The 121896-nt window shown below is 48.7% G+C and overlaps 2 protein-coding genes and 1 long non-coding RNA gene across 5 annotated transcripts; 1 reads left to right on the top strand and 2 right to left on the bottom strand.

The window, feature by feature from the left end:
• Positions 1 to 1958: 1958 nt before the first annotated feature.
• Positions 1959 to 81961, bottom strand: HNF4A (hepatocyte nuclear factor 4 alpha). 3 transcript variants are annotated; one of them, XM_075901253.1, is made up of 10 exons: positions 81815 to 81961; positions 34972 to 35146; positions 25373 to 25467; positions 21702 to 21808; positions 14931 to 15086; positions 11312 to 11399; positions 9712 to 9867; positions 6919 to 7155; positions 5283 to 5432; positions 1959 to 4100 (listed from the first exon to the last, which is right to left on the bottom strand). In XM_075901253.1, the coding sequence occupies exons 1-10, from the start codon at positions 81861 to 81863 to the stop codon at positions 3958 to 3960; spliced, it is 1356 nt and encodes a 451-aa protein (XP_075757368.1). In that variant the 5' UTR covers positions 81864 to 81961; the 3' UTR covers positions 1959 to 3957. The 3 variants fall into 3 exon arrangements, with proteins under 3 accessions (XP_075757368.1, XP_075757367.1, XP_006132303.2); XM_075901252.1 differs by lacking the exon at positions 81815 to 81961 and adding an exon at positions 44938 to 45205; XM_006132241.3 differs by lacking the exon at positions 81815 to 81961 and adding an exon at positions 44938 to 45196 and having other exon boundaries at positions 5283 to 5405.
• Positions 45890 to 65474, top strand: LOC142818857 (uncharacterized). Its single transcript, XR_012896540.1, has 4 exons — positions 45890 to 45904; positions 52323 to 52416; positions 52880 to 53306; positions 65089 to 65474. It is a non-coding gene; the product is annotated as an uncharacterized LOC142818857 (long non-coding RNA).
• A 5888-nt stretch (positions 81962 to 87849) lies between the features above and the next one.
• R3HDML (R3H domain containing like) lies at positions 87850 to 105242 on the bottom strand. The gene is made up of 5 exons (XM_006132236.4): positions 104862 to 105242; positions 98865 to 98983; positions 95688 to 95820; positions 91792 to 91907; positions 87850 to 88539 (listed from the first exon to the last, which is right to left on the bottom strand). Exons 1-5 carry the CDS (start codon positions 105120 to 105122, stop codon positions 88407 to 88409), a joined length of 762 nt encoding a protein of 253 aa, XP_006132298.2. The 5' UTR covers positions 105123 to 105242; the 3' UTR covers positions 87850 to 88406.
• Positions 105243 to 121896: the final 16654 nt, after the last annotated feature.

Genomic DNA, 121896 nt, shown 5'->3' with positions numbered 1-121896 from the left:
TTACATTTTCCAGCACACCTAAAAATCCCATTTTCTCACATCTCACCTTGGCCGTCAGGGTGACCCCTTGTTGCTGGATATGGCTGCTGCTGTCCAGAAAATGCTTAAAATCTGAGGGTCAGTAAAGGGGAACAAAGGATACACCAGGTCAGAGATAGTGGCAAAAAATGAACTAAGAACAAAATGAACCATTGTCATGGGAACCATGGAATGGCAAGAACATTAGAAAGGGTAAAACATTGTCCTGCCAGGCCCAGAACAGCCCAGAGCTTCTTCAGTCATAAGTGCTGGCACTTGGGATACAGGGGGTGCTGCATCATGCCCCTGCCAACACCCATTCTACAAATTGTTCCAGAATCCCTATCTATGGTTGTTTTGTGTCGGGGGTAAAAGAGGCGGGAGTGTTGGGACAGGGAAGTTAACTTGAGGCAAGTGTTTTTTCTGAGAGAGAGAGAGAGATAAAGAGAGAGAGAGAGAGAGAGAGAGAGAGTGTGTGTGTGTGTGTGTGTGTGTGTGTGTGTATTTTCCGGCACAAACTGACGCTAGCAAAGGTAGGGACTGTGCTGATTTAAGATTAACTAGGCAAAAGGTAAACTCAGTGGAGCAATTTGTGGGCAGCAGGCCAGGATCATGTATTGCTTCACAAATGTGATGTTGACGGTGAAGTTATTGAACATATACCCAGGTAAAACAATGGCAGCATGCCACGCTTGCTGGGCCAGATTGAGCGAGGCATGGGCTCCGTGGCATATCGCTAGAGCCAAAACGCTGGCCCTATTTGCTTGTACCGAAGCAGACTAACCACACAGATGCCCTGCTGTGTGATGGGAGATGGGAACTTGCCCTGCTACTTCCTTTGCTGACTCTGTTGAGTAACTGCAGAATGGCGTTCAGGTTCCAGGACTGTTCAGGTTCCAGGCCAACTAGTGCCGGCCTTCCAAGCTTTGAAGGTGTGTTGATCTGGACCTGGACTTTTGGCCAGACCCTGGCTCTCTGATGGGCCCAAGTAGCAGCCGTAAAGTCTGGGGAAGCTGGCTCTGAATTTGGGTCCTGGGCTCATTCCTGCTGACAACTTTCCACCTCAAAGAGAATCAGTCTTCCAGGTGGCCTCACAACAAAAGTAGCCCCAGAATGCTGCCCCACTAGAAAAGAGACCTAGAACTGTCCAACTCTTGAGCTGCCCTTTGTTGGGAACGGCTTGCGGAGATTCCCTGTGAGAACCTACAACTGAAAGCCTCGATAGCCTATCAACTGATCAGTGACTGTCTTTCTTCTGGCAAAGTCTCAGTCATTGCAGAAATCTAGGGGAGCACGGGAAGTGTTCTAGCCCCGCCCCTTCTGTCGGAGCCACTGCCCCTTCTGGGGAAGCCTGAGTCCACCTGAGAAATTTGTGAAGTGGCCTCCCTTCAAAAATTATTGTCCACCCCTGTTTTAGGCATTGTAGGCCCGATTCTGCCTTCTTTTACACCCCCTGGAATGGGTGGCTATGGAGGGTGGAACCTAAAGCAGTGTTGCCACCTTGAAATGTTCAAAAATCATAACTCAACCCCTCCCCCACTGATGTGATTTCCTTAAAAATACCCAGGAATCTAAGTGAAATAGATTTTGGCTCCTTTTTCTTTGCTCTCTGGTTTCTGAATCCTCCGGGTACAATTGTTACACGTGTTCAAGTTTTTCTCTGGAGTCACAATGTCCAAAAAGTTCCTTTTTTAAAGTAAATTCTCAAGCAATACTATGCGTCCAGTATCTGGGGGCTTTAAGAAAAATTCCAACCATTGTGAGACTTCTGATAAAAGGAGCCAGCAACACTGCGAAGTGAAGGCTCATTTGATTGATGGGTCAAATTCAGTCCTGGTGTAATGGGGAAAAGGTATGCACAGTACCTTATGACAAAGTTAACAAGGGTTTGGAGTTTATCCTCTCCATAGAAAAAAATCCATCCAAGAAAAGTTAGAAAATATTTTTGCATTTCTTTCTTTTTTTATTAATACAACTGTAGTGAAGAAATATTTCTCTGTTTCCATTGGAAGGCAGTAACCAGCAAAAATTAATGAACCGTATTGGGGATGTCTGGTGCGAATGAAATGTGCACTGAGACATATTCCCCATACATTACCTCTACATACAGGAAAAGTTGGGGCAGTTGGAAAAAGACGGTCTCATTATTCAGTTGTTCACATTTAATTTCCCGATCATAATCAATGTGATTTACAAAATAAAGTCTGGAAAATGATTAGATTCATCACCGCAATAAATTATTCAGCAAAATGCCATCAGGTTGACAGGCAATACAATACTTTGATACCCGTAGGCAGGGGCGGGGTGCTGCATTTTTGCATTTGAAATCCAGGGCCCACATCCACAGCCAGTGTAAATCAGAGGAACTCTTATTGACATCAGCTGGGGATTCGTCCCAAGAGCTTTTAGCAATTGTGACTCCACCACTTCTTGATGTTTCCACTGGGCCAGGACCTTGCAGAAATCCAGTGTGTGGTCAGGAAAAGTGAGTATTTCCCCAGGAAGAGATTTCAGTTTTTAGGGAAGGAGAAATTGCCAGCTTCATGGCCTTCTTTCCCTGTGGTGGTGGGAGCTGCAGGGAATAGCACCAATAGGCTTCAATGAGCAAAAGGAAAACACAGGCAAAGTGAAACCAGCGAGGTTCCATGGCAAGGGTCTAGGCCAGGAACTAGGCAGGATATTTACATAATAAAACGTTTCTCCTTGACCCCGTAAGGACTTTATAGCAGAGCTTGAGGGTCTATGGGTTTCTAATTGCCCTCATGCTTTGTGGGTCTGTACCTTGCAGACTGTCACAACTAATCTCTGTCATGACGTAAAACCTTATAAACCTGTGAGTGACCAGTTATCCAGACACTCCCCAGCCATGAGGAACATGCAATCCTGGTCCAATCTTTGTGTCTTGGGTCCGTCCATCGCTCATCTCTCCACTTCTGATTTCCTCCCTACTCTCTGTCGTGCCTCCACCCACCATAATCTCCCACAAACAGGCTGCAGATAAGCTTTTGCTTATAGTTAAGATGTGTGAGTATAATTAGGAGGCACGGACCCAGCCAGATTTCCAGCAATCACGCAGGTGAGATCTGTGTGGTATTTCAGGGTGCTGAGCAAATATTGTCCCCTCCCGATCTCTGTCCTTCCCAAGACCATTAGCTGAATCCCAGAACCATCACTCCATTCCCTTAACGCATGTATTGCTCCCATGACTCCCTTAGCAAACGTGCCGTGGTAGCATAATGGAGGAATTTGCTGCTTTGCCTCCTTCAGTTGCTGACACGGGGAGGGAATAATGATGCTGGGGTAAGAAACCCCAGCAGTACCCCAACATATGGAAAGTCTGAAATAGCAGGGAATTCCAAAGCACCAAACTCATCAAGGGGACCAGGCTGTGCTTAAATATTGTCACAGAGGGTTATTATACCCTGCCCACCCCGGTCTTTGGAATGATGCTTCCCAGCGAATTTCTAGCTCCATTAATGTTGGCTGAAATTTGGGACTATTCTGAGAAACTTTAAAGACAGCAGGAGGCCTCTCTGCCCTTCATTCAAATGAGACATCTGTGTTGGCTAAGTCCGTTCTTTTAGTAATGTCTGGTTTGCTTTGAACCCACTCCGAGGCAGTAAAAAGTGGTCAAGTGCCACTTCACAGGCAAGCAGTCAAGGCAAATCTCAAGAGTCACTGGCAGGCATGAGTTTCAGTTCCAGCCCTTCATACGAGGACTAATGATTCACTATGGTTTAACTCCCCGATATGTAACTCTCAGCTGGCCCACGGCACATGCTCTCTCTAGCTGCACAAAGCGAGCCTTTTGCGGTCTTCCAATAAACAAGCTGATGTGTTTGTGCCTGTGAATCCACTGACATCTTCCGTCTTCACTGGGACAGTCAGTCTGTTTTCCCCAGCACAGTCTTCCACAGGCTGGTTTCTTTCTGGGAGACTCTAGATGACTTCTTGTTTTGTGATGGTGGGTTGGGGGATTGAAGTGGGCTGTTTTGCTACAGTAGCGATGGCCCCGGGGAGCAGCTTGTATTGCTCAGGTCCTGAGCCTGCAGGCGGGGAAGGCTGTGGAGTTTCCGGAGTGGCTGCCGAAAGAAACACTGTGTTACAAAGGCAGTAGGAGAAGATGCTACAGGACTACAAGGACTCAAGCTGCAATATTCAAATCTGAATCCCAAATCCATATACTCCAGAGTTTGGGGAAGGGCTAAGGACTTGGGTAGGGATCCTTCTAGTGCTGGCACAGGCATCACAGATGGAAGAGAGGTCAACTGCTCTTCCGTGAAAACATGGTTTCCAGGGGCTACGCACAGTCTCCATATGTGTCTGCCCCTAGCATCGCTGGAGGAGTCCACAGCAACAAACACAGAATCAGGGGTTCTGGGCCCGCTTTTGACTCTGCACGGAAGACTCACCTTGTAGGTTGCATTTGAATGTCATCTCCAAGATCTAGCTTTGTGCTGTGGCCAAGCAGACACCCCCATGTTCAAGCCCCCTGATACGCAGGGTTCTTTGGACAGCAGGACGATGGGGAGGCCAAGGAAATTAAAACATTCACATACATTTTACTGGCTTTTCCCCAGATGTACAAGGTCTAGTCTTTGGGCACGTGATCTAATCAGCACTCAGGAGTCATGCACTAGGTTGGTCTATTAGGATGCATCTACACAGCACCCTACACTTGAAATAAGATATGCGATTTGCGCTATGCAATTTGCGTATCTTATTTCAAAATGATTTAGAAATAGCTTATTTTGAAATTTGGTGCATTTACACAGCACCGAATTTCAAAATAACGCGCTATTTCGAGCCATTCCTTATCCCTTGTGCAACAAGATTTACCAGGATGATGAAATAGCGTGTCCGTTATTTCAAAATATGGGGTGGCTTGTGTAGACGTGGGGTAACTATTTTGGGATACCTTCATATCCTGACAGAGCCATGCAGTGTAGACGTACCCTATTAGTTGCCAAATTAGGGCTCCTGTAAAAACGACCATCTATTGGGGAGCCTTCCACTGAATCAAGCACTCAAGCTAATCGACTGCACTCTCACCACCTCCCTGGGGGTCTGTCTCTGTCCTTCTGCAGAGGCACTTCTAGCAGGGCCATAGTATCTGACTTGCATTGCTGTAGCTTTGCCGTGTAGAAAATGCCACTCCTGGGGTGACCTGCCTGTTGTTTCCAATTCATACACATTCCATTTAGCTTAATTCCAAACAACCCAGGTCTGTCTTGGCAGCTGTCAGTGCTTCTAGGGATACTTACACATCTGCCCATTATGCAGCTGCGCGGGCATCGTGTTGGCTACGATGACGTTCGTCCCCAAGTTCTCCTGGATCAGATGAGGGTGCAGAGGGTGGTGAGCGTGCGGGGTTTCACTCGACGAGCCTAGAACCATTGCAGTGTCAGTAATCGCTGGCAGGACACAAGAGGAAAGGACTCGACTGTCCAAAAGAGCATAGATCTGGAGAGCCAAACGTGCACAGCCACGCCAGTGCTTCCAGGTGCACTATTGTGCAAATGATCGGGACACATTCCCTCCCTGTCCTCCACTGAGATCTCAGTGCTGCTCTGCCTCTACCGTAGCAACACCATCTTCTCTTCTCTTGGGATTCCGGGGAAGAGCTATTTGCAGGGTCAGCAGAGGGGCAAACTGCTGCTCCACTCCATGCATTGCATCAGGTTAACTGAGCTTTCAGCAGCTAATAATAAAGCCAGGCCCTGCTTTTAACCATTCCCCTTTAACGCATGTAATGTTCTCATGACTCTCTTAGGGTATGGCTACACTAGCCACCCTAGTTCAAACTAGGGTGGCTAATGTAGTCATTCGAACTTGCAAATGAAGCCTGGGATTTAAATAACCCAGGCTTCATTTGCATGTTCCCGGGCGCCGCCATTTTTAAATGCCCGGTAGCTCGAACTACCTCCCCACGGCTACATGCGGCACGGACTAGGTAGTTCGAATTAACACTCTTAATTTGAACTACCGTTACTCCTCGTGTAGCTGCGGGCAGGTAGCCATACCCTTAGAAGGAAACAAGACTTAGGTAAGTAGCTGACTCTGTCTCTTGGGAGATGCATCCTCTGAATGTGCACAGGGGTGGTGTAAGGACAGAGGGGCAAATTGTCATGCTGTTGGGAACAGAACCTTCGCCGCCTGGAGCAACCTGAATGGAACTTGGGAGGGGCACCGGTTGCTGGAGGGAAGGATTTGGAGGAGGCACAAGAAGTCAGTCTGTGTGCTCATGGCTAGGAATGCTAACCTGAAGCTCTGTAAATAGCTGCATAAATCAGAGGCACTGACTTTCTGGTTTCCCCGGGGTGCTCAATCTCTGCTCCACTCCAGGCCTCACCCTCACTTCTCCCCTTCCCCCAATGATCCACCGTGCCTCTTCCCACTCTGTTTGGCCTTCTCCCCTGAGTGCGCTCTGCCCTCGCTCTGCCTCTACCTGTCCCCTTTCCTTTCCCTTCTTCCAGCAGCTCGCATGCTGGTCATTTGTGGGTGGGAGACCCGGGGGGGAGCTAATTAGTGGGGCTGTCGGTGGGTGCTGAACCTTCACTATTTTTTTCCCAGAGGTGCGCCAGCCCCAGAGCACCCAAGGATCCAGTGCCTACGGCATAAACAGCCAGCTGTGTTTCATAGGAACGGATCACATGGTACATGAAACACAATACAAGCTGCAGGGGGAGGGAATTACATGTAACGCAAGCTGCACCTTCTGAAGGAAGGTAAATGGTCAGCTTGGGTTGATCTGCTCAGCTCCCTGCCTCCGGAGGTCTGAACATAGACCTGGGAACCCAGGACGCTGCCCCCTCCCTTCTGTTCCCTGCACCCTGTAACGAGAGGGTGATGGGGTTGCGCTGAGGATTAGGGCTGTAGAGGCTGTGCTCTGATACTCACCCCCCAGCAGCATTTCCTGCAGTAGGTTGTCAATCTTGGCCATGCCAAAGAGTTTGACAAACTGAATCTGCTCGATCATCTGCCAGGTGATGCTCTGCAGGGTGGGCAGCAGAAGCAGCAGCTCGCCAAAGCGGCCCCGCGAGTCGTACTGCCGGTCGTTGATGTAATCCTCCAGGCTGACCTGCACCTGGTACCGCATCCGCTTGATCTTGGTGGGGTCGCTCAGCCCTTTGGCATCTGAAACAAAGCCCAAAATGAGAAATGGAAGGCGGTGTCCCAAAGGAGAGGCCCTCTCTAGGGCAATGAGCTGGGAGCTCAGCCTGCCACTGGCTCTCTCTCTGGCTCCCTGCAGTCTGGTTTTAGAGACATTCATGGCTCCTTTTCGAGGGCTGAATTCTCCCCTGCACCCAGGCTTGGCTTGGCACAGAGGCAGGAGCCATCAATAAGGCAGTCATGCCTCCATTGTTCTGCACCAACCTTGCCTCAGCATCACAGAACCATGGAACTGGAAGGAACCTCGAGAGGTCAAGTCCAGTCCCCGGCCCTCACGGCAGGACCGAGCTCCGTTGGTGCTGCCTAAGGGCTGTGCTAGCACCAGTAATGCACCTAACGCTAGCACAGCTCCAGTCTGCCACCTCCAGACCTGCCTCAACCCCATCCTCACCTGGCACCCCCTCCCCACCATGCAGGAGGAGGTGCTGAGCTGGCACAAGAGCCGTGTTCTCCAGCCTTAGATGAGGAGAGAGCTCTCCTCCACAAGGGGAATCTCCGCTGGGCATTTAATGCTGGACTCTAGCCTGTGTGCCATTTGGGCAGCACAAAATACCTCTACCCTCCTAGAGAATCTTAGATTGGTAGGACTGGAGGGGACCTGGAGAGGTCAGTGAGAGTATGTCTACATTGCACCGTAGCTCGAAACAATTTGAGCTATGCAAACTGTGTATCTTATTTCAAAATAGCTTATTTCGTACTATGGCGCTGTGTAATAACCCGCTATTCCAAAATGTCCCTTGCTCCTCATGGAATGAGGTTTACAGGGATGTTGGAATAACAAGCCCGTTATATTTCAAAATAACGGACTTGCTGTGAAGACGTGGGCTACTCTGGTATCCTGAAATAGCATTGCAGTGTAGACGTAGCCTTAGTCCTGTCTCCGGCACTCATTGCAGGACTAAGTATTATCTAGATTAGTGGTTCTCAGCTTATTTGCCATTGTGTTATGTGAGCTGCATTTAATACTACCTGTATGGCCTTGAGGCTGTAACATGGGCTGCAGCTGTGTGCTGATTGGGTCGCAAGTTGAGAACCAATGATCTAGACCACCCCTGACAGATGTTTGTCTAACTACTCTTAAAAACCTCCAAAGATGGAGATTCTACAACCTCCCTAGTCAATTTGGTCCAGGTTTTAACCACTCTGGCAGTTAGGAATTGTGTCCTAATGTCCAACCTAAATTTTCCATGCTGCGATTTAAGTCCACTGCATCTTGACCTATCCTCAGAGGTTAAGAAAAAACATTTTCCTCTCCCCTCTTTCCAAGGGTTTTTAGGTACTTGAACACCATTATCACGTCCCTTCTCAGTCTTCTCCAGACTTAAACCACATTTTTTTCAATCTTCCCTCTAGACCTTTAATCGTTTTTATTGCTTTTCTCAGGATTTTCTCAATTTTCCCACATCTTTCCTGAAATGTGGTGCCCAGAATTGGACACAACATTCCAGTTGAAGCCTTATCAGCATGGAGTAGAGGAGAAGAATGACTTCTCATGTCTTGCTCACAACACTCCTGCTAATACATTTCAGAATGTTCTTTGCTTCTTCCTCTTCCTCTTCCTTTTTTTTGGGGTGAGGGGCAGTTACACTGTTGACTCATATTTAGCCTGTGATCCACTATTAAAACAAGATCCCTTTCCGCAGCACTTCTTCTCACACAGTTATCCCCCATGTTGTATGGGTGCAATTGATTGCTCCTTTCTACGTGGGGTATTTTACACTTGTCCAAACTGAATTTCATCTTAGTGACTTCAGACGAATTCTCCAGTTTGTCCAGTTCATTTTCAATTTTGACCCTATCCTCCAAAGCACTTGCAACCCCTCCCAGCTTGGTATCGCATGGTCCACAAATGTTGTAGGTGTGCTTTCTGTGTCACTGTCCAAATCACCAGTGAAAATATTGAACAGAACTGGACCCAGATCTGATCCCTGCGGGACCCCGCTCGATAAGTCCTTCCAGCTTTACTGTGAGACTGTCTCCTACACTGATGGTTCAGCCATTGCCTGGCCATGGATCCAAAGTCCTGCCCCTTCAGAATTGCTCAGACACTCCACTGCATTCTCCGCCCCTTGATATACGGGCTGGGTGTGGGGTGGCACTAGCTCTGCCCCAGTTCGGTCGGGACTGGTGTGGTATATCGGCATGCAGACTGGCCACTGTTACCGGCATTTTCCCAGAGCTCGCTAATTACAATCCCTTGGCATTGTCAGCCAGGGGTGCTGCTTTTTTAACTGTATCCACGGGGGTCAAACTCCTTTGTCATGATAGGCCTAGCACTATCTCACTCTATCCAAATGCCAGAAACCTGCAAGGAGACACAGCACCCCAGAAGGGACGTGGGGCTCGGAAAGCACTGAGAAAACCACCCTGAGAAAATCAGATCCTTCCCACCGACACTGCACGAAAAGGCTGGGGCACTGGCGCACCTGAGAACAAGGAGAAGCTATTGTGAGGTTGCTCCTGTGAATTTTATAAGAGGAGACCCTCTCTGAGGGCTGATTGCTGAAGGTTTGGGCCTACCTGGGTCAAAAAAGACGATGGCTTTCAAGCAGGCATATTCATTGTCATCAATCTGCAGCTCCTGGAATGGCAGGACCAGCTCATCAAGGATTCGGATGGCCACCCGGCTCACCTCCACCAGCTCAGGGCAGTTCCGCGGGATTATGTGGTCATTCCCTTTAGGGGCACAATAAAACTGTAGCCTCAGCCATCCCTGCTGCTCATGCTCACACCAGCAAGGAGGAGGCCCCCGAGGGACTCAGACTGTATTACATCCACGCAGGCCCACTGAAAGAGGGGGGCAAAAGGGGCAGTTGCCCCAGGGCCCAGTGATTCAACGGGGCCTGGGGCTCTTAGGGTGGCTTGGAAAAGTGGGGGTCCTGTGCGGCAAGCTCAAGGCCGTGCTAGAAGGGGGCACTGCAGTCTGGGCAGTGCTGAGGGATGCAGTGCTTGCCCCCAACCCTTCCACCTGAGGCCCGGCCCATTCCAGGAGTGCAGAGGCAGCCCCTGCCCCAACACATGCACACACACCTGGCCCAGGGAGCCGGCATGGATGTCAGCTTCCCTGAATCCACCTAGACTTAGAATGGTGACCAGGACTTCACACAATCACTGCTCACCCTGCATGAGCAAGGCTGGGATGAACAGTGGCGTGTGAGTGTAAATGGGGACACATCATTGTGGCCTCTTGAATCTACAAGCACCCAGGATCCTGTGTAGGGCTGAGCGCCGCCCCCTGAAATCCCAAACTTTGCTAGAGAAAAGCCTCAAGCCCTTCCTGATTCCTGGACACTTATCAGCAGGGCTAGCCAGGTCTTGAGACCATCTGTTAGTGAACCAGTGGCCTGTGCTTGGTACATTCGAGCTGACATCACTTCCCACCGAGTGTTGATCTGGGTGCCTCCTGCTGGCTCTTGAGCATCACAAAGGTGCTCCCCATGCGTGGACCATGCATGGGACCGGCATCTTTACTCTGGGAAAGGACGCTGCAACATGCTAGTGGGTCCCTAGGGAGCACAACTGCCCTGGGCTTTTATTTACCACAGAACAGGACTAGACCCGTCTGGGACAAGTAACGTTTCCCCTTCCACCCATCCCTTAGCAGCAAATGGGCCTGTTTCTGGATACACCCCATCCATCTTCCTTCCCTGTAGTGGAAGGGATGTGCTGGCCATAAATGCTGACCTATGTTATCCAAGCAGCCTTGTCTCACTCTGTTACTGGACAAAGGAAGGAAAAACAAGCTACAAGGAAAAGGTGAATGAAGGTGGATCCTTGCTTTGCTTCCCACTTGCACTGCGGCCTCTTTTCACCACTCTGGCAGCATGATGGGGTCTTCATGTGGGTGTCAGGCACCTAGAGGCCCCTCTACCCTACTGAAGCTTATGGTGGAAATGTGAACCGAGCCCTTAGAATGGAAGCACCAACCAAACTCCAGGGCAGGGCCGGGTTCCCTGGGGATGCAAGAATTCTGACCCAACATGACATATGACAAAAATGACACAGGCCAAAACAAACTACCCATCCCCTTCAAATCCATAAATAGGATGCTCCTAGGTGAGTGTCTCCTGCTTTGCGAGAGGAAGCAGCAGCACGCTGGCACTGAGGAGAAGTCGTTTACCTAATAGCAAGATGTCTTTGAACACCATGGACCTCTTGGCAACTCCCAGGAGCAGGTGTTCCCCTGCGTGTGCCCTCAGCAATGCCACCTGCAAGGACAGAGACATATTCTCAGGGTGAGTGGGAGAAGGGGGGCAGGTGCTTTGATTCCAGTGCCCATCCCTGTCTTATGTATGTCAGGGCAGAGGAGCGGGGTCCTCTCTCCTGTTACATGGAGGGGTTCTAAAGAGGGGATCCAAACACAATGTACTCCTGCATCTCACTGCTTCTTAGGCACAGCACCTCCAACCCCTTAGCCAGGGAGCCAACCACCTGAACCAAAAGATGCTCACGATACTATCCCAGCACCTGAAACGCCCAGTGACAAGTCACCGGGAAAAAGAAATCCAAGCAAGCTGGACTGGTGCAGACGAAGGAGAAAAGAGAGATGGCATCACCCCACAGAGCAGACAGTCACTGGCTCCGGAAGGGACAGCTGACAAGCAAGGATCAAACACCCCAGACTGCGACCCAGCCTGGTGGGGGGTTGTCTGCTGCTGACAGCTACCTGACTGGGATGCAGGGGGGTTGTCTTTTTCTCAGACATCGGCAACCCTCACAGAGATTGTCACACCAGTACAAAGGCATTGGCTGGTATAGCATTGGATGCTCACACCAGAGGGGCAAAGTCATGTTTGCATGGCACGTGCTGGAGGAGTCAGGGAGCAGGGCAATTCATGCAAGGGAAGAGGGTAGTTTCCATTTCACATTCTACATCATGACACTGAATTGGATCATTTCCGTGTCACCCCTATGTTCCACCAGTGGGAGGGGCTATGGTCTCATGCTCCTCATCTCACCAGGAATGGGGTGACCATCTCGTGCCTTACATCCCACCAGAAGTGGGGTGACCATCTTGTGCCTTACATCCCACCAGGAACGGGGTGACCATCTCGTGCCTTACATCCCACCAGGAATGGGGTCATCATATCACATGATATGTCCCACCGGCATGTGGGGTCATCTTCTGGTCATTTGCTCCCTGCCCCCGTGGCAATGGACAGTTTGGCCCAACCAAGGCTCAGAGATGTTTTTCTGTCCTGGTGTTAATGATTGACGTCCTTTATTTTACACCCCTCAGTGGTTCCTGAGAATGTCCTGGATCTTTTGCCCCACTTCTGTTAACAATTTCAAAGCTTTTGTAGAAACAAAGGTTAACTATTGGACAATGTGGCCCAGCTGCTTCTTAATAGCTAGCCAAGGATCTTGACTGAAGAAAACAACTATTAAACATTAATGGAGAGACTTGGAAAAGTGGATCCTGATGGGGCTGGTCTATCTTCTATGTGCTGAACAAACAGAGGGAGAGAAGGAGAATGAAGCGACAGAGCAGGGACATATCACAGATTTCAGGGTGTTTATCTCTCAGCCTCAGATGAAGCCCAGGGAAGCCTCACTCCATCATAAATGCTAAGAGCATGCAAACTGTGAGAACAAAGCTCTGATTAGAAAAGATGCTGACACTTGAGGGTACAAAGGGTTCATGCAAATAATTAGGACAGGGACTCCTGCAATGCTTCAAGGTGCTGGGAAGCCCTCATTTGTGCAACACAATGTGAAGTGCATGGGCAGAGGGCCAGATGGGTGTAGTTACCCAATTTGTTGTGTAACACAGTGGTTGGTGCCTACCTGAGCTGGTCAAAACCAGAATTTCCATTCTGCAGGGAATTCTGAACTGGGCAGGGGCTCACATGCACTTTTGCTGCTATGTTTCTCTGGTTGTGGCTTTCATACTGTCATGGGTCCATCCTTCTTTGACAATACGGGTCTAACAGGGTTGGTTATTCTTTTAATGTGCATTTCAGAAAAAAAAAACACCCAGTGATCTGCTCAGTGAGATTGCCAAAGGGGTTTTAACTAGCTGAGCATTCTGACTTTCTAAATATTCTAATTCTTGGATCTTTAAAAACTACCTCCAGACCCGGAGCTCACTGGGCTGATCTCTGCTACTGGATGGAAAAGTTTGTGAACCAAACAGCAATTAACTTAGAGAATTCCTACTGTGCCATGAGAGGTGCTGCAAATCCTCCACAGAAATGGACTCAGACTAGTTTTCCTTGTATACCCTCCCCTTCATGGTTGTGTATTTTGAGCAAGTGTACAAATACACAGGTGCCTCTGCATTTTCACCTCTTCATCAGTTGCATGCAACTTTGAAATATAGCACTTAACACTGAGCATTTCCTTGTGCCATTGAGGCTGCTTTAGGGCGTGTCTAAAGTCTGACTGCAGCTTGCATAGACAAACCCAAGATAGCTTCAGTCTAGCTAGTGTGGATACCAATAGCAATATACAAACTTTCCTGGAATTCTGGCTGTGGGTGGCCAGCTGTGCTGATGCCCGGGCAGCCAGCCCTTCACTGTTCCTGGAGCTGAGCTAGCTAGATTTAAACTAGCTAAGGTGTGTCTGAAATCATACTCTGCTGGCCTGGCAGTATAGATATGCCCTTAGCTCTAATGATTTATTTCTTACAGGGGGAATGCAGAGCTCTGTTCGCTGTTCTTCAAAAGTAAGCTCCTTTAATATCTTGCTTTAAATACAGATCGAACCTCTCTAGTCCGGCACCCTTGGGCCCAGACCAGTGCCGAACCAGAGAATTTACTCAACCACGGGTGGTCAATATTGTCTCTCAGCATCGCCAACACTTCCACTGTTTACTGGACTCTCAAAAGACTTTTGGGGTAAATTAGAGCTAAATAACAGCACACTGAGAGTCAGAACTAGTGGCTGTTAAACTTTATGGGAACACAGGAAACTTGGCTACACCCATGATAAGTGGACGTCCAGCTAACTAAAATCATGCCGGACCCCAGATGTAGCCAGTCCAGAGAGAGCCGGACTAGAAAGTTTCAACCTGTATACATATATTTGTAATAATTCAGGCAACAAAAGATGCTGCAGTTGGTTTGGGATCTTAAACACCTTTCCAATATAATTTATAAATCACTATCAGTAACCAGGGCTTGAAAAATAATACAATCTACTCACCCGGGGCGAGTAGATTGTAACCCGGAAGAGCCGGGTTCGGGCAATCTGCACATGTGCAGAACGATCTGCGCATGCGCAGATCACCGGGCAGCACGGCTGGCAAGTGGGGCTCGTCGCAGTACGGCGATCCCTGTCAGTAACAGTTTGCACTGACACCATGAAACCACAGGGATGACTGAATTAAAGAGAGATTTTTAAAAACCTTGGATAACAAAAAGGCCTTCAAACTTTAAACCAATATGCTGTATCTAATCAGTCTAATTATCCCAGACATTTGTATAGTACTTTGTTTTCAAAGTGCTGTAGTAGCATTAACCATTGATTCACCAATCATCTGCCCATACAAAATTTTGCTTTCAAAATGTGTGCATGATTATGTGTCTAGTTTTAGCACCTTGTTATAACAATTGTGCAAATCGTCTGCTGAATTGCACATGCAAATGGCCTTATTGTATCGTGCAGTTATCTGATCTGCTTGTACAGTTGTGGTTAGAAAACAAGGTGCAATTTCTTTGCAGATCTGGGCCATTTTTCTTGGCAACAGATTAACCTCGATTGGAAAGTGTGAGGGGAGGTCAAATGGCAGCGCTAACCTGATCATCTAAGGGAAGCTCGCAGAAAGCCGGGATGTACTTGGCCCACTCCACCAACACCAGCAACTGCTGCTTCATGGATTCACACACGTCTGTTATGTTCGCAATTGTCTTCCCTCGGATATCTCCGTTGATCACGGAAATTGGCGACGATATCTGCAAGCATGAAAAGGGAACCATGTAGCATCTTCATACCTCAGAGCTAGAGGAGCCAGAGATAGGAAAGTCCCCAAAACTGGGAAGACCCATGAATAGGGTTGCCAGATACTTTCATGCAAAAGAAAAAAAAAAAAGGAGACCAAACTTGTTGAGAAAAAAAAAGGGGTCGCTGCGCCTTTAAATTCCTGAGCTCCCTGCTTCTCCTGCCAGAAGACGCAATTACTGGACTGTCTGGGTGAAAAACCGGACATCTGGCAACCTTACTCATGAAAAAGGAGGGCAATGTCTTTTCTTTCTTTCCTGATCTACTATGTAGGTTTGTGGCTCCAAGGCTGTGTCTACACTGCACCCCTTTTCCGGAAAAGGGATGCCGATTAGACAAGTAGGAATTGCAAATGCCGCAGGGGATTTAAATATCCCCCACGGCATTTGCATTTACATGGCTGCCGCTTTTTTCCGGCTCGGGGTTTTGCCAGAGAAAAGCTCCAGTCTAGACGCGATTTTCCGGAAAATAAACCCTTTTCCAGAAGATCCCTTATTCCTACTTGTCTAATCGGCATCCCTTTTCTGGAAAAGGGGTGCAGTGTAGACACAGCCCATGAGTTTAATCAAAGAACAGATTAAAAGGCAGGCAGATGTCAATGAAACCAAGTGCTTTTTCCTCCTTTGTATAGCTGAGACATCATTGATAAGATGTTATCTCCTAGCAACTTTGCTATCTCTAAAATAGGCCCAGAATGGGATGCTGGATCAGTATATATGTCCCCCTCCCAGAATCTTGGGGTTGGGATCTGGATTTGCCTTCTTGCTTGCTAGGGTAGGCAGGTGTCTGGTTTTCGCCCGGACTGTCCGTTATTCGGGTCCCCTGTCCAGTAAAAAAAAAACAGAAAATACCAGACATGTGAAATGTCCAGTATTTCCTGTTTCCCTCGGATGGAAGCCCGGCGGGAACAATTTTCCTCTGCTGCGTCTGGCAGGAGAGGGGGAGCGAGGAGCATGGGGCCATTTAAAGGTGCAGTGCCCTTTTTTTGTTTGTTTGTTTTGCTTAACAACGTTGGTCTCCCCCTTTTTTTTCTCAACAGAATTTTTTCCCGGTGTTTTTTTTGGGGGGGGGGGGTCGGCATTTTTTGTTAAACCATCTGGCAACCCTGTTGATTGCAGGAGGAAGTGAATGAAAAACAACAAAACCCAGCAACACCCCTTGTCAATGTGTCATTCCCTGACCATTCTTGAGCAATCTGTAAAGCATGCGAGCAACATGCCCAGTGTCAAGAGCCAGTTGGGTTTCAGTGGATTTACACGAGAGCCCAATGTGGCCTATACATGAGTCTGTCATTTCTTCACCACGGTCACTGGTACAAACCCAGCTGCCCTTCAGCAGAGAGCATCAAGGCCAGAGTTGATGCTAGTGAAAAAACTTCTCCCCATCAGTGAGGGCTCAGAGAGCTACCCTACCTACTGTGATAGCCATCTCCTGCTCCCTCAAAAAACAGGGCCATGACTGCCTCTGCGTGGCTTTTTCATTAATGTATTGAATGTAGTGCCTGATTCTCCTCCCATGCTGAACGAAATCAGAAGTCTCTCCAAGAAACTCAGTTACCCAGCTGGGAAGTAGGTTTAAGTGAGATTAGAACCAGGACATTTATATTTAAAATCCTCATTTGAAATGCTGAGGCTCCAGTTTAAAGTTAGAAACATTTTGCCAAACTGCACATCTGCAAATATGCCCACAAAAATACACTGTGCATCCAATTTGCATGCAGAATTACTGTGACTGCTAAGGCCAGTGGGGCCATTTGACTTGCAAATGAGTGATCTGGCACTTCTTCATGCGCAGAGGAGCTCCATTTTCATGCAAAGGTGCAACAAACTGGCATGCCAATCAAATGCAAAAGTGCGTGTGTAACACACAACTTTTGGGTGTGGTGCACTGTCCCATCTAGTGGCACTGAGACTACTTACAGAGAGAAGAATGAGTCTGCTCTATGGCCTTTGCTGTAGCTCATGGCTTTTAGCTCATGCAGTAGAGTCTCATGCACTAAGCTCCAGAAGTCCCATGTTCAATTCCGCCTGCTGGCAGGGGCAGATGATGATTTTGCGGGGCCCAGGGCAGCACAATTTCGCGGGGGCCCCCCTTTGACACGGCGCAGGGGCTTCTTGAAGCACAGGGCCCGGGGCGGCCGCCCCGCTCGCCCTGCCCTATATCCGCCCCTGCCTGCTGGCGTTACACATGCACATGTTGCATGCATAGTTGCACACTCGGCTTGTTTCAAAATCTGGCTTTAATCACTAGTTTTTCCTCATGCCTTTGTGAGTGATTAACCAGACCCACCACTTTCTTCCTTCTGCCCTCTGGAATCCCGGACAGCATCAGCACTTCCTGTCCTGTCCGTCCCAGCACTTTCACAGACCTGGCTCCCTTTTTCACAGAGTGGCCTCATTAAGGAAATCTGGTTCGAAAGGCACCTGTATTTTTTTTTTCCCAGGGTGTATTTCTTGGAACCTCTCCAGCTCTGGAACTGTTATTGAATAAATAAGATTGTAAAAATCTCACCATGTATTACCCTAATCAGGGAGCGAGGAAGGCTTAGCAAATAAACCCAGACCTCTGGGTGAGTGACCTGAGAGCCCAGAGAAAGCTGCTCCTCAGCAATATCTTGTTCTAATTAGCCAGGCATATAAAAATTACTGATTCGAGTACTAAGGTGTTCAGTGTTTAACGATTTTGCAGGCACTCAGCCTGGGTGGGTTTCTTCATGCTTTATCGGCAGACCTGACTCAACAAGAGATCGTGCTGCTTTAGGACATACAGCCTCACTGTAAAATGTTCCTCTTTTGCAACCCTTCATCTCACCTTGCAGCACAGAGCGCGATGCTATTTGTACAGGGCTCAAAAATGTGCTGGGAGCCTCGCAGAATAAAAAGGACGTGGTCCCAGATTTTCAGACATGACTCACAATTGGGGGTGCGTCGGACTAGTGCTGGGAAAATCAGTGGGGGCTCCTGAATCTGAAAACCAGCCATCTGCACCCGAGCACCCGGAGTCTGAGATGGAGACACCCCAAATCACTAGTGACTTTGGGAAACATTGGCCACATACTCTACACAGCACCCCATGGAGCGTACCACTGGCTAGGTGTGGGAAGAGGAAAGGAACGAAAAAGAGGGCAATGATAAGATCACATGGTTACTCACTAGGGACTCAATCCTGTAGGCTGCTGAGCATTCCTTTGGGATCTCGAATGCCCTCAACTCCCTTTGAAGCCAGGATGCTCGGCAGTTCTCAGGATCAAGCCCTCGGGCAAGAGTGGGCAATAAGCAGCCCTGGTGGGCTGCTGGCATTTTATTTACCTGTGCATCTGCAGGTACAGATGCTTGCAGCTGCCATTGGTTGCAGTTCACAATTCCTGGCCAATGGGAGCTGCAGGAAGTGGTGTCCCGGTCTGCACTGCTTCCCACAGCTCCCATTGGCCAGGAACAGCGATCTGCTGTGAGCAGCTCTACCTGTGGATGCGCAGGTAAATAAAATTCCGGTGAAACCCTGGTGAAACATGCCCAGCCCACGTGGACTTGGAATTGTGTAAATAAGGCAATTTTCTGATCCACTGCCCATTCCAAAAAACAAAACACAACAATATACAGGTTGAACCTCTCTAGTCCAGCATACTGGGGATCCAACCGGTGCCAAACCAGAGAATTTGCCAAACCATGGGAGGTCAATATTGTCTAGCAGCAATTACCAAAACTTCCACTGCTTCTTGGGCTCTTAGAAGACATTTAGGGGTAAATTACAGCCACTGAGAACCAGGACTGGTGGCTGTAAACAAATTTTATGGGACCGTGGAAAAACTGGCCACACCCATGATAAGTGGACATCCAGCTCACTAAAATCATGCTGGACCACGGATGTTGCCGGACAAAAAAGTGCCGACTAGAGAGGTTCAACCTGTATTGTTTCAAACTGACCTAAACTCAAACATTTTCAAAATTTCTGGTAAACAAAAAGGAAAAAATACTTCCAGATCAAATTAAACATTTTGTTCATTGTCAGGCTGTTACAAATTTGTTATATTTGTAAATGAAATTGAAATAAAATTCAGAACAAAAAGGCATTTCAAATACAAAATTGAAAATAAAACGCAATTTTTTCAGAATCTCTTGTTAGGTTGTTTTTTGTTTTGGTTTTTTTTGGAGGGGACAAGTTTGTTTTTGTTTGTTTTACTGAAACCATTTGACACAAACATGTGAAATATTTCAGTCAACCCAAATCTATATTTATCAGTGAAAAAAGTTATGGACAAATATTGTCACCCTGTTGCGCTTGTACATGCTTTGATGCTTCTGTTAGTTTCCCCCTTTTCCCTTCTTTATTTATCCTCCCTCCATCTTTTCTTAGAAGAAATTTGAATGAAGTGAGGGGAGAGTTTGGCATGGAGATTTTGGAAGATCATTCCAAGTATGATCAGCAACATACTTGGTGATACCTATCAAAGCAGATAAAGACCTGTGTGGATTGAGACTGACAGTGTGGGCACAGCAAAGAGGGCAAGGAGCGTGCTTAAGGAGAACAGGTCTGAGATGGGCTGAATCATGCATGGCCTTGCCAGATGACCTCCCTTGCATTGCAGTGGTAATGGTTTGAAATTGAATGACTTCCTTGTATTATGTCATCGGTGTTAAGGCTTGATGTTGCCAGTGCTTTAGATTCAGGTTGTCTCCATTGGTGAGGAGACTGTGCGAAATGCTTTCTGAGCTGGCAGCCAAAATGGAACATCCTTAGTGTTTGCCTTTCCTGGAATTCTGGGGCTTGGTTCTTCCCAGACAAAGTCAAGCCGTTTATTTATTTATTCATATTCTTAAACAAATTTGCTTCTTCCCAAGCCCCTTTCTGTGAATGTTCTAGCAAACGAGTGAGTGTGCTGGCAGGACTATTTACAGAAACAGAATTTTAAGCATCCCTTGAATTCATAGTCACAAGTATTTGTACCGGAAGCCTGATTCCAAGAGTTATTCAGTTATGGTAGAAATAATACCATACAACCTATGGGCCAAATGGTGTAAGAGCAAAAGGATGGCCAGGCTGGGTCAGACTCTCTAACCCAATATCCTTTGTCTGTCAGGGTACGTCTAAACTACATGGCTCTGTCGATGGAGCCATGTAGATTTGTTTTTTTGGCAAAGGCAAATGAAGCCACGATTTAAATGATCGCGGCTTCATTTAAATTTACATGGCTGCCGCACTGAGCCGACAAACAACTGATCAGCTGTTTGTCTGCTCAGCGCGCTAGTCTGGACGCTCCCCCGCCGACATCAAAGCCCTTTGTCGGCAGCCCTGATAAACCTCATCCCACGAGGAATAACGGGGCTGCCGACAAAGGGCTTTGATGTCGGTAGGGGAGTGTCCAGACTAGCGCGCTGAGCGGACAAACAGCTGATCAGCTGTTTGTCGGCTCAGCACGGCAGCCATGTAAATTTAAATGAAGCCGCGATCATATAAATCGCGGCTTCATTTGCCTTTGCCTATGTGTCTTATCTACATGGCTCCATCAATGGAGCCATGTAGTCTAGACACAGCCTCAGTGACCAATGCCAAATACTCTGGAGAGAATGGTCTGAGTGATTCTTCTCCTTTTGTCCAGGGCCAGTTTCTGGCAGTTGGAGGTTTATGGACACTTGGACCATGGGGTTGTCTCCCTGATAATCTTGACTAAAAGCCACTGATGGACCCATCCATCATGAACATTTCTAGTTCTTTTTTTTTCTAGTTCTTCTTTGGTTTTTCCCGTAACATAAGAACTAGGGGTCCCCAAATGGAATTAATAGGTAGCAGGTTTAAAACAAACAAAAGGAAGTTTTTCTTCACGCAGCGCACAGTCAATCTGTGGAACTCCTTGCCAGAGGATGTTGTGAAGACCAGGACTTTCAGAAAAAAGCTAAATACATTCATGGAGGATAGGTCCATCAATACTTATTGGCCAGGATGGGTAGGAATGGTGTCTCTAGCCTTTGTTTATCAGAGGCTGAAAATGGGTGACAGGTGAAAGATCACTTGATGATACCCTGGTTCTGTTCACTCCGTCTGGGGCATCTGGCATTGGTCACTGTTGGAAGACAGGATACTATGATAAATGGACCTTGGTCTGACCCAGTATGGCCGTTCTTACGTTCTTATGAACCCAGTTATACTTTTGGCCTTCACAACATCCTCTGGGAATGAGTGGTGCATTGTGTGAAGTGCTTCTTTTTATTTTGTTTTAAATCTGCGGCCAATAATTTTATTGGGTGTCAGCCAGGATGGCTCCACTGATTTCAGTGAAGATACACCACCTTATATCAGGCTGAGGATGTGGCACTTTGTGTCCTGTCAGTACAGCTGAAAAGTGAAGCACTTGCAGCAACCTGTTCATCGGTCATCTTCAGACCAACAGTTATACAAGGGTTGGTTTCAATAACAACCATGCTTGAGAAAAATGGAGTTGAGTTTGCACAGATAAGTAACAAAAATAACCTCAAGGTGGAAACCCTCGAATCAGTGAAGACTTATTCACCTGGCTCTGCTGAACACTTTGTACCTCGTGCTTTAGCACTAGGCTAAGAGGAAAGAAGAGGTACCTGTTGTGCGAGGACTTCTGCTTGCAGTAAGACATTGATGGAAGGCAAACTGCTGTCTTCATAACTGGAGCGCCGGGTGCTGATTCGATCACGTTCGTTTTGTACAGCTGCAAGATAGTACATTGGCTCAGCTGGACCTCAATCATGAGTGGGTGTATCAAACACCACCACACTCTGTTGGTGCTACCGCTACACACGACATCCTCAGCTTTCTTTAGCCAAGGCTTTGCAAATATAGCGTGGGAGAAAGGAGAGGAAGCGGCTGAATCATGTTTTACACACAGAGAGCCTGATTTTCAAACATTGGTGACTGACATTTGGTGCCTAATTCAACATTGGAACTCTCCTGGGGGCCTAAAATGGATGTTTGAACCTCTTGGTACTGAGCTGTTTCAGAAGATAAGGGCCTGACTCAGCTCTCACTGGGTGATAATCTGCTTCCCAGGGCAGAAACGGATGTCCTCCCTTGGCCCCATGCCACTGTGCCAGTTTTTTAAAGGAACTTCTTAAACCATACATGAAAAATGCCCATATGCCCCTGTTCGCACTCAGAAACCCCCACCGTGACTTGTGACAACAGGCTCTCATACAAACTCTTCCCCCCAACCAAAGCTGGGAGCAAGTAGATTTGCTGGCCATAATCTCAGAAGCCTTTGAAAATGTGGCCAATACAGCTTGGCCTTCATGCAGCACAACAACGTACAACGGTGCTTTGAGGAAGCCCCTGTATGCTAGAATGACAGAGGAAATGAAGGTGGTGTTACTGCCAATAGTTACTGTGTGTGCATCTGCAGCAGCTATTGACAGAGCCTCTAAACTCAGTTAGGTCTGAGACTGAAGAGTGTCGTAATGACAAGGATGTTTCTTTCTCATGTATCCCCCTGCTTGGTTTGTTCTATAAAGGGCTTACACTGTACGTCTAAGGGGTGTCAGCAGGCTGCTCTTGGAGCAAAAATGCTGAAGAGGTGAATTCCAGTATCTGGTGACGATTGTAACCCTGGGTAGGCAAACCATGTTGGAAAAGATACAGTCATGCAAGCAATCGGCTAGAAGAGGCTATTGATCCACCGTATCACAGTAATCTCTGCATGACACTCATGGCTCCCTGGATTTATATTTTCTGAATGTATAATTCAGCCTGATAAAAAGCAATAACTGAAATGAAAGCCCTGCAGTCAGCAGCTGTAAATAGGTGCGCTCAAGGTTACGCTGCTTGTTATCAGTGACTGGAGCCTCAGGTTCAGTCACACCACAATGTTTTCTAAATGTTTGCTCAGTATTAGCTGGTCATGGACTTAATGTAACTTCTATTGAATATTAACAAGCACAAGCAGAGCTTGAGCACAAGATGAGTGAGCTCTAAAGAGAGAGGATTCCTCTGTCTTGCAGGCAAAATTAAGGCAAGTTCTTAGCAATGCCCAGTCCCTACTAGTATGAGGAGAAATGTCAGCGTTAGGATGTTCTCCAAGGGCCTATGTTTCAGGGGGGCAGCAGCTTGAGGTGTCTATTATTAAGGAAGGTCACTTTATCCTACAGGCTGAGGGTGGAGAGCACATAAGCTGGAATCAGGAGAAGTTTGGGTTTTAAGTTGTGTATTTGTAAAGCCACCGACTGGTTCGTCATGTCAGCGTTGCAGGAAACCCTGCAGAGGCTTTCAAGGTAGAACTGCAGGGAGTATGTGGCCATACTTGACGGTGGATAGTTTGATGACCAAGCACACATTTTATGTGTGTGTGTGTGTGTGTGTGTGTATGAGTGAGAGAGAGAGAGAGAAATATCATCACTTTCCATCAGGGACTTTCTTACAGATGAAATGCACCATTTTGGAGTAGAGGCATTTTGCCATTGCCTGTGTATAGGGAGACATGGATCTCAGTGCAAAAGGCCAGCATGGAGTCTAGGCACCACTTGGGATTAAGTGGGAATTAAATGGCACATGGGTCTTTTACTGGCTCACGCAGTATTGGGGAGAATTACACCCCCACACTCTGGACAATTATCTGGGGACTAGTGTAACTTTTGAGCAAAAATGAATAGTTTTGCTTTTAGTAAACTTGTGAAAAGGCAATTCTCTCTGTGTGTGCAAAATGCCTGGTTATTTGTTCCTTATGAAAAAGCCACAGGCAGTTCCCAGGGATAAAAAATATAGCGCAATTCACTGAAAAATCCTCTTTATTGAAAATAGCTCTTTGCACCAATTCCTCTTTATGGCTAGGAATTCTCTAACTTTGCCTTGGCAGAAAAAATTATTGGCTAGTGTTTAGAAAAATAAAAATGTCTGTCTCCTACAAAAGGAGACCCTCACATTCCCTCATTGGGGTGTGTCTACACAGCAGCATTATTCCGGAATAACAGCCGTTATTCCAAAATAACCATGCGAGCGTCAACATAGCAATTCTGTTATTCTGAAATAAATTCAAAATACCAGTAGGCTTATTCCGACTTCTGTAAACCTCATTCCATAAGAAATAATGCCTATTCCGAAATAGCTATTTCAGAATAGCAGTAGTATGGACGCTCCACTGCTGCTATTTCAGAATAGCTCCCCCCGAGGACTATTCAAAGTAATTTCTACCCAGTGCCTCCTGGGGCTCTAAATGGAGGTAGCATGTCCACATTAGGGAAGTCTGCCTCGGACTAATTTTGAGGCTTCCCTGTAGTGTAGATGTGCTATTTCGAAATGAGCTATTTCGGAGTATTTCTTCCAGAATAGCTTATTCTGAAATAAGTGTGCAATGTAGACGTACCCTAGCAGAATAAGTGTGATGCCAAAGCACAAGGCCTAGTCACTCATCCTAGAAAGAAGTTCAGCTGGTCCCCGAGTTGCGAACGGTCGAGTTACAACTGTTCACATTTACGAACACTTCGGTCGTAAATGCGGTCCTCGAGTTACAAACGCAATCCGTGCTTGCGAACAGCACAGTTGCCATGTAACTCAATGGGGTCTGAGTTACGAACACTTCGAGTTACAGCCAAGTGTTTGGTCCATAACTCGTTCGTAACTCGGGGAGAGGCTGTAGATACAAAACACTACTGAGGTTTGTCTGCATGGGAAAGTTTTGCTGGTTACACAACACTACAAGTAAAATCCCCTTTGTGGATACTTCATTCCACTACAGCAGTATCCTTTGTTGGTTTAGCTTTCCAGGTGACACAAGTCAAGTTAAAGATGTTATACTGTGTGCAGGGGAGTTGACAGGATTGCTGGGCCCCTTGGTAATGTGTGGTGGGGTGGGGAGAGAGAAGGGAGTGGCTTTATGCTCCCCAAAGGAGTGGGGTCTGGCACAGAACTGGGGCAGGCAGCCCCCAGTGCTCCCCAATTGGTGCAGTGCCTCCCCCTCCCTGCCAGCCCTCAGTGCTGTCCAGAGTGCCTGCCCCGGGGCTCTGTGGCACACCATGTGGCACTCCTGTAGTGACTCTAAAGGGCCCAGAGCCCTTCCATTGTCCCGCTCTGCCCCTCCCCCTCATCGGCAGGCCTGGGAGTGCACCAGGTTGTGTATTGGTATGGGTCCTGGTGCTGGGTGTGGGGTTCAGCCAAGTAGGTGTGGAGCGGTGTGTGGGTGTGTATGGGTAGCAAGGAAAAGGCAGCCAAATTAGATGTGTAATTGCCATCGCATCCACCCAGTGGCTGGCATTACAATGAAGGCCTGACCAGGCAGGCGGTGACCCACCTTCTTTCTTCATCCCTGCTCGGAAGCACTTCTTTAGCCTGCAGTATCGACACTGGTTTCTTTTGTCCTTATCTACGACACACTGCCTGTTAAACCTGGGGAGGAGACAGCAGGGTGAGCAGCAGCAACAACCTAGAGCCTAAGGAGAGAGCAACCCACAGGGGCCCTGTGCTCTGAGACACAAAACCAAAGCAGAGCTCCCTGCCCTGAGAAGAGACCACTGACAACTGGCCTTAAGAACAGAAGAACGACCATACAGGGTCATACCAAAGGTCCATCTAGCCCAATATCCTGTCTTCTAACAGTGGCCAATACCAGATGCGTCAGAGGGAGGGAACAACAGGTAATCCCTCTCCTGTTGCCTATTTCCAGACAAACAGAGGCTAGGGACACCATTCCTACCCATTCTGGCTAATAGTCATTGATGGACCTAACCTCCATGAATCTATCTAGGGGTATGTCTACACTACAGCGCTAGTTCGAACTAACTTAGTTCGAATTAGTTAATTCGAACTAAGCTAATTCGAACTAACGCGTCTAGAACTAAAAACTAGTTCGAATTAGCGTTTTGCTAATTCGAACTAGCAAGTCCACATTGAGTGGACTCTGAACAGGGCTTAAGGATGGCCGGAAGCAGTGCCGGCAGGGCATAAAAGGAGGACTTAGAGCATGGAGATGCTGTCTCAGGCTAGCCGAGGGCTGTGCTTAAAGGGTCCCGACCCCCACCCCGGACACACAGTTCTAAGGGGTGCCCCACTTGCAAAGAAGTTCTGGCTTGGAGTGCCTGGAGTACCCACACTGGGCACATCACACCACTCGGCCATCAGCCCGGCTGCACTTGCCGCAGGCTGCCATCTGGGGAGAGGGGGTAATTGGGGGGCTGCAGGAGAGCTTCCACCCCCAGAAGCCCGCAGAGCCAGCCCAGTCGTCCCCATGGGGGTTCGTACCCCATTCCTCCCTCACCTCCTTCCACTTACCCTTCCCTAGCCCCCCTTCTTATTGATGTACAAAATAAAGATAACGTTTCTTCCAACATTTACTCTGTCTTTATTGAAAAAAACTGGGGGGGACTGGGAAAAGGAGGTGGGAGAGGGGAAGAGAAAGGCTGGGAGAAGGGAGGGCAACTAACATGATCAGGGGTTGGGAACAGGTCCCATATGAAGAAAGGCTACAGAGACTGGGACTGTTCAGCTTAGAAAAGAGGAGACGGAGGGGGGACAGGATAGAGGTCTCTAAAAGCAGGGGTTGGGTGGAGAGGGTGCATTCAGAAAAGTTCTTCATGAGTTCCCATAAAGAAGAACTAGAGGACACCAAAGGAAAGGAATGGGTAGCAGGCTTCAAACTAGTAAGAGAAAGTTGTTGTTCTTCAGAAAGCAAATAGTTAACCTGTAGAACTCCTTGCTGCAGGAGGCTGTGAAGGCTAGAACTAGAACAGAGTTTAAAGGGAAGTGAGATCAAGTCATGGAGGTTGGGTCCATGGAGTGGTATTAGCCAGGGGGTAGGAGTGCTGTCCCTGCCCAAAGTTTGTGGAAGGCTGGAGAGGGATGGCACGAGACAAATGGCTTGGTCACTGTCTTCGGTCCATCCCCTCCAGGGTCCCTAGGGTTGGCCGCTGTTGGCAGACAGGCTACTGGGCTAGATGGACCTTTGGTCTGACCCAGGACAGCCATTGTAAGCTCAGGGCTCAGGGTCGGGGGTCTCTGTGGACCCCCTTGATTTTCATGCACACCTGCTCCTGGGTGGCCAGGCTGGCAGCTCTCCTGCCCTAGCCGGCCACTTTCCTGTGCCTAGTGCGGAGATCGTGGACGAGGTCCACGATGTCCGCACTAGCCCAGGAAGGTGCCCGCCTCTTGTGGTCCAGGGCAAGCTCCCGGGAGCTGCCAGCCTGGTCCTGGGAAGAGGGGGTGGGCTGGGGGACATCAGGTGGGTGGCTCTGTGCCGTGCCAGGTGCAGGGTCTGCTAGCTGAGTGCTGGCAGGCTTGCACCTGGCACGGGCACCATAGCCAGCCCGTGCCCCTTTAAGGGGTCCGGGGCCGGGAGGGGGGCATAGAGTTTCCCTGGTGTTGGCCAGAGTGGCCACCAGGGAAACCTGGGGAGGGCTAGCCTCCCACTAGTTCGAACTAAAGGGCTACACAGCCCTTAGTTCGAACTAGCTAGTTCGAACTAGGCGTTAGTCCTCGTAAAATGAGGTTTACCTAGTTCGAACTAAGCGCTCCATTAGTTCGAATTAAGTTCGAACTAACGGAGCGCTAGTGTAGCGCCTAGGAAAGTTAGTTCGAACTAACGTCCGTTAGTTCGAACTAACTTTGTAGTGTAGACATACCCTAGCTCTTTTTTGAATCCTGTTAAAGTCCTAGTCTTCACCATATCCTCTGGCAAGGAGTTCCACAGGTTGACTGTGTGCTGCATGAAGAAAAACTTCCTTTTGTTTGTTTTAAACCTGCTAACTATTTATTTCATTTGGTGACCCCGACCTCTTATATTATGGGAATAAGCAAATAACTTTTCGTTATTCACTTTTTCCACACTAGTCATGATTTTATAGACCTCTGTCATATCCCCCTTAGTCTCCTCTTTTCTAAGATGAAAAGTCCAAGTCTTTTGAATCTCTTTTCATATGGGACCCGTTCCAAACCCCTAATCATTTTTGTTGCCCTTTTCTGAACCTTTTCCAATATCAACATATCTTTTTTGAGGCAACCACATCTGCATGCAGTATTCAAGATGTGGGCAAACCATGGTTTTATAGAGAGGCATTAAGATATTCAGCAGCATGTTGTATGGATATGAGACATGGGTGATAATGAAAGATTCAAAGAGAAGGATATTGGCATTTGAGAGGAGTTATTATAGAAAGATCCTGAGAATAGGATGGATGCAGAAGGTCACCAATGAGGAATTATATAGGAGGATACAGCCGAAAGAGAACCTAATGCAGAAGGTTATACAGTGAAAGCTACAGCTATTCGGGCATATCTGCAGAATGAACAACAAGCGAAAAGTCAAGACCTTGGTATTCAGCATAATGGATGGTTTGAATAGGAGAGGCAGACCCCCACAGAGAATGGGGAGATGATATAGTAGATTGGTGCGGAGCTAGTCTACAGAAACTAAGCCACTCCACACCGGACAGGGAAAGATGGAAGGAAATAGTGAGGGAGGCATCAGACACCAACGGGTGTTGAGCTCATGGTTGTTGATGATGACGATGAAGATATTCTCTGTCATATTCTCTATCCCTTTTTTAATGACTCCTAACATTCTATTTGCTGTTTCGACTGCTGCCGCACACTGAGTGGATATTTTCAGAGAACTATCCACAGTGACTCCAAGATCTCTCTTGTGAGTAAGTGTAGCTAAATTACTCCCCTTCCAGGGCTGCTTTCGTAGGGGGCTGTCAATCGACCTACCATTCCCCCAGGAACCAAGGAAGGATTATTGCATGCGAGGGAGTGCAGGGAGAGTCAAGGATTTGGACACATCACTCCCATTCATTCTGTGGGAGCCAAGAGATTTGCCTAAGGTTGAGGAGCAAAGTAATAGCAGAGTTGGGAATAGAGCCAGGAGCCCTGACTGCATGCACTTTGCTATAACCACTAGATAAGGGTTGTTCAAGATGTGGGTCGCAATGCCTAGCAGGGTCACACACAGGTATCATGACCAACCTGCCCCTATACTGCTAAATGAATGGGCAGGGGGAGGGGGGCAGCCATCCAGGAAAGATGGAAAAAGTTCAGAAAAGGGCAACAAAAATGATGGGGGGTATGGAACGGCTGCTATATGAGGAGAGATTAATAAAACTGTCATTTTTCATCTTGGAAAAGAGACAACTAAAGGGATATGACAGAGGTCTATAAAATGACCAGTGTGGGAAAAGTGAATAAAGAAGAGTTATTTACTCCTTGCCACATTATAAGAACTAGGGGTCACCAAAAAAATGAATAGGTAGCAGGTTTAAAACAAACAAAAGGAAATATTTCTTCACTCACACAGTTAGCCTGTGGAACTTCTCGCTAGAGGATGTTGTGAAGTACAAGACTATAACTGGGTTCAAAAAAGATCTAGATATATTCACGGAGGATAGGTCCATCAATGGCTATTAGCCAGAATGGGTAGCGATGCTGTCCCTAGACCAAGGGTGGGCAAAAGCCTCTCGGGGGGCTGGATCCGGCCCACCTACGGCTTTGATCCGGCTTGTGAGGCAGTTTCAGGCCCCGCCCCCTAGCTCGTTGCCTTGGAGCGCGAGAGGAGCAATAGCCCTTCTAACTGCTTCTATTTAAAGGGCTCACGTCTTCCCCAGCTTTGGGTAGCAGGGCAGGGGAAGGCGCAAGCCCTTTAAATAGAAACAGTTGAAAGGGCTGGCATCTCTGGCTCCCTAGTAACGCGCTAGAGGCATGGAGAGCTGCGAGCCCACTCAGCTGTTTCTGTTTAAAGGGCTCTCCTGTTCCCTGCAGCTTCCAGGCAACGTGATGCCTAGCAGTGGCGGGGAAGGCTCAAGTCCTTTAAATGGAAACAGTGAAAAGGGCTGGCAGAGGCTGGGGGAGGCACAAGCCCTTTCAGCTGTTTCTATTTAAAGGGCTGGCCCCTTCCCCACACCTGTCAGGCAACCTGTTGCCTAGCAGCTGTGGGGAACAGGCGAGCCCTTTAAATAGAAACAGCTAAGCGGGCTCCCAGTTCCTCTAGCACGTTGCTGGAGATGCAAGTTGTTTCTAATTAAAGGGCTCTCCAGTTCCCCAGGGGCTGCTAGGCAAGCATTGCCTGAAGGGCTCAGGGAAGACAATGAGCCTTTTAAATCGAAGCACTTAAAGGGGCTTGTCTCTGACTCACTAGCAACTGCATTAGAGGCTGGGGGATCTCCAAGCCCCTTTTAAGTGTTTCTATTTAAAGGGCTGGTATCTTCCCAGCACCTGTCAGGCAATCCTAGCGGCTTGGGAAACACAAGAGCCCTTTAAATAAAAACAACTGAAAGGGCTCCTAGCTCCCCACACCTATAGCCCATTGCCGGAGACACAGGATCCCTTTGAATACCCAGTAACCAACCTATTTCTTTATAACTGGTTTTGATAAAATAATCTGAATGCCATTTTCATAGTCAAGCAGGGGAATCTTTTGTAACTCATAAAACCTAACTGAATATACTTAGTGTGGGTGGGAGGAAAAACAAGGACTTCGATACTATTTCATGGAATCATAGGTCTGGAAGGGGCCTCAAGGTCATTTAGTTTAGTTCCCTACATTCATGGCAGGACTGAGTATTAATTTTCAGTGCCCTATGTTTAGTGTTAGTGTTGTAGTTCTTACAAATGTTACAAGTGTTCTCAAAATGTTAGTGTTATTACACATTTTACAAGTGTTGCCTTCTATGATAATCTTGGGATACTGTTGGATGCAGTTAATTATTATTATAGTTGAATTACTTTGTCGTGAAAAAACATATTGGCATCTTTTCCAGCACATGGCTCCGCCCCTTCTACCTAAGGCCCCGCCCCTCCTGGGTCGGCCCGCGGATACTTCTGAACTTTGTGAAGTGGGCCCCCTTCAGAAATTATTGCCCACACTTGCCCTACCCTCAGTTTGTCAAAAGCTCAGGATTGTCAACAGGCGAGTGACCACTTGGTGATTCCCTGTTCTGTTCATTCTCTCTGGGGCATCTGGCATTGGCCACTGTTGGCAGACAGGATACTGGGCTAGATGGACCTTTGGTCTGCCCCAGTCTGGCCATTCTTATGTTTTTATGATTCAGGTGCTGCACAACTGATTAGGAGAGCACCCACAACTGCCCACATGCCTCAGGGCACATCACAAAACTTATCCTGCACATGGATGGAAAACATTAGCAGGAACATTGGTCCCCAGTAGAATACAGCTGGATAGGTGAGAGATCCCAGATGATGGGTGGTTCCTGGTTTGGAATATATTAAGAATCAGGGGAACCGACAGGATCGCTGGGTCCCTGGGTGGGGCAGCTCCACACTCCCAGAAGGGGCAGGGCCTTGGGAGGAAGGAGTGGGGCTGGGGTATGCAGACCTCAGCGCTGCTCAGACATCCCAATGCCCCCCCAGTGGCCCGGCCAGATTGTGCGGCATGGGGCTCTGGTGCACGCCATCAGGCGCTGTGGCAGCAATTCCAAACCTGTGTCTAGACTACATGCCTCTTTCGAAGAAAGTGTCTAGACTACAAGCAGATTTTTCGAAAAAGTGAGCTGCTTTTTCGAAAGAGAGTCTAGAAGCTCTCTTTCGAAAAAGCACAGTTTGCATTCAATAGCGCCTTTTTCCGAAAGAGTATTTTAGAAAAAAGGCATTATTCCTCATAAAATGAGGTTTACTTTCAAAGGAACTGCGGCTGCAGTCTAGACGCAGGAGAAGTTTTTTCGAAAAAACCCTGTAGTCTAGACACACTCTAAAGGGTCTGGGACTCAGACCGCCGCTGCTGCCACAGTAGCAGCAGCAGCCAGGAGCCCCGGTCCCCTTAGACTCACCAAGGCAACTGTCCCTTTTGCCCTCCCACATCGGCGGGCCTGGAATCACTGCAATACACCACAGTCTCTCCCAGAGCTGGGCATAGAATCCAGGCCTCCTGGCCCCCAGGTTCCTGCTCACAACACTGCACCAAAACCCGAACGGATCCATCTCCCAGTATAACCCACAATCTCCACTGATCGGAGCCAAAGCAGCTTCTTCCTTCCCACTTGCTACGTCCAGATCCGTGGCACTCCCTTGTCTGCCCTGTTTATGGCTTTCATGTGTAGCACAATGTCAATAGCAGTTTGCAGGACAGATTTTATTGGAACTTCTCATGCTCTCTCTCTAGTTTTCAGCTGGCTGAACACATCAGGTTACTCACCCTGTGAGTGCAGAGAGCAGGGTGGCCCAAGGGACAAAGCTCCCCCCCCCCCATATCCATTGTTTAGCTTTTTCAAGGGCTGTTTTTGCTGTGCTCTATTGAAGCCCTATGCCAAAATTTTCCAGAATAGATGCCTAACCATAGCCTTCAAAGTCCATGTTTAGGCACCTCAGTAAAGGGCTTTAAAGTGCTGAGTGCTGCATCAAGGCCACTGGAGTCAGTCACAATCAGCATGTTGGAAAATCAAGGTGCCTAAATATGGATGCAGGAGCCTAACGTTAGGCAGCCATTTTTTAAAAGCTTAACCCTGGACTCCAAGCTGGACTTCAGATTACACCTCAGTCACACACAGGGCTGTCCTTAGGATTTATGGGGCCCTACTGTTAAACTGGCGCCCCTCTGCCCCAGGGCAGCCTGGGAGGAGAATGACGATTTTTTAGAGGTGTGATTTTACAGTCCTCAGCAACACACGAATCAAATACTTTTAAAGCAAATTTTAAATGTAGGTCCTGTCAACCTCTTAAACTAAGATCCTGTTTAGTAAATTCAGAAACGGACAATATATCCCTGGGGCTGACATATGCCTGTTAAATGGCTTCATTAGCACTTGAACTGCTCTTTCACAGGTTCAATGTTCTGCTAATAGCTCTGGCAGGCTTTGTCCCCCTGAAGTTAGCTAGATCCTCTCAGGAGGAAGCAGAGCCACAGACCACAGATATGAAGAGATGGGTGGGTTGACAGTAAGACCCAGTGATGCCCCAAATGTTTGAGTGCCCTATGGAGCTGCCTACTCTGCAAATGGGTAAGGATGGTCCTGGTCACACATCTGGGGCTCCTCTCTGCCCCTCAGTTGCCACATTGATGCTGCCATCCACATTCCCCATGCAGCTATCACGGGATCTAGGAGACAACTTTCAAAGCCACCAAATATGGGGCCTGAATTCAAAAGAGATTTTGAGCCATAAGACCCACTGACCGTCAGTGAAACTTAGGCACCCAAAGGCCTGATTTATAAAGGGACTGACGTGCCTACGGTCACCATGGAGGCTCTACTGACATCATCAAAGCTGCAGTTCAGAGGCCACCTACTCCCCCATGATGCCTACGTTTCTGCCTGTTGGCATTTTCAGAGCAGCCCAAGTGCCACCGCCACCCCACAACCAACAAGCTACACAGAGCCCTAGCTCAGATCAATACCCAGACGCCCCAGCAGGCAGTGGGGCTGGCAGCCACTGTTGGCCCCGGAACAAGATATGTGGGCGGAAGGGGCAGGGCCGATGGCAGTCAGCCCTTAGCATCACCCAGACCATGGCTCCGTAGGGTTGCCAGATGGTTTCACAAAAAATACCGACCCCCCCCCCCAAAATGCAGGGAAAAAATTCCCTTGAGAAAAACACCCCCAAAGTTTCTTTAATACCCAGCTGCTCCCCCCTCCCTCCCCTGCCCCAGCCAGCGTGAGCTGCGCCGCATGTTCCAAGCGGCCATCTGCTTTCCACTTGGAAGAGGGCTGCCAAGAGCCAACGCTGACATCTCTCTAAAACTCTGGGGCTGCGTCTAGACTGGTAAGTTTTTCCGCAAAAGCGGCCACCTTTGCGGAAAAACTTGCCAGCTGTCTACCCTGGCCGCTTGAATTTCCGCAAGAACACTGACGATCTCATGTAAGATTGTCAGTGTTCTTGTGCAAATACTGTGCTGCTCCTGCTCAGGAAAAAGCCCTCTTGCGCAAATGCTTTTGCGCAAGAGGGCCAGTGCAGACAGCTAAAAACTGTTTTGCGCAAGAAAGCCCCGATGGCGAAAATGGCGACCGGGGCTTTCTTGCGCAAAACTGCATCTAGATTGGCACGGATGCTTTTCCGCAAAAAGTGCTTTTGCGCAAAAGCATCCGTGCCAATCTAGACGCTCTTTTCCGCAAATGCTTTTAACGGAAAAACTTTTTCATTAAAAGCATTTGCGGAAAATCATGCCAGTCTAGACGTAGCCTGGGTCCTTGAGTGCCTAGGTCACTTTAAGAATGGGCCTCAGGCTTCTCAAATGATTTCCGTGCTTTTTAAAATTACCCCAGACCAGACTCTGCTGGGATCAGTTCAGGAGTAACACCACAGACTTAGGGTTGCCAGATACTTTCACAAAAACTACTGAACGTGGCAGGGGGAAAAAAGAGGACCAAAGTTGTTGAGAAACCCCCCCCCCCCAAACAACCAGGGGACCAAGGTTGTTTAAATCCCGACACTCCCTGCTCCATCTGCCCCCGCAGCAGGGGAGGAATGTTCCACACAGCCCACCGAACTGTCCAGGCCGATACCGGACACCTGGTAACCCTAACAACAGTGGCCTGTTGCACTGCCCTGAATGGGAGTTCAGCACCACGCCTGGAGGCAAGGTGCTGACCCTGGCAGTAGGAAACACCTTCCCTTTGCTTTGCAGCAACCTCTCCTCTCAGCCTCTCTCCCCAGCCCAACAGGGGGGAGGGTGTTGCAGAGAATGTATGCTTAGCTCCATAGCATGGGTCCCTCACTCCCTGCCACTCTCAAGTGGCCCCTTGAGGCCAGTGAGGAGCTTAGCAGGGAGCAGTGTCCAACCGAGGGACAAGCCTGGGCTCCCTGGGTAAAGGGAGGAGACAGGTAAAAGCGAGGCCAAGTTCTGGGGGATTCTCAATGCAGTTCCTGGTGGATTTGTTCTCCCTTTTGTCTATGGCACATGCCTGACTGCAGCTGGAGCCTCGCCCAGCACAATGCCCCGGTGCCCTCAGTCCATACCTGCAGGAGTACATGTGGTTCTTCCTGACGCTCCTCCTGAAGAAGCCTTTGCAGCCATCACAGCTTGAGGCGCCATAGTGCTTCCCCGTGGCACGGTCCCCGCAGATGGCGCACAGCGCGCTCACCCCGATGCTGTTGGTGGCACTGAGGTTTGTCGTGTCTGATGGAGGCGTGTCTACATTGGGAAGGACCAAGAGAGGGAGTCAGCGAAGAGTCGGAGAAGCTGCTCTTTACCCAAGGAGGCAGGAGGAAACTAGGCAGGCCTGTGGCATGCGCAAACACACATGCACGTGCACACCCACACACAAACACGCATGCACAAACACTAAGCTCTATGCATAAGGGGGTGCTTGACTCCTTGGAAAACCTGGCCCTAGGATCAAAAAGTTCCAACTTGGATTTTTGAAGTTAGGCATCCAAATAGAGGCTTGAGTTTTTGAGGAGCTGGGCACTTATAGCTCCCATAGACTTCAGTTAGGGGTTGTGGGTGTTCAGTCCTTAACATCAGGCCATCTCGTGTCCGAGTTTAATGGGGACAGTAAATACTTCATGTTTGCAAAGTACATTGAGACCCTCTGGTGAAAGTCCCTGTACACACACAGACTGATTAGCATTCAAACAGTCTGGAATCCAGACACAGCCTCAGCTTTCGTGGCAACCCAGCTCAGAGCTAGCACTGTGCAGAGCCAATATTCACTGGGTATTTTCAGTGTGTATTTTGCTGTGCTGCCCAAGGCCTTGAATCGCCTCTGGAAACAGCCAGCTAGCCAGAGCACTTTCAGCACTGTTGTCATGTGCTCAGCTTATGCTACCCAATTTAAAAGGGAGGCAGCTCCCATCTGCCCTAGCTGTAGCCTTCAAAGTGCCCAGATTAGTACTCAATAGAATGTATTAGACGAGTCGGGTGACAAATGCAGGGATAGTTATTGTGAGGTTTACATCAGAGCCTCTTGGCCAGTGGCTGATGGAAAACTACCTTATGGGCCACTATTTCTACTAGGCAATCGAGAAGTAGCAATTTATCCAATAGGTCTCTGGAGGTATCCACACCATTTTGGTGAAAAGTGTGGACAAACTCCCTCAAAAGCAGCCTCAGCCAATTGCTGGAAGCCCTTCTTCCTCACAACAGGCACCACACCTGGGTGGTCAGGGTAGGCTGGAGTCAGTTCACGTCCATGATGCTGTGCAGTCAGATAAAGAAATCTTGATGGGGGTATCCTTACTGAGTTGAGGGAGCCCTTAAAGCACCCCCCTGACTTGTGTTAGTCATTGCCCCCACTTCCTCGTCTGAACTAAGGCCATGCAATCCATCCCAAAAAGAGAAGGATGGGATTGCAGACCTTGGGAGACTTCAAGCTGGGCATTCTCAGCTGGGCTGAGAACTTTACACCCCAAGCCATTGTCTGAGAATAAGGACAACCCAGCGAATTACAAAACAGTCTCCTTAATTTTGGTACCATGAAAAAAAATGGAGCAAATAAACAATCAGGCTGTGTCTACATTGGCACCCCTTTCCGGAAAAGGGATGCTAATGAGACCAGTCAGAATTGCAAATGCCGCGGGAGATTTAAATATCCCCCGTGGCATTTGCATGAACATGGCTGCCGCTTTTTTCCGGCTCGGGGTTTTGCTGGAGAAAAGCGCCAGTCTAGACGTGATCTTGCAGAAAATAAGCCCTTTTCCGGAAGATCCCTTATTCCTACTTTCAAGCATGTAGCCGCGGGCAGTCAGTTCGAACTAAGGGGATTTAAAAATGGCGCCCTCCCTGGAACATGCAAATGAAGCCCGGGATATTTAAATCCCGGGCTTCATTTGCAAGTTCGAATGCCTACATTAGCCACCCTAGTTCGAACTAGGGGGCTAGTGTAGACATACCCTTGGAGAACAGGATTAGAATTCAAAATGATCTTGACAAATTTGAAAACGTGTCTGAAATAATCAAGATGAAATTCAGTAAGGACAAATGCAAAGTACTCCACAGAGGAAGAAACAAGCAATTGCACAAATACAAAATAGGAAAAGACTGCCTAGGAAAGAGTATTGAAGTAAAGGATCTGGGGGATTATAGAGCATCACAAACTAAATATGAGTTGACAATGTAATCTTGCTGCAAAAAAAGCCAACTTCATTATGGGATGTATTAGCAGGAGTGTTGTAAGCAAGATATGAGAATTAATTTTCACTCTGTTCAGCACTGATAAGGCCTCGACTGCAGTACAGGTTGGACCTCTCTCATCCAGCACCCTTGGGACCTGACTGGTCCCAAACAAGGGAGATTTGCCGAACAAAGGGAGGCCCCTTGTGATATGGCTCATGCTGCCCCTGTCTAGGACTCCAGCCCAGCCCCACGGCTGCCTACCCAGCCAAGGCTTCCCAGGCCGGAGCTCTGTGGCTGCTGCCGCCAGGGCTGGAGGTTTGTGGCTGGGGCTGGAGTTCTGCTGGGGCCAGAGCTCCATGGCCAGGGCCAATGCTCCATAGCTGCTGTGGCTGACCCTCGAGCTCCGTGGGTGGGGCTGGAGCTCTGTGGCCACTGCCAGCCCCCTGCTAACACCTGGCCACTGGGGCCAGAACTCTCTGCTCTGCTGCCTGACCCTCCCTCAACAAGGGGCTCCTGGCTGAGTCACTGCCCCATTCCCTCACACCGCTCCTAGATGTTGCCAGTCTAGAGAGTCCCTGCTAAGGGAGGTCTGACCTGTGCTGTATCTGGTTCTGGGCAACGCACTTTAGGAAAGATGTAGACAAATTGGAGAATGCCCAGAGAAGAGCAACAAAAATGATTAAAGGTCTAGAAAACATGATCTATGAGGAAAGATTGAAAAAAAATGGGTTGTTTAGTAACAATCTTCAAGTACATAAAGTATAGTCATAAAGAGAAGGGTGATCAATTATTCTTTGTATTCATTGCTGCATAAGAAGTTATAGGCTTAAATTGTAGTGAGGGAGATTTAGGTTGGACAGTTGGAAAAACTTCCTAACTGTAAGGCTAGCTAAGCACTGGACCAAAGTACCTAGGCTGGTTGTGGAATCTCCTTCATTGGAAGTTTTTGTGAATAGGTTAGACCAGTACATAAGAACATAAGAACGGCCATACTGGGTCAGACCAAAGGTCCATCTAGCCCACTAACCTGTCTGCCAACAGTGGCCAGCACCAGGTGCCCCAGAGAGGGTGGACCGAAGACAATGATCAAGCGATTTGTCTCGTGCCATCCATCTCCAGCCTCTGACAAATAGAGGCCAGGGTCACCATTCCTACCCCCTGGCTAATAGCCTTTTATCGACCTAACCTCCATGAATTTATCTAGCTTCTCTTTAAACTCTGTTATAGTCCTAGCCTTCACAGCCTCCTCTGGCAAGGAGTTCCACAGATTGACTATGTGCTGTGTGAAGAAGAACTTCTGCTTATTAGTTTTAAACCTGCTACCCATTAATTTCATTTGGTGTTCTCTAGTCCTTATATTATGGGAACTAATGAATAACTTTTCTTTATTCACCCTCTCCACACCGCTCATGATTTTATAGGCCTCTATCATCCTCCCCCAACTTTTTCTCAATCTTTTTTTTAATAAAGTACCCCTTTAAAAAAAAAGTATCCCTAGTACCTACAGTTTTCAGACTCACACATTTTTTCTACTATTGCAACACATTTGTTTAAACAACTTAATTGTAGCCAGATGGGTGATGAAATTTTTGGGTGTAAAAAGTACAAAAATAATAAATTGCAGTAAACCTTAAAACAAAAATTCAGTTTTCTCCAAATTTCAGTTGTGTTGGTGTACCCCCAGACTTCTCTCGAGAACCTCTAAGGGTACTCGTACCACTCGTTGAGAAACACTGGGTTAGACCAGCTGTCAGAGCTGGTCTATGTAAGACTGAGTCCTGCTTCAGTGCAGGGGACTGGGCTAGATAACCTGTCAAGGTCCCTCCCATTTTTAGGATTTCTATGATATTATCTCTCCCTTGTGGCCTTTGCACAAACATTGACTGGGAAGGGTGGCAAGATGGAGCCCTGAAGAGGGGCACTCACCAGGCTCCTAGAGTAGAAGGAGCAATTGAACAGCACCAGGGAAAGGAAATGCTTCCCACCACCAAGTCTGCTGAGGGAGCCAACCAAACCTCAAGGCTGATGGCAGCCCCATAGCTCTGACTGACAACTCTGCCCAGACACCTCCACGGACCATGGATGGGCACAGACACCTTCCCCTTCCCCAAGGGAAATTCCAGATGAAAATTATTTACTGAATCCAGGTGGCCATAGAGATAGAGCAGTGATTTTGCTGGTCTTGTGATTTTCTACCGATCTCCCCACTGTCCTGCAACAGACACTGATAGAGGCAAGAGACGAGGAGAGGCCACAAGAAAACTTAGAAAGCTATCTGAAGGATTCAGGGCATTTCTATCAGGGCAGTAGAAGGAGATCACCAGCCATCCAGGGTTATACAGATCTGAAACTCAAAGCAAAAACTCAGGAGGGCATGAACTAAAAATGAGCTGGAATCCCAAAAAAGGTTTGCCTGAACCTCCACCTTGCACACCACAGACACTGGACCTCATGGGGTCTGAGAGGCAACTCCATTGGCTTATACTGCATATGGCTCTCTGCCCCTAGCCCCCACAAAGAATCTATCTGGTCTGAGAGGAAGAACCCCCTTCTAACCACAATTTCCTTTCCTGTTGTGAAGGGATGTATAGATCCCACCCAGGCTCTGGCAGGGAGAGGGTTAACACTCTCTCACTATAGGTAGGCCACAGCTGCTGGTGCAGAAATTCAGGGGAAAGCCAGGCAGGGCACAGCTGTGGTGAATTAGGCCTTTCACCAGCATGTGATAAGAGGGCTGTGGATGGAGGGACTGGGGCTGGCAATAGGAGCCAGGCTCTTGGAGGTAGAGAGCAGGGCAGGGCAAAGCAAAGCAGTTAGTGCAGAGTTCATTTACAGGCCAGGCCCAAGGAGCTTTGTGAGCCCTGGCTTTCGAGCCCTGCTGGTGGGAAGTTTCTTTTGTTTGCCTGTTTGTTTAACCAGGCTCCAGGGAGGCTAGAGAATGGGGCTTCTACAGCCTAGGAAATGGGTTTCCCTGGCCCCCTGCATAGAGCCAAAACACCCAGCAAAACAGCTCCTTGCTTACTGCTGTGTGGGGAAGTTTGACTGGTATTAGGTGGGGTATGGATTTAAAGCACCTGAGTTTGACTAAAACACTTCCCAGATGGACACTTTCATTCTGCGGCAACAGGGCCCTTTCCTGGTTTGGCTCATGTCTCTTTGGACGCTAACTCAGCTGAAGCCTAGCTCAGGACAAGAAGTGTCTGTTGCGGGGAGTTATACAGGTAGAACCATAGTGGCTTAATTAAATCCCTACAATTCTATTGATACAAGTTGGCATGTCTCCCATGTAGACAGGCCCTAAGGCTTTGGGTCTGCTAGATCCATCCTCTGCAACTGAGGCTGTGTGGGAAGGAGAATTCTGTCTAGATGGAAAAAAGTGCCTGCTTTTGGGGCGGTGCTGAGTTGTTGCCCAGTCCAGCCGGCTAGGGGAATGTCTAGACTGCACTCTAAAATCGAAATAAGATATGCAATTTGCTCGTATCTTATTTTGATTTTATTTTGAAATGAAATGTGGTGCGTCAAATGGTGCCAAATTTCAAAATAAAGCACTATTTCAAGACATCCCTTATTTCTTGTGGAACAAGCTTTACAGAGATGTCGAAATAGCGTGTCCATTATTTCAAAAATTATTCTGAAATAGCAGATGCGTTCCTTGGGTGTGGGGTAGCTATTTCGGGATACCTATGGTATCCCAAAATACCCTTGCAACTAGACATACCCTGTGTTTGCATCTTGCCGAGAACAAGAGGGCCACATTGAGCTTACGCAGAGTAGAGCAAACTGTAGCCTTCCTCATCTGTATGGAGCATGCAAGTTTTCCCTGTCCTCTGGATTAATGTTTATGCGGCTGGCATATCAGCCTGCACTGCGGAGTTAATGATGAGTAATTTGGAGCTGGTATGCTCTCTCCTGTAGTGGGCTAATGAGAGTTTTATTTACACTTTCTTTCTATCCTTCTCCACAGCCCTTGCCCCCTTTACAGACTCCCATCTTTGATAGTACTTCCAAATCTCCCTCCTGGTTTTCGATATCATCCCTGAATTTGCTCTTCCTCTGAGCTCATAGCCTCCTGTCCCTACGCATTCTGCTTTTCTGGGCTTTGTTCCCTACCATAGATACTCTGGATTTTTGGAGCCACTTTCATAGTTGTGCAGTTGCCCCCTAAGAGAGTGAATCGCTTTCCCATTCCCATCTCATTAGCTTTTGTCTAGTAGCCCTTGGGATGTTTTGCAGGAAGCATCTTGGTCATGGAGTCTCAGTCAGAGGTGAAATTATCTCAGATAAATGAGTAATGCCATTTTCTTCCAAAAATTCATCACATCAAGCAAAGATATAGCAACAGAGAAGAAAGATGTCAGAGAGCTCTGCATGCACCTCTTTATTTATTATAGGCATGACAGAAAGTCCTTAGGACTCTCATCAAAGCTCAGGTCCCAAGTCCCCTTTGTGCTGGGCCTGTACACACACAACGAAAAGACAATCCCTACCCCCAAAAAGCTTATTCTTCAGGTCTCCTTATTGTTCTTATTGGCTGAAAACAGAAACAGACTTATTTGCTGATGGATAATTTTCAAACTATTATTATTTGTGTGGTTTGGAAACTTAAATGACTGTCTTATCTCCCTGGCTGTCCCAACAATGCCTGTTTAATGGGGATTAGTCAGAAGTTAGGGTAAAAAAGATGAAACCGCTAATTCCCTTTTAAAGCCAGGGAACTAAAAACAATCTGAAAATCATTTTTTATTTGTATTGTCATTTTTATCCTGGCCAATCCCAAAGTATTTTCCAAAACTAGAAATATCAAAGCTATAAAAAAGTGTGAATTACATCCACCATTGAAATGCTGTCACTTCTGGATTGGAACATAACCTCTGTTTAACAGCACAGAGCAATACTTAGAGTAATTTTCGGCTAAACATGTAGAGGATTGCATCCAATGGAAAAAAAAGCAGAAGGGGTGGGTTATTTAGTTAGGCAGATTGTGGTTGCATGAGTGGGAATTTTGCCAGAATGCTGAGTTAACCCTCACCTCCCCACTGGTTCTCAACAGGTACACAGAGATCTTCTGAGGTACATCAACTCGTCTAGATATTTGCCTAGTTTTACAGTCAGGCTACATAAAAAAGCTCCAGTGAATTCAGTACAAACTAAAATTTCATACTGACAATGACTTGTTTATACTGCTCTATGTAAATACAATATTCATATTCCAATCTATTTTATTATTATATGGTAAATTTGGGAAAGGAACCAATTTTTCAGTACTAGTGTACTTTTGTATTTTTATGTCTCATTTTGTAAGCAAGTAGTTTTTAAGTGAGTGAACCAGAGCGGGTGGAGGTTTACATAAGACAAATCAGTCTCCTGAAAGGGGTACAGTAGTCGGGAAGGTTGAGAGTCACCATCACTAAAATATTCTCCATTATAGCTCAAAGATCCCAAAGTATGATACATCAAGAAGATGGAAGCTGTTCAGATAAATTGACTGGGTCACTAGAAGACTGTTTCTAGGGCACATTTCCTACTGTGTCTGAACAAACAAACTTCTTGAAAGAGAAAAGTCATAGGAAATGAAGTTGGTACTTTCCTCTTTTCCCCACAGGCCCTGTTGCATGGTGCTCAGCTTGCTACAGCTTTAAAAATCAGGGCTGCCCCTGTAGAATTTTCAGAGGGATAGCCAAGTTAGAATTCTACCCCTGTAGAGTTTGTCAGCCATCTCTGTTAAAATGTATTTAAGCAAACTCAGGAAGGTCTACTCTGGCGCCACAAAGCTTCAACAGGCTTTCTGTGCCTTAGAGGTTGTGATGACTTCCCACGGATGAGAGGGGGTTCAATACATGGGATAGATGGGACAAGTTGCTGGAGCTGGCAACCGTGTTAGGAAGGCAGGAGCCAACTCACGCTTCCTGCATTAGGAAGGCAGGATAAGGTACTTCCTGAAGGAAGGGTGGTGGGGTGGGTTCCGGAGTGGCTTAGGGGATAGGGAATTCACCTGGGGAGGGCGGGGCTTGGGGGCTGGACTCCTGCCTCTCTCCCCACAACTTGGGAGCAGCTGAACAGCCAGTACAGGCTGCTACCGGGGCTGGAGCTGACATGGAAGGGGCTTTAAGCTTAGCAGTAAAGTTTGGGCCCAGCTGTAAAACTCAATATTGGCAGCTCTGCAAAGTCAATTGGTTCCACCCAACTCAAGGAGATGGAGTGTGAAGGAAGCTCCCATTCTGCTAATCCCACTGCCCTACGTCCCTTGAACTCTCCAAGCCAAACTCCTCAGCCTGTCACAGTACTGGCTTGGGACCAAGACTCAAAACAAGGGCTGAAGGGGTGACAGTGGAGGAAGGACGTTTCAGGGTTGTGGAGTTAGTTTTCATACAAACCCTATTATGTTCTCTCTCTCTCTCCCACTCATTTCCCCCCAAGTAGCCCCTGGGCAGAGGCTGGGAATTTAATAAGCCTTTCCCACCTCTAGCTGTCAGGTTTGCTGACATAGCATTCTTAGCCAAGGTACGAGGCACAGCATTGGAGAAGGGAGCTCTTCCTACAGGCACTTGATGCAATGAACAACCCTGGTGCAATTAATGGGAGTTACAGTCCATGCCCCACTCCAGGCAGCGTACACCCGCCGCTCAGGTCTGCTCTCTCTGGGGAGGCTGACACCATGGAGTGCTGGGCAGAGGACAATAAATTTACACGGGCAGCCCAACTCTGTCTAGATGCTTTGTAGCAGGAGAAGTTTGTCCTGCAGCCACAACGAGACGCGATCAGTGGCAGGATTTGTCCCCTAAAAGCTGTTTGTGTCTTCAGAGCAGGCTCATGCAAAGGGAGCTGACCTAGGAGCAGGGACATCATTATGGTAGCTCTGAGAGTTAGTTAGTCGCTTTCTGCAGCATACTGAGCTTAGCAATTAACCCAGTATCTAGGCAGGAATGGGGGGGAGGGAGAAGGAGGTTGGAGAGGAATTGTCATTGATTAAGTCTTGAGCATCTAATAAAAATGAACCCGCATAAGTTCCAAATCGGAACCAGTGGGACCGTGTTGCAAAACCCAGTAGAGCTTCTGTGATCCTTCCCAGGGTGTGTGAGCAGGAACGTGTCCCAGCTGTGAGTTACACGGATACTATTTCCAACTGAGGGACCCAGCCTTCCCCTCTGAGCCTCTTATGCATTTCATTGCCATCCCACAGGGTTCAAGGTATCTATGGTCCCTCTGTTGTAGAGAGAAACGCCAGGCCACCTGCGTCCATGAAACATGCACCCAGTGCAGCGCTTTATAATGAAGAGAGATCTGCCACTCCCCATCCCTCTTGGCCCAATCTACAGCTCCTCTCCATGTGGAGATATCACTTTAAGCCCAGTTACAAGCTGCATGATGTGACACACTGAAATCTTCTGGGGTTTTCATTCATTTCACTCCTCAGGCGGCTGCTCTCTGTCCTGGTTCACTCTTCCAACAGTATCTCTGTCAAGCCCTGGGAAGTTCCTTACTCTGAAGCCCTGCCTAGCAAGGAGGTAAAGCACCTTCATTCTGTATTTTCCCTTCCTTTGAGGCAGGAGTTTGTGGGAAACACTGGCTGTCCGCTGAGGCCCCCAGGCCTTCCGGGGCCAGATGCTGAGCAGGAACATTCTGGTCTATTCAGGTTCTTATACAACACCCACCACCTTGGTCCTGAGCTGTTGTCACTGAGTCAGTTCAAGTGCAACATTAGTCAAACAGAGACACTTCTCTACAGAAACGGGAGAATTCCCCTTCTGACTTGGTGCTTTCTCCCCCTCTGCCCTCCACACCAGCTACATGCCTGTTGCCAGGCACTGGCTAGCCTTGCCACCGATCCCACCTTCTCCCGGCAAGAGCAAACCCAGAGGCAGACTTACCGTTGCCCATGGCCAACACCTGCATGTTCTCAAATTCCAGAGTGGTGTAAGCTGGGTCCAAAGCTGCGCTATAATCTGCCATCTCCATGTCTATCAGGGCTTTGGAAAGACGCATTATCATCAGCAAACACGGGCCAGATTGCAGCGATTCCCTTGTCGGAGGTTATTGGCCTCGCAGCCTCCTGCTGCCTTCACTGCGTCCCCTATCTGTTGTCTTTTATTTCAAATATTTCTCTGAAAGGATTTGCTGAGCTTCAAGGCCTATACTCCCCAGAGGGGTGGAGGCAGGAGGTAGGGGGGTTAATCTTTAATCATCTCACCCACTGGTGAATGCTAAGCTGGATTTTTTTTTTTTTTTTGGTGGGGCAGCAGCGATTTTGTTGACTGTTTATTATTGAATCTACATACACTTTGCTGATTTCAGCTTCTGGGCACATACTGGGGTGGCAGCGCTTAGAGAGAAGAGCATTCTCCATGAGTGTAGTACATTCGCTGGGCTATTGATCTTGACGCTTAATTGTTTTATTATTGGTCTTAATTTTAGTTGAATTGTAAGAACTTGTAAAAACTCTGCCTGGAGAACAAAGTTCTAGCCGTATTCCTCCCCTTCACTATCCTCGGGCTTTTTCTCCTTCTCTTACCCCACACTGCTTGCTTTCTTTTCTTTTCTTTTCTTTTCTTTTCTTTTCTTTTCTTTTCTTTTCTTTTCTTTTCTTTTCTTTTCTTTTCTTTTCTTTTCTTTTCTTTTCTTTTCTTTTCTTTTCTTTTCTTTTCTTTTCTTTTCTTTTCTTTAACCGGAATTGCAATTTACACATGGTAACAACAGGGGACTTTCATTTTACTTCTCTATAAACCAAGTTTTACAGGGCCAGACCTCACTATAAACACTTCTCACTCCACAGCCTTTCCCAACAGCTTCAGGGGCAGATTTTCAGAAGAGCCAGGCACACAAAGGTACCTGTCAAAGGTGAGCACAAGTGTGACTGTAGTTGCATTGTGAGTGCACAGTGGATTAGGCATAAAATTGCATTGACTTTTTATTATTTTTGGTGCCCAAACTTTTTGAAAAATCTCCCCCTAGAAAAAGAGCTCATTTTCCTGTATTCAGTTTTCAAGGATCAATCTGAAAAATCCTCCCTGTGTGTTTGTGTTTTAAAAATCTCACCAGACATCTTACAATGCAACATAACTTTGTCCTGCAAGTGTCTTTCTTATCTACTATAGCACGCAACACATGCTATAGAGTTAAATCTTGATCCAAAGCCCACTGAAATTAGTGGGAGATCTTCTATCAGCTTCCATGGGCTTTTGATCAGACCTTCAGATAATACAGGACAGTAAGAATGCATGTTACAAATGTCAGAAAATGGAGTTGCACTTTATCTGACTTAGTCTTGGCCTCATCTGGTGTTTGAGGGCTTTATGAGACGACAGTTTATCCAGTATGTGGCAGTGGGTTGTATAATTCACTGTAATTTCCATTGCATAACATCACAAGCCCAACAAGTGGTAATCAATTTATCACTGAACAGCATCAGCTGAATTGCATCGCAAGGCCAGTAATTAATTATTAGTGTCAGTTCTCATTGTAATAAAAAACATCCCAGTTTATTTCTCAATCAATGCAGGGCGATTTAGTCTACAAACTGCGAGTTAATGGCCCTGCACTAGTTTTAATCACACTTCACAGGCATGCAGGAAAGACTAGGTCATGCTGAATCCAAAAGCCTTTGCTGATATGAATGGCTTCCCTATCACAACTCAACACTGAAATTCTGGGGCCTCCAACTCAGAAATGGTGCAGGCTGGTGGGTTTTGTTGCTGGACATATGAATGGAACATCATGGTTATGACCTGAGCATGGAAAGAGCTCAGTAAGCAAAGTCTGTGTCCTAAGATACTTAACAGTCTATACAGAAGGCATAGACATCACCTATACTCCAAGGCTACTGTTGTATGATCCATTCGCTATCTTGCTTCAGCTTAGTTACTGGAGGTATGGGAATCATAGAATACTAGAACTGGAAGGACCTCAAGAAATCATCCAGTCCAGGCCCCTGCCCTCATGGCAGAACCAAGTACCATCTAGGTCATTCCTGATAGATGTTTGTCCAACCTGCTTGTAAATATCTCCAGAGATGGAGATTCCACAACCTCCCTAGGCAATTTATTCCAGTGTTTAATTGCCCTGACAGTTAGGAAGTTTTTCCTAATGTCCAACCCAAACCTCCCTTGCTGCAGTTTAAGCCCATCGCTTTTTGTCCTGTCATGAGAGGTCAAGAAGAACAGTTTTTCTCCCTCCTCCTTGTAACACCCTTTTGGATACCTGAAAACCGCTATTATGTCCCTTCTCAGTCGTCTCTTTTCCAAACTAAACGAACCCAGCTCTTTCAGTCTTCCCTCATCGGTCTTGTTTTCTAGACCTTTAATCAGTTTTGTGGGAATGTGGGAAAGTCCCACATTCCTTTCCTGGGATTGATGTCTAGAGTTCCTTTCCTGTAGTGGGAGCTGGGTGATGGTTAAAGATGCAAAGGAATCCCCTCTGAACTCACATGGCTGGTATATCACTTCCCCTTCAACAAGGAGAATTCTGAGCCAGGAATTCGTTTGTTTGAAACAATGTGTGTGAGTGGGGGTGGTAGAACACAGCCCCTTAACAGCCTCATTCCTGGGACCTCAGTTCCAATCCAGGTTTGGCCAGAGTGATCCCTTTGATTAGATAAATGCTGCAGACACTAAGTCAAATATGTGCAGGATTTGCCATAGTGTCTAGTAAAATATCATAAAAGCATGGCCCATTTTGCTCAGTTCAGCAAAACAAGTCTTTGTTCAACTAAGCTGCTGACTAAATAAGACTGAAATACTTGCTTACTCCCATAAGGTCTGGCGGACGTAGGTCAGGGAGGATTAAGAATGCTAGGAATAGAAAACGAAGAGATGGATGTGAAAGAGGAGAGAGAGAGTGTGTGTGTGCGGGGCGGGGGGCAGGGGAGGAGATGTTATGGGGAATTAGGCAGCAAAAGAGGCTGGGAACTGCCAACAGGACAGAGGAGCCTTTCACCTTTAGGTTGGCGGTGATAGCAATCCACCACTCCTGTTGTTTTCCATTCCGTTCCTAGTGTAGAAGGCCTAAGTCCTCAAAGGCACCTAACTCCCATTCACAAACCCCTTGTCGCAGCAGGGCAGCCAGACACTGACTGGGACAAGGAAATGACACACTGCCTGCACCCTCAAAGATGGTCACAGCAAAGCAGGGTTGGGGTACTCTACTGGGAATGATCGATTTTGCTCCCATCAATAATACACCATCCTTGACATTAGTCAAGCTGCCCATGCACCAGGCTAATACGAGAGGATTCTTCTCTCCCTCAGATACCGACAGCTTCTCTAGTGGGAGTTTAGAAGAGGCTCCATTGACAAACCGTGGTAAATTGGCCCCTGTATGACAGCATCTTTGAATGACATATCCTGGGCTAAGCACACGGACTAGCAGCAGTGAATGGGTGGAGAGAGACTCCATAAAACACTATTTAATGAGCAAATCTTCTTTGCCTTTTTAGGCGGATTTGAATTTTTCTGCCCCACTTAGCAGAGGTGTCCCTTTTAGTACCAGTCAGACGCAGGGACAAATTCTGGTCTCAGTGGTAAAAATCCAGAGGAAATCCACTGACTTCAGAGGAGTAAACCATACCGGGGCTGACCCTCGGCCTTTTGAAGTCACTGGAAATATTCACATTAACTTCAATTGGTCAGGGATCAGGCCCATTAACACCAGTGCAGCTGAGAGGAGAATTTGGCCCAGTTTTAGCAAGTAGCAGCAGCTGGATGAAAGAAGGCAGAAGTTATGGAGAGTGGAAGGGTGGAGTCTGGGTCGACCAATGGGTGTCTCCATGTTCTGTCCTGGTGGTGAGAGTCCCAGTGAATGGTAGCCCCACATACACTGATCAGGACCCCAGATGGAATCCAGTTGGATACAGAAACTTCCTCCCTCCAATATATCTCCCCACCCACCTTCCTAGCAGTTCAGACTACGTGAGACAGCTAGAATTGGAAATGGCTAGAATTCCAGGAACTGGCGTGTTTTATGCAGAGGGCAATCATCTGATTTTTATCAGACAAGCAGTAAATCCTGCTGTGTTTTGCCTCATACAAGGCTGACAGGAGACTAATCCTGCCTGCCCGGTATACAGATGCTCACGCCTGGCAATTCCACTGAGAGAAAAGAGGATTCTCCGCAGACGAGATATGCAGCTCATTCAATGAGGAGTAGGATAGAGGGCAATTAAGAAAGAGGCATGGGAAGGATATCATCACCTATAGGTCCCTACCAAATTCACTGTCCATTTTGGTCAATTTCATGGTCACAGGAATTTAAAAATCATGCATTTCATGATGTAAGAAATGTCATGATGTTATAATTGTAAGGGGCCTGTCCCAAAAGCAGTTGTGTGTGTGTGTGTGTGTGTGTGTGTGTACAAGCTTATTGTAGGGGGGAGTTGCTGTACTGCTCCCCTTACTTCTGCACTGCTGCTAGCGGTAATGATGTCTTTAGAGCGGGGCAGCTGGAGAGGGGCAGCTGTGTTCTGTTCTTGGCACATTCAGGCTGTGTCTATACTGCACCCCTTTTCCGGAAAAGGGATGCAGATTAGACCAGTTGGAATTGCAAATCCGCGGGGCATTTAAGTATCCCCCACGGCATTTGAATTTACATGGCTGCCGCTTTTTTCCGGCTTGGGGTAAGCCGGAGAAAAGCGCCAGTCTAGACGCGATTCTCCGGAAAATAAGCCCTTTTCCAGAGGATTTCTTATTCCTACTTGCATTCCTAAGAAATCCTCCGGAAAAGGGCTTATTTTCCGGAGAATCGCGTCTAGACTGGCGCTTTTCTCCGGCTTATCCCCAAGCCGGAAAAAAGCAGCAGCCATGTAAATGCAAATGCCGCGGGGGATATTTAAATCCCCCATGGATTTGCAATTCCAACTGGTCTAATCTGCACCCCTTTTCTGGAAAAGGGGTGCAGTGTAGACACAGCCTCACAGTATAAATTGTAACTGGAGCCACAGACAGCCATGTGGTAACATCAGTTGGATCTGTGCAGGTGGCTGTGACAGACAGGAATGTCTACACGGGGGAGTTATTTCGAAATAACAAGCAGCGCATCCACACTCCCAAGCCGGTCATTTTGAATGAATAACTCCTGCTTGTGAAGAGGAATATGCTTCTTTCAAAATAGTTCTTTCAGGAATTATTATTTCAGAATAACTTATTCTGCATTCCCTATGAATCCCAATGGCCAGTCTGAGGCTTCCTGTTCATTTGCAAGGTTTCCATGCAGCGTCGGATTAGCAGACCAGAAAAAGTGAAGCTTTGTGCTGCTGTAGGAGAGGTAGAGGGAAAAGCATCAGAAGAGGACTCAGGCGAACAGGGCTGCCCATGGCAGGAGAAGGAGGGGGCCAATTTCCCTGGGGCCCAGCGATTCCAAGGTGCTCAGGGCTTCCAGCCACCACTGCTGCTACTGCAGCAGCAACCAGAATCCTGGGCCCTTTAAATTGCTGCTGGAGTGCCATACAAAGCACTCTGGGGAGCAATTTGGGCTGCATGGGGGGGGAGGCATGCTCACCCCACACTTTGGGCAGCTATGAGAGCTGGGGGGGAGGTACTCCCTAGTCTGGATGGCACTGGAGTCTGGCTGCCCCCCTTTCCATCCCAGGATCTGCTCCTACTGTGGGCACAGAACCAGACCCCCTCGTACCTTGCCCAGGGCATACAATGAATTAATGGTTCAGAGTCATGCTGGAAGAGCATAACAAGTGGGGTTCCACAGGGGTCTGTTTTGGGACCGGTTCTGTTCAATATCTTCATCAATGATTTAGATGACGACATAGAGAATACACTTATTAAGTTTGCAGATGATACCAAGCTGAGAGGGGGGGAGGGGTTGCAACTGCTTTGGAGAATAAGGTCAAAATTCAAAATGATCTGGACAAACTGAAGAAATGGTCTGAGGTAAATAGGATGACGTTTAATAAGGACAAAGTGCTCCACTTAGGAAGGAACAGAATAGGAAGTGAGTGTCTAGGAAGGAGTACTGCAGAAAGAGATCTAGGGACCACAAGCTAAATATTAGTCAACAGTGTGACACTGTTGCAAAAAAAGCAAACATGTTTCTGAGATGCATTAACAGGAGTTTTGTAGCAAGACACGAGAAGTCATTTTTCCACTCTACTCTGCACTGATTAGGCCTCAGTTGGGAGTATTGTGTCCAGTTCTGGGCACCACATTTCAAGAAAGATGTGGAGAAATTGGAGAGGGTCCAGAGAAGAGCAACAAGAATGATTAAAGGTCTAGAGAACATGACTTATGAGGGAAGACTAAAAGAACAGGGTTTGTTTAGTTTAGAAAAGAGAAGACTGAGAGGGGACATGATAGCAGTTTTCAAGTATCTAAAAGGGTGTCACAAGGAGGAGGGGAAAAAATTGTTCTCCTTGGCCTCTGATGGGCTTAAATTGCAGCAAAGGAGGTTTAGTCTGGACATTAGGAAAAACTTCCTGACTGTCAGGGAGGTTAAACACTGGAATAAATTGCCTAGGGAGGTTGTGGAATCTCCATAATTGGAGATATTTAAGAGCAGGTTAGGCAGACATCTAACAGGGATGATCTAAATGGTGCTTGGTCCTGCCACGAAGGCAGGGGACTTGACTCAACCTCTCGAGGTCACGTCCAGTTCTCATATTCTATGATTCTATAGGCCAGGGCTACTCAACTTTGGAAGCCCCAGGGGCCATAATGGTACTCGCAGCACATGCTAAGGGCCGCAACTTAAGTGTGGTTGCATATTCACGCAAATATATATGCAAATATATGCAAATAGCTTATTTCACACTGACAGGCATGAATACAAGGCACTTCCCACAATGCCCCGGCATTCCCAGCACCTCCTCTCTGGGGGCTAGAAACGTCGACACCCTGTAACCGTCTGTTCCAGCCAGGCCGTCTGCTCGCATCTTTCAGTGCTCACCCCACCTGGGAGATGCCTCGCCGTTGTGAAGCATGTTCCCAGGGGAGGCCATGTTCAAAGGATCCCACCCGTGGGCTGTGTGCTGAGCCCTGCGTAAACCCAAACTGCACTGCAGGCCACAAACAACTGGGCCACGGGCCGTATGTGGCCCATGGGCTGCGTGTTGAATAGCCCTGCTATAGGCTGTCAGCTCCCCCGCAGGCAAGGGTTAGGGATTTGGGCTGCTGGAAGGGTGATGAGTAGCAAGTGTTTGCATCCCCAACCAGAGAAGGACATGGGTGAGTCTATGAAATCACTCAGCATAGTACCAGGGAGCCCTCAGAAAAGTGTGTCCTCAAACGGTCTGTTGCACTGCTTGTTCCTAACATAGATCCTGGATCAGGAAGACCAAGAATGAACATTCTTAAAGTCTTGAGTGAAGTTTTGGCAGAGCAGCAGGTAGGGCTACAGCTACATGGTTTGGAGTAAGTAATGGCTACAGAATTGTATCTCAAACACACACAATAACAGTAACCATGCAGGCTTCACCTTCAAGGTCTGCTTTTTAGCAGAGCCTCCCCCAGCCTCTAGTTTTTCATGCACAAAACTGTATCCACAACAAATTTCAAGCCCAAGTGGTACTAAGATCCTGAATTACACCTTCAGGAAGAAAGCGAAACCTCCGGTTGTTACAATTTGCAGGAATAATTCATAGCTGGTGTAATTGTAGAGGCCATTTCTAAACATTTTGGCCTACATTGTCCTGGTCTCCACCATGACCCAAGTGGCTTCGCCACTGAGTGCACGTAAAGCAGAGATGGGTTCAAACCCAAAACTCTGGGTCTGAACACACCCCAAACTTTGGAAAAGTTTTGTACTGGGTCCTGGCTAGGACCTGTGTTTATTGCTGAATCGAATGTCATCAACAAACACCTCTCTCTTTGTCAGATCTTTCCGTCTCTCATTCACCAAATGAGCTGAGGAAGAAGGGCAAGTCACCCTGAGTTACAAGACAAAGAACAAAAGTCCTGGGGAAATAACGTCAGCATAGTCATCTCCACACCCAGAAAGGTCCCTTCTGCTTTTCTCCCTTTGAAATTTCAAATTCCAGTTTGTGGACAAAGTCCTGTCTATCTGAGAATATAGATCTCCGACCACTGACCAAACTCCATTCCAAGCAACTACCTAGTTATGCTTTTCCCCTGCCTCGCGGGCTCTTCTGTTCACTCCCTGGACCTGCTGGGATCGTACTGAAACTCTCACTAGAACAGCCGTGCATATACAGAGTGGATTTCCACATTTTCGTCTTAATCTAACAGCTACTTTTCAAAGTTGGGAATGGGGAAGAAGATGCTGATCATCTGTAATAAACCAGGTAGGAACTTTATCACCTGCAATTCCTGAGCATGGTCGTTATGAACGGAAAAAGAGAAGAGAAAACAAAGGCTCCCATTGTGCTTATACGAGCCATTTTAGGCCATCGCTTAATTTTTTTTTAAAAGAGCCGTTTAAAAGGGTACAGAAAGCAATGGGCAAAATTAGCTTTTGGAAGCAGAGGTATTTCATGTGGTTAACTGATAACTCCAGCTAGCCTCCTCAGACTCGTCTTCTCTCATTTCCCCAATCAGGCTGAACTGACTTGCGTGCTAATCATTTCTTGGCCAGTTTAGTCCACCTTAAAAAATTAACAGAGACTGGTTTACTGCATGACTTGCTCACACTCAAACCCTGCAAGCTCACAGGCAGGTTTAAACCCTTATGCAAGACCCCTTTGGGGTCCCAGGACAGAATCTGGGCAACTAGAGAGATTATTTTTGAAAGAACAGTTTTGCTAAAGTCAATATAAAATTCCCTCCCCTTCCATGCCCTGAGTATATTTGCTCTGTGGTTGTTTCCAAATGGCAAAGATAAAGCCAAGGGCTTGTATTTTGTCATACTTTTTGTAAACAGGGATATTTTGGCCACACTGTCAAATCCCATTTGCCTTTTGCTGGAATTTGTCCCATAAACAATTACAGAGCAGAATCTCCCATGTGTTAATAAGCAGCTTTGAGGAATTTGGCTGAAGTCAGTGAGGGGCGCAGGGAGCTATAGTTCTCTAGCCATGTGAAACAAGCATCAGGAAAAGACTGGTATAGATCACCTGAACATACAGTGGCTTGGTGCACATAAAATTTATTCTGCACATGGATGTTAAAAATCAGAGGGAACATTAACTGTGAGGTTCAGCAGAATTAATTAGGGGTCTATTATCCCCTTGATCTCCACACATAACTCACACTTGGACATGTATACAGCATTGTGAGGGGGATGAACTAGCCTCTAAGGTGTCATCCGAAAGCTACATAATCTGTGAAATGGCTAAAGCAATGAGTAGGAGCCACAACAGTCACCTGGGGTAACTGCAGTATTCTCTTGAATGACTAGTCCCTCCATTTCCCCCAGTGTTTAAGGTCCTAGGAATTAACCCTAGATCTGGTCTTGGCCCCGGGACAGTGGTTTGTGGGAACTGGAGATGACAGGACACGAGGCCATGCCTGCATCACTTGAGGATGGTGTATGGCATATTAAGGCTGCCATGTCAGACTGGCTGCTGGGCCCCATGGGAGCTGGGGCATTTTGGTGCCTTTGCTGTTACTTGTGCATTTTGTAACATGTTGCCTGCTAATCAACCTCAGGCTAGTTCACTAGTGCAGACAAGGAAGAGTTTTCTAAAAAGGTCCACGCTCAAGAAAAATACCATCAGGCTTGTCCATAAAATGTGCTGTGCTCTCAAGGATCCACTAGCAATAGTTCAGAGTATTGAGGATTCCAAAGCACTTGGAACATGCAGAACAGACATCCCTGGGAGCAGGGCAGAGGTGGGCAAATACCAGTCTGGTCTGCCAGGGTTAGCTCCGTGGCAGGCCCCCATCACTATATTTACCTGCACGGATGCAGGTACCAGTGACTGCAGCTCCCGTTGCTCGCGGATCGACATTCCCAGCCAAGGAGAGTGGCAGGAAGTGACACAAACCAGGACACCACTTCCTGCCGCTCTCATTGGCTGGGAGTGGTGTTCCACAGCCAATGGGAGGTGCAATCATAGGTACCTGCAGAGGTGTGAGTAAATATAGTGGAGACGGCCTGCCAGGGGCTAACCCTGGCGAACCGCCACCGTGTTATAGCCCACCCCTGTAGTAGGGAAAGATTCTAAATCTCCATTCATGTATTCAGAGAGCCTGAGGTAATCTAAGGAGCTATAATAAACAGCTGTCAGATAGGGAAAGAGAACTGTCAGCACTTAGACATGGACCATTTAAACATCTACTATAAAATTAACTCTTATGGTGCCTCATATCCCAGGATTATTAATGCTGGCAAAGCCTCTAAAAACCCCAAGGAAATAATTATTGTTACTGCTATTTTTTTGATTGGTTGGTTGGTTTGGATTTTTTTATAAGACAGTTGTCAGAGAGAGAAGCTACCAGCCAGGTTTTTAGAATTGCATACAACTGCACTCACAGAAATGCCAGTGCAGGTTAGATGTACAGCTAGCTAATCTATGTGCACAATCTCTGAGTCTGCATTATAGTCATGGTAACTGCATGTGCGAAGGGTTGGTTATATGTGTTTGTGCACACAATTCTCCTGTGTGCCGCGCTGAATATCTGGGCTGAAATGATTCACTCAGCATCATGCACTGAGTCCCTGGCACAGCTGAGAAGAGAACTGAAAAATTCCATGTAGTTACCTCACTTGGCTGAAAACTGCAGACTCCATTTCATGTTTAATTTTAATATTGCAAATGTGCCTATTTATGTCCCCCAAATACAACATGTTTGTGAATATTTAATTTCAAAACTCAATTCCAGGGAAAATGAGCTTATTCTGGAGTAAAAGAAGGCCCGTCGTCGGGGGAAAGGTGGTTTCTGAATGAAACATTCAAAATACAGCATTGATATATTTTGGCAATTCAGTTTCAAAATGACTATTTCATTCCTTTTGGGGCAAAAATAAACTAAGGGAGAGGAACAAAAGGGCCAGAATGAAGTGGTACAAATTTGGAACCAGATTCTGCCAAGACCTCTTCACCCAGCAGAAAATAGTGGAGAACCCCCACTCCTCACCCCTTTGGGGAGCTACAGAAACGCCGACTGCACAAAAATCTAGTCCTTACTCTGCAAAATTCAGCAAAAAAGCATCCGCAGCTGAGCATAGCTCTGGTTGCAGGCTCTGAAATGACCCTGGCAGAAATACCCTACACTGAGCAGCATGTGTGTGGGAGATAATGGGAGATAAATGTCACCTCATCTGATTGCAGTGCCACAGTGTAGAGATCCCTGCTCAGCATACAGCTCAACAGATGCAGCAAGCACATGGCCACTAGTCCCTGCAGGCCATTTGCAGTTCATTTAGTGTTCATCTGCGTATACTTTATGTTCATTATACACACATAAAAAAGCTCCTGAATGATTCCAGCCAGGGGAGTGATACCCAGAATCGCTGCTGGCAGACAAGAGTTGCCAAAATCAATAAAAGTTACAAAGAAAAAAAAAATCCCTGCTGGAAAGGGACCTGAGTCATCATTGGTACCGTTTGCATCATCCACTGCCAGGAACCAAAAGAGACAGTAAACTGCTCTGAAGCCCAAGTGGATTAGGAACCGTGTGGGAAAGTAGGAGATACACAAGCCAGACTACTATGTGCTACTGAGAATATTAGTCTTAGCAGGGCAAGGAAAGAGGAGATAAAGTCACTACTTAGATTTCCCAAAGGACAAAAAGCATCGTCCTGGAACAAAAGACTTCCTGGTGGATCTCCAGTGCAGGCTGGCATGGCAAACCTCTTCTGGGCTTGGGTCACTCAGTCTAGGCCTCTCAAACAGAGTTAATCAATTAATGGCGTCCCTCATCTGGGACCCAAAAATGCCCTGGATGACGCCTACATCTTCACATAACTGAGACTAAAAAATGCGACCTCTGAAGTTGATAGGCAGCAGCGGCCGCACACCCAGTTGAACTAAACAACAGCCTCTCCCTGTCTGAGCCAATAAGGTGCTGTAATGAGCTAGTCTCATCCAGAAGAGCCTCTTTGCTTATGTGAGAGGAAGACTGGTCTTGTGTTGGGGCTCTGGACAGAGATGCAGGCAGAAGAGTTGGGTTCAATTCCTGGTACTGATTGGATTCCCTGTGTAACTCGAGGAATGTCACTTCATCTTCAACTGGCCTCAGTTCCTCACCCGTGAGATTTCATTAAATTGTGTGGGGCACTCATGTCCTGAAAGGCAGGGCACTCAGAAGGACAGGCTGATCTGACACATTCTACCTCACAACTCCATGGGGCCAGAACCACAACCACCTTTCTTACTTACAGTTTCTGCCTTGTACCATAATATATCCTGCTAGTGGAATGCCATGCCCTGGGTGGGTTGTTGGCACTGAGGATCAAACCATTATAAATATTAGCTTCTCTCCCTGAGATAAAAGACCCATCTCTAGTCTAATGAAGGGCTCCCAAGAGTGGGGAACATCAACACCGTGTTTGTTCTACAGTATTTGTTTCTGTGAGAGGAGGTCAGGGGAGAGAAATGTGCCGTGCACATGAAGTGAGGTGGGGAGATTTGGAATGGTCCTTAGTTTCAGGGGAAGTTCATTCCACAGTTGGGGACCTGCCCTGAGAAGCTCTGTCTCCCCCCTCCACACATTTTCCACTTTTGGTGGAAAGTTCCAATGTGCCAGAGGTGTGAAGTTGTTGATCATGGTCTCCATCCTGCAGCTTTTAGATATCCTAGGCCCAGGCCCTGGAACCCCTTGAAGAGAGGGACCAAGATGTAGTATTTGATGTGATATTCTATGGGAAGTCAGTGGAGCAGAGGACAGGAAAGTTTTATATGCTGTGGTTGCCTATGCTGATGAGAAGATGTGCGATGGCATTCTGTACCGCTCTATTGTCCAAGTTGGTAGCAAGCTCATCAAACTCTCTGGTCCAGCCATCACTAAGGGGGAACACAGCCCCATACTGAGTGAGTCTAGGCTACACTATGATACTGAACAATATTTCATCTCCTCCAGCCATTCCCAGCAGAAATGACAGGCTATTTGCTGTTCAAAGCCCCTTTGTATTAAATGACATAAAAAAAATGCCAGAAGATTTCATGTGCAGTTTGGGGCATTCCAACACAAGATACAAAAATGAGGAAATTGTACAGGATCCAGAAAAGAGCAAGAAAAGGTTGGATGGGAACTGAGAACTGTTAAGAGACATTTGAAGGGCATCAGTATCAAGGAGAAAGCAAAACTATGCAGGTGGAGGAAGAGACAAGAGAACTAAAACAAAAGGAAAAACCAGGGTGGAGAGTAAAATAAAAAGTGTCAACAGTGAGATCCTGGGATAATCCTGGTTTTTGGAGTTGGTCAAAAATAGACAAAGCCCCAGGCTCACTTCCACATTGGCAGACACACTGGCTGACATCTATGGCTAATATTTCTGATTCTCTCATTGACAAAAGATGTCATCTATGTAATAGGAAGGCACTACAGTCACCAATAATTCAACACCAGAGGCTCATAAGAACATAAGAACGGCAGTACTGGGTCAGACCAAAGCTAGCCCAGTAGCCTGTCTGCCGACAGTGGCCAACACCAGGTGCCCCAGAGAGGGTGGACCGAAGACAATGATCAAGCGATTTGTCTCCTGCCATCCCTCTCCAGCCTCTAACAAACAGAGGCCAGGGACACCAGTTCTATCCCCTGGCTAATAGCCTTTTATGGACCTAACCGCCAGGAAATTATCTAGCTTCTCTTTAAACTCTGTTATAGTCCTAGCCTTCACAGCCTCCTCTGGCAAGGAGTTCCACAAGCTGGCTACACGCTGTGTGAAGAAGAACTTTCTTTTATTAGTTTTAAACCTGCTACCCATTAATTTCATGTGGTGTCCTCTAGTTCTTCTATTATGAGAACTAATAAATAACTTTTATTTATCCGCCCTCTCCACACCACTCATGATTTTATATACCTCTATCATATTCCCCCTCAGTATCCTCTTTTCTAAACTGAAAAGTCCCAGTCACTTTAAGCTCTCCTCATATGGGACCCATTCCAAACCCCTAATCATTTCAGTTGCCCTTTTCTGAACCCTTTCCAAGGCCAAAATATCTTTTTTGAGGTGAGGAGACCACATCTGTACACAGTATTCAAGATGTGGGCATACCATAGTTTTATACAGGGGCAGTAAGATATTCTGTGTCTTATTTTCTATCCCTTTCTTAATAATTCCTAGCATCCTATTTGCCTTTTTAACTGCTGCTGCACACTGTGTGGAAGTTTTCAGAGAACTGTCCACGATAACTCCAAGATCTCTTTCCTGATTTGTCGTAGCCAAATTAGCCCCCATCATACTGTACGTATAGTTGGGGTTATTTTTCCCGATGTGCATTACTTTACACTTATCCACATTAAATTTCATTTGCCATTTTGTTGCCCAATCACTCAGTTTGGTGAGATCTTCTTGGAGTCCCTCACAGTCTGCTTCTGTCTTGACTATCCTAAACAGTTTGTTATCATCCGCAAACTTTACCACCTCACTGCTTACCCCTTTCTCCAGATCATTTATGAATAAGTTGAAAGGATTGGTCCCAGGACTGACCCTTGGGGGACACCACTAGTTACCCCTCTCCATTCTGAAAATGTACCATTTATTCCTACCCTTTGTTTTCTGACTTTTAACCAGTTCTCAGACCAAGAAAGGACCTTCCCTCTTATCCCATGGCCATGTAATTTCATAATCCAAACGGTCCCATCAACAACACAGATATGAATGTTGTAGCGCCATCTGGCTAACTTCCAAGATAAGGCATATCACCACAAATCGTTAGTTCCCCTTTAAGCTGAACCCGGAACTCAGAGGCAGAATAACATTATTATTTGTCCCAATTGGTTCCCCCATCCCCCTAGACTAATAGCCTCTTCTGTCATAAAAGCATTAAAATATATTATCACCATAAACTGCATAAATTGAGTCAACTGAATTTTTCAAACACTGAAGCCATGAACTTTTCTAAATCTAACATCAACTGATAAAGAATGCAATGATTAACTGAGTGTAACTCCCAGTCCAGGTGCCCCCACGCAGGTTTCATCAAAACATGCTGGCAAAGGATAACTTTATCGAGAGAGATGGCTGACAGCGGGGCTTGGACCATGCTGCTTCTCAGCTGCAGCAGCTTGTGACGGAAGAAGAATCAAGATGGGGGATGTTTCCCAAAAAGCCCACCTTCCTCCATCATTTCTTTCTCTCTTGATTGATTGAAATGGAAAGGAAAGGAACCAAAGGACAGGCACGTCCTGCCACTTCAGCGTGAGCCACGCAGGCAGTGCTCCCCTGAGAGTCCTTCTAAGGAGAGGCAGTCGTTCAAGTTCCATGCTCCATTCAGTCCTTGGCTTCTCTTTTGCAGGTGCCAACAACCTGGGAATTGCACTGTGATCTCCCAACTCACAAAATGGTGTAAGACGGCAGTGACTACAGTTATAGGGTGTTGCGGAGATTGATCTAGCGACACTAATCTAACAACAGATGCCATGTGCGTTGTTGCAGTGTCAGTCTTAAGTTCATGGGCCTTGCAGTCTACAAAATGTAAGAATTAAGTTCAAGGGTGTTGCTAGGAAATGTGGTAGGCAGGGAGTATGCAGTGTCTCAGCCTGGGATTTATGTGGCACCATCTGGGGGCAGTGGTGAGCAACCTGTGGCCTGTAGGCCGCATGTGGCTCATTGAGAATCTGTGTGTGGCTTGCAAGACGGTTTGTTTATGGTTGCCCATGTGCAGGATTGCTAGATTCTGCAGGTTTGTGTTTGCATAGTGTGTTTCCTACTGGTATTCCTAAAGTGACACTCACATAAAGCAAGGGCACATGAGGTGTGGTGTGTGCTGATTGCTCACAAACAAACAAATGAACAAACAAACTGTAAGAGCCATGTGCTCCTTCTGCATCCAGTTAAAGTGCAGCTACAGTTCAATCAGCACACCCTGCAAATTCTAGGTACGCAAGCACAGTTAGAAAACTATCCTATCCCAGGAGACTGTCTTGGTGACAACAATCTTGCGGCCCACTGAGACGGAGGACCACTCATGCGGCCTACTCACTAGTCTAAGTTGCCCATCACTGACCTGGGGAAAACAACTTTTTCCCTAGTAAGCTATGGGTGAAACACAGGGAATCCTTGGCTAGTTAAATTCAGACGTGGCTAGGTAGGAGTTTGCGTATGTGGCTCTCACCAGGTTCCTGACTGTTGGACTGACCATGTGCAGCTTGCATGGGGCAGAGACCAGTGAAAATAATCCTATCGTCGCCTACTTTATCTCTGCCTTTTGGAAGGGATTTGGTTTCGGCCAGTGAAGTTGGCATCCAGAGAGTCTGATAGTCCCTAGCCTGAGCGTCCAGCTCATTTCCTAAAGCCTGTCTCTGCTCCATATGAACAGGGCGAGAGGGGATTTCAGCCTATGGGGTGGAAGTAGTAGAGCTCAGCAGAGCAGGGAGAATATAGCCGCCGGGGGGCTGACGGACCAGCTGGGACTCTAAGCAAGGTGATGGGGGGCCCAGCTCTGCATTCCTGGAAGGGACTGGACCTCAGGCAGAAGGGGCAGGAATGGGAGCAGCCAGCCATTGGCGCCACCCTGACCGCACCAAGCCCCCTCCCCCTGCCAGCCCTTAGAGCTACTTGGGGCTCTGGCATCAATTTCAAGGGTCCGGGGCTCCAGCCACCACCACTGCCAGAGTAGCGGAAGCTCGGAGCCCTGGGCCCTTTTGAATCCCCAGGTCCCAGGGCAGTTGCCCCTTAGATTCTCCCTGCCTGCAGGCCTGGGAGCAGCCCTTCCTACTGATGTCAGGGTTTAGAGAGTCAGTAGGGTTAAAGCTCTGTCGCCCAGCACAGAGAGCCGGGCTCCACTAAATGCATACCGGCCAGGAGAACGGAGCTGGGCTCTGCTGAGGGATCATTTCCCAGTTTCTTCAGTGGAAGTTTGTTTGAGCCTGACATAAGGACTAAGTGCTACAGTTTTCCTCTGTTTTGGCTTTGGGGTTGCCAGATGGTTGAAACAAAAATACCGAACCCCCCCCCCCCCAAAAAAAAATCTGTTGAAGGGGGAAAAAAGGGGGGAGACCAAAGCATTGCTTCCCCTAGGTCTTTTGGCCGGCAGCCATTTTGTGCCGGCAGCCTTGGGGAACCAGGTAAGCTGATGGGGGAGGGGTAGCTCGGGGGGCGGGGGGGACGACTGGGCGCTGAGTGTTTGTAGGATTGCCAGGTGCCCGGCATTTTTGCCTCCTGGCCGGGGAAAAATTCAGAAAATACTGGACATCTCAGGTGTCCGGTATTCTCTGAATTTTTTTACCAGACAGGAGCCAGAAATACCGGACATCTGGCAACTTTATGAGCTGGAGCTAGGTCCCAGCTGCTTTCTATCCTGGGCCTATGGGGGTAGGTCTATGTTACAGCTCTGAGTGAGCTCCCAGCTCGGATAAACAGACTCATGCCAGCGAGGCGTGAAATAGTATGTTAAAATTCCCAGCGTGGCAGCTTGGGCACTCCGGCTCCCCCAAATTCCTAGGCTTAGGAGCTCAAGTTCCTGCCCAAGCCACAACATCAACACAACTAGCTCAAGTCTCGTTAATGCGAGTTTATCCACCCAGTACTCAAACCCTGCCAGAATGACCAGAGGTAACCCTGGTGGGCTGCATTTATTTGACCCTCTCCCACAGCCCAGTGAGTTGTTTGCCTTCCTCTGCCTACCAGCTTCCGAGCCTTGCGTTCTGTGTAGGGTTTGGTTCAGAGGAAGCGCAGGGCCCTGAATGGCCAGATTCTTCTTCCTGAGTTATCTGCAGACAGGAAGACTGCTCTGGTGACAGGGGCGAGGGGGGGAAATCAGGAGAGCTGAGGATGGCTAAGTCTCAATTCAAAAAGTGAACGTCCCAGCCCAGGGGGCATATTGCTAGAGGGAGTGTGATGGAGTCTTGCAGGCCTTCTCAGCCCCCTACTGATGATGTTCGTGCTCTAACAACACTCTGCTCAAGGTGAACCGACAGACTCAGACTGGACTACCAACGAGACTTAGTCTTTTAGCAGCCTAGAAGGGCTAGCAGGAGATGCTGACCAATCAGGAGCCATTGGGCCACTTAAGAAGGTTTGCCTGTTGCCTCTGAGGACAAGTGTGGGGTGAGACAGGGACGAAGGAAGAACACTCCTTGGTCACCCAGAATGGCAGGGTCAGGTCAGATCCCTGCCTTCAAGAGCTGCAATCAAAGCTTTTGATGTTTGTTTGTTGAATACGTGGGCAGCCAAATTCCGCGTTTTTAACTGCAGGGGGCCTGAAGCTGAATTCATGGCTTGGGCTACCCTGAGCTGAGCAACCAACCACAACTTGTGCGCTGAAGCTGGCAGAGTGTTGTGCCAGGCCTGACCAGCAGGCCATGCTATGGAGCAGCCCCAGCCGTGACAGAAACCTAGTCCCATGCTGCAAGTGCATTTTCCACTCTGCTATTTCTTGAGTTGACTTCTGCAGCCGCGGGTTGGTTGGATTCATTCTCACGTTAGGATGTGTCTACACTTACATACTGTTTTGAAATAGGGATGCAAATGAAGACATTTGAAATTGCAAATGAAGCCGGGATTTAAATATCCTGCACTTCATTTGCATATTCACGTTATGGTGCTATGTGTAGATGCTCTGAGATCCTTCTCTCTAAATAAATGGTAAACTTCATTGTATGAGGAATAAGGGTTATTTTGAGAGAAGGATTTTCTCTCAAAATAATGTGTCTACACAGCGTCTTTTATTTTGAAATAGCGCCATAATGCAAATATGCAAAATGAAGCGTGAGATATTTAAATCCCGGCTTCATTTGCATCCCTATTTCGAAATAGGGTGCAAGTGTAGACATTCCCTCACTGATCCCATCTCAGGCCTCAAGGGTTTATCTCCACTGCAGCTGGGCATGAGCCTGCCAGCCCAAGTAGACAAACTCACACCAGCAGGCTTGGAGTTAGTATGTTAAGAATAGCTATGTGGCCATTATGACTGTGGCAGGGACTCAGGCTAGCCACCTGACCCCCTAGGCTTGAGCTCTGGTCTCTATCCCAAGTCTTTGCTGCACACAGCTATTTTTAGCCTGCCGTCTGAAGGCCCATGGGTACGAGTTGGTCTAGCCAGGCCTGGTGCTTCACTGTCAGCTGCGATGTAAACAGGCCTGCTGACAGAGGGGGGTAAAAAGGGCAATAGCTCCGGGGCCTAGTTAATGAAAGGGCCCAAAGCCCTTTAAATTGCTGTGCAGGGTAGCCCAAGCCATGAATTCAGCATCAGGCCCTCTGTAGTTACAAACACAGAATTTGGCTGCCTGTGTATTCGACAAACAAACATCAAAGGCTTTGGTTGCAGCGCTTGCAGGCAGGGATCTGACCTGACCCTGGCATTCTGGGTGACCAAGGAGCGCTCTTCCTCTGTCCCTGTCTCACCCCACGCATGTCCTAAACCTGCTTTTCGGTCACTGCAAATAAGGGAGAATGTCTTAGTCCCAGGTACGCCAGAGGAACAGTAGAACTTGTAGACAAGTTCCGGCAAGAGGCAGGGGGCTTGGGGGTAACAGACAGTTCAATACAGGTCCCAGGCAGAAGCCTAGTGACGAGGATAACAGGGCTGTGTCTCAAGTTTCAGGCCCTGCCCCAGGGACTTCTGGGTAACTGAGAAAGCAGTGCTGGCTGGCTGCAATTCTTGCTCCCCATAACCAGCTGGTAAAACACACGTGGCAGATGGGGGCTTAGGAGAAATGTAGGTTTGGGAGATCCGTAAACCAGAACAGTGCCCTGAGAGTTACATACTAGTATCTGAGAGGAAGGCAGAACTGCCCTGCCTAGCCCATTAGGGTCCCTTCGTGCACTCACACCCAGTAGTCCTTTCTCAGGGCTCTCCAGTTCTCTCTGGTTGGGGTTTCGGAGCAATCCAGCATGTGGACACATGTGGGGGAGGGTCATTAGCACAGCTCTGCTGAATTTATCCGGATGATTGTTCACCAGACCTGCTGTGAAAATGCCACTCTTTCCCTATTTGGGCTGCCTGTAAAGTTAAAGACCTAGTGCCAGTACCTGGTGTCTCCTGAAGCAAGTCAGAGTTGCTGCTATTCATTTTCCAGAAGATCCGTTGGGCCCCAAGAAGAAGCTAGAACAGCCTCAGCCTCAGACAGCGTGGCTGAGCATGGCTATGAACAAGGAGCCATGCTCAATGCAAGTCGCCGGGAGACCAGCCTGAGTGTGGGCTGCAGGGCTAAGCTAATCTCTTAATGCTGGTCACAATGAGATTTGATTGGAAGCCGGAGTGCCTGCAATGGAGTTACAGCTTTTAAAGAGTTCTGACAAATGCTCAGGCATGAATTATAAGGAGGCCTTAGCTCTGCGCCCTGTACCATGCTCCTCAGGGTGCCTGTGTCGTCTGGGCCACCTTTTCAAAATGTCCTCACCCTGGCCTCTGACTGGCACCTGTTTATCTGCACACACACACACCATGGCAGCTGAGGGGGGGGGGGGGAGGGGGGACACCACTGCCACTGTGGGTGCAAATGCCCAGGCTGCTTTTGGAAACATGCCTTGCTGTGTTTAGCAAAATGACTCTGCATGAGTCCGTGTGTGCGAGTGAAGGTGAAAGCAAAAGGCTTTATTTTAACCTGTTTCTGTACAAACATCAGCAATAAAATACCCTTGTCTAACAACCTGCGCTGGAGGTGTCTCTGGTACCCAGAGTGGTACAAGTCCCACCATCCCTCTGGGTGCTAGAATTACCCCTTTGCTTCAGCAGAACCTGCCAGGAGCACAGGCTCTAAAGCTGCTTTATTTACCCAGGCTGCTGGCTGGCGGGTGTTATGGGCTGGGAACCTATTGGGTTCATATTTGTCAGCACGTTCTGTACATTGACAGTGGAACTGAAATCCAGGCCCTTCAACGTGTGACACAATCAAGGGTTTTCAGCTGGAGTGATCTCAGGTGGTTCATCCCCCCGGGGCCCTCCGTGGGGTGGCGTGCAGGAGGGGCAGGCACAGTCAGACCTGTTAGCAAATAAGGGGATTGTCTGGCTGGCAAAGCAGAATGAGACCTTGAGAAAGACACTGCTGCCTTATCTCAGGAACTGGGGTGCCATGGCCTCTATTGATCTTTCTATTCCTGTCTGGCAGCAATGCTGCTGCACCATCCGTGCTGGCAGCCTTGTGCAGCTCGAGAGAAGAGAAAATGCTGACTTGTAACACTTCCCCCCTAAGCTGGTTGTGTGCAGAGGGGGTCCTGACCCTCCCTCCCAGAGGAAGGAGTGACCATGCAAGAGAGAGGGAGTGGAGTAGCGCTTCAGGGAAGTTACCCAGACCCTAGGCGGGGCGGGGAGGTGTTTCAAAGGCAATCGATTGACTGCTCCTACCCAAAAGCTTTTGTAATGTCCCTGCTCTTAGCATGATCCCTTCCAGAGCAGGATGGGGCCAGGGCTGCTGGAAATGCCCCACTCCAGGCACAAGCCTAAACCATGTTACATCTCAGGGCATCTCCAGAGGTGCTCACTTCCCCATTTGCTGAGCCTACTAATCTCCTACTGGACAGTCGCTGAATCTGAGAGGTCATGTACTTGTGCATGGGGATTTCAGAGCTCTGGCTGCTAAAGAGGCTTCCCCGTTACCAGAAGCCACTGAAACCCAGTCAGCTGGCGCAGGGTCTCCTAACATCTCCTTTCTCCACTCAGCACACACCCTATGGGAATCTCGCCTGCTCCCCTGGGATTTACCCCCAAACTCCAAACTCAAAGCAACTTTCTGACCGACGTGGGGCAGTTTGGTAGTTCTGTGCCCTGTTCAGACTGAATCTACAGTATCAATGTGAAGCCAGATCGATTTTGAGTTGGGCTTTGGGATCTGGAATGTGTCTGACATGGAGCATGGGGCAAGGAGGGGCTGATGGCATCTCCCAGGACAGAGGCCAAAGGAAACGCTTGTCACACCAACTCCGGGGGACTGAAAGGCCTACTCTGCTCCTGACACTTGTCCCAGGACTCAAATAGGCTCCATGACCTTTCTCCCCCCATGACCCAAGGACATGCTGGCTTCTCATGGCTCCTACATCACTGTTCCTGGAGCTTAGCCCCTTGCTGTGGCCTCCTGCAGCAGTTTAAGCTGGTTCTTCCCAAGGCCCTGGAATGATCCCTTGGCAAGTCTTTAAAGTTTAAACAGCTCACAGGAGTGTCCTGCTCATTCCCACAAAGGAATGCAATGACTGTGGCAGGGGGATGTATAAGAGACCGAGGGGGCGGGGGGGGGCGGGAAGGGAGGTCGCTCTCCTGTGGGAGTAAGCTTGCCTGATGCTTTCACCCAAAATCTGAAAAAAACGTGGTTGAGAAGAGAGGAAAAAAAACGCAACAACAACCAAGGAGACGAAAGTTGAGCAAAAAAAAAAAAAAAACCCCAGGAGAACAAAAAAAAGGTCACTGCGCCTTTAAGACTCCCCGCACTCCTCACTTCCCCCCGTCCATGCCAGACGCACATTTTACATTGTCCGGTATTTTCTGGGTTTTTTTTTTTTACTGGACAAAGGCCAGAAATAACGGACTGTCCGGGTGAAATCCGGACACCTAGCAACCCTATTAGGGAGGGCCCCAGTGCCAGGCCGGGCCCTGCCCCAAGGAGCACCTGGGTGTCTATGATAAACACAACTGTTGAGATCCAGAAAGAGGCAATGCTGGGGGAATGGTATAGGTGCTAATGTGCCTGGAGAGCTGGATCTGAACAAAGTATTTCCCTCCGGTGCATACTGTGTCCTCATGCTCAGCACTGTGGAGGTGGCTCTGAGAGGCATTCAGAGCAGCAGTGGAGATTCTCCACTGTATACCCAGCCGGAACAGGCCCCTAGAGGCCAGTCTGCTCCCCAGGATCTCAGGAGCACATTGCACTCCTGCTTTGCTGCCCTCCTCACCCCAGATCATCACCTGCACAAAGGAGAGGGGAAGCAGCTGTATAGATGTAGCCAGGCCAGGCCTTGGGTTTGTCTACTATCTCCCCTAGCTCTGTTTTGGGGTCCCACATCTTGTCTCTCTGGCTGGACTGGAAGCTCTTTGGGGGAGTCTCCATGGCTTTGTCCAGGTCTGCAGTGTCTCTAGCAGAACTTTGGGAAAAACAGCGAGCAGCTAGATAAATCCAGCCCAGCCCTGCTGTCAGTCCCCAGAATTGTTGTTTGCCTCGCACTGTCCTCAGAGGGGGCATGGGTATGCAGGAGCTCTGCTCAGCTCTGGGACTGATCATGCCACAGACCACACTGTTTCACTCCCCTGCCTGGGTGCGAAAGGATGGACAAATGCATCAGTAGTCAAGTATTTGAATATGGTCCAGAGGAGGGGCCCACGTGTAACCCCTTGCCCTTGTGACAGCACCTTCTCCCTTGTGCTCGGCACTCAAATGTTGTGCCTTGCACGAAGAAACACCTTGTTCAACCGGGAGTTTTCCTAGACAGGCTCAAACGTGGCCCCCCTGCAGGAAGGTCCTGAGCCAGCAGAACTGTCCCCAGACACAGAGTGCGGAGCAGGCAGCTGGGAGTTCTGGGGCTGGAATCCTACCGGGCAACCTCATAAGGGGTGGGGAACTTTAGGCTTGCCTGGATCTGGCCCCCGAGGCTCAGGGCCTCCACCCCCAGCACTGGGGAGCCCATGCTGGCACTCCAGCCCCCCCGCTGCCTCACCGTAGGGCGGGAGCACACAGAATCTACTAGCCTGGGCCTCCCCAGGCTCTGGTGTGGGAGGGGGATGTGGGGATGTGGGGAGTGTCTTTCTCCTCATTCGGGAGCCACGTCAGTGAGGGGTTTTGGTTTTTTTTGCTTCTCACTTGTGGGTGGCCCCTGACTGTTTTTTCTGTGGGTCAGTGACCCCCGACCCAGAAAAAGTTCCCCACCCCATAAATGATGACAGTGGTTCCTCCTCATATGGGGAATCTGAGTTCATGCTGTTGCTCCCTCTCCCAGCTACATCTTCCACTCCTATCCAATGGTGGCCTTTCTACTGCTCTGGTGTCTTCTCAGTACCCCAAGACCCAGAGCCCCATGGTGGATCTGCTGCTGCCCCCCATCAACCCTGTGGGCTCAGCATCAAGCCGGGAGCTTTTAGTGTTTTTTTCAGTGTCCCAGATCTCCAGTATTAGCACTCCCTGCCCCCATCCAATCTCCCACTAGCTGAGTGTGCATAAGTGAGGCTAACTGGAATGGAATCCACTTCCTGAGCTAGGACTTTTATTTCAGGAGGGTGGCTGGGATAATATGGACTTGGGGCAGAACTCACTCAGCAATCTGGAAACCAGGGGCATGATACTGTTGGTCACAAGCGCTGGCACACCCAATTTCACAGGCCATCCTCTGGCCACACCTCCCCTGATTGGGGGCAGGAGTGGGGAGCAGCCCAGGCTGCTTATCAGTGCACTTGAGTTGCAGTGGAACAAATGCCCTTTAAAAAGGCTCTTAAGAGCATATGGCAGAGAGGCTGCAGGCTGGCGTTGGGAGAACGGCAGTACAGCAAGATGTGGAGGTAGGTACCTGGGCTCTGCAAATTCCATTACAGATTCCAGGCCTTGAGTCATAAACCCCGATGTGGTGGTTGTAGTTTATGTGTCGACAAACACTCTTAGCGGGCCCGACTATTGATTCTGAACATATAAAAGGGTGTCGTGCCACTTGGTCAGGTTTGCACAGGTTTTACAGCTCTTGTTCTGAGAAGGGCCCATGTGTTTGGCTTTTGCCTTCTTCCTCCAGGCCTTCTGTTGACACTGGCTCTGCTGAGCAGTGTCCATGCCAAGCTGAGTGGATGGCTCCCCAACACCTCCCCCTTGCCTGGCAGCTATAAAACCTCGAACACACCCATTTGCAGCTGCAGGAAGGTTTCCGTGCCGAAGGCAGGTGAAAGGTACCTGTCGCCTCCAAGCAAGTAGTGCCAGAGAGTTAAGGCTAATCTCCTATCACAGTCCAGCTCCAGGAACCTCGCAATACCCCAGCAATGAGACCAAAGCATTGCAGCCCTCAGGATACTAGACTGCTCTGGGCCACAGGCAGAGAACAGGGATGTAAAATCCCATGTAGTATGTTAACTGGTTAAACTGCACATTATAATAATATATGGAGATATACATATCTCATAGAGCTAGAAGGGACCTTGAGTCCAGTGCTGTGCCTTCATGGTAGGACCAACCACCATCCCCGACAGATTTGCCCCAGATCCCTAAATGGCCCTCTCAAGAATTGAACTCACAACCCTGGGTTTAACAAGCTAATGTACAAATCACTGAACTATTCCTCCCCCTAATATTTAACCCCCTGCCACACTGTGGGCAGGTGGAGACTGCTGGAGCAGGCCCCCATTTGTGGTACAGTGCTGCAGGCATGTATGCCACGGGCTGTGTCCGGGCTGGGCAGAGCCAGCTACGTCATGCCAGGGGCGTGGGGCTGCTCCATCCCAGTTGGGCTGGGAGGCTGCTGTGGCCAGGCGTGGGTACTGGCTAACTGGGTACCCCAGTAAGAATACCAGTAAAGGAATGCTTACTGGTCAACCAGTTAACCGACTCAGCCTTTTCATCCCTAGTAGAAAACTGGTGGATCAAAGATGCTTCAGTGTCCGAAGCCGCCACAATGACAGGGAAATAGAGTGATCCACCCAGATAAACCTGGCATGTGATGTGCACCTGCAGGCTGCAGAGAAAAGTGAAAATCCCCAAAGTCACTGCCCATCTGACCTGGAGGAAAATTCTTTCCCTACCCAAAGTACAACCATCAGTTAGACCCTAAGCATGTGAGTGAGAACCAGACAGCCAAGCACTGCAGACAGGTAAAGCTCAGTGCCACCTCAGATCCCTGGCCCACCTGGCCAATGTCCCATCTTCCTTGGCTATCCTTGGGTATGGCTACACTAGCCACCCTAGTTCGAACTTGGGTGGCTAATGTAGTCATTCGAACTTGCAAATGAAGCCCGGAATTTAAATATCCCAGGCTTCATTTACATGTTCCCGGGTGCTGCCATTTTTAAATGCCCGGTAGCTCGAACTACCTGCCCACGGCTACACGCGGCATGGGCTAGGTAGTTCGAATTAACACTCTTAATTTGAACTACCGTTATTCCTCTTTGCAGGAGGTTTAACAGTAGTTCGAATTAAGAGTGTTAATTCGAACTACCTAGCTCGTGCCACGTGTAGCCGCGGGCAGGTAGTTCAAGCTACCGGGCATTTAAAAATGGCAGCACCCGGGAACATGCAAATGAAGCCTGGGATATTTAAATCCCGGGCTTCATTTGCAAGTTCGAATGACTACATTAGCCACCCTAGTTCGAACTAGGGTGGCTAGTGTAGCCATACCCCTTGATATGCTTCACAGGAAGGAGATTTCAGCCCTCCCAGAAAACATGGGGGGAGGGAATCCCTTCCTGACCCATGCAGGTAGCTAGATGAAACCATGAAGCATGAGGTTTTAGGAACATAAGACATAAGCTGGAAATAAACTGCTGAGTCCTGTTTTTTCCCATCCCAAGCAATGCTGTCATACAATGGCACCCACAGATTGGTCCAGTTTCTCTGAAATCTCATGGTGTTGTTTGTCCTCACCATTCCTAGTGAAAGGCTGATCCAGAACCTCGCTCTCCATGGTTAGGCCATATCTACAGTGGCACAACTGCACTGCTGTAGCACTTCTGTGTCGACCACACAAGGGCAGCCTATGCTAGGGAATGGGCTGCACAAATGGACTTCTTCCTTCATCGCAGTGGGCCGCAAGTAGGGTTGCCAGCAGACAGTTAACCAAAAATACCGAACACACACATATACACACACACACACACACACACAAAAAAAAAAAAAACCAGGGAAAAAATTCTGTTGAGGAAAAAAAAGGGGTAGACCAAAGTTGTTAAGCAAAAAAAAAAAAAAAAAGGACTCTGAGAGTTATTAAGCAAAAGCCTTTGAAGTTTGAGGCTTTTTTGCCGGTGGCCATCTTGTTTTCCTGATACAACCTCGAAGATAGCTCCCTTGGGAACCAGATATGCGGGGGGATGGCGGGAGGGAGGGTTCTAGGAGGTCCAGGAGGAGGTCCGGGGGCTGGGCCTGGTTGCTGACATAGGGTTGCCAGGTGAGTGATATTTTCACCCCCTGGCAGGGAAAAAAAAATCAGAAAATACCGGACATTTTAGGTGTCCGGTATCTTCTGAAATTTTTTTACCAGACAGAAGCTGAAAATACTGGATGGTCTGGGTCAATACCGGACACCTGGCAACCCTAGCCGCAAGATTGTCATAACCAAGACTGTCTTCCAGGATGGGGTGGTTTTGCTAACTGCACTGGCATACCTAGGACTCATGAGGTGTGCCGACTGAACCATAGCAGCGCTTTGACTGGATGCTGTGGGGGCGCCCGGCGCTCACAGTGTTGCCTGCAATCAGCATGCACCTCATGTCATGTGCCCTCACTTTAAATGCCTGTTACTTTAGTGACACTGGTAGGAAACCTAAGTGGATGGAAACCAGCAGAATCTATCAGCCCTGTGCATGAGCAACAGTAAACCAAATGTCTCTTGGGCCACACATGGGGCCCACGGACCACAGGTCATCCACCACTGGTGTAGAGACTACCTGGCCAACAAACTGGGTAGCTAGCCATTGCGGTGAGGATTTAGTGTAGCTGCTCATACCATCAGGGTATTTGCACAGACATGTCTTCTGGGCCCAGGCACATGCATGATTCTGAACATTTGGGCCTCGTCGTCCTCTTGGTTATTTTCCTCGCACCCAGCTGACAGTCACCTTCTGTTCCTTTGCACTGCTGTTAGGCTCACAGAGTTAGGCTCACTAGATTACCAAGTGCTACGAAGTGTAAGTTCTTCCTGTGCCATTTGTGTATGTATTTATGGATTAACCTGAAGCAGGCACCATGTGGCCTTATTTACAGCGGATGCAGGAGAACGTCGCTTACACAATGCTCAGGGAGAAGGGAAGGAGGACATGTCTACTCCCCATCCCATCGTGGTGCTGGGGGCAGATACTGTTCAGAACCACCCCAGAAGCACAGTGAGACCTGCTTGGAAGTCTGGCTGCTGTGGATGTGTGTGTGTGTGTGGTGATGGGGGTGTTTGGGAGGACGTTGTGCGTATCAGAATGGAACTTCGCCTCCCTATCTCTCTGTGATTGTTTTGTACTCCTCGATGTAGCCAGACCCACCCTAGCACCGTGGCTCTTTGTCCCCCTCTAACGGCTACACCAATCAGAGATGTTTACAAATCCAGCAGTAGAGGCTCATGGTTTTAGACACAGAGCTGCTGGGTCTATTCCCCACAGATGACCCTTTCCATGGTGATTCACATTAAGTCAAACATTTTGAATGGAGTCACTTCTAATCTTTGCAAAAAATTCTTAAATTTATCATTATTTACATGGCTGGGTGAATAATTTCTGTGTCTAGTTCTTGAGCTGAAACTTATGCATAAGCAGTTCCCGAGAGGGACTGATACTCCAAATGTAAGCTGGTTTGACGGGATATGTGGGTGACAGGGTATTATTTAGAATCAAGTTCAAACCTAAAATTTGCTTTCTGTGAATATTCTGCAACGTTGGCTCTTTCCACAGACATTCTTGCAAGGAAGCTTGTTTGCTAGAATATTTGAGGAAAGCAAACACAAAAGGAGCCTGAACACAAATATTCACTGGCTTTTTTCCCTAGTATTTGCCCAGTTCTAAGTGTTACCGTGGTTGACAGAGACACACTGAGAGGTGCCTATCGGGGTATTCACTGCACCAACACAAAGACAGCTGGGATATGGCAGGGCACCAAATAGCACAGCCTGGTCCAGCTTGTGAGTTTTATTTAGAGACCTGAGACCACAGCTGAGCTGCAAGTAATGCAGACTGAAGCCCTCTGTCTAGCCACAAAATAAACAAGGCTAAGCAGCAGCAGTGTGAGCTTCCTTTGTTCCCTCCTGAGAATGTGCACCCCAACAGGACCTACTGGGACCCCCAGAGAGTTTTGTCTTCTTGGGCTTGCACCAGACTAGCTGCCAGCAAGTGTGACAAAAAGAGCCACAAGCATCATCAGTGACCCCATTGGTCTTGGGTTTTCCCCCGCCATCTGTCGGACATGGGCTCCCAGTGGATATGAACAGGGTCACATGAAGCTGGCAGCTAAGGATCCAGCTGACCTAGAGGTCCCAGAATTGCTAAGCTGAGGCAGTGTCCCCAGTGATGGGGCATTTGCAGAGAGAGTCCCCAGTCTGTACAGGGCCTTACAGTCCAAGCAAGGCCTCTCAGTGGACGTCAGACAGTTACCAAGGGGATAGGGAAATGTAACTGTTGAGAGACAGAAATATTTGCAATACAAATGTATGTTCTGCTGTTGTGCCTTATGCTGTCCTGTGTCCCGAAGGGTAGGTTCCATTGTACTAGGGCCTGTGTATCGATCACTAGAAGATGTACCTAGTGTTGCTCAGGTCCAGCCTGGGGAGGTCGCACAGGCCTCCTGCCAGTGCTCAGGGCCAGGGAACCAAAGGGGAGTCGGCTGTAGAGGCCTCCCGCTGGTGCTCTTTGGGCCTGGTCCAGGAATGTAGGGGGAGGGCTGCACAGGCCGGGTCCAGCGCGGTCCTAGGGGGTGCGGACTATGGCTCCCATGGGGAAGGAGGTGGGGCAATACTGCCTGGCTCTGGCAGTGCTTCTGGGACTTTTCTCCCCACTCCAGTCCAGCACTGGGGCTGAGGACCAGAGGAAGGGTTTGAAACAAGGGGGTCCACTTACCTGGGCCAGCCACTGGCCACTCCCTTCCTGGTGCAGTTGCCCCCAATGGTCACTGTGCAGTATTGCATCCCTCCACTCAGCCCTTTCCATGTGATGGAAAACAATCAAATTCCAGGCACATCCCATTTTCCTGGTACAATCAAACCCTGACCTTGCTTTGAGTTAAGCGACGAGGAAGCGGCATACCGTTTAGGAGGAGTTCTTGAACAGACAGACTCACAGACAGTCAGACTCACAGACAGACAGATGTACAAATCTCTAAACTATATATAAAGAATAAAACTGCATGGAGGAACCACCATTCGGAAAGACGCTGTGTGCTGGTATGTTTATAGCTAAAGAGCTATTTGACTAGGACTTCCATCAACACAGCCACATTGTCCACCAACTTTGTGCTGTTGCTTCTAAATGGAAATCACTGGGACTCGCTCGGCAGGGACGGTGTCCCTAGTCTCTGTTTAGCAGCAGCTGGGAATGAGCGACAAGGGAGGGATCTCTTGATGATGCCCTAGTTCTGTTCATTCCCTCTGGGGCATCTGGCATTGACCACTGTCAGAAGGCAGGACACTGGGCTAGATGGACCTTTGGTCTGACCCAGTCTGGCCGTTCTTATGTTCTTAAAAACAGACACTAGTAGAATAAAAAATATTGCTTCTGATTCAGGGTGAAACCCTCTCCTCTTACAGACCTCAAAGTAAGCCTGAGATGGGACTTTAAATGCTGCATAGGCTTCCTGCTGGCCCTCAGCACAAGGTATGAATCATGACACATGGCTCTTTCACCCCCTTATAAAAATGCTATGGAGTTATGTAGAGCGAGCTCAGCACACGACAGTGTCACCATCCTCAGCTGCATTGCTACAAAGCTGCGCCCACCCCGCTTTTCATCTCAAGCTCTCCACGCACTCTACACATGCAGTGAGTGAGTTCTCCCTAGGTCACTGGACAGAGGCACTGCATGGTCCTCAGCTTCATCACCCAGGCATTTCCTCCTACAAGGGGGATGTTTTCATGAATAAAGAGCCTCTGAGCTCCAAGGGACAGCATGGAGTAGATCCAGGGCAGCTACAGTAAAGAACAACCCTTTGTTTAGTGTTTCAGTAGCTTTGTTTATTCCTTGATGTAGCAGGAAACCCTGTTATCTGTCAGCTGTTATCTGGCAGGTTAATCCTGTCCCGGACTTACTGACTTAGGCTACGTCTAGACTGCAAGCCTCTTTTGAAAGAGGCTTTTTCGAAAGATACTTTCCAAAGAGCTTCTTTCGAAAAAGAGCATCTAGACTATAACCAGTATTTCAAAAAAGCAAGCCGCTTTTTGAAAAGAGAGCACCCAGACAGTCTGGATGCTCTCTTTCGAAAAGCAGTTTGCATTACATAGTGCCTTTTTTCGAAAGTGCACTTTCGAAAAAAGGCATTCTTCCTCGTAAAATAAAGTTTTCCACTGTTGAAAGAACTGCCGCGTTTTCGATTTACTTTTGAAAGAACCCTTAGGGTGTGTCTAGACTACAGGGTTTTGTCAACAAAAGTGGACTTTTGTCGACAAAACTATACCTGCGTCCACACTGCCTTTGAGTTATGTCGACATAATGTCGACAAAACTCAGCAGTTTTGTCGACGTATGTAAATCTCATTCTACGAGGAATAAAGCCTTTTATCAGCAGAGTTCTGTCGATAGAAGGCGTTATTGCATCTACACTGTCCTTTGCGTCCACACTGTTATGTCGACAAAGCGGCTTGCTTTGTTGACAGAACTGGCTGTAGTCTAGACGCTCTTTGTCAACAGAAGCTTTGTCGACAGTATCTGCCGACAAAACTTCTGTCGACAAAACCCTGTAGTCTAAACATACCCTTAGTGTGCTCGTTCCCAATTTGACAGCTGACTCTTTGCAATGAACAAAGATACTGCTGGTAAGCAATCGGGGGCAGAAAGCAAATCTACCCCTGTATTTGTAGAGTTCCTGATGGCCCGGATCTTCATCCTGAACTCAGGGCGCTGCCATAATGTCACTCACACGCTCAAACATAATCATACTAGCCACTTTTTCTTAAATGTAGGTGCACAGCTTCCGGTGCAATTGTTTGCCTGTTCTGCGTGGACAGTTACTGAGTCAGCACATGCCAACGGGGTAATTGCCAACATCATTAGCCCTTTGCTCTTCCTTTCCTCCACTGTTGCATAAGGAAAATAAACCCCTTGACCCAAATATCAACTCTTCCAATACTTAGCATGTCTCTAGCACCTCTCACCTAAGGGCCTCCCAGCTTTTCACTTACCATTCCACCCAGGTTACAGATGGGGAAACCGAGGCAGGAGAGAGTGAGCGGCATGACCAAATTCAGCAGTGGCAATATCAGTAACAGACCCCAGGTCTCCTGACTCCTCTTGTGGATCACTTCTCTAACCACTAGCCCACATCTACTCCTAGGACGGAGAAATGCTGACAGGCCGAGCCCCTGGGCAAGGTGGAGGGAGGGGCGACTGCGCACCGAGAAGGGGTGGGGCTGAGGCAGCGCCCAGACAGTGCCCTGCCAGCATTGGCTGGACTCTGCAGTGTATGCGCGGGGCTTCCTTGGCGATTTAGAGGATCTGGAGCTCCAGCTGCTGCTGCAGTAGTGGCTAGGCGCCCCCGGCCCCTTTGAATCACTGTGTCCTGGGTCAGTTGCTCCCTTTTGCCCCCCTATCCCCATCAGCAGGCCTGATAGCAGTGATAACAATTACTGTCGTGTGAGGAAAAATACAAAGCAATGGCCTTGGCTGGACTGGTTTGGTTCTTCCCCCATCTGCTAGCAGGCAGCTATGACACCAGGAAGGAGTTCCCGTGCCCATGGGAAATTCTTCAATGGCTATTTTGGGACAACTCCTGTGCACTTTGCACCACTTGAATACTAGCTAGCTAGCTATTTGGCTAGCCCAAAGCTCCATTCGAACTGTATCCATACTGAACTAAGATTCCAGCTTTTGTCTGTAGAATCTTTTCCTCAAACTCCATTTCTTCCAGACACGCCTTGAGTCCCTGTTCTCAGCCAAATTTTCCTCCACTTGTATTTGGATAACTTTTTAACCTAATTGTTTACCAGGGCTTCCCTCCTTCTGCCAGCCGTCAGTGACTCGGCTTGCTTTGGTCTCGGAGGCTCCTTTTTTGTTGTTTTTCCCCCAAAGGCTTCAGACACAGCTAGACTTGGCAGGTCTTTCCTGGGACAGACTATCAAACAGAGAGTGTCTGTTGCGAGCTCTCTGTTGTTTATCCATGAAAGAAGATGGGGAGACCAGCTCCGCAGGTGGGATGTGGAGCAATTCTTCCCAAGTCTAGCTGATAGGGAAGCGCTCTCCTCCCACATGTGTCCTGCACGCAGCCTGACAGCTCTCCTCGCCTCTCGTTGTCTTTTGATCAGGGCTGGACTCTGGGAGGAAATTACCTGGAGAAATATTTGACTCAGCTTGTTTAAAAGTTCTCAGTAAATCTTCACTATGTTTGAGGCTGGAGAACCGGCGCTCATGTTAAAGTCAGATGGAAGGGGACATAGTGACTTTATCAATAAGGGTATGTCTACACTACATGCCTTTGGCGACAGAGGCATGTGGATTAGGCTACCCGGCACAGGAAAATGAAGCGGTGATTTAAATAATTGCCGCTTCATTTAAATTAAAATGGCTGCCGCGCTGTGCCGATCAGCTGTTTGTCGGCTCAGCGCGCTAGTCTGGACGCTCCGCGGTCGACATCAAAGGCATTTGTAGACCACCCCGGTAAACCTCATCCCACGAGGCATAACGGGGCGGTCGACAAATGCCTTTAATGTCGACTGTGGAGCGTCCAGACTAGCGCGCTGAGCTGGCAAACAGCTGATTGGCTCAGCGTGGCAGCCATTTTAATTTAAATGAAGCGGCGATTATTTAAATCGCCGCTTCATTTTCCTATGCCGGGTAGCCTAATCCACATGCCTCTGTCGCCAAAGGCATGTAGTCTAGACATACCCTAAGTGAGTTAACAGATCATTCAGCCATTTGCAGTAGTATCAATCAAGTGAGACTGAAGGCAAAAACTTGTTCATTATTGGGGGGGAGTGAGCTCTGCACTCCAAGCCAGATGCACGTCACAAACATTTCGAGTGCAGGGAGACCCAAACAGGGGGTATCTTGCACCTTCAAGCTTCCCAGACATGGCTATCTGCTCAGTGGAAGAATCACCCTCATCCTTCCCTTTCTGCAGCTAGACACACACACAGCTTCATCCCTGCTAGATAAAACAGAGGGGGGGTGGGGTAGATCCATTCACGAGGAGCAGGTGGCAGGATAAAATTGCCTGAAGGTGGATACAGGAGAACTGAAGACATCTCCCAAAGTACAGGTTAGAGGGACTGGTCTGTAACAGCGTGTCTGCCTGTTGAGTATCCTGTATGTGCCTTGCAGTCTGGTTGTAGTTTTCAATGTGCAAAAAGCCCAGCTGATTTTACAGAGCCATAGCTGTTAGAGGAGGGAAAGGACTTCTTGGATACTCACAATCAAATCTTACTGGAGGGCTGTGTCTACAGTGGGCCACTTATTCTGGAAAATCAGCCGCTTTTCTGGAATAAGCTGCGAGCTGTCTACACTGGCCCTTGAATTTCCGGAAAAGCAACGATGCTCTACTGTACAAAATCAGCCGCTATACCAGAAAAACTATTCTGCTCCCGCTCGGGCATAAGTCCTTATTCCGGAACACTGTTCCGGAAAAGGGCCAGTGTATACAGCCCAGTAGTCTTTTCCGGAAAAAAGCCCCGATCACGAAAATGGTGATCGGGGCTCTTTTCCGGAAAAGCGCGTCTACATTGGCCACAGACGCTTTTCCGGAAAAAGGGCTTTTCCAGAAAAGCAGCCTGCCAATGTAGATGCTCCTTTTCTGGAAAAACTGAAAACGGAATAGTATTCCGTTTTGAGCATTTCCGGAAATTCATGCCAGTGTAGACACAGCCATGGTGTTTAGCTTAGCCTGGAGGCAAAGTCTCAATAGGCCAGATCCTTAGCTGGCATAGCTCCATGAAGCAAACAGGGTGACACTGATTTGCGCCGACTCAGGACATGGTCCAAAGACGGGCTCCTAGCGAGACGTCTGTGCATGTCTATGGAAAACCTGTCTGGTAAGTGATCGTCTTGTCATCCATTCTAGGCTGGCCGAAAGTGCTCAACATCCCACCTGGACAAATAGCTTCTGGGGATTTATTGGCAAATGGGCATCTTAAATGACCCCATGCCAGTGTGCACTGGCTCTTTGTGTCTCATAGTGACTGCAGGGCAGACACAAGGTGTCAGACTGAGCAGCTCTGGAAGTTTCTGCTTTCCCACAGAGCAGGGACACACTGGGGAGGGACAGAGCCAGCGTCCAGCCAGCTCAGAGGACTTCACTCATCAGCATGCAGCCACAAGGCACAAGCAGGATGGCTAAATGGACCCAAGAAACACTAGGCCCCCTTAGGCCCTGCTGCATCACAAATGAATAGTGTCAAACCTCAGGGAAGCTGGTGGGTGTAAGAGCTGTCTTTTCTTCAGGATAAACGTAGAAAGCAATTGCGCTCCTTTGTAGATAGCTGAGTTAATAGGATCCTCCACTTGGCTTGAGTAGAAGCTGAACCATATGGCCCAAGGGGTTACCCTAGAAACGGATATAGCAAACACAGGGGCTAGCGGAGCAGTGAGTGTGTCTCTGTGGGAGAGAAGCAGCAAGAAACACCAGGGAAGCTGGCTGAAGGAGCAGAAAGCAGGCTCCTGAGAAAGAGCAAAGAGAGAAGAGCTTTTGGGCAGAGGGCTGGCTTGAACCTGAGGCTTGGAACTGTGAGTAAAGAACTGTCTCCTGTTATTTGGCTCCTGCTGTGTTCAGGGGAGCAGAACTTTGTACATTCTTTGTAAATAAACAGGATTGCACCAAAGAAATTCTTGATTCCAACAGCAATTTTTCCTAATGCAGCGGTTTTCAAAGTGTGGCCCGAGTACCGCTAGAGGTCTGCGACAGTCTCAAGGTGGGCCACAGGCTCAGGATTCCCCCTCCCCTGCAGCCCTCACCCACCCTGCCCCCATTTTGTCATCATGGGTGGTTGGCTAGTAGTCCGCGGAAAGGTTTGTTCCGAGCAGGGTGGGCCGCAGGCCAAAACGTTTGAGAACCCCTGTTCTAATGCAAACAATCCAGGGGACTCTGCATTTTGACTACATTGCTTAGGTCAAACAGGGAGAATGATAATAATACCAGCATCCAAAGGGGGAAAGCAGCCATCACCCCCTAGTTAATGGGAAGCTCTGAGCATTTAACATCTGGCACAGCAAAACTGTCTTCTGGTACGGAATTGCCTTGCTCATTCCTAACTGCTCTGGGTGCACAAGTCGGGTCACACCTCAGTGCCATGCAGGGACACCGAGGGCACCTCCTACAGAACCCAGGTGTTCCTAACCAATAGCACACCTGCCAGCGTGTGCCTCGGTCAGGCCGTTTTCTGCTTGTGGGCTCAGCCTGCCACCTGGAATCCTCTCATTGTGTCGTTCTCACAAACCAGCCCCCTCAATGGCCAGCCATCTCTGACTGTTATCGGGGAAGCCAGGCCTCGTGGTGACGAAAGCCTGCGCTGTGACTGACCTGCCATGCATCACCCGCACTCTGCACAGACCATGACAGGGCCTGGCTTTCACTTTGATTTGTTTTCCCACTGGTGAAATGGACACGTCACATCAGCGGGGCCGACAGACAGAATCCCCGTCGTCCCGAGCACAGCTCCGGCGAGGCTGCACTGCTCCGAGCGCGAGACTGGCAGATCCCTCACGCAAAGCAGGGGGAAGAGAAATCCAGAAAGAACCCTGCTCCATTCCTCCATGCCACTTTCCTGGCTTGGATACCTTCCCCTGCCCCCCAAATCTTCATCTATGATGGGCCAAATCCTGAAGGTCCTCACTCAGGCAAAACTCTTCTTCAAATCAGTGGGAATTTGCCTGAGCAAAGCCCTAAGGATCAGGCCCCAGCAGTGTAACCGCTGCACACGCTGCCAGCCCATAGCCTTCTACCTTCCCGGACATGCGTTCCCACTCGCAACATCTGCCTGGAGCCAAGAGGCACAGCAAAGAAGAGGGTAACCCACAACTCACCGTATGAAGCTTCCATCTTAGCGCCTAGCTGGGCGATTACATTGACCATGTCTTGTCGAGTATTTCTATAGGCACCCTGGGGCAGACAACTGAGAATGTGTAAAATAATAAATATATGTACAAGGAGCAGGGTGAAGGCAGGAGGGGTGGCGGAGAGGGAGGGCGAGGAAACCTGCCTCTCCTGTTATCTTATTGATTCACTTAATCAGGGCTAATGTGGGTGGAGATGTTAAATAGTAACCAAGCTCTTATGGAAACCAAGCTGCAAGGTGCTGCCACTGTAGCTATAGTAACTGCTGCCAAGCTAGAAACTCAAACATGGCTTTTATTGCTGACTTTTGGGGCTCCCACTTGCGCCAGGCTGACCCCAGCGCTAGGGGCTGTTTGTGCTTTACTCTCCCCGGCCATGGGGGAAAAGTGGGCTGATGGCAGAGTCCTGCAGGCTGGGAGCTCTGAAAGACGAAGGGAGGGGTGAACCAAGCCAGCCTCACAGTTCTGAGATACAACACTTTTTATTGCCATTGCCAAACAAAGAGAGACAACAAAGGCTCGGTGTCTGTGTACACGGGTGAGACTGTGCACGCCACATGCACGTGTGCTCAGGGACACATGCCGGGGCATGTGTGCGTTGGGGACCAGGGGTACATATGCTCACTTGTATTTGCATTTGAGCAGGGGTGAATATGCATAGGCCCGCAGGTGCGTTTATGCGGGGCGGTGCAAGATGCGTGTCCTATGCATGCCCTGCATATGAGTGTGTGTTTGCATATGGAGGTGTATATCGGCATGTGTGTGCAAATCCAATCACATCTCCCACACAGCTAGCCCATTAGCAGGTTATCCTCAAGCAGAGAAATATGCAACTTTTAGTCAGACTCTCCCCAAATACAGAATCAGTAGCCACCAATGGGAGGTGGAAACTGGAGGTAAAAATCCCAGTTCAGTTACGGAGAAGACAGACTGCATGATCAGTGTGACAGAGGGGCATTCTCTACCGGGAGGGGGTGGCTTGTGATAAGAGGAGCCTGCTCTGTGGCTTTTACAGGCTGAGGTTCTCCAACATGCTCTGCATTGGCCCCTGCAGGTACTCCCCTTCTAACACCCCCCACCAGTCTCCCTCAACCAAGCCACCAGGAACCAAGTAGGAGTCAACCGCCCCCTCTTTCTTTGCCTCCTGCTCCCAGCTTCAAGGCCCAGACTTCCTGTGTATTCCCTCACAGAGACCAGGAAGTTCTCTCAGCGCACAGCACTTTGTAATCCACAGGTGCACATTCTCACCGCTGCTGACTGGAGCACACTCGACCTTGGGCTGCACCTTGTCAACGGTTGCCAGGCACTTTGCATCACCTGGCCTGTGGGTGCAGTGTCTGGGCTCCTAGCAGAGCCCCTAGGATACGCCCCCCTGTTCTACACAGAAGTGCCTTGCTTGGCACCTGGGGAGAGGTAGGTTGAGTGTGCTGCATCCAAGTAATCTTTCATGGGTGCATCACCGGGCCAGGCTATCTAGCTGCACCAAAACCATCAGGCTAGGGGCTGTTGGTGGTGCTGAGATGCTGTGGGGGAGCTGGGGAGGCCAGGCTTGAGTTAAGAAAGCAATCAGCTTGCACATAAAGGATTCAGTCCATCCCTCCCACTCCCCACAATGTAAAATGGCAAGCTAGAGTGCTAAGTGCTCACCCTGTAGAAAACAACAGCATGATCTCTGATCAGTACGTACCACCAGCAGCTTTCTGCTCAGTGGTGTATCCCCAGCACTCCAGAGCACTGGAGCCCCACAGCTGCCCTATGCCAGGCACCAAGGGTCCCCATGGGCTTCCTTTCCTACTCCTCAGCTTTGGTAGCCAGAGCTTTGAGATGACCAATGGAGATGACCCAGAGAGCCCCTGCAAAGCACCATGAGCATGACATAAGCACCCTGCTTAAACCGAGGGCTCCAGCAAACCAAACCGAGCATTCACAGCGCTTGCACTGGGCGGGATTGGAGCATCTCAACTCCACCTAGGCCTGCTTAACCACAGCCTGAGGCTAGAGCGTTCAGGGAACTTCAGCCTCAGAAATCTTGCAGTACTCCTGCCCGAGGTGCCAGGAACATGGGGGACACAGTGGAGCTGGGGAGGCGGTTGGAACAGAGGGGGGATAGAGAGATGGGGCTTGTCAGAAGCCCCGGAGTACTGCGGAGCTCTGGGGTCCTGCTAAGCCACACGGCGTGACATGTTCTTGTCCCGTGTTAATGACTGTCAGTGGTTTTGATGCCATGTTCTCCCTGGATGGGAAGAGAGAGCCCCAGGGCTGTAAAGGCTAGGAGGGACCAGCAAAAAGGAGAAACTGTTTGCTGGTACCTCTCTCTGTGCTAGCTATTGGAGGGGAATGACGGAAGGGCCCGCACAGCCTGGAGCAAGGTGTGGGAGGAGGGCGAGACCGCCAGTTTGGGGGGCAATGTGTCTGACGTGTGGGGGGGAACCTGTAGTTTGAGGCCAGGGGAATGCTAGAGTGGCCTTTGAATTTGGGGCAGGAGCATCTGATCCTGGAATGGGTTACCTAGGGAAGTAGTGGAGTCTCCATCCCTAGAGATGTTTAAGTCTCGGCTTGGCAAAGCCCTGGCCGGGTTGATTTAGTTGGGATTGGTCCTGCCTAGAGCAGGGGCTGGACTTGATGACCTTCTGAGGTCTCTTCCAGCTCTATGGTTCTATGAATCTATGATTCTGATGGGCCTCCTATGGAGGCCTCTGCAGGTGAGGGAGGGGTGGATGGGGTGGAGCGCCTCCATCTACTACAGGGGTGGGCAATAATTTTTGGCTGGAGGCCACTTCAAAAATTTTTGAAGTGTCCCTGGGCCACCCTGGAAGGGGCGGGGCCTAATCCAGAAGGGGTGGGGCCAGAATGCTTCTGGGCTTCCCCACCCCCAGGTCTGGGGGTGGGGGAACCCCTTTGCCTCCCCATCCCACTAGGCACCCATGCCCCCGGCAGGGCGGGAAGAGGCTTCACACCCTCCCCCGCCCCCAGGCCCTGATTGGCCTGGGGGAGGGAGGACTGTGCAAAACTTCCCTTGCCCTGCTCCCGCCATGCACAAGCGTACGGCACTTTGAAGTGTTATGCGCCCCTCGCAGGGCTGGGGGGGGGGGAACTTCGCATGCTCCTCCTGCCCCCAGGCCAATCAGGACCTAGGGGCGGGGGAGCGTGTGATGTCTCCTGTTCTGTGAGCAGCGCGCAGCACTTCGAAGAGCTGCTCGCAGGGCGGGAGGAAGCTTCACACACTCCCCCGGCTCCAGGCACTGATTGGCCTGAGGGCTGGGGAGCAGCAGAGCCTCCGCGGGCCGGATCAACCCCCTTGGGGGGCCGGATGCAGCCTGTGGAGGCCCTTTTGCCCATCCCTGCTCTACTAGGAGAGAGGGTGTCTCCTGCAGCCCAGAGGCTGGCCTGTGTGATGGGCAGGTCCCCCCAATAGGAGGTCAGGGGTGTGATATGGAGGCTGTGGGGCTGCAGTTTAGGGGGAAGAGTTGGTACAGTCTCTCTTTTACCATCTTTGCTTTGCATTATTTCCCCCCTTCCCTTCCCTTTCTTCAGGCCGGAAGCACGAGGGGAGCAGGCTGGTGGCCAGAAATGTTCCTGCTGGGCTTTCCTGGTCCAGTGGGGAAAGGGGGAAACCAGATGCTATGCTCCAGCCATAGGGTCTGGCTGGCTTATCATGCATCAAAGAACTGACAGGAGGGTTTCCCCACAACCTCCAGAGCAAGCCGGACTCTGCTGAGCCCTCCGCAGGCTGGGCTGAATCTTCCTATTGTCCCGGTGGATAAAAGAGGCACTGCCCTTTGTTTGCTGCCTAACACCATTATCTGTCCCTCCATGGCCACTGCCCTGACACTTTTACTTCGGCCTGAAGTTGTTGCACAGCGACTCGGGAGGCATGGAAGAGTCACTCGCTGCTAGCCACACATGTGTGCAGAGGAGAGGCCTTCGCGGATCACTGGTTGAGACACACTCATTGCACTGATAGCCTAGGGTTGGCCCTCGCATTGCCAAGTGGATAGGCCAGTGGGTTCATGCAATGTGCCATTGGAGTCCCTGCCAGCATTGCACTCCTGGCTGGCTCCTGACTCCTCCATGTGCCCAGCTCTCGGATGGTTGAGTCACTCCATGCTCCCAGAACAGGGGAACTCTTCCAGCTACTTATCCTTGCTAGACTGTCTGGCTCCTTCACTCCCACCCATAGAGTCACAGAAATGTGGGCTGCAAGGGCCGTGGAGAAATCAGCAAGTCCAACCCCCTGTGCTGAGGCAGGACCAAGTAAACCTAGATCATCCCCAACATGAGTTTGTTTACCCACCTTAAAAAACTCTAAAGATGGGGAGTCCACAATCTCCCTTGAAAGCCTATTTTTCAGAGCTCACATAACCCCAATAGTTAGAAAACTTTTCCTAATATCTAATGTAAATCTCCCTTGCTGCAGCTAAAGCTCCTAATTTCTTGTCTTACGGTCAGCAGACATGGAGATCAATTGATCACAGCCCTCTTTATAACAGCCCTGAACACCCAGAGGGTTATCAAGTCCCCACTTAGTCTGAGTAGCTTTCAGGACTAAACATGCCCAATTTTTAACTTTTCCTCAAAGGTCAGGTTTTCTAAACTCTTTGATCACTGTTGTTGCTCTCCTCAGGACTCTTTCCAGTTTGTCCCCATCTTTCCTAAAGTGCAGCACCCAGAACTGGACATCCTGCGCCAGCGAAGAACTCACCAATACTGAGTAGAGAGGGAAAATGACCTTCCATGACTTGCATACGACATGCCTATTAATACACCCCCAGAATGATTTGTCTTTTTTGTAACATGGTGGCTCAGATTCAATGTATGATCCACACCCTTTTCAGCAGCGCTACTGCCTGGCCAGTTATCCCCCAGTTTCTAGAGAAGCTGATTTTTTGTCCTTCCTAACCAAAGTACTTTGCGCGTGTCTGTATCGACTTTTACCTTGTTGATTTCAGACTGATTCTTCGATTTGTTGAGGTCGTTTTGAATTCCAATCCTGCCCCCCAAGTGCTTGCAGCCCCTCCTAGCACACATGCTGTTGTGCGGGAGTCCTGCCTGGAGAAAAGAGCCCTCCTCACCCAACCAAACAAGCAAATTGGCAGTTCATGCATTTGAGCCTTTGGTTTCAGTGAAGTTCATTGTCAGGACACGGGGAGTTACGCTAGCCAGGAAGAAACGATGCCTGCTCTGCGGGCGCTTGCAGGGCTTGCAAGCAGCTCTTCTTCCCAGCAGAGCGGTGCCTTGTCCACTCTCCCATCTGTCTCTAGCCAAAAACAACAGACTCAGGCTACGTCTGAACTGCAGCCTTTTGTCGGCAGAGAGTATGCTAATGAAGTGCTCATTAGCATTTGTCGTGATGTCATTTGCATATTTTCTGATGAGGCTTTTTGCCCAAAACCAAGCAGTGTAGATCGGTCCATTTTTGACCAAAAAACCCTTTTGCGCAAGAACCTAAAATCCTCATTTTGGGAGGAATAAGGTTCTTGTGCAAAAGGGATTTTTGTGCAAAACGAACCCATCTACACTGCTTGTTTTTGCACAAAAAGCCTCCGCAGAGAATATGCAAATGACAGCGTGACAAATGCTAATGAGCGCTTCATTAGCATACTCTGCGGGCAAAAGGCTGCAGTCTGGACATAGCCTTAGGAAAGATCCTTTTGATGCACTTCTGAGTCAACCTCACTGCAATGCCTTCCTTCCCCCACAAGGTGGAGCTCAGTACCAGGCATCTCCACCAGGCTGCTGCAAGAGCCACCCTTGGAAATGGAGCTGGTGAGGGGTTGCAAAAGCAGGTTGGTGGCTGGGTGCCCCTCATGTGTCTGGCAGGAGACCCTCTGCCAGCACCATCTGTACTATGACAAGTGGAGTCTAGCTCCAAAGAGGACGACGAGGCCTCTGTGTTGCCAGGGCATGTTCCCGGGAATGGGCCACCAGCAAAGACAGGCACAAGCATCTTGGTCCCAAGAGACGTTTATTGTAGGGTTCTGCCAAAGAGGCGAGTCGCTGGGGGGGGGGGATGCATGTGGAGCCACTGACAAGGAAGGTCGTGGGCCCGTATGGGGTGTCACCTCCCTGCCTGCTCAGCCCTGGCAGGGCCGTGGGTGATGAGAGGAAAGTCTGAGCACTACTGACAACGATCAGCTGCCTTACATGTGAGCAGGAGGCAAGTGAGGGGAACCTTAGAGCTGGGAACAAGACAGGCATCTCAGTGTGACTGCTCCTGCAATACCCCCCTACCTGCAACACCCTCATAGGAGAACCGCCACACACGTTCCCTCGGGAGCTGGGCAACAGAGACAGGGTGACAGCACAGTCAGTCCCTATACAGCACTCGGGGAGCAGGCTATAGCTGGGAGAGCAGAGAATAATGACAGGAAGATGCTGCCAGCTCTTGAGAGCCATTCCTGACTAAAGCTTCCTAAATGCAGCTTGGGGAGAAGCAGCCTGGAATGTCACTGTTATAAATAATTCCCCTAGTTTGCACAACATTGTCCATAGCATTTCCCTCGCTCTCCTGTCGCCAGCTGCAGCTCTACTTCTCCAACTGCCGGGAAGAGCTCTCCGAGGCTCAGAGCCCGCTCACTTTGTTGGATTGGAGTCCCGCGAAGCACATGTTGTTGCTGCAGAGGCCTCCATACCTGGGTGGGCAGGCAGAGCACGGTCTCCCCACCTTGTAAGGAGCTTCTCCTATCCAGTTGCCCCTGGAAAGGAAGGCATGGCATATGAGCGGCAGCATGCTTTGGGTGCACCTGAAACGTGTGTGTACCACACTGTCCCCTACTGCATAGACTCACACCTGTTCAAAAGTTGCTGATCCAGTTGCCCTCTAACCCTGCACACTATGGCTATGTCTACACTGGCGTGAACTTGCGCCAGAGCTATGCAAATGAGGCTAAGCGTGGAATAACGCCGAGCCTCGTTTGCATATATAATGAGCCGCCATTTTGCAGAAGAGGCTCTTGCGCAAGAAGGAGCTGTCTACACTGCCCCTTCTTACGCAAGAAAAACCCTCTTGCGCAATGCCGCTATTCCCAAAAATAATCAGCATAGCGGCATTGTGCAAGAGGGTTTTTCTTGCGCAAGAAGGGGCAGTGTAGCCAGCTCTTTCTTGCGCAAGAGCCTCTTCCGCAAAATGGTGGCTCATTATATATGCAAATGAGGCTCGGAGATATTCCACGCTTAGCCTCATTTGCATAGCCCTGGCACAAGATCACGCCAGTGTAGACATAGCCTAAAGGTACGTCTACACAGCAGCGCTATTTCAGAATAACTGATATTATTTTGAAAGAAGATAGTGCGTGTCTACACTACAAGCCCTTATTTTGAAGTCGCGCGGGAGGACTTCTTACTCCGACTCCTGTAACCCTCATTTTACAAGGAGTAAGGGAAGCCGAAGGAAGAGTGCTCTTCCTTTGACTTACTGCTGTATAGACCGAGCCAAAAGCCGAATTAAGCTATTTTGACTTAAGCTATTCAATTGACATTGCTGAAGTGGCGTAGCTTAATTCAACTTTAGCCCTGCTGTTTAGACGTGCGCTAATGATGCACTGTAACACTGTTCCAGCCCAGAGAGATTTCTTTGCTTCACGTGGGAGAGGTCTGTACTTTGGAAGCAAAAGAAGTCTAGAACTACCCATTAAGGTTATGTCTACATGACAGGGTTTTTGTGCAAAACTGGCCGTTTTTGTGCAAAAACCTGTGGAGCATCCATACCTCAAGCGCATTTTTACGCAAGTAAATTTACAGTAAATCAAAAAAATAGAGGGTTTTTTGTGGTGTAGGTATTCCCCTTTCTACAAGGAATAACTCCTTTTTGCGCAAGAGTGCTTGTGCAAAAAGGTGTTTGTAGACAGGCAACAGGGGTTTTTTGCACAAAAAGAGCCAATCAACAAAAGCACAGGTGCTTTTGTGGCTATTCTGTGAATAGCAATCAGAGCTTTCTTTTGAGAGAGCGTTCATGCAGTCTGGACTCTCCCTTGCACAAAAGTGCATTGCTTTTGCGATGCACTTTTGTAGTGTGGATGCGCTGTTGTGCAAGAAGTTTTGCAGAAGATCTCTTCCGCAAAAACCTTCTTGCGCAAGAAACCTGCAGTGTAGACGTAGCCTAAGGCTATGCCCCTAGTCTGTGCAACAAAACCAGTGACTGTAAACAGTGCTTTTGAGGATAGTTTCCCAGCTGGGGGCACTATAATTTGATCGGATGCTTATCTGTAGAGTAATGTCTAGAAATTCCCTTTTCCGAGAGTGCTTGATAGGAGAGGACGAGGAAGGACTAAAGCCTGAACGATGCAGTGTCTTGGCTGTCTCTGTAATAAGAGTCATAAGCAGGGCTTGACAATCTATGTAATCTTCTTGCCTGTGGCGAGTAGATTATATCCCGGAAGAGCTGGGTTCGGGCGATCTCTGCATGTGCAGAATGCTGGACAGCGCGGCTGGCGAGCAGGGCTCTCCAAGCCCTGGTCATAAGCAAGCATCACAATGCCCTGTGAGAATGCTATCTGGTGGGCATGCCTCTTTGTGTGTGTACCTGCATGCATGTGATACGCCAACAGGCAGAACTGAACCTGGGACCTCTGGGGCTTAGTGCACGAGCCTCCACCAGTTCAGCTAAAAGCCAGCTGCCTCTCAGCTAAGGCTGTAGAGCACGCTCATTCTTTCTTTCTCTGTAAGTGGTCTAAGTGCCACTCTACGGGACCGTGAATCACCCCAGAAGGTGTGTGGGTTGCACATGCAACAGTGTGAGTGTGCACCTACTTACAGACATGAGGGAGTGAAGGTGTTTAAACCCTGGATCACTGGTGTCAGGTGAAGCTGGACACACATGTCTAAGAACGTCTACACAGCAACATTATTTCGAAATAACGGAGTCCATGTCTACACAGCAGGCAGTTATTTCGAAATGCTGTTGAAATACTGTCAAGCTGGAGGACTTCTTACTCTGACTCCTGTAACCCTCATTGTACAAGGAACAAAGGAAGTGGGAAGAAGGGTGCTCTATTTCAAAATAAGTGCCGTGTAGACGCTTCCTATTTCAAAATAAGCTATTTCGAAATAAGATACGCAATTGATATAGCTCAATTTGCATAGCTTATTTCAAGTTAAGCTCTGTAGTGTGGATGCACCCTAACTCGTGCTCAAATTGCTATGATACCTCCTCTATCCAGCAGCATACTAGTGTAGCATGGCTCATATTCAGCCACCCCCAGGGGCCTAGGGAGCCGCAGCTGTGTAGGGGAAGAATTACTTGAGTCTGATCAGCAAGAGAGTTCTGAGTCCTGGCCAATGCTTGCAGCTCTGGCCTCCCCCAGAGGAACTCTATATGCACTGTGCTTGCTAAGCCCCTTGGAGGCAAAAGAAAACCCCTCTAGGGCTATCCACGCACCAAAGGAGAGCCCGACTGAGCAAAGGCTGAGAGCAACAGGGCATGAGTTACGCTGTTTCCTGCTTGGGCTGGTTCAACTCCATTGCTCCCGAGCCAGACTGTCCCAAATGCAGTAGGGCGCTGTGGGTGTGAGCGTGCAGGTAAGGCTGAGGGAGTTCGCAGCTTCCATTATGCCTCCCCTTCTGTCAGGAGTCCCTCAGGCAAACCAAGAGCAGGCTGAGATGGAACTTGGCCCATTGGTCAAGATCATTCCGTAAACAGCAAAATCAGGTGGGTGTGTTGGGAGCGGAAAGGCAGCCACCTGGATCTGACAACAACAATCCCTGCGTGACCCCAGGAGAGGGGACTGAAGCCTGAACCCACCTAAGCCCTGCTGCTCCAAGTGGAGAGGGGGAGGGCTTAGGCTTCAGGCCTGAGTCCTGCCACCCACGTCCGAAGCCCTTGGCCTTTGGCTTCAGCCCTGGGCCCCAGCAAGTCTCCACCAACTTCGGTGAGCCCATTCAAAGGGGGTTGAGACCTGCTTTTGGGGTCCCGACCCACCGTTTCAGAATGGCTGCCTTAGCTCACTTACTTGATGGCGTAGTTGCACACTAAGTACACTGCCTGCCGCCATGTGCTGCCCCACACTTTCATGTTAGTGCAGGTGTTGATGGCACAGCCGATTCTGTTGGAGGAGGCCCACACCATCTGCATCAGAGACAGTCAAACAGTAGCTATAAGGACGGGGTGGCCTACATCAAAGCAGAAGAATCAGGGTGAAGAACCCTAGAGCCTGCCAAGCAGAGGCAAATGGGCCTCTGTTTCTTCTATTCAGACAACTCTCTTTCCAGATAAATACACCCAAACTCTAAACACACCCCCACCTGATTGACTGAGCGGGTGCCTGTTGCTGAGTCGGCTTTGAGCTTTGCTGACTGATGGCAGAACCAATCTTCCAGCAAAGTAACTTCCCTTCTGAGGCACAATTTATGCCTGCAAAATTGATACCTGCCTTGTCAGGCCTTAGGTTGAAATGAGCTGTTCAAACTGGAGTATTTACTCCCTTGTTTACAGGTCCAGCCCAAACAGAGGCGCAAGGACTCGGTAAGGCCCACATCCTGGGATTGTACCTACCCCCTCAGCCCTTTCGAACATGCACCCTGCGGGGAGAGCCTTGTGGGAGCATGTTGTTGTGCACCGGTCAGACCCAGGCAGACTATCCAACTTGTTCAGATCACTGAGCAGAACTCTTCACGAAAGCAGTTGTTACGTCTCTCGTTCACTCCCTGATTCCCTAAAGCCCCTGCTCCAGACAGTACAAGGTCACAACAATAACAGCAGCCGTGGGACTAAGCCGCATTGAAGCTCTCAGACAGGAGGAAAGGGGATGCAGTCTATGTAAGCGGCAGACACCCGTGTAAATACCGGCAGGGGCATTGCCGGGGGCCAAGCAGAGCAGTGGAGCCAGGCAGTACACTGTTAATTAAAGGGTAGAAATGCTTTGCCACAAACCACGGAAAGTAAAAGTTTGTGCTGGCGGCACTCCTCCTGGATTGCCCTGGGGGATGAAGGGGCCGTATTTAATGAGCAGCCAGACATTTCTGTACACTAAATAGCCGCTCTGTTATGAAAAAGCTAATTTATGATTAGCAAGGTAGGAAAGGGCTTCCCCCCGTATTTAGCAATTTTGAATAAAGGAGAAGAATTCGTGCCCATTGGCCAAAATCTTGCAGCTGTGCTCCAGAACGTGGAGAGAAACCTCCCCGCAGCTCTTTGATGTAAGCAAACGGATCCACTGAAAAGCAGTGTGTGTGCTACAGGGCAGCAGCTCTGAGTGTACAGCTCTGTGAATAGCTGCCTTTCTGTGCTGGCAAGTGCTCTACAAGGTATCCCAAGACGATGGATACTGCCGAGGGCCGGCAGCCTATCAGGAATAGGGAAGTTAAGTATCGGTTAATTGAATAGTCAATTAACCTTATTAATTCTGTTACTTGACTATTCTATAGTCCCTGGGGGCAGGGCCAGCAGCTGGTACGCTTTGGCCCCACTCCCAGGGAGTCCTCTGACACTCCAGGCTGTTGCCTCTATATCAGAGGCAGCAGCGCAGGGTGCCATGAGGGAAGCCAGTTTAAAAACCAACTCCCCTTGTGGACTGGCTGCCTGTCATGCTGCACTGCTGCCTCTGATACAGAGGCAGCAGCGTGGGGTGGCAACAGCCCCATGTCCAGAGCTGGGTCTGAACTCCTGGACCTGGTGCGAGCTGGAACTGAGCGGGGCTGCCTTTAAATGGAGAGCCGCAGCAGGGGTAGCTCCTGGACCCAGTGCAAGCCAGGACTGAACCTGCCTGCTAAAACATTTACTGGCAAGGGATGGGGGGAATGCGTATAGTCTATAGCATTAATCTATAAGCTTTTCTTATCGGTTAATCGACTACACTATTACATTCCTAATCAGGAATGCTAACTCCTGCCTTCCTTTGGCCTCATCTCTGTGCTTTAAGTCATACAGCCTCCCAGAATCATTCATCCACCTTCCACTAGCTCAGCCACAACAGAAAACATTGCTCCCCTCCCCCTGCAGAGGGAGCGATGGAAAATGCAGCTACTGCTGCTAGGAAAAGAGCTCGTGTTTGGGTGGTGCTTCTTAATGTGCTTGTTTACAATGAATGTTGGCAAGGGACAGATCAAGGGCCTCGCTGCTGGGGTCTTTAAGTGGGATGGCTCATTGCCCTAAGGAGCTGCAGTGGCAAGCATGGGTGTCAAGATTGTATAGTTTCTGGTGGTGCCCAAGAAGGGTCCAAGCAGAGCCAACCCATCCATAGGATGGATGAGGACAACCACCCTGGCTTTGTGCTTTGGGGGCCCCAGGCTTCAGTGGGATGCGGAGTCCACGGTGGCCATCAGGGTTAGAGGGGACCTGGCATGGGCAGCAGTAAGTGACCTGCCCCCAGCCCAGTATTGCTTGGGGGAGGGTTGGGAGCCAGAATGGTGGGGGCAGGGCTTGGAGAAAGGGTGGAGTGGGTGTGGGCAGGGTGGAGTGGGGCAGGCTGCTGCCAGCCCCCAGTTCCCCTAACCACCAGGCCACCCTGGACCCCATATTCCCCTGAAGCACAGGGCCTCCCCAAAGTGTGGGGCCTGAAAATATAAGCCCAAACATTGCTGGAGCAGGGGCACCATGGTCCTATATAACTCGCCTCCTAAGGTAGCAAGATAATGCCCCTGATGTGTACTGAGTCCCAATCCAGGTGCGCTACCGAGGGCTCAGTGCCTGGGTCTGCCTCCCCCAGGCCTCCCATCCTCTGCCACAAGACACAACCCTGGGCCTGTCAGAAGGGCTGGCTTCTTGGGAAGCCTGCTGGGATTTTTTGCTAAATTGCAGTGCATTTTTGTCAGCTTGTGCCTCTGCATCAGACTCAGGAGAAGTTTTGCATCTTCTCCTCTGACCCCCCGGAAAAGTCTGTATCCCCTGAGTTTCCACATTTAGAATGATTCTTATTTGTGAGTTTTGTTGCCGTCGCTATAAGGAGCCCTCCTCATAGGCCAGGATCCCACTATGCCGGGTGCTGGACAAGCACTGGGTGGCAGGGCATTCTGTCCCACCAACAGGAAAAAGAACAGCACAGAACTTCCCCCTCTCTGACCCTGGGAAAGCATTCTGATCCAGGCACGTTTTGTTTACCGTTGCCCATGCACAAGGTTGCCAGCTTCTGCTGGTTTTCGTCCACCTCGTTTTTTTTCCTACCAGCGTTACAAAAGTGACACGCACATGAAGTAAGGGCACGTGAAGTGAGCTGCAAGCAGGTTGTACACAATATTGACTATGAGAGCCCTCTGCGGCCAATCAAAGCACTGCTACAGTTTGATCGTCACAACCCACCAAGTCTAGGTGCTCAAGCTCAGTTAGGGTATGTCTACACTACCCCGCTAGTTCGAACTAGCGGGGTAATGTATGCATACCGCACTTGCTAATGAAGCCCGGGATTTGAATTTCCCGGGCTTCATTAGCATAAGCGGGGAGCCGCCATTTTTAAATCCCCGCTGCTTCGAACCCCGTGCAGCGCGGCTACACGGGGCTCAAACTAGGTAGTTCGGAATAGGCACCCTATTCCGAACTACCTAGTTCGAGCCCCATGTAGCCGCGCTGCACGGGGTTCGAAGCAGCGGGGATTTAAAAATGGCGGCTCCCCGCTTATGCTAATGAAGCCCGGGAAATTCAAATCCCGGGCTTCATTAGCAAGTGCGGTATGCATACATTACCCCGCTAGTTCGAACTAGCGGGGTAGTGTAGACATACCCTTAGCAAAGCTACCCTATCCCGGGAGACCCTCTTGGTTACAACAGTCTTGCAGCCTGCTGAGAGATGAAGGAGGGCCATTCATGTGCCCGCTCACTATCCTAGGTTGCCCCTCACTGATCTGGCTCCTGGTTTGGGCTTGTCAGAATACTTAACAAGAGCGCCGTCCTGCCGCAAGCAACTCTGGCTTCGTACCTGGGTGTAATGGCTGCAGACAGAACCACTGCATTTGGAGGGGCACCTGGGATTGCATTCACGAGGGTAGGGGAAGGAGTAATGCTGCTTCTCGTAATACCAGGATTTCACTAGATCCACGACTGACCGGTACCTGTGGAAGATCACACACATTATTCCCATTATTCCTCCATGATATCCAGGGATAAGAAGCAAACCCAGAGGAACCTGGCCAGACCAGGCCTGGCAGAGACTTGCCCCAAGGCGCCTTCATATCTCTGTTTCCTAGAGAGGAACTTTGCCTCAGCTGTGTTGGAGCAGGTGCCCGTCTGGCTCCCTCAGGACCGAGAGTGGAACTGAGTTCCCAGGCAGCTGAGAAGGGATATCAGAGAGTGGAGGAAACCTGTTTGTGCCATAATGAGCAAAATGGGGAACAGAGCAAGAGGGGTATGAAAATGAAATGTGAGTCAAAGTTTCCCCTGGGTCTCTCCAGGTGTTAAGGACTCTGGGGCAGCATAATGTTGCTCTCCTGCATTGTGAGCTGTGAGCGTGAATACCTGGGGCATGTACAACAGAGACTCCAAAAATCTGGCCCTCTCTGGCTGCATTCTTATCCCATTAAAGCCCCTGTGTGTTGTCAGTGCAAGAAAAAGGGAGACTTTTTCCAGGAAGGAGAAAACATCCCAAGTGATCCAACTCAAATCTTGATTCATTTCTCTCAGGGTGTGTCTAGACTACAGGTTTTTTTTTAAAAAAGGGGCCTTTTTTTGAAAAAAACTTCCTCTGCATCTAGACTGCTGCCGTGTTCTTTTGAGAGTAAATTGAAACAGCATGGCAGTTTTTTCGACTGCGGAAAACCTCATTTTACGAGGCAGAACGCCTTTTTTCGAAAGTGCTCTTTTGAAAAAAGGCGCTCTGTAATGCAAACTTGCTTTTTCGAAAGAGAGCATCCAGACTGCCTGGGTGCTCTTTTTCGAAAAAGCAGCTTGCTTTTTCAAAAGTACTGGTTGTAGTCTAGACGTTCTTTTTCAAAAGAGGCTTGCAGTCTAGATGTAGCCTCAGATAGCTTCGTCTCCTTTTCTTGCCGCGTTAGCTAACTTGTCCAAAGTGCTGTGTTTTTGAACGAGAACTTTTCTCCTTCATGGCCCATCCCCTGCTCCCATAGTCCAATGGCATCCTGCAGTGACTCTAGATACAAATCTCTTCACGAAGGCCAGCAGGAACACGGGTCTGTGCCAGTGAGTTTCTCTGCATATTAATTGTCAGTTCCTGCTACTGAAAGCTGAGCAGCTCAAGCGCTGCAGAGCAAGCTGAGACATGCCCTTCATCGTTCATTCCATGGTAAGTCACGCTCCTCCCCAAACAAATATGGAGCCTTTTCTCTAAGCCAGTGATGGGCAACAATTGGCCTGTTGGCCAGATGTGGTTCAACAGGCTTAGTCCCTGGCGGGCTGCCGCTGCTATATTTACCTGCGCCTCCACAGGGAAGGGTGCTTGCTGCTCTTCTTGGCTGCAGATCACTGTTCCCAGCCAATTGGAACTATGAGAAATGGTGTCCCCATCCATGCCACTTCCTGCAGCTTCCTTTGGCTGGGAACGGTGATCCACAGCCAACAGGAGCTGCAAGTACCCATATCTGCAGAAGCGCAGGTAAATAAAGCAGTGGCAGAATTCCAGAATCCCAAGAATCCCAAGAATCCCAAGCACTGTTACAAACTGGGGGCTGACAGGCTAAGTAGCAGTTTGGCAGAAAAAGACCTTGGGATTACAGTGGATGAGAAGCTGGATATGAGTCAACAGTGTGCCCTTGTAGCCAAGAAGACTAATGGCATATTATGGTGCATTAGAAGGAACATTTCCAGCAGATCCAGAGAAGTGATTATTCCCCTTTATTCAGCACTGGTGAGGCCACATCTGGAGTATTGTGTCCTGTTCTGGGCCCTCACTATGGAAAGGATGTGGATGCATTGGAGAGGGTCCAGCGGAGGGCGACCAAAATGATTAGGGGGCTGGAGCACATGACCTATGAGGAGAGGCTGAGGGATTTGGGCTTATTTAATCTGCAAAAGAGAAGAAGGAGGGGGGATTTGATAGCAGTCTTCAACTTTCTGAAGGGATGTTCCAAAGAGGATGGATGGGGGATGGAGAGGATGTTCCAAAGAGGCTGTTCTCAGTAGTGACGGATGATAGAACAAGGAGCAATGGCCTCAAGTTGCAGTGGGAGAGGTCCAGGTTGGATATTAGGAAAAATTATTTCACTAGGTGGGTGGTGAAGCACTGGGATGGGTTCCCTGGGGAGGTGGTGGAATCTTCATCCCTAGAGGTTTTTAAGTCTCGGCTTGACAAAGCCCTGGCTGGGATGGTTTAGTTGGGATTAGCCCTGCTTTGGGCAGAGGGCTGGATTCGATGACCTCTTAAGGGCTCTTCCAGCCCTAGGATTCTATGATTCTAGGAACCCTGGTGAACTGCCGCCATCTTATTGCCCTCCCCTGCTCTGAGCTGGGACTCAGAGTCACACCAATGCAAACAAGTGCTAGGGGTTCAGCTCCTACCTGTGGAGATGCAGGTAAATATAACAGTGGCCCACCAGGCTATGTCTACACTGCCATTTTTTCTGGCCTGAGTATGCAAATGAGGTATGGATTAGCATATCACAGTGCCTCATTTACATAATTTATGCACAGGGTTTTTGTGGAAAAAAATAGTGCGGACTTTTTTTTACACTACTTTTATTTCCACAAAAACCTTTGCACAAAAACAGCGTGCATAAATTATGCAAATGAGATATGGTGATATGCTAATCTGCACCTCATTTGCATACTCACTGCCAGCAAAACCAGCAGTGTAGATGAAGCCTCAGGTGATAAGCCTGTTGAACCACATCCTCAGACCAACAATGAACCTGGCCCAGAATCATTTTGTCGGTCTTGGGCTTGCCCCTTGCCCACTTGAGCAGCACCCCCCCCCCCAAAGTCCTGTTGCTTGCTTTCATTTTGTTCACAGGGGAGCCAGGAGCTTCTGAGCATGAACTAGGGGTCACCATCAGGCACCCAGGAATGAAGCTGCTAGTACTGACCTCCGTCGAACAAGCTCAAATTTTGTTCCAGGCAGGGTTCTACTCAGACTCCCCAGTTCTCCCGGTGTCTGCAAAGAACGAGGACTTTGACCACATGTGATGCTGCGTGCATGATCACTCACCTGCCAGAGTAGATGGAGAGGTTCTGGCCAATGTATTTCATCAGCTGTGGTGGCCCATGGTCCCATATGCACTGTGCGGCCCAGGCTTCAGCAGACTTGGCTAGTCTCTCATCCCACACCTGGGTGAGGAAAAAAATAGGCCGACAATATATGTCACGAGGCTACAAGCCAGCGCAGGAATGAGTGACTCATCCCCTGCAGAATCAAAGGGAAGCATTTAACCATGATGTATATTCAGGAGAGCCACCTTAGAATCCAAGAAAGCTGGTCCAGGAAAGACCTTTAGGTCCCTGTATTATGCAGGGCACTTCCTACACCATTCCCACTTGTGATCACACTCATTCGGAGAAGAGCAGTGGCCTTTCACCTGTCTTTCTATATAATGGGCCTGGTGTGGGGTATTTCTCAGCAAACACTGCCCGATGTTCAAATTTGAGCAAAACCAAAGGACAAAGGTTTTCTCAAAACCAGCTGGTCAGAGAGTTGTGGGATGTGTCTACATTACAATGTAAGGCCAGGTTCAAACTCAGATGCTAGCCTAACCCCCTTCCCTGTACACACAAATCACACTGACCTAGGGTCCCCAGACACCATGGGGGTGGAGGCTCTGAGCTTTAGGCAAGGCAGGACCCAGAGTTCAAGCCTTATTGCTGTACAGTGAAGATGCAGCTGTACTTGGCAGATGCTCTGGGAGCCTGCCAAAAGTATTCCACAGTCCAACTGGCCGACTTTCTTTGTCTCTTGGACAATCAAGTTTTCCCACGTTACACCATGAGCAAAGGGCCAGAATGGCCTTATTTTGGGCTCACATAAATCAGAGTAGACACTAGCATTCCATTTGGGACCCAGGATTCAACAAGTCCTAACCAGGGGTTACCAGGAAGTGTAGATGTTTAAGAACTTGGTGAACAAAACCAGAAGGGGCTACCTCAGGTTGCACAAACTCTGGTCTTACACTGCAGTGTAGACACACGCAGAGACTCCAGTCAGCTGGTGCGTTGCTCATCCGGTCCTTCTCATGGGTTCTGCCCTATAGGCCTGTAACAGTATGGCCGCTCTCCGAGTTACGAACGAGTTACGGACCAAGACTTGGTCTGTAACTCAAACTGTTCGTAACTCGGATCCCATAGAGTTACATGGCGACCGCGCTGTTTGTAAGCGCGGATCGCCATTCGTAACTCGGATCCGCATTTACGACCACTTTGGTCGTAAGTGCGTTTGGTCGTTAGTGGAGGTGGCCATAAGTTGGGGAGCGGCTGTATGGCCTTTCTGTAGCCATGTTGGAAGGTCTGTGCTAGGCCTGAACCAAAGCCACCTTCTGCAGCCAGACTGAAGAGTAGCAGCCATTACTGTAAGGCCTGGAGTCACAAAGGGTATGTCTACACTACCCTCCTAGTTCGAACTAGGAGGGTAATGTAGGCATACCGCACTTGCAAATGAAGCCCGGGATTTGAATTTCCCGGGCTTCATTTGCATAAGCGGGGAGCCGCCATTTTTAAAACCCCGCTGGTTCGAACCCCGTGCAGCGCGGCTACACGGGGCTCGAACTAGGTAGTTTGGACTAGGCTTCCTATTCCGAACTACCGGTACACCTCGTTCCACTAGGAAGCCTAGGCCGAACTACCTAGTTCGAGCCCCGTGTAGCCGCGCTGCACGGGGTTCGAACCAGCAGGGTTTTAAAAATGGCGGCTCCCCGCTTATGCAAATGAAGCCCGGGAAATTCAAATCCCGGGCTTCATTTGCAAGTGCGGTATGCCTACATTACCCTCCTAGTTCGAAGTAGCGGGGTAGTGTAGACATACCCATACTCACAGTTCCATCTAAATTGTATTACAAAGTGTCACACCAGGTTGTGAGGAGGGACTTTTCCCTGATAGCTCCCCCACTGTCACCAGATAAAGGAACAGATCACAAGATGGGTAAAGAAAACTTAAGTCACACCATTCTGTCTGGCAAGAAACTGCTTATCAATAGAGGATGTTGTGGAGTCCTCATCCTATGATCATTGTCACTACACTTTCCTATTGTTTGACTGTGTGGTCTCTGTCTGGTTTGTAACTGTTTCTGTCTGCTGGATAATTAATTTTGCTAGGTGTAAATCAATTAAGGTGGTGGGGTATGATTGGTTAGGTAATTTTGTTATGATTGGTTAGTAAAATTATACTAAAATAATTGGTTAAGGTATAGCTAAGCAAGACTCAGGTTTCATTATATAAGCTGGGGTTCAAGAAGGAGAAGAGAAGAAGATCATCAGGAGTAACAGAAGGAAGAGGAGGCTGAAAGAGGACCAGGAGGAGGGAGAAGACCTGGAAAGAAGAACTCACCTCTGAGACACAGCCTAAGACCAGAGAGACTGATATTGCCTGTCCAACAGAGGAAGTCTCCCTACCTGTGTCAGGATTGGTGAGCATGACACTGTGTGCTTAGCATGTGTATTCTGCTTGTTTGGGATTTGTCAATAAATACAGTATAAGGATATTACTGTGTGAGGCTCTTTCAAGTGGCTAAAGATCCTGCCAACCCATGGGTTGTTACACCCTGAGCCCTAGGAATTGGGTAAGGGTGGGTGTATAAATTAATAGGGTTGCACCTTGAGCCCTAGGAACTGGATAAAGGTGTATGTCCCTACAGTGTGGAAGGGATAAAGGAATGTGTGCGGGTAACAGGCCGTTTTCTAATGCCTTGTCCAGCTGTCCAAGAGAGGCCATGCTACAGCCCAATACATCTCAGATCTCTAGTTTGGACCAAGGGAAACTCATCTAATTTCTGATACCGCTATGAACCTTTCACTAATTCAGAGGCAACAATCCCATGAAAGGCCCCTCCGCCTTGCAGTGCTATGCCTGGCCATTCGCTAGGTGTGCTCCAAACAGAGACTCGGAGATTTGAACAGCAGAACTCCTGCTCTCCTCTCTGCTCTGCAAAGTTCTCTGCAACGCAGGCGGAAGCAATGGTTCCAGCTTCATTTCCTGCCATTGCTTCCATAACATGTGTGGTCAGCTGAAAATCCAGGGCCCAGTGTAGAGGGCTTACAGGTCATGGCACATGGGGCCTGCTACCTGGAAGCAGGGAAGCCAACCCCTCAGGGGGAAAGGATGGGATTGGCAGAAAACAGTGAGCTTGTCCCTTGTGGCAGACAGCAGAGGAAGTTTTCTGTATCACCCACTGTTCTCAGGCAGCTCAGAATTACTGTCAGGAACACAGGGCAGAGGCGAAAGAATGAGGCAATTTTGGCCACCACTGGCCAACAGGTTCCCAATAAACCAATTCCGGATTTCACTGGGTGGGGGCAACCAGGGGTTAGTTCTGGGTACCGTTAAGTGGGTGAGACACACGGGTCAGCTCTCACTGCCAGTCAGTAAAGGGCATGAGTTGGCTCCACCAAAAGGGTCCATTATGGGTGGCTTCTCGATGTTGCTACATAAGGGATACACAATAGTTCTGTTTGTGGGGTGCTCAGGTTGGATCACACTTGCTGGTATGTCTGTGCTTCGCATGCACTTGGCCTCAACGGACAGCTTCCAAAATCAGATCAGTGATTTTCCTTTTCTCTGCCAGGCACAACTGGGGCTGTCTCCCAAGCAGCTCAGGGTGGGTGAGGAAGTTTTAAAGACTGGGTAAAGGAAACAGCTGCTCTAAGCAGTTACAATAACCAAGGAGCTGGGATAGTGGTGTTTAAATGATGGATGCTGTTATATACGTACAGCAGGGAGCTCTAGCTCTGGAGCAGGGTGTGCGATGCCTTTTAACTCCATACCTCGGACCCCCCCTTGCACCTCCAGAAAATGGAGCCTACCTCTCAGAAGTGCTGATGTCAAAGGGAGCAGGAGGTGCTTCAACCTCCTTGCAAATTAGGCCTGCAGTTATCTCTGGGCATCGCTGGCTGGGTCAGATCTGTATGCACAGTGTGTGAATTCAACTGCAAGCACCTGGAAGCTGTGGCCAGGTCTTCTTCTGAATATGTACAGCACCAAGCATGCTGTTAGCATGCAAACATTCACAGTAGAAATGACCAGCGATTGCTTTACCAGACCTGGGGGGAGAAGATGGTACATTTCCACGCAGGGCAGATAACCCCAGCAGGCAGCTTTGTTTGGGCAGCACGGGCAAAAGTGGCTTTGGGTAGATTTAGGGGGACATGACTGTGCCTGGTTTGTAGCAGATGATGTTTGGTTTTGCCCAGCATGGGCCTGGTCATGGGAGGCCCTGAGGCCCTTGAGTTAAAAGGTGCTCAGAGCTCTGCAGAATCAGGCCCATAGGGAGGTCTCTCTTCTGTCAGTTGATGATTTTTCAAGCAGAGTCCCAGAGCCTGGAATGGAACCTAGAGCTTGGCACTTTCCCTACAGAGTAGCTGTCAGAGCAGGTAAGGCAGAGCGAGGTGGAACGCCAAGGGCCTGCTCCGAAGCCTGATGCAGTCACTGGGCAAATTCCCACTGGACAGACTCCCATGGGTGTTGGATCAGGACTTGGGCTGGTTTTTATCCCGGTTGTATAGTTCCTACAGGACACATGTGTAAGACACAAAACCAACACTCGGTGGTTAGCACTGGCAACCGAGTGAGCCAACAGGGAATCAAGAATTGCCCAAGGAAAGCAAGCCCGGGCTTCCTGGAAGATGCTGTGAAATATCAGTTACCTTCTTTGCACTCACCATCTCCCCTCCCCAACTGCTGCTCTCAGAGCTGCTAGCTGGGAAAGGCAATATAAGGTGGCAGCTTTTCCTCTCCTCACCTCTTCTCTGCTGACAGCAAAAAGCAACTGCTACAATTATCATGAACAAAGAGCTCAGAAAGGTTGCCTGCGAGCTGCATGATGCCAGTTGATGCAGAGCTCAGCCATGCACCTAGAGTTCCCCCTGCCCTTAGCTCCTCACTTTTTCCTTTGTGAAATAGGCTCTATATGCAGTGCGTCCCTCCCTGTCTGCAGATCTAAACCCCCCTTTCCCTCCGCCCAGAGTCTGCAGCAGGGTAGCAAGAGCTGCCTCATCAGGGTTTGTCTAAACCCAGAGGTTGCCCTGGTTTAACTAAAAGGAGGATGTGAACCTGGCATGACTCTGCATGAACCTGGCTTGGGTTGGTGTGATTTGTCCCTTGCAGCCTGAACTGATATAAATCAGCTTTAAGCCAAGTCACACATACAGCTGCCTCAGATCAGTATCAGTGAGTTAAATGGTAAATGTGTGAAAAAATTGCCTGTCGACCAGAAGGTGAAATATACCAAGAGCTGGAACTTCTATTAACAAATGGAAGCAGAGGTGCTGGGGTATAATGCTGGCACACACTGTACAGAACTGATGGGCACTGCCTGGGCGAGGCGTAACATATGGCAGGCAAGCTTAAGATTTCCCCTTTCCTTTCCTCATCCAGGTCCCTCCCAGAAACCGTGCTGATCACAAGGAATAATCATAGAAAACCGAGCAAGTCTAACTAGCACTGAGCATTGCTGAGTAACCGTGTGGGCTTATTGTTAACTTCCGTATGCCCTCTCCACTCCCTGCATCTGGTTGGGGGGTTACGCCCCTTGACTGTGCCATGTTTGACTTTGGTCAGGTAGTGCCCTGGGACTAAGGCTGTGATGCTGCATGGTACTGGGCTAGTGTAACCCATACACCAAGTGTGGTTCACTGACCAATGCAGTGGCACCTAGACCATAGCAACAGCTAAGCCCAAGAGACCTCTACAGCACAGGCTGGGAGCCAGCTGACTTTTAGCTCAGAGGGTAGAGGCTCCTATACTCAGCTTCAGAAGTCCCAGGTTCAAATCACCATGGTGGCGGTTACACTAGCACATAGCTTGTTGCCAAGAATCAACAGTTCACACTAATAACATTGCCAGTGCCTGAGCCTGGCATCTGATGTAATGGGCACTGCCCGTCCAGCAGGGCTCTATTCTGCAGCAAGGCAGTTCTTCCTTTCCACCCACTTCAACTCAGAGGATGCCCTTGCCCTAAGCCCCACCATCATTCCTTCTCCCTGCAGCAAGAATGGCAAAAACTTACCATGTACTCCATGTTGGCAGCTGGCGGAGAGACCTGTGCCCGTACTTGGTTGTGGTAGTCCAAAAGAGCACTCATGTCCCACGGAGAGATGTATCGCTTTCGGCGACTCCTCGGCACCCCGAGGGCAGACACTAAACCAGCCTGAGGGCTGCTGGAGGGATACAATAGCTCAGTGGCATTGGACAGTATAAAAGAGCTTGATTTCGGTATAATCCAGAAGACCAAGCTGATGAAATACAGGTGCATGTGCAATAGGGTCATTGTAAGTTGCTGTTGTTGTTTTGTTTATTGTTTTGCAATGTGCCTACTTTCAAATGAAACAAAACAAAAAGAAATGAAAAAAAAATAATGCAAATCTAAATAATGCAAATCTTCCTGCGGATGGTGTATCTGTAAAAGGAAACAATAGAGGCACCGTTTATTTTTTTATTTCACACGAAAATCATGGAAATAATTCTTTCCAGACTAAAAAAACAAAACAAAACACTGACGGATGCTTTTCCACAAGCAAAATACGTTTTAAAAAAAGAAGGTATCTTTCATAAGCTGGAATTCCTGCTGATACATAAGAGCAAACTCCCTGGCACCAGCTGTGAAATCTTTTGGTGGTTCTTTTTTAATCTGAGTGCAAGAACTTGCTCACATTTTTTCACTTTTCACAACCCCGGGTAATTAATAACATGATGTGACTTAGCTTAAGGTTACAGCCTCTCTGATTTCACAGGCTTTCAGTATGTTTAGCAAATCCCCCCAAAACCTGAAATCTTACTCCAATAAAGAAACAAACAGCAAGTTCTAAAAGGATCAGTAAGAAATCTCAAATAACCTTTTTCTTGGGGGAAGCAAAATCAACCACTTCCAACCAAGATTTAAAAAACAAAACAAAAGCCCCTCTCTCTCTTTTTTTAGTAGATGCACCTTCTAACATCAGCGAAAGACATTTCCCAAAGAAGCTGAGAGGACATTTCCCAGACAACATACCTTGAGGACTGAGCCAAGAGCAGCTGAGAAATGTTAGCTGCTGCTGCAAGAGACTGGGAGATTGACCTTTGCAAACAACCTGCTCAGGCACATGTGGCAGAGAGATTTAACCTAGCCAAGTCCTCGGAGCCTTTGATAGCATCTGACGCAAAATCTGCATCTTAACTCTTCCTCCAGGGAATGTCCTACAGCAAGAAAAGCGCTCTGCAAGGCAATTTATGGCCTTTTCCCTGTGTACACACTGCCCAGCTCTGCCGAGTTCTCTGCTTGTTGTGAGTGTTATGAACTCTGTAAGGCTGAAAACAGTATAAAATTAGTATACCGGAGCCTGTTTTATCAGAGTCAAACACAGCTTCTCTTTAGCTGCAATATGCCTATGGGACCCCTGCATTGTGCTTATGAGACATCCTATAATAGACATTTCCAGAAACTTTTTCTCCCTTCAAAGGACCTTGATAGTAAATTTGCTTTAATTTTGAAAGGAGTGAGGCAGACACATATTTTGCCCTGGAGACTTGGCCCTGTTGACAGCTCTCTGGGAATCAGAGGGCTCCCCCTAACTAGTGTGAAATAGAGCAGAACGCAGCCTGCTGTCTCCATGCCTGTGGAAGGGTGCCCAGAAGAGACCATGAGTTCCAACCTCCGTCTTGAATTGAGCAAATGGGCCTCCCGATCTGCCACCTTGACAAATCCCCCTCCTTAGAAGAGACATGGCCATGCTAGAGAGCAACTTTCCAGGGCTGTTCTCTGGCCACACTTGTGTTCAGAGCAACCACCCCTTCTGTTCTAATCAGGGTGTATTATACATTGGAAGTAGGGTGGAATCTAATCCATGCCAGTGACAATAGCCCAAGCCTGGTGTCCAAGTGGAAGAGAAAGGAGCTTTTTCTGCAGAACCATGATGCTCATCCAGAGCAGCTTAGCAAAGGGTTAGATCTCCCTCCCTTCATCTCAGTTAGATGAGGCCACAGTATAAATCAGAGCATCACATGTGCTTTCCCATAGCAGAGCGAACAGTAACAGTTCTGATAGTGCAGAACACACTGCAGGTAGGGGGACTCCATGTTCAAGCAGCTCTGCTCACAGAGTTGAATGGGCCCCATGCCACCTGTTTTATTGCATAACCGTGGCATTTGTACAGCTGTGACGGGTGCACACTTATAGACCTGTGCACACAACAGGACAGGCGAGAGTGCCCAGATTTGCAGCGGCACATGCATACCTGGAGATGCAAAACAGAAGTTGGGATTGAAAATTTGACCTATTCCGTGCAGGGGGAAATGGCTTCACTGTGGGATCCATAGAAGCTCTGTTGCTTGAGAAACTGAAGACTGGACTCAGGCATGCAAGTCAGAACATACTGTGTCCTAGGACAGGGTCCCAAAAGTGCTTCCGGGCGGGAGGATGGGGGGCATGGATCAGCATTCAACTCCCAATCCCGCTCAGTACCCAGAAGACCAAATTGGGTGATGAATCCTGGCCAGCTGCCACATTGCACATACACTAAGAAAAATGCTTCTTCAGCCCTAACTTCAGTGATTCCATGACACCACCAAGCATTTCTTAGGTGCCCAATCATCCTAAATACCTGGGCATGTTCCCTGTAAGCTGTGCACTTGGGCAGCACCCAGGAGTGATTCAAATGCCAACCAGCTGATTAGCAGAGTGCCCACATCTGGCTACAGCTGGCAGTATGTGTTTCTACTGGGGGTGCACATAACAAAATTTATTCCACGCATGGATGGAAAAAATTAGAGGGAACACTGATACTGGGGGTGCATTACATAAATTAGCAATCCTCAAAATCTCATTGGAGGAGCCATGTCCTCTCCTTTCTCCAACCAGAGTCACAATCACTTGAAAAGAGAACTGTTGCAGGCACATACTGGGGCAGAGGCTCCAGGAACCCATTTAGGCAAAGGCACACACAAAAAGCTGGCTGGTGCCCTTCCAGTGATGCCATAGAGCCAGCAGAAGTGAATCCTACTGTAGCGGGTCATCTAAGGGGACTGTCTCCAGCCCCTGCCAGTTGATCCCGAAGGCTGTGCAATATCATATGCCTCCAAGTAATGGGTGATAACGCAGGCTTTTTAATAAGGCAGGGGTAGCCGACGTGCAGCTTGTGACCCACAGAGCTTTAAAATGCACCTCACAACCATCCTAGACTTCTCCATGAAAGATGTGGCCCTTGTAGCCCACATTTCCCAGCATGCACTACTCCATCTTGATCCCACCCACGTAGTCTGAGTTGATGCTGGGACCTGTTGTCTTGGATGGGCTGCATCTCAGAATGAAAGACGAGGGCAGTTTCATTCTGCACATGTTGGGTTTTGGGTCAGATATCACTGATGCAACCAGACGCTAGACAAGGTCAAAGCACCCTGCAAAATACAGTGATCTGAGCCCTCCCAGAATCAGCGATGACATCCCTGCCTGGGAACCGATCCTCCATGAACTTATCTAGCTCTTTTTTGAGCCACGTTATAGTCTTGGCAAGGAGTCCCACAGGTTGACTGTGCATTGTGTGAAGAAATACATCTGTTTATTTGCTTTAAACCTGCTGCCTATTAATTTCATGCGCTATAGCAGGGGCAGGCAATATTTGGTGGGGGAGGGCCACTCCAAAATTTGTGTAAGTGGTCAAGGGCTGCACATTTCTATGGAAAGGCTGTGGAGTCTAGGACGGAGGTTGGGTGCAGAAGGGAGCGCAGGGCAGGGTCCTGGGATGCAGGAGAGGGTGTGGGATCTGAGAGGGAGTTGGGGTGAAGAAGGTAGTTGTGACTTTGGGCAGGAGACTGGGGTGCAGGGTCTGGGAGGGTGTTTGTGTGCAGTAGAGGATTCTGGTGTGGGGGAGGGGGTGTCGGCGGAGGTGCAGGATCTGGGAGGGAGTTGTGACCTGGGGGAAGAGTGTGCACCAGGATTTGGATGGTGACTTGGGGCAGGGAGCTGGGGTGCAGAAGGGGGTAGGTGGGACGTAGGCTCTGGCTGGGAGGCACTTACCTAGGCAAGGGTGAGGCTTCATGCACTGCCCCCGCCCCCAGCACAATCTCTAAGCTCCCACTGACTGGAACCAGTCAATGGGGACTGAGAGATTGTTCTGGGGGTAGGGGCAGCCAATGAGAACCAGCCAATGGGAGCTGAAAGATTGTGCTGGGGGTGGGGACAGCACACAAAGCTTCCCCCTCCGCCCCCCCCCCCCCCGGCATAAAGAGGAAGATGGAGCCACCAGCTGCTCTGAGCTCTGGGGCTGCCCCCTTGCCTGTGGGTTCAATGGGGCAGGCATGGACTGGGCTGAAAGGCTTGGTAGGCCAGCTCCCACTCCCGGGCCATATTTTGCCCACCCCTGAGCTACCATGAGGCACGAAGTGAACAGACTGAAGGCGTGAATTGGGTGAGTTGGTGACATGGACTGGGCAGACTGGCAGAAGCAGACACTCTAGTACTTTTAAGTAGCTTTAGGCTAAAGAGAAGATATTGATCCAGTGTGTGTGTGTGGGGGGGGGAAGGGTTATTATTGTTTTCTTTAAAGAGAAATGCTGTGAAATGCAGACTTTTGCATTGGAGAAAATAGTTCTGTGTCTCTCAGGTTAGCATTTGACAGGATGAATGAGTGGGACCGAGTATCCCAGAGGTGCTTCCCACTGCCATACAGTGAGGAGCTAACAGTGAAAGAATCCAACGCACACAGACAGTTACAGGGTTTTTGGGTGTGTATTGAAAGTGCTGCTTAATCAGCACTCTGCGAGACAATCGAAATTCCAGGAACTGGTAGGGTTTTGTGTCCCTGCCAGGCGTAATATCCTACAGCCTAGACTGTCCTGTCTGCCAAAGCATACCGTATCTGCAGGGCGGACCTCACAGAGAGCCAAAATGCACACGCATTCAATGAATTCAGCAGCAACTCCAATGAATTCTCAGTTAATGACCATGGAGGGAGAGAAAGAGAGGAGATAAATCACTGGGCTAACAGCGTTGTCTCAGACGAGATGTGCACCAATGGTTTAAACGCTGACACATAGCAACTTGCTGCATAATAATACTCAATAGGGGCTGAAGATTTTTTCTCTTTCTCTCTGTCCATTTGTCTAATGACTTTATGGGCCAGCAATCAGCTTGGGCCAGCTTGAGACATGGCATTGTGTAGCTAGGACACTGTTTATCTTAGCTCTGCGGGATTGCCAGGGAGGCTCGGGGCCTGGTGCCAGATGAGGAGGTCAGTGGAGTTGATCTGTTCACCCCAGAGCTGAATTTGGCCCTTCTTCCACAAAGCGAAGAGCTGCTGGTGAAAGGTGCCAGCATCAGTTCTGGAAAATGTGTCTCCAACGCATGTAAAACTTCAGCAGCTGCAGCAGAACCAGCTTCCCCTGGGACTGTGCCCCTAAGGCGACAGAGGGCACTCAAGGCCCCTTCACTTCATAGCTCTGCTCTACTCTGTCAACATGAGCCCCAGAGGAAGAGGCAATTCTGCTTCCTGTCTCCCGAGGAACCCGATGATGGAGACTTGCCAAGCCATTTCAGACAGGTCGCTAAGCAGCCGCCGGGTCAGAGCATCTTCCGGTCACTGCCACCCTGGCCTAGGTTTGTGTCTCCGGAATTTCTGGGGTACGTCTTCTGAGTGGTCAGTTCCATATGCATTTGTTTAAGTGCTGCCCTATGGCAGCTGAGAGCTCGAGAGACTATTACTAGGAACAGACCTGCTGACGGGGGGCAAAGCAGGCAGCTGCCCAGGGCCTGAAGATTTAAAAAGGCCCTGGGTTCCTGGCTGCAGCTTCCAATCGCTGCTGGAGTGCCACACTGCACCACATGCTTGGGGGATGGGGGATCAGTGTGGCACAGGCAGTGCGGAGGGCTGACTACTCCTAGCCCTGCCCCCTTCTTTCTGAGGACCCGCCCCTTCTGAGAGTGCAAACCCCCCACCTTACCTAGTGGCCCTGCAAGTCTGTTTTCCCCTCCCGTAACTAGGAATCTGTTCTAAAGCCCAATCTAGTCAATGGAAATTATTATTAATTATTTTTAGTCTTTGGATTATGGCATCACTAAGGAACACCACTCAAAGAACAGGGCCCCATGGTGCTAGCACCACAAAGACAAAAAATAAAAGCAGTGGTGCCTGATCTCGAGCGCTGACTATCTGCATGTCAAACTGCACACCATTGGTGGCTGAGACAAACTCCCATTGGAATAGATGAGACAAACTCAGCATCAATGGAGTTTGGATCCGATCCTGGTCTCTAGCATGTTTCCTTTTCACTCTCAGATCTCAAGCTCTCCTTCGAGGCTTTCTCGCTATTGCTCCTAATTCTGCTGATTTCAGCCCTTCACGAGAAGTGGCAGGGACATGAAAGAAGATATTTCTGTAATTAGCAGTCTTCTGTTTAGTGTGAGACAAAGGGGAGACGTGAGGGAGAAGGAATATTTCTTGCTGGTGGAGTAAAACAAAACACCCTTTCTTTATAAGAACTCTTTGCCCAGGAAGTGTTAAATTCTGTGTCTATAAAAATCCTGCCAAATGGAAAAAACGGTTCATTTTGACATGAATGCCACAACATCTCCAGCTCCACAGTCACCAAAACCTGTGGAATGAAGGAAGGAAGAAAAGGGTTTCTTTGATTCAATTTTTTTCTTCCTACGCAATGGATTAAAGCAAGGTTCTTTCTCTCAGAACACCAGCCATTTTTTCTTTCTGACAGGGGAGGAAAATCTCTTTAAATGTCAGTGATTACCAGAGTTCTGGATTGTGAGATCATTTAGACATAACTCATTTAAAGTAACCTTTGAATAGCACAGTTCTAGTGGAATCCAGCCAGCTCCTATGGGTAATCACCAGTCTTAAGTAGCTCCTTTGATGTACCCCCAAAGTTTGTCCAACATTGGCTAACATGCATCCTTCAATAGGTGACCTTTTTGCATTTGTGGTCTTGGTACATTCCACTTGTACATATTATTCCAAATCAGTGAAATTAGAAATAGAATACAGTAGGTACCAGCCACCATGGGTAACAGCAAAGATGAAATCTCAACTTAATGAAATCAATTGCAAAAAATCCTTGACTTCGGCAGAGACAGGATTTTCCAGTTAAACATTCAAGGTTATAACACAGGAATTGCTAGACTGGATCAGCCCCAAAGTCCACCCAGTCCAGTGTCCTATCTAGTGACAGTGGCCAGCACTGGATGCTTCAGAAGAAGGTTTAAAGACCACCATAGACATGGGTATGGGATGATCTGTTTCCAATGTCACATCTCATCCTGCTCGCCCATGGTTAGAGATTGGCCTTGGTCCTCAAGCACAAGGTTGAATAGCTTTCCAAACTTCTTGTCAGTATTAATTCAGAAAACTCAGAATAGCCTTAATTTCCATGTCCATGCCCACTTCAGTTTTTCAAATCTTGGTCTAAAGGAAATGGTGTAAACAGCCCAGGTCAAAGTTTATATTGAAGGGACAACAGCCAATAATGTTTTAACCACAGTGTGAAATCATACATTGGTGTGATACTGAGGTATTCCCTCTCAAGCCGAGCCTATAGCTTTTACACCTACCGAAATTCACATTAGTGCACGTAAATGGATATTTGCACATCTAACTGCTATCTTTGCATATGCAAATTTGGCATATGCAAACAAGTGACTATTCAGATTTTAGATGCTGGTTTGCAAATTTTCCCCAAAACACAAGAAATAAATAACAAATGTTTTTGTTAATTCTGATTCCAAATCCACCATTCTCAGGTGTCACTGGCCAAGTTTGTATATAGTTATAACAGTTATTTTTATGACCACACCATCAGCCCTGTGTGCGGTACAGGCAATACGTAAAACATACTATGCAGATACCCAACATACAGGCAGTCCCCGGGTTACGTACAAGATAGGGACTGTAGGTTTGTTCTTAAGTTGAATCTGTATGTAAGTCGGAACTGGCGTCCAGATTCAGCCGCTGCTGAAACTGACCGCCAGTTCTGACTTACATACAGATTCAACTTAAGAACCCCAAGCTTCCCCAAGTCAGCTGCTGCTGAAACTGATCAGCGCTGATTCCAGGAAGCCTGGGGCAGAGCAACTCTGCCTCGGGCTTCCTGTAGTCAGCGCTGGTCAGTTTCAGCAGCGGCTGACTTGGGGAGCTGGGGTGCTGCTGGTTTGCTCCAGTAGCACCGCTCCTCGGCGCTACTGGACCAACCCAGCAGCACCCCAGCTGCTCTGCCCCAGGCGTCCTGATTCAGCCACTGATGAAACTGACCAGCAGCGGCTGAATCAGGACCTGGGGCAGAGCAGCTGGGGTGCTGCCGGGTTGGTCCAGTAGTGCCCAGAGCGGCGCTGCAGGACCAATCGGCAGCGCCCCAGCTGCTCTGCTCCCGCGTCCAAAACAAAAGCCTGGTCTGCTGGGGGGGACACACACTAGCCGAGCCCCCTCCCCCCCCAGCAGACCAGGGACACCGGGAGCAGAGCCCCAGCGGCAGCGGGGTGCTGCGCCTCTGAGGCTTTGCTCTGGCAAAGTCTCAGAGGCGCGGGACCCCCCGCGGCTGCGGCTTCAGTACCGGTGCCTGTGGTCTGCTGGGGACGGTCCCCAGCAGACCACAGGCACAGGGACTGAAGCGGCAGCAGCGGCGGTTCCCTGCGCTTCTGAGGCTTTGCCAGAGCAAAGCCTCAGAAGCGCGGGGAACCGCCGCTGCTGCCGCTTCAGTCCCTGTGCCTGTGGTCTGCTGGGGACTGTCCCCAGCAGACCACAGGCACCTGGACTGAAGTGGCAGCAGCGGCGGGTTCCCGCGCTTCTGAGGCTTTGCTCTGGCAAAGCCTCAGAAGCGCAGGAACCTGCCTGGTGCCCCTGGTCTGCTGGAGACGGTCTCCAGCAAACCAGGGGCACCAGAGCAGCTTACGAACGGGGCTTTCTCGCCCCGGAGCTCGCAGGTAGCAATCCGCTACCTCGACCTCCGGGGCGAGAAAGCCCCGTTCGTAAGTGCGGATCCGACATAAGTCGGATCCGCGTAAGTCGGAGACTGCCTGTACTATGCAGAGTCCCTGTTTTGAAGTGCTTCTGAGTTATGGAGATAACTGGCTCAGACGGATGAGTAAGTGTTTGTACCTTGTCACCTAAAATTTCCTTTGGGGTCATCATGTTATGCCTTGTCCTCTTTATATGGATTTGCTTTTAAATACGTTTCCTCATTAGTTCCTGTGATGGGGTGGGCGTACCCTGCACAAGGCCAGAAGGGGTTAACACTGCACTGCGGGTGTAGGAAGTCCCAGCTCTCTGGCCATACTAAGAATGCTCAAAGTGGTGGGTCAACATAAAAGGAAGCAGCTCAGCTCAGTCGGGGAGGGACACTGGAGACAAAGGACGTGTGGTGGGAGCCGCTGCTAAGGATCAGCTGCAGACCCTCCCAGCGGGAGCTGGGAACCCAGAGAACCTGATTAACCTTCCATGGCCAATGGAGCACCAGGGAGTGGCCTGTGCTGAGGAACCTGGTGATCCCAAGGTGTCATGGACTGACACGCTATCGACTACAATAGGGAGCAACTCAGGGTGGGCGAGCGAGTGGCACCTCCCACAGGCTGAGCTCAGCGTGTTTGGTGGGATGCCCTGCTGAGCTAATGGTGGATCACTCTACCACAGCCTAGGCTCTGAGTAGGGAAACCCTTGTTGACAGTGCTATACCGACTTTGACCATTAGGCAACATTGCTCTCCGGCACTAGGGCAAGTGCTTTTGCCCTAGAGGCCTTGGGCTGTGGGGGGTTGTGAGGGCAGGAAGGCACCCCACAGAGTTAACCATGGGGTCCACACATTCCCAGCCCCGCCCATACAGGATGGGGAGTGCATACACAGGGACAGCTCCCAAGACTTGTTTGTGAAATATTTTTGAGTAGAATGAAATCCCTCCAGCCATTTCACGTGTAAATAAGTGTCCTGGGGATGCAGGTGGAACTCAGATGTCACCGTGGGACAAATTGTTAAAGTACAAATGAAGGCCTCATATACAGAAGTCTGTATCTCCTGAAACAATTGGTGACTCTGTCATAAACTGAGACACTCCAGACTTTCCTGGAGCCTTTGGAGTGAGTCTGAGCCAAGATGTCCTGAGCTGGTTTGCCAGAGCTTGCAGGATTATTTATTCAGGATTCATGTATTGATTTGCGTTGATTTTTTTCTGACCTCCCCCCCCCCCCCCCACACACACATTCCAAATCCTGTTAGTGGTCACTGCCTCCTAACCCGTTCGGACAGGAATCATGTCTCCTGGCTGACGTGTCTGCTGCTCGCAGCCAGCTGGCAGAGACCAACGATGGTCTGGTTGCTGCTACCAGACCGCTGGGGAGTGAACATTTCACCTCTGCGGTGTCTGTAACTCCTGGAGGTTGTGGAGTGAAGAATGTCAGAGCCTGGCCAGGCTAGCGAGGAAGGTTTATGGGACATGTGCTTTGCTGTCAGAAAGACCCAAGTCTGGGACACCACGTTCCAGACAAAGGGGCTACAACACCAAACTAAACCATATATCAGGCAAGCCACAGCGTGGTGCCCCACGCCAGCCATAGATTTTGAGACAGCACCTTCTAGTTTCACTGTCTGATTCACAGAAGAGAAGGCAAAGCTATCACTAACTTATTCTAATTAGCACCATACCCAGGCGGGTCACTAGACAGAAATGAATGGCTTGCAATAGATCGGGCCAGCTGACTGGGTCACACATCACAGAGGCCTGTCTTCTCCCAGTACAGAGTCCCCACTCCCTGTCTCTGCTGCACATGTCCCTCCAGACCCGGCAGACACCAAAGCCACCTTGCACTGCATCTTAGGAACTGGCAGGAAAAGGAGTAAAAGCAGGCTGGCTCAACACTAGCCAATCAGGATAAATGGAGAAGTCAGCCCGTCAGGGCCAGCCTGGGCCCGCTAACGACCGTGGTGACTATGGGGAATAGCTCTGTGAGGTTCTATTGCTGCTAGTGCACTTGATGTGGCTTCCACATTATTACAGCTGAAAGAAAGCCACTCTACAGCTGTGTCCCGCTGTTTGAAGTGGCTCAAGACCATGGGTGCCTACCTCAAGGCAGGCTGTCAAAAGCAGAGCAGACATCTAAGCTGGTGGTTTGTTTGATAACTAGATTGCACCAAGCCAGTGACAAATGTGAACTCCTGGATCACTGTAACACTTTTACCATGGAGCCAGACTGTCCATTCTATCATCCCACCCAGGCAAGCTGGACTAGTGATAAATGGTCTGTAATGGGGTTGACTCATCACCGCAGCGCCTCCTGCTGTTCACACTGGCTCAATCCATGGCGTGTGCTGGCTCCTGGTTGGCATCTTGCCTATCGAAGCTCTTGCTTGTCTCTGCCCTCTGGCTCTGGACCTGCTTTGCTCCCTCAGTCCATAGCATCCGCTTCAGGAAACTGCCCTCTGGCAGTGCTCGCCACTCCGTCCTCCCCCTTCTGAGGGTATCAGCAATCCTGGGTCCATACACCTGACTTCATAGCCAGGTATAGCCCCAAAGTCTAGCCCCATGCCTCAGGGGCAAGCTGCAGCCTTTAAAGGCAACACTCCATGGTGGCAAGGCATGGTGCAAGAGGGAAAGGGGGAACCCAAGCCCACCCACTATTCTGGGTCTCAGGGACCCTCAGTGGCAGCCATGTCCTGCCCTCCTTCACACCCCTTAACTGCCCTCAATGTTCCCTGGTCAACCTTCCCCGCGACCTTCACATCTTCTCGGCCCTTTTATCAGGGATCACAGGTGGGAGTTTCTCTCTGGCTGTCCAAACAGCCTGCCCAGCACTGTTCTGTACAAGATGCTTCCTCTCTGTGCAGGGAGCTAGTCCTTCACTCTTGCTGGTCAGAGCAAGAGGGAGCTCCCCTTCACTCCGCAGCCTTTTATAGGGCCCAGCCTGGCCCTGATGGGCTGACTTCTCCATTTATCCTGATTGGCTAGTGTAGGACAGGCCCCTTCAGCCTGCTTTTACCCCTTTCCCTGCCAGTCTACATGGTCACTTGTACCCCACCCCACCCCCCAAAATCACAAAATATTCAGGTTGCTTCCAGTCCCAAGAGACCAATCACTTACCCCAGATCAGTTGGTACCCTGTATCTTCCACCAAAGACCACAAAGGTAGCCAATCTTGTAATAAATTATCTAATGGTTTATTAATTAAGAAAAAGACATGAGTTATTTACAGGTTTACAGCAAGCAAACACAAATGGGTTGCCATCTATAACCTTTAGAGAAGACAAAAATGTGATAATCTATCAATTCAAGATGTCCTTCAGGGCAGACCGAGGGTTAATCCCTGGAGATACCTGCCTCAGTTTAGAATCTCTGAGTTTCTGCAAATTCAAACAGCAAAGGGATTACATGTTTTCCTGTGTCTTTGTTTTAGTTTCCTTCATTCAGCCTCTGAATACATAGGACCTGCTTTCTTGCATGTAGAATTTCCAATATGTGATAGGGTCATTCTCCAATCCTTTGTGTTGTGTGGTAGGATTTCTGGCTCTACAGGATTAGCCTCCAGAATTAAAGATTAAAAATTACATCATGTGATGAAATCTCCAGGAATAAATCCAACCCTGACTGGCAGCCCTGACTGTGGTGTTCCTTGATGGCTCATCTGATTTTGGTAGCTCTTCTGAAGAGTTGGGGGGTAAATACTCTTCCATCTGTATTCACAAGTTTCAAGCAAACTTTTTTTTTTCAAGTTATAAAGCTAAACTTACACATTTCCTTCCTTACAGCATGGAATACAGACATTACAAATAAGATTAATGCTGCCAGCAACTCACAAATATTCTATAGAGTCTAAATCCAAATGACATTCTTGTAAGATTAATACCAATTTTGAGCAACACTAACATAAGAGAACTGGCCTGCTATGGGTTTGTCAGTTCTCAGCTAATGCCTACCACTGTGGCAAGAGCTGGCACTTGGTATAACAATGTCACAAGTCGTTTTCCCTATGAAGGAACAATAGAGGCCTGCTTGGGAAATGGCCTGTATTTTTTTCTGTATTTTTTCAGATTCTCAGGCACCCACTAAGTAAGAAGAAAGGTGGGTTGAGTGTTTAGGGCATTAATCTAGGAGTTTGAAGACCAACGATCAGTTCCTTGCTATACCATAGACTTTGGTGTGACCTCAGGTGAGTCACTTAGCCCCAATTCTTTCAAGGAATCGAGGTATTGCAGCACTCAGTATTGTAAGGCCTCATTAACTTAGGAGCCTAAATCTCTTTGTCAAAAGGGACTTAGGCACTTAGGAACCAAGTTCCCATTGACAGTCAATAGGATTTAGACTCCTAAGTGCTTCTATTCTTTTTGGTAATGAGATTTAGGTTTCTAAATCAGGGCCAATTCTGGTCTTTTACTTGTATGATTGTGAAAAACTTGGTGCTAATTTTTCTTTCCAAATCCGTTTTTTTATCATTTGGTAATTTCCCCTGCAGTTTTAATAACACTTCATCCAAAGGGCTCCTCTTTGTTTATCTCCTTGTTAGCACCCTCGTCCCCTGAGATGCAGCAGCAAAGGACACAATTCTGGAAACAACAGTATTTACAATTGAGCTGTAAAGACCTGAAGACCGTCTTGTAGTTATACAGTGCCTAACATATTGGGAGTCCTGGTCAATATTCATTCTAAGCTCTTCCATCCATGTGTGGAATACATTTTATGTGCACTGAAGCATGTATGAATGTGCACCACCAGTAAAATAAAAAACCGAGCTGTGGGCGCTCTGCTAATCAGCTGAGTGGCATTTGAATTTCTCCTCAGCGGCCACACAAGCACTCAGCTTATAGGGAGTACTGGTCCTGGTTCATGATACTGGTCCTGGGTACTATGATGATACAAATAAATGATGATGATTATCATCATTATCATCATCATCAACAGGCTCCTATCAACTTTTAATTACTATAATGACTGTCATGTGTCTAGAAGGCTCATGGTATCTCCTCAGTGGCCAGCTAATTAAAAAAAAAAGGAGGGACATCTCCCCAAAAGTCAGTCAGAGAGAAAAACAAATCTAAGAGCTCTTTCTGCCATCTGAGACTATTCTTGGCTGCAGCATCACCTAATGCTCCCCACAGCTCTGTCTGCTTCCTGGTACCATTTTATGTGCGGGAGGCAGTCAGTACTTCATGCTCACTGGGAGACACATTGCTGACCTTGCTGCCAAGTGGGGTAGTTCAGAGTTACCCTGCTGAATTCTAGGTGTCCTGGCACAGAATGAGGGCATCTGCCCTGAAAATGCTCCTTGTTCTCTACTCATGCCCATTCCACAAAATGTGTTTATTTTCATGTATAGCATTTATTCATTTCCCTGAACACTTCTCATTGGCCCAAACAGGCACTGAAGAATGTGCATAGTATAGCGAGTGGTATGATATATTCACTGAGCAGTGTAGAAACAGGGTGGGCACTAGAAAGAAAATTCCTATTTCACACAGCGAGACAAAACTTCAGAATCAAGGGAAACAGCTGACTTGACTGACTTGGAGAGCACGGGGACTTGAACAGGCTGCAAAAGAGAGGACAGCTTTTCACCTTGGCTTAGGCTTTAATTCCACTACTTTAATACATTAAAAGCACAATGCCTGGCCTCCACTAGGTTGTTAACATGTTAGTTAATAAATGTTAACTAGCACCTTCCAAATCCTAGCCTAGATTAGGCCTTGACTGAGGTGTTCTTCAGACCTCAAGGGGTTTTATTAAATGGAGAGAGGATCAGGTGTCTTTGTATCTGGTAAATGAGGGTAAATGAATAATATTTTCTGTTCTCTGTCTCTTCATCTAAGGGACTGAAAGCATTTACTAAGGTTTCTGACTTGAGAGGTTCCATACCTAACGCAATTAATGATGTTACCAGATCAAAAGCCAAGGCCAGAGGTGTCACCATAAAATAGATATCGGTGCTGTAAGGCATTGTTGCCCATGCCAGAGGCAGGGTATTGGACTTGGAGCAAATGGTCTGATTCTGTGTGGCAAATTCAATGTTTCTAGAGCCATTTTTGCATGCCTTTGAAGTGGCTCAGGAGGCTGCTACTACCTCTAAGACCAGGTGAAATACCATCCTGTAACCTTTTGCTAGAGCATGAGAACTTACAAATAAATGCAAGAAAGTCTTTTTCTGGTTTATGGTTAGTGTTGCCGTTGACTCTGCAGTAAATCCAAGTGCAGGGCATCTCTGTGTGTTTAGGCCACCTGACTGGCTTAATATGAACTTCACCAAGGGGTTTTGGAGCTCTCTTGTGTTTGCACAGAGCTTGGCAACCAAAGCCATTATCCAAGGCAGAGCTGTCACCCAAGTACTGCAAACGTTTCCGTCTGTTCCCTTTCTCTTGTGTAGTCGACCTGCTCTTGGTTTGGGGTCTGGTCTGTACAGACCCCAAGCCAGGGATGAGCACTGTGAACTGCCTTTGAGCACAGTAGAACTTCAGTGAAGATTGAGGGTACTCAACACCTTGCAGGATTGGAACCCTGGTGGAACAAAGCAACCACCACTGAGTTTGAAAGTGCCCAAATATTGCCCATCTCAGGGCAACACACATAGTTCTCAAGGGATGCATCTGCTTTACATAATTTAGATTTAATTTTAATATAAGGCCCAACCTGTGGAAATAAAAGGTTCTATGCAACGTCCTGGCTCTGGGCAATGTAGATCTGATCAAGTGGAAGCACGGCATGCTGGGTAATGTAGTCTCCATAAGCCATATTTTTGTACTAAGGAGGCTGTGGAGCATATTGTATCCACCCAGGCACTAAGATATAATTGGAAGCTTTGAAGGGTGAGAAATTTTTCTGAGGTTTCAAGAAATAAATGTCTGAGAGGGTGGAATGTCTTGGTCTCTAGTTTCTTCAAAGATTTTTTTTTTTTGGTAACAAGACTAAATTTAGGAATTCATTTCATAAATAACATGGGAGTTACTCACAACACAAGTCATAAGAGTCAATTTAGTATTTGCTAACAATTTACTTTTTTAGCCCAGCAACTTTGATTTGTGATGATCTTAGTGTGTTCAGCCAACATAAGAAGAATCTAACACGTACACGAAAACAAGAATCCACGAGGCCATGAATCACTCCAGAAAATAGAGAGAACTCACTCATAGCCCAACCCTCTCCCCTACCAGCACACACACCAGGCATGCAGGGCTGTCCTTACCATAAGGTAAACTGAGGCAGCCGCCTCAGGTGCCAGACTGTGGGGGAGAGGGGGTACCACTAGGACCCAGAGTGTAGAAAATTGTGTCTGCTGCTGGTGCATATGTATTCTCTCTGCTGTACCATGAGAGCAGTAGAACAGGAAGAAGGCAGAATTGAGACCTTTCAAAGTTTTGGCCCAAGCGAGGTGGCATGCCTCAGGTGCCAAAATGTTGTGGGCCAGCCCTGCAGGCATGCTTGTTCTGTAGTATCTAAGACCGTGGTCACCAACCAGTAGATCGCGAGCTACCGGTAGATCTCAGGGGCTCTAAGAGTGGCTCTTGAGCTCTCTCTGAACTGCGCACCTGCGCAGTACATTTACATTAGATTTCCTCATGTGATGTAGGCGGGGCTTCAAGGAAGGGGCGGGGCAGTAGATCTTCACCTGTTCTGAGACTTAAAAAGTGATCTTGGGTGTAAAAAGGTTGGAGACCACTGATCTAAGACAATGGTTCTCAATCTACGGCCTGCAGGCTGCTTTCAGCCTGCTCTGTACACAGCTGTGATCCATGTGACATCCTCAGCACCATTCAGGTAGTATACAAATTGTGTGGATGTGGCCCACATAACACATAGAGAGCTGCATATGTGTCCCACAAGTTGAGAACCACTGATCTAATCTCTTAAAATTTCAGCTTCTGCTGCATGGAATTCATTAATCCTTTTGCACGAAGATAAAATTTTCTTATTGCCACATTCATTGCCTCAATTTATGTATCAAAACCGCTGGCACAAAGAAGAAATAGCTAAAATTCCTTTTGCATGCCCAGTGTCCTGCATTCCCATGATCAGACCACTACAACCACCAGCAATTTTCTGCAGGGGACTTCACCTCTGGTTGCTAAGTTTCCAGTCCCACCATGATACTGTGTTGGGAAGG

The sequence above is a fragment of the Pelodiscus sinensis genome, chromosome 18, assembly GCF_049634645.1.
Source record: "Pelodiscus sinensis isolate JC-2024 chromosome 18, ASM4963464v1, whole genome shotgun sequence".
In the NCBI taxonomy this organism is placed as follows: Eukaryota; Metazoa; Chordata; order Testudines; family Trionychidae; genus Pelodiscus; species Pelodiscus sinensis.
This window is presented reverse-complemented; position numbering and strand designations above follow the sequence as displayed.

Bases quoted from the DNA above. Each gene is read 5' to 3' on its own strand.
- HNF4A (XM_075901252.1), bottom strand. From the start codon at position 45,058: ATGATAATGCGTCTTTCCAAAGCCCTGATAGACATGGAGATGGCAGAT. The intron at 15,087-21,701 runs GTACCTCTTCTT...TCATGCTTGCAG, and splicing joins CAGAAGTCCTCGCACAACAG to ATATCGTCGCCAATTTCCGT. The intron at 7,156-9,711 runs GTAGGCCCAAAC...GCTTTGTTTCAG, and splicing joins CATCGTCTTTTTTGACCCAG to ATGCCAAAGGGCTGAGCGAC.
- R3HDML (XM_006132236.4), bottom strand. From the start codon at position 105,122: ATGACCCTATTGCACATGCACCTGTATTTCATCAGCTTGGTCTTCTGG. The intron at 98,984-104,861 runs GTAAGTTTTTGC...TTCCTCACCCAG, and splicing joins CTGCCAACATGGAGTACATG to GTGTGGGATGAGAGACTAGC. The intron at 95,821-98,864 runs GTGAGTGATCAT...GATCTTCCACAG, and splicing joins CTCTCCATCTACTCTGGCAG to GTACCGGTCAGTCGTGGATC.